Here is a 144,179-nt window from a genome sequence, read left to right as displayed (position 1 = left end):
AATATAAAGAATAACTATCACCTGACCCTTTAACCTAAACCAATATTATTCTACAGTTCTTTACTTCCAAACAAATACAAGTTAATTACCATGCGATCTACAACATGCTTTTAAAGCCAGACCTGTTGGTATTACTAATGCTTGTATTTTTATTTGGAGGCATTCAGACGTTGCAGACCTTGTTTAGAAGCAGTGGAAAACTTTACAAAGCTCAGGGAATTCCATGCCAACAGTGTGGTTGAGAGATGCTGGAATGGACGGACACCTGTCTAGCTTGACAGACTGTTTAATCCTACTTGGACTATCATTAGTGGAAGCGTATGGTTACATGGACACAGTGGGACACCTGTGGTTAAGGATACCATTTATTCTAGGTGTGAGAAGGTGGCTTGATATATGCTGTCCACTAGTTCTAGTGGGCACCTTGTATCAGTCCAAATGACCCCTTATGGTGATAGGTTAAAGACAACCTTATGTGAAAGCTATCCTAGTGGTAGCTATGGGGAGCAGCCTTCAGGCTAAGTCTTGAAGGAATGTAAAGCAGCTTACCAGTCTATAACCTCTTGAATGATCAAATGAAAAGTCAACCACACCAGGTATATATTCAAAATATATGTATTTAAGATAAATCACACCCCTCTAGTCTCTTTATGAGACTGGAGTTCAAAGTACTTCAGTTACAAGTGTTTAAGCATCAGTAAAAGCACAAATACACGTTTGGGCCCTAGGGGCGTACCAAACCATATAATAAAATAGTGGTTTAAGAACCACGACTGAGATAGGCAAGGTGCCTATCACCTCTAGAATCGCTGGGACCCCAAGGAACCACCCAAGATAGGGACGTCGGGGACCCACGGGAGCCGTATGCAGTGTGGAAACACAACCGTGGGTTCCTATTACTTTCTATGGGGAATGTCGCGGTTGGAATTTTAAAGATTAGGGACACTTCAAATCGAACTAGGACCAAACCCTTTTGGACTAAGACAGTTCTAGGGCTAGCACCCTCGAGAGTACCGGAGTACTGGAGTTACCTCACGCAGGGAAGCCGGGTGCATAGGTGCCTTTTGGTGTCAGGTTGCGTCCTCGATTCCAATGGAAGCCTGCAAAGAACTGCTGATGTCGAGGAGAGGAAGTGTCCAGAGAGATCCAAGCCTGGATCGGTGATGTAAGGAACCTGAAAGCAGTGGGGACAGAGTCTGGGTCACTTGCCAGTGACCTAGGGCAGGATGGACCAATGCCCACAGATGTCGGGTGCTTCAGGTGAGTTGTCGAGTGTCTTGACTCATCAGCCACGAGGTCCAGGAGGCGCCGACGAAGTCCACGAGCCGGATTCGAGCTCTCCCATGAAGTCTGTCAAGTGCTGCGGTGTCGGCGACCAGGAAGGACCCAACAAGCCTTGGCAACGGCAAGTCTCAGGAAATCAGAGAAAGGACTGCGGTGCAGACCAGCAAGGTCTGATGGACTCACCCAGCAAGGGTAAGTAAGCACAAGTCTGGAGCAACCAGAAAAGCACAGTTAGAAGTGGAGTTGGCTTCGTGGGGACCTGCTAGCCAATGGGCTAGTGATCGCGAAGGAGCCTCGAGCGGTCGCACTTGGATCTGGCCCACGGGTCACTTGTGGAGTGGAGGCCAACAATCTTCAGTGCAGAAAGTGCTCAAGGCTGGGGCTACTCAGAGCCCAAAGCACAACTTCGAGGATGACCAGGAAGGTATTGTTGCTGCAAAAGTTCACGCTGTCCAGGGGTCACAGTTCCACATTACCCACGATAGCCATGGGCCTCAGCTTTGCTGTGAACTCAGGGTAGCCTCGGGGAAGTCTGGAAATCCACCTCTGGTGATGCAGAGACTTCGGCGTCCGGCAGGAGCTTCAGCAATGCAGACCAGTCAGTTGCCTCTTTGGTGCCTGCCAAGCAGGAGAGTCACTCCTTGACCGCAAGGGAGATTTCTTCCGTCTTCTAGTCGAGATAGAAAGTCGAAGGTCCAGGATATATGTTTCAGAGGTTCGTCCAGGGTAAGATAAAGTCCTAGGGACGGGGTTCCAATACTTATACTAAGTTTAGGGGATGGACTACCTCTAAGGCCCCACCTATAGGTGGGCCTGGGGTGGGGGTGGTTAAACCCCTTCCCCTTTGTCCAGTTTCGCACCAGAGCAGGGGCTGAGTGCCCCTGCAACCAGTTTGAACCGGGCTTTGCACAGGGACACCTTGTGTGCCCCAGGCAGTGTCTCAAAAGCATTCTGTGAATGCACCCACCCTGCCCCAATACACATCTGCCTCTCTGGGGAGGTGGTTACACCTCCTCGTGACAGGAAACCTATTGTATAGGCCTCCCCTGCCGGAGTTTCGGTCAACAGCAGGAGGCCAGACCCATGTCTGTGGCAGTGGCATCCATTTTGTGATGCCAGGGCTTTGAAAGGATTTAACCGGGTTTAGTCAGTGTGAACATGTCTCTCTAGAAGGGTGGAATGCTACCCCCCGCCAGAACTGGCGGGGGGTGGGGTAGTATTCCAAAGCGTTTGACACCAAACACGACATGTTTTGATGCAGCCATTCCAAAGTTAGCATTTACCGCGAGGTTATAATGCACTTAAGAGTATATGGTATGGCTGTATCACAGAACAGGCATAAGGAAGGATTTCCGAATGCTGCAGAGGGGCTCAGCTCATGCTTGGGCACCCTCTCACATAAAACCAAGCACTCTGCCTTCAGGATTGTCAAGGCCTGCCATAGGAGTGGCTTATAGGTTTATTTGTGTCTGTATAAGGTAGTGATATAGGTAGCCTATACCACAGTAAGGGGTGCAAGCACACCCTTACCCAGGTTGCAGTAGCAGACCTGTGGTGTAATTTTGGAGTGCTTCCCAGGGGTGGCATAATACATGCTGCAGCCCCTGGTAGGCCTCTGAGAAACCTATGCCCTAGGTACATAGTATACCATATACTAGGGGCTTATAAGGCACTCCAGAATCCAATTACATATGTACCTAATGTACATGGAAACCATTTTAGAGAGGAAGCTGCTAGGCTGTGGTCCTGATTAGCAGGGCCACAGCCAGACTAAAGTCGAAAAACAGTGAAACACCTGCAAAAAGTAGGGGTACCCATGTGAAGCAGATCCTACTCTCCTACACAACCCCCCCTCCAAACGTCAGGACATAAGTGGAAATACCTAGAGAGTCCATCTGCATTGGCATGGTTACTCCCAGGTCTATGTTCCACTGTAAAGTCCATCCCCTGTAGGGAAATGGACCACCTAAGAAGTTTGGGATTTTAACCCTTCATCTGTTTTCGCCATAAGAGGGGCTTATGGTCTGTCTGAACAAGGAAGTGAGTACCAAACAAGTATGGCCTCAACTTCTCCAGAGCCCAAACCACAGCAAAGGCCTCCCTCTCAATGGCTGACCAACGTTTCCCTCTAGGGGTCAGTCTTCTGCTTATGAAAGCTACTGGCTGATCCTGACTTTCTTCATTCAATTGTGACAGTACAGCCCCAACCCCTAATTCAGATGCATCAGTTTGAACAATGAACTTTTTGGAGTAGTCAGGACTCTGCAGAATGGGAGCAGTACACATGGCCTGCTTCAGGTCATCAAATGCCTTTTGACAGCTAGCTGTCCACTGAACGTTTTTGGGCAATTTCTTAGAAGTTAAGTCATTCAAGGGTGTCACTATTGATCCATACCCTTTGACAAATCTCCTATAGTACCCAGTCAGGCCTAAGAAGGCTCTCACCTGAGTCTGGGTAGTTGGAGCAGTCCATTCCATTATGGTCTGGATTTTGCTCTGCAATGGTTGAACCTGGCCTCCACCCACAAGGTGGCCCAAGTACACACCCTGACTCTGCCCTATCTGGCACTTAGTAGCCTTGATAGTTAGGCCTGCTTTTTGCAGGGCTTCCAAAACATTCCTTAGGTGGACTAGGTGATCCTCCCAGGTGGAGCTAAAGACAGCAATATCATCTAGATATGCTGCACTGAAGGCTTCCAGGCCTGTGAGAACTGTATTTACCAACCTTTGGAAAGTGGCAGGTGCATTCTTCAAACCAAAGGGCATTACCACAAATTGATAATGCCCACTAGGGGTAGAAAATGCTGTTTTTGGCTTTGCATCATCAGCTAGCCTGATCTGCCAGTAGCCAGCTGTCAAGTCAAATGTGCTAAGGTACTTGGCTGAGGCCAGGGTATCTATAACCTCATCTCCCTTGATATTGGATGGGAATCAGTCCTATTGACTACATTGAGGTCTCTGTAGTTCACACAAAACCTCATCTCTCTTTTTCCATCACTGGTGTGAGGTTTTGGTACAAGGACCACTGGACTAGCCCAAGGGCTATCTGAGGGCTCAATCACACCCAGATCCAACATTTTCTGGACTTCTGTCCTGATACAGTCCCTGACATGGTCAGGTTGCCTATAAATCCTATTTTGTATAGGCAGACTGTCCCCAGTGTCCACTTCATGAGTGCACCGGGTAGTCTGACTTGGAGTCAGTGAAAACATGTGTCTGTACTGATTGAGAACATGTCTGCAATCAGTTTGCTGCTGGGCAGTGAGGCTGCCTGCCAAGGCTACACCATCAACTGACCCATCATCAGGGTTCTGTGAGAGGAGGTCAGGGAGTGGGTCACTCTCTTCCTCCTGTCCCTCATCAGTTGCCATGAGCAAGCCCATGTCAGCCCTGTCCACATATGGCTTCAGCCTGTTGACATGGAGAACCCTATGGGGACCCCTAGGGGTTCCAAGGTCTACCAAGTAGGTAACCTCCCCTTTCTGTTCAACAATAGTGTGGGGTCGACTCCACCTGTCCTGGAGAGCTGCTGGGGCCACAGGCTCCAACACCCACACGTTCTGTCCTGGCTGATAAACAGTCAGTACATCCTTTTGGTCATGCCAGGCTTTTTGCAGTTCCTGGCTAGCCTCAAGGTTTTTGTTTGCCTTTTTCATATACTCAGCCATCCGGGAGTGGAGACCAAGTACATAGTCCACTATGTCTTGCTTTGGGGGCTTGAGAGGGAACTCCCATCCTTCCTTCACCAAACACAATGGACCCCTGACAGGGTGACCAAACAGAAGTTCAAAAGGGCTGTAGCCAACCCCCTTCTGAGGCACCTCCCTGTATGCAAATAAAAGGCAGGGCAAGAGAAGGTCCCATTTTCGCCTAAGCTTCTCTGGGAGTCCTTTAATCATGCCCTTTAAAGTTTTGTTGAACCTTTCAAATAAACCATTGCATTGTGGGTGATAGGGTGTGGTGAATTTGTAATTCACTCCACACTCCTTCCACATAGCAGTTAAGTAACTTGACATAAAGTTTGCACCTCTGTCAGATACAACCTGCTTTGGAAAACCTACTCTTGAGAACACACTCAAGAGAGCTCTTGCCACTACAGGTGCTGTAGTGGCCCTTAGGGGTATAGCTTCTGGATACCTGGTGGCATGATCAACTGCCACCAATGTGTGCCACCTGTGCCCAGATGCTGTTTGAGGATTCATGGGACCAACAATGTAAATCCCTACCCTCTCAAAGGGAACCCCCACCACAGGTAGTGGTATTAGGGGGACCTTTGTAGTGCCACCTGCTTTGCCACTGGCTTGGCAGGTTACACAGGAGCGACAAAACTCCTTTGTGTCTTCAGACATGTGGGGCCAGTGAAAGTGAGGAACAATTCTGTCCCAAGTCTTGTTCTGGCCTAAGTGTCCTGCTAGGGGAATATCATGGGCTAGTGTCAATAGGAAACCCCTAAACTTCAGAGGTATAAGCAACCTCCTGGATGCACCAGGCTTGAGGTCTATACTCTCTGAGTAAAGGAGTCCATCATCCCAATAAACTTTATGGGTGCCACTAGCCTTCCCAGCAGCCTCATCAGCAGCTTGCTGTCTGAGGGTTTCAAGAGAGGGGCAGGTTTTCTGCTCCTGGCTCAGATCAGACCTGGAAGGGCCCCCTGTCCCCAAGAACTCAACCTGGTCAGGTTCAAGCTCCTCTGGGACAGTTCTTTCTGCAGGCTCAAGATCATCTCCCTGAGGAGACTGATCACTTTCCTGAGACAGGTGGGAAGGCTCTGCCTTGTCCCTACTGCTCCTCCTCTTGTGAGGCACCTGGTCCATTATTCCAGAATCCAGGGCCTGTCCAGCTTTTGACATTTTAGCCTGTGACCTAGTCACAGCAAAGACATGTGCAGGGATCCCTAACATTTCTGCATAAGTCCTGAGTTCCACTTCAGCCCAAGCTGAAGTTTCCAGATAATTTCCAAGCAAGCACTGTACTGGTAGGTCTGCACTTACCACAACCTTCTTAAGGCCAGATACCCCTCCCCAGGACAAGTTAACAACTGCCAGACAATGGTCTGTTCTGACATTGCTAGCATTGGCCACTTGGTACATTTCACCAAGTATAATCTGCCCAGGATCCACAATATCTTTTGTCACCATAGTGACACTTGCTCCTGTGTCCCTGAATGCCCAAGCTTCTACTCCATTAATTAATGACTGCTGTCTGTATTTGCCCAGATTACTGGGGCTCACAAAGGGGGACATATTCATGCCCCATCACTGACAAGCACAGCCTGAGTTGGTACTCTGACTAGGCCAGAGTCCATCTCAGAAACCAGGGTCAACCCTACTACACCATTATTCTGTGTATTCCCACCACCAATTGTAGCTGTACTAGGGGGAACAGGTGCCTTATGGGCACTGGTGGTGGTTGGAGTATTTTCTTTAGCCTTAGTGCAGTCACTAGTCCAGTGAGTTTTCTGCTTACAGATTTTGCACCAGGGCTTCTTTTGACCTTTCCCCTTTCCTGACTGGGAATCACCCCCTGAAGAAGATTTTTGGGGCCCTTTTGAAGACTTCTGGTCTTTACCCTTGTCCCCACCCTTAACAGAGTTTTTAGAATCTTGCTTCTTAGGGTCACCACCTTGGTTCTGTACTTTCTGCCTCCCCCTGGTTCTGGCCCATTTGTCTGCCTTCTTTCCTAATTCTTGGGGAGAGGTCAGATCATAGTCTACCAGATACTGGTGCAACAGCTGATTTTGACAGTTATTAAGAATCTGCTCCCTCATTATCAGATTATATAATCCTTTGAAGTCACACACTTTACGGCCCAATAACCAACCTTCCAGAGCCTTAGCAGCACAGTCAACAAAGTCAACCCAGTCCTGATTCTGTGCCTTTTGGGTATCTCGGAACTTTAACCTGTATTGTTCAGTGGTTAGGCCAAACCCATCTATCAGTGCACTTTTCAGGACTTTGTAATCATCAGCATCCTCTTCTCTTACAGTGAGGAGCTTGTCTCTACCTTTGTCTGCAAAGGAGAGCCATAAGATTGCTGCCCACTGACCTTGAGGGACCTTCTGTACTTTACAGGTCCTCTCCAAGTCAGTTATCCATTTGTGGATGTCATCCCCACTCTGGTAGGGAGGGACAATCTTACTTAGGTTTCTATGGTCATAAGACCTCTCCCTATCTCTAGGGAAATTGCTGCCACCAAGGGACTCTAGTCCCTCCTTTTTAGTAGCTCTGTAGAGCTCCAGGGCTTCCCTATCTAAGGCCATCTGCTGCTTTCTGAGGTTGAACTTGTCTTGCTCATACTTCAGCAGTCTCTCTCTCCTCTCCTGGGAGTTTTCTCTCCCTCTATGAGAATAAATAGAGGTTCCAATAGAGGAGTTAGACTGAATAGATCCCCTTGACAGAGACCTATCCCTTCTAGCCCTGTGTTCAGGCCTACCAGGAGGAATGAAGGAAGGAGCATTATTGTCCTCATCCTCATCCTCATCCTGATGGTCTGTGTCCACCAGAGTCTGGTCATTGTGACCAGGCTGGTCAGCATTAGAGTTAGGATCAGGGGAGTTTCCACCCCTTGACCCAGTCTCAAGTGCTGCCCCACCCATACTGTCTCCATCTACAGGCCCACTAGGACTTGTAATGTCATCCAGTTTCAGTATCTCTATAAGATGCTGTGTGGATGGACTTTTGCCTGTCTTCAGCTTCCTAATGGTGTATAAGGCCCTAAGTCTAGCAAAGGAGAGATCCTCATACTTGTAGGTAAGGAGCCCACTGGTCCCTGGTAGGGAATCAGTGGTTCCTGGCTGGTTAGACATTACTAATGTGGTGTGGTGTATTGCACTGCCTACACTAGTGTGGCCTACTAAACTCTCTTGAGTTGTAGAAAGGGTGTGCTATCCCTTGACACACAACTCTAAGTTCAGTAGAACTTACTTTAGCTAAACTTGATATTAAATGTACCTCAGGTACCTTTAGTGGTTTTCAGTTGATCAATTCAATTGAGATTATCTGGTAAAACAATAGCAAGCTGGAATCCCACACCCTGCACACCAATTGTGAGAAGGTGGCCTGATATATGCTGCCCACTAGTTCTAGTGGGCACTTTGTATCAGTCCAAACGACCCCTTATGGTGATAGGTTAAAGACACCTTATGTGAAAGCTATCCTAGTGGTAGCTATGGAGAGCAGCCTTCAGGCTAAGTCTTGAAGGAATGTAAAGCAGTTTGTTTTACCACTCTATAACCTCTTGAATGATCAAATGAAAAGTCAACCACACCAGGTATATATTTAAAATATATGTATTTAAGATAAATCACACCCCTCTAGTCTCTTTATGAGACTGGAGTTCAAAGTACTTCAGTTACAAGTGTTTAAGCATCAGTAAAAGCACAAATACACGTTTGGGCCCTAGGGGCGTACCAAACCATATAATAAAATAGTGGTTTAAGAACCACGACTGAGATAGGCAAGGTGCCTATCACCTCTAGAATCGCTGGGACCCCAAGGAACCACCCAAGATAGGGACGTCGGGGATCCACGGGAGCCGTATGCAGTGTGGAAACACAACCGTGGGTTCCTATTACTTTCTATGGGGAATGTCGCGGTTGGAATTTTAAAGATTAGGGACACTTCAAATCGAACTAGGACCAAACCCTTTTGGACTAAGACAGTTCTAGGGCTAGCACCCTCGAGAGTACCGGAGTACTGGAGTTACCTCACGCAGGGAAGCCGGGTGCATAGGTGCCTTTTGGTGTCAGGTCGCGTCCTCGATTCCAATGGAAGCCTGCAAAGAACTGCTGATATCGAGGAGAGGAGAAGTGTCCAGAGAGATCCAAGCCTGGATCGGTGATGTAAGGAACCTGAAAGCAGTGGGGACAGAGTCTGGGTCACTTGCCAGTGACCTAGGGCAGGATGGACCAATGCCCACAGATGTCGGGTGCTTCAGGTGAGTTGTCGAGTGTCTTGACTCTTCACCCACGAGGTCCAGGAGGCGCCGACGAAGTCCACGAGCCGGATTCGAGCTCTCCCATGAAGTCTGTCGAGTGCTGCGGTGTCGGCGACCAGGAAGGACCCAACAAGCCTTGGCTTGACTCGAATGTTAGCTGCCTACAGACTGTAAGCCCTGGAGCAAAAGCAGCCAAGGTAGAAATGAAAGCAGTTTGGGCTCTGGAAGAAAGAAAGTAAGTGGAACCAGGAAGAGGAGGTGGCCTAACGGCTAGGGTGGTCGACCTCGAATCTCAGGAAATCAGAGAAAGGACTGCGGTGCAGACCAGCAATGTCTGATGGACTCACCCAGCAAGGGTAAGTAAGCACAAGTATGGAGCACCCAGAAAAGCACAGTTAGAAGTGGAGTTGGCTTCGTGGGGACCTGCTAGCCAATGGGCTAGTGATCGCGAAGGAGCCTCGAGCGGTCGCACTTGGATCTGGCCCACGGGTCACTTGTGGAGCGGAGGCCAACAATCTTCAGTGCAGAAGGTGCTCAAGGCTGGGGCTACTCAGAGCCCAAAGCACAACTTCGAGGATGACCAGGAAGGTACTGTTGCTGCAAAAGTTCACGCTGTCCAGGGGTCACAGTTCCACATTACCCACGATAGCCACGGGCCTCAGCTTTGCTGTGAACTCAGGGTAGCCTCGGGGAAGTCTGGAAATCCACCTCTGGTGATGCAGAGACTTCGGCGTCCGGCAGGAGCTTCAGCAATGCAGACCAGTCAGTTGCTTCTTTGGTGCCTGCCAAGTAGGGGAGTCACTCCTTGACCGCAAGGGAGATTTCTTCCGTCTTCTAGTCGAGATAGAAAGTCGAAGGTCCAGGATATATGTTTCAGAGGTTCGTCCAGGGTAAGATAAAGTCCTAGGGACGGGGTTCCTATACTTATACTAAGTTTAGGGGATGGAATACCTCTAAGGCCCCACCTATGGGTGGGCCTGGGGTGGGGGTGGTTAAACCCCTTCCCCTTTGTCCAGTTTCGCACCAGAGCAGGGGCTGAGTGCCCCTGCAACCAGTTTGAACCGGGCTTTGCACAGGGACACCTTGTGTGCCCCAGGCAGTGTCTCAAAAGCATTCTGTGAATGCACCCACCCTACCCCAATACACATCTGCCTGTCTGGGGAGGTGGTTACACCTCCTTGTGACAGGAAACCTATTGTATAGGCCTCCCCTGCCGGAGTTTCGGTCAGCAGCAGGAGGCCAGACCCATGTCTGTGGCAGTGGCATCCATTTTGTGATGCCAGGGCTTTGAAAGGATTTAACCGGGTTTAGTCAGTGTGAACATGTCTCTCTAGAAGGGTGGAATGCTACACCCCCGCCAGAACTGGGGGGGGGATAGTATTCCAAAGCATTTGACACCAAACACGACATGTTTTGATGCAGCCATTCCAAGGTTAGCGTTTACCGCGAGGTTATAATGCACTTAAGAGTATATGGTATGGCTGTATCACAGAACAGGCATAAGGAAGGATTTCCGAATGCTGCAGAGGGGCTCAGCTCATGCTTGGGCACCCTCTCACATAAAACCAAGCACTCTGCCTTCAGGATTGTCAAGGCCTGCCATAGGAGTGGCTTATAGGTTTATTTGTGTCTGTATAAGGTAGTGATATAGGTAGCCTATACCACAGTAAGGGGTGCAAGCACACCCTTACCCAGGTTGCAGTAGCAGACCTGTGGTGTAATTTTGGAGTGCTTCCCAGGGGTTGCGCTTATGTCAAGGTAAAAATCCCAGGGGTGGCATAATACATGCTGCAGCCCCTGGTAGGCCTCTGAGGTACCTATGCCCTAGGTACATAGTATACCATATACTAGGGGCTTATAAGGCACTCCAGAATCCAATTACATATGTACCTAATGTACATAAATACCATTTTAGAGAGGAAGCAGCTAAGCTGTGGTCCTGATTAGCAGGGCCACAGCCAGACTAAAGTCGAAAACAGTGAAATACCAGCAAAACGTGGGGGTACCCATGTGAAGCAGATCCTACTCTCCTACACTAGGTATACAGCAGAGACCGGAACCACGTCTTTAGTTTTTTCAAGACTGAGCACTCAATAATAGCTCTCGCTTTTTCAGGTGAAGATGGCGGTAAAATGCAGCGTTGTCAAACTAATCTTCTCATGCCTCTTTCTTCCCCCACCTGAGCTTGGTGCAGTGTAGGGTTGCCAAATTAATCACTGCACATAGGGGCATATTTATCATTATAGCATGCAGCGTAGTGCAGCAAGTCATCTTGTTGCAGTGCAATCCGTGATAGGGACAGGGCAGACACGCACTGTATTTAACACTGTGCGGAGCATTCCTGCCTTTTCGCAGCACTGGCGCACAATGTACTGCCTAGCTCCAACACAGGACACCTTCCTGCACAAACACATCACCTAAGGCATTTTTCTCTTTCTATGTGTGCTGCAGAATGTAGCCCACATAGAAGGAGGAAAAAACAAGGATAAATAAAAATACATTTTGCCTTGTTATGCCTCCCTTGGGGAGGCGTAGCAGTTTTGGTGCATTCCCTGGTCTACCACGTATGGTAATTCTGGAAATGCATTAAAATTCATGGGTGGATGCTTGGGAACACCCACGTACCACCCATGAAATGCCTCCCTGGGGCAGAGTAACACAATGCCATGATTTTGCACTGCATTGGGTTACTATGGATTTATCAAGCCACTCAGGGCCCCACAAGGTGGCGTTGCATGGCTTGATAAATCACATCTTTAGGGGTGTGTCGCTTTTGCTTCCCATTGCATGGTGCAAAAGTAATGCAACCCTTTGATAAATATGGCCCCAAATCTCAAAGGAAATTCAAACAGGTCTTTACCCACATGCAGGTGGACAGAAAGATGTGCACACAGATGCGCACCTCTGAAGCAGGCGCGAGCACAAGGTAACTCAGGCATCAAGGTGTGAGCAGACTGCAATGCACAGGAGCAACTACCAGTTCACACAGTCTGGAACAGATGCTCATGCACACATAAGTGCACAATATGGAACACGGAGGCACATGCACCGATAGTAACATGCACTGTTCGAGGCATACTTAAGATTTTACATATGGAGGAACTTGGCATCAATGCAGATTATTATCTCTGTGAAAAAACATAAAAACTAATGACAGTAAGTATCCCACTTGATAAATGCTCTTTGAAAGCACCCCATAGGACATGTTTGGCCAGTACTGGTGCTATTACAGGTCTTTATAGATGCACATTTTCCTTGATGTAGTTTGAAGGCTGAATACAGCTAGTAACCTCAATTTAAAAAAATGAAGCATTGGCAAACCCAACATAGCTGGTCTTTGCAACCTGGTGCCATGGCCGTATTTTTTACTGCAATGTGGGCACAAAAATAAAAAGCATTGGTAAATGCGTTTGGTTTCGCCTATGTGATTAATAAGTTGTTTTTTGTTGTAAGTTGTCCTATTCACATTCACAGGTCAGTTGAAGTGTCACTCTCCCAAGCATGCAGCAGAGAAGCTGTAGGCAGAAAGGGCCAACTGTTCCTCCAGTGACAGCAGGACAAGAGAGAGGCACAAATTACAATTCCAGCGCCAGGACACTCCTTTGGGTAGCAGCTGCGCTTCACAAACACCCCCACATAAACATAGACATAGACACGTGGTTATTTGGTAATCTCCAAAGAAGCAGTCACAGAACCCGATCAAGTCAGTAGTGGCAGCTGTCCGTGCAAGGATGCTATGAGAACGAACTGACAAGTACCTCATTCTCCGCAGAAGCAGAATGGATGTTCATTCCCAATGCCCACCTACCGGTGCTTCCCTCCTTTGGTTTCCCAACGGGCTTCACCAGTAAGGGGGAAGGGGATTGGGATAAAGAAGAGACGACTCCGAATTCTGCTGGCGCTCTCTCTCTACTGGAGCCTTCACTAGATTTTCTTCTCATACAAAACAATACTGATTCCTGGAAGGGAGAGCACCTAATGCACAGAGGGAAGAAAGGAGACAAAATATAGATCACCTCTAATACATAAACTTTACTCTAAGTTCTTATATCTTATTATGTTTTTAACCCCCCTACCAGAGTTTGCAGGAGTTATTGCTTCTCTTCTGTATAGATAAGAACAGTTTCACTAATAGACTACATTTCTGCTCAGAGGGCAGCAGTTTTGGTAGACAATTACGTTCCAATAACTTTCAGTCAATGTGTTTCCTTGGATTAATGAGGAATTTTCTCCATACACTATCAATTCTTAAATTCCAGTCAAACTTTGCATGACTCCAGAAACTGAGTTCCAATATCATGGGAAGAGGAATCTCTTTGAACTTCTTTTACATCTTTTGGTGATGGCCAATTGATTACAGATTGCCCCTTCTTAAGATCCATGGTGATTCCCTCCGGAGGCAAAACAAATCCCCAAAATTCCATGGTTTGTACACTGAAGGCACATTTTTCCAATTTTACTTATAGCTCATTGAGGCAAAGTCATCGAGTACCATTCTGACATGTACTCGGTGCTCTTGAGGATCTTTGGAAAATATCAAAATGTCATCCACATAGACCCCTGCAATTTTATCGACCAAATCTCCCGTTATATAATTGATAAAATGTTGAAAAGCTGCTGGAGCATTGCAGAGGCCAAATGGCATGACTTGATATTTGAATAAACCATGTCCAGAATGCGTTTTTCTATTCATGACCTTCTTTCACCCGAATGAGTTGATAAGCACCCCCGAAGATCCAATTTGGTAAAAATCTGGGCGTCCTTGATTTGGTCTAGTAAGACGGAAATTAAGGGTAAGGGATAGCGATTCTTGATGGTGACTCGATTCAATGCTCGATAATCAATACACATTCTCAAAGATCCTTCCTTCCAGGAATGAAAAAATAATGGGGACCATACTGGGGACTGTGAAGGTCTAATGAATCCATTTGCTAGATAGAGATCCAGATATTCTTTTAGATAGCTATTTTCAGCCTCAGTCAAAGTGTGTATTCTGCTGCAAAGAAGAACTGCTCCCGGTTCCAAATCAATCATACAGTCATATGGACAATGGGGAGGTAGCTTCTCCGCTTCTTTTTCACACAAAAAACTCTCTGAAGTCTTAGTACTGAGTGGGAATTTCTATAGAATTGATTACACAAATTGATTCTCCACCTTGAGGCAACAAGGATGCTTGGTAAGGTCCTGAACATACATCTGGGTTGTGGTAGCAATGCTCTGAACAATGTGTAGATTTCATTTCATCAGTTCTATATTCCCAGCCGATGGTGGGATTGTGCACAGAAAGCCACAGCAGAACCAAAATTATTTGAAATTTTGGGGCATCTGTAAGGTTGAATTGAATGATTTCATGATGACCATTTGATTGAATTAATTCCATTGGTTCGGTATAGCGGGTGATGGGACCGGAGGAAAAATGTGTTCCATCTACCGCCCGAACTGGTTCACATATTTCTTTGAGTATTGCTTCCACCTCAATCTTTTGTGCGTACTTGATATCACAGAAATTACCAGTGGCACCTGAATCAATCATGATAGCGACTCCTGTAATTTCTTGATCGTGAAACTTTATGGTCATGGGCAAGATCAGATGAGGTGCCAGAGTCTGCAGAGTATTCATAATGTGAATTGAGTCTGGAGTCGTTTTATCATCTTTCACCAGCAGAGCGACCCCACCTACTGATGGTTTTGAACGTTTCCCTTCACGGAAAACTTTGGTCTTTTGGGACATTCCTTTACGAAATGCCCTGAAACTCCACAATACAAGCATAACTTCTTAATTCTATGTTGTTCTTTTTCCTCTTTGCTCAATGGACCTCGCACTGCTCCAATTTCCATTGGCTCAACTTCAGAAGATGTTCCAGAAGTCTTTCCTACTTCTGATCTGACTTGGTAAAATTGAGGGATATTCAATTTGAATTATTTTTTCTTCTCCCCCTTACGCTCTGACCATCGAAAATCAATCTCCAACACCAAATCCAGAAGAGCAGATAGCTCAGGAGGGTGTAAAGGAATCTGAGCCAATGTGTGCTTTATTTCATCATGTAAACCTCAAAAGAAGAGTGCAGCCCTTTTCTCTTCAGGCCAATTTGTCTCTAAAATTAATTTATTAAATTGGGTCAGGTAAGTAACTAAATCCCTAGTACCTTGACGTAATTCTAACAATTGATTGTCAGTGGCGGGGATATCGTCCTTCTGTCAAAGATTCTTAGGAATTCTGTCTTAAAACGCTCAAAATCATAAAGGAACAGGTCATCCCTAGATACCAAAGGCATCGCCCAATTGGCAGCATCCACACTTAGATAAGACAAAATAAAAGCTACTCTGGACTGAGCATCAGGAAATAAGGCTGAACGACACATACAATGTAAAGAGCATTGCATTAGAAAAAGTTGGTCCTTTTGTGGATCCTCACTAAACCTTTTGGGAGGGGCTAAAGGAATAAGTGGAGAAACTGAGTGAACTACCTGTGCTACAGTTCGTGGGTTTGGTTCAGGTGTGGAACTGACAGAAGTTAACCCAGTAACTCTCTGTGACAATAGCATAGTTTCTTGAAGAAAAGCAATCATATCTTGTTTCAACTTTTTATTTTCCTCTCTTAGTACGCCTAATTCTCTCTGGATTACTTCCAGCATTTCGCTCAGGGACTTTAAACTTAACCCTTCTGCCATTCTGCTTGGGTGGGGGAATTTCGTGGACACTTTAATCTGTCAAGTACCTCGTTCTCCGCAGAAGCAGAATGGATGCTATTTACCAATGCCCACATACTGGTGCTTCCCGCCTATGGTTTCCCAATGGGCTTCACCAGCAAGGGAGAAAGAGGATTGGGATAAAGAAGAGACAACTCCGAATACTGCTGGCGCTCTCTCTCTACCGGAGCCTTCGCTAGGTTTTCTTCTTATAGAAAACAATACTGATTCCTGGAAGGGAGAGTACCTAATGCACAGAGGGATGGAAGGAGACAAAATATAGATCACCTTTAATACATAAACTTTACTCTAAGTTCTTATGTCTTATTATGTTTTTCACCCCTACCAGAGTTTGTAGGAGTTATTGCTTCTCTTCTGTATAGATAAGAACAGCTTTACTAATAGACTACATTTCTGCTCAGAGGGCAGCAGTTTTGGTAGACAATTAATTTCCAATAACTTTCAGTGAATGTCTTTCCTTGGATTAATGAGGAATATTCTCCATACACTAAATTCTTAAATTCCGTTGTGTGACTCCAGAAACCAAATTCCAATATCATAGGAAGACCACACAAAAAGGAACAGGGGAAGGAATAAGAAGGAATGAAATGATAAGGAAGAAACTCTCATGGGAGGCTGAGGCAAGATGTGGTACGAAGTGTCAATAGGAGTGTAAAAAGTGCTCTTACTAAATTCTCGTCGGAGTCCACTCTGCAGAATCTTCTAAAAGGAACGGTTCAGGTAAATGACAGAAGGAGTCTTACTTTATTGAAGAATTGGGGAGTACAGGATCTGGTAAGCAGCTGGATTAACTTGAAATCCCAGAGCTGATGAGAAGACAGCTTTCTCATTCAGAATCTCAGGAAGACAATTTAGGCGTGTTCCGAGAGATGCTACACCAGGAGATTAGCGTCAACTCTGCAGGAGCTGCTCTCCTCTGAGACACTACCAGTAGCGGCCGGTGGTGGGAGTGCTGCGGGCGGTGTGGCAGGGTGGGGTGGAGCAGGGTGGGGGGTAGTAAACTATGGAATACGGCCCAACGGAGGTGAGGGTTCCACTGACGGTCTCCATCCACGTTGAGCGCACGACCACAGTCGTGCTGATGGTGGGCAGGACGACTGAAAAACGATAAGCCATCCACCATGACAAAAGTATTGGATCACACCAAAGACCTGATCGCCCCTCGTCTTGCGGTGAGAAATCGATGACTGCACTTCCCTTGCGGCAGGCCCCGGATCTGGGGCTCAGGCGGCGCCTAATATTGGTTTCGTGCTGATCTCCCGGCTGCGACCCCCCTCCATCAAGACGGTGACCAGGGGCGACGGGGAGGAGGAAAATCAATGAGGAGCACTCCCTGAGGTCCGGTTGACCGTCGAACAACCCTGAAAACTGGGTCGCCCCCGCCTGTGATGAGGCCACGACTCTGGGACTCAGCGCCACAATACCTGCTATAGCCTAATGTCGTGACCCCCCCCCCCCTCCGGCAAGACAAGGATTAGGTACATTACTGCCCTACGGAATTTTCCCTCATCAGCGAAGGGTTCCCAGCCCCAGGCAGTGACCCCCACCCCCCAGAAACAGCGTACAGGAGAGACAGCTTCTTGATTCTCTCCTCGTCAGCAGAGGGCCCCAGCAACCTGGAGAACGCACTCGCGACCGGCGCGTTCTGTTTTGAGCAGGGCACAGTTTTGCCACTCCCCCGCTCTACCAACCAACAACCCGGAGCAACATTAGAAGGGGACCGGGGTGGAGGCTGAGGCCAACCCACGCTCAAGAAAAATAAGAGATCATCAGCACTCCCGAAGATTCAGCGGAACCCCGTACTCAGGTGGGTCAATGCGACTGATACTATTGCAGACAGGGCTGCAGACACCGCATATTTTAGGAGGTCCATGTGTACGCTGGGATGATTCATGGGGTGCAAGCAAGTTTGCCACAGTCTGGTGGGCAAATGGTGGGGAAACCATTTTGGGATATCAGCAATGTAGGCTAGGCGGAGACCACCAGATGTCTCTAAACACCACTCAAAATGGCAGCAATAGTCTTAAAGAGGGATAAAGGACTATCCAGACACCGGTTGAATCAGAAAGGGACATAGGACTCCTCCAGATAACTCTCAAATTGTAAAACAAAGAAAGGACTAATCACCAAAGTGCAGACAAACACAGAAACAGGACTACACCTCAAGTGTACCACTTTATGGAAAGCGAAAAAAGAGGACTACACTGCATTTGTTTTGTTGTTTTTTTTCTTTCTTTCTCTCTCTTCCCCCCAATTCCCCATGACTCCTCCTACAGTCTCCCTCCACCAACTAACCTGCCCCAAAGCCAAAAACTTTGGCCCGTAACTACCAATTCCCAACCTTTTCTGCCTACCAACTAGGGCTATTATCTGTCTGTTCAAGAACTACCTGTTACATAAAAATACCCTCACCTCCTTATACTCATCCGTGGGGGCCCCTTTCCTTACTAGGACACACTATCATTATGGAGATCAGTCCCGTCCCCTCAGGATACAATGCCTTCACTATCCACTACCGCCTAACCTCTGCAAAAATGCAGCCAAAAAACACAAACATCGCATACTGAAAGCAGACACAATACATTATTCTCAGACGTCTACTTCCGTACAAACAAGGGTAATATAGTAAATGACCTCATCTTCTATACCAGAAGACGAGCATGCTGGCAGAATGTGATATATTCCATGCTTCGTATATCTGGCACAAGGAAAACACCCCATGGTCTCAAATTAACAACATTGCCCTCGCTCACCTTCAACGTGATTGCCACTATCACCCTTTACAATAATGGTATCATTCTTATCCACGCCTCTAATGCCAAGCTAGCCATGATGGCCAACATCTTCCCCTCACTCAAGAAGGCGGTCTCGGCTAAATCCAATGACCCCTATCCACACCCTATCACCACTTTGGACCTAACCAGTCCTCCCCCTCCACAGCCAGGAGGTCCGCACTCGCCCTAAATCACCCCCCCCTTAGATGATCTAGGAACCTCTCAATCCCCTGTCAGACTGACCCAATACTCTAGTCCTCCATCTCAGATGACGGGTGAGCCTACTGGTGCCCTCCGCTCACCACTCTCCAGTCAAATACAGGTTGACTCTCGAGCAATGAGCCCCCCTCTCACACTATCGCTACTGCACCCATCGATAGTTCCCCCAGCACGCATCCCTCCCTCTACGCCACCTGCTAGGTCGGAGACCGGGCAATTGCCCTCCATGGACCGTGTCCCTTTAAACCCACTCAATCCTTGCTTGTCTGTTCCTGACTGAGGAACTTTGATTTTCGATCATGATCGTATCGACCCGCCATTTTATGCCCCACCGCCATCTTGTGTTGCCATCACTCAGGCAGCACGACGATCGAAGTCTTTTTCTGCTGTTTCTGCTTTTTCTGCAGCTTTGTGTCAAAATTAGCCATTTGCCTCTATTTGCAAAACTGGTGTTAGGTTTGGCCGAGTATAATAATCCCTGTCTGGTTTTTCTAATCCCCGTCTCAACTATCTGTTGGCTCACACTATTCTCTTCTGATTTTATCTTATCGTCTGGCCTTCACTGTCCTCTGCTAGCATTCTCTCATTTCACAACTGTCCTCCAATACACACAAACGTATCTCGCCACCTGCAAGTTAGTTGTAGATCTGTTAATAAATTAGTTTGAGGGAGGGGTGACAAACATAGTTGGAGGAGAGGTTTCTTCGAGTCATCTGACACCTTTGTTTTCAAGTCTCTCCTATTGGTTCTGTCCTGTTTTCCAACTTTCCTTATTGGCTCTTTCTTGTATGTGCTGGGTGTATACTTGGTTAATGTATATGTTACCCATATGGTATAAAAGTTTGTGCGCCACAGAGTGAAGTGGCAGTCTCCTGAGAACCTACCTTGTGTACTTCTTGGACAACTGTACTAGCTGCAGCTAATAAATCTGATCTTTTACGCTGACAGAGTGTCCCCGTGTCTCTGTGTAGCTAAGCAGGAGATCCCAGGAGATGAAGGCGTACCCTGCGCCGCCAGGCCCAAAAGGTTCTGGTTCTTCAACTGGCGCCCAACGTGGGGCGGCTTCAGTGGTACCGGTTCTGCCTGAAGGTCGAGAGGAACCCCGCAAAAAAAAATTCTGGAGGAATCGCGAGCCACATCAATCGACCCCTGTATGTCGAAGTGGTCCAAAAGTCTTTTGAAGCGCGGTTACTCCTTCCAGACGGCTACTAACGACTGCTGCCCTACCTGCCGCCCTGTCTTGGCCCTTCCTTTGATGATGTATGGTAAGGCGAGACAATAGACGGGCCTCTGTTGGTGTAAGAAGACGTCCTTAGTTAAGTATTTAGTGGGTCGCGCCCACAATTTTGGTTTTCTTTTGGTCCTTAGGTTCTTTGTTCGGATATTGCAATAGCCGAAACCGAGGGGTAAGTGCATTTGTGCTGTGTAAATAGATTTTACCCCTTGATGTTTGTGAACATTCCGGTGAAAAAATCACGAGATGCCTGGTCTGACTAAGTTTGGAAGAATTTGTTGCTTTAGTTGTAATAGGGATTCCCGGCTTGAGGACTCTTGTCCGATACCTTCGGTTGGAACTCCCACATATGAGCTCTATTCAAAACATGGTATTGGCCCCATTGCCTTTAACGAGGCATGGACCCGATACATGAAGAAAGATGGTGTTCTAAAATGGCCAGAAAATGGTAGTTTCGATTCTGAAGTGCTAGATAATTTGGAAGCAGTTCTATTCAAAAGAAAAGCCCGGCCGGTAATGTTTGACTCTTTCCGCCTTTGGCGTAAGGAGGCCAAACAGAGAGAAATTAAGCAAGCAAAACGAGAGAGAGAGGAAAGCACAGGTATGACAATTATACAGGCTGCAGAGATGATGAAATTGATAATGCGACTGAGATTTCAGAGAGACAGCATCGCATGGCGATAGATAAATGCTATCCGGTGCTGCCTGTTTCCCCTTCTGAAAACCAGAAAGATATAGAAGAAGATCCCCTAATGTCCCATTTATTGAGGTTGCCTCCGCCCTATGTACAAAGTGCTAATGCACCCCAATTGTTACAGCCTGTTCAGCCGCCAGCAGTACCTCCGCCTGTTCCGGCTCTTTCGCATTTGCCTCCTCCAGTATTACCGCCTTTACCAGTTTTACCATTAACTTCAACTTCTTTGCCCTCATCTCCTGATCTTAGATCTCCCTTGCCTTCTGCTCCTCCTGCAATTATCGGTTCTCCTCCTGTTAGTTCTCCTAATACCTTGTCCCCTGTTCTTATCTCTGATTCTCCGTCTATGCGTAAGCGTCTCACGGACACCGTCACTGGTATTCTATCTCCTTTTTTTGAAGCTTTAAATGCATCCCCAGCTTTTGCTCAAAGGCAATCTCGTAGTCAGTTCCCAGATTTTGAAGAACGAGAAAGGTTAGACTCTCTCGCACGTAAGTGGATCAAAAAGGGTCCTCAATACAGTGTGCTTGATATTATGCCTACTTTCTCACAATGGAATGCGCCTACGCAAAGATATGTTTTTAATACAATGTGCGATACTCTCATTAAAGAATGGGAAGATGTGAATTTGAGTCCGATCCCACAAGATCTGTTAGATATTCAGACTAATTTTGATAAAGGACTTGTTGTAGGTTCTAAGGTTGAGAAAGCTGTAAGGACACTTATTTCTTATAGATCTTTATTGTTCTCTCAAGCTCTCCTTGATTCTGATCCGTTAGTTAGACTAACACTGAAAAATTATCCCATGAGAGAGGTTCCTCCAATATGGAAAGAAGAAGTTGCAGCAGTAGGTGCTAATGCAGCTGTTCCTGCTCATTTTCAGCATATATGGGTACATGTTCCATGGAAACGATCTGAAGTCTTGGCCCTTAAGCAGACTCTACAAGATCCTCGTAAGAACCCTGCGGGTTATTATAAAGAATTATCACAGACAGTTGATGCTTGCATTATGAATTTGGCAGATATCGATATGTTGATGGGAAATGTAGTCCCACAGACAATATGGGCTAAGATTCGTAAAGAGAATCATGCACAAGAATTAGGTGCTACTTGGGATGTTATAACTGCCACAGATAGAGACCAAGTGGGTGGTGCAAAGCCTGAAGCTTTGATTTCGGAACTCCCTGGTAGGATTATTACATTAATGAAAACTATGATGCCTGCATTGAAAGTTAACTGGGATAAACTAGCAGCATGCAAACAAAAGAAAGATGAAAGTGTCTCCGATTTCTTTACTCGTTTCGAAGAGACATTTATTGATCACAGTGGTCAAGATTCATCCTGGACTCCTCCCTCTCGATGACCAGACAAGTCAACGCCGTCTCATCATCATGCTTCAACATCCTACGCGTGCTCCGAAAGATCTTCCGATGGATCCCCACCGAAACCAGGAAGACGGTCACCCAGGCACTCGTCACCAGCCGACTGGACTACGGAAACACCCTCTACACCGGAACCACAGCCAAACTACAGAAAAGACTCCAACGCATCCAGGACGCCTCCGCACGACTCATCCTTGACATCCCCCGACACAGCCACATCTCTGGACACCTGAGAGACCTGCACTGGCTCCCCGTCAGCAAGAGAATCACGTTCCGTCTCCTCACCCACGCACACAAGGCCCTCCATGACCTGGGCCCCAGGTACCTCAACAACCGCCTGACCTTCTACACTCCCACCCGCCAGCTATGATCGACCAGCCACGCCCTCGCCGCCATTCCACGCATTCGAAGAGCCACCATGGGAGGAAGGTCCTACTCCTATCTGACAGCCAAGACTTGGAACTCCCTCCCCATCCACCTCCGTCTGACCCAAGACCACCTCTCCTTCAGGAAGCAACTCAAGACCTGGCTGTTCAAGCAGTAGCGGTCCCCCCTCCCCCAGCGCCTTTAGACCCTCCGGGTGAGTAGCACGCTCTACAAATTTCTTGATTTGATTGATTGATTGAAGATATGGCTACAGAGGGTGGACAGCGATTATTTGTGGACAAATTTGTATTTAATTTGCTTCCCGAGTTGTCACACAAATTGAAAGATTCTGAAAGTTCATGGGCTGTTTCTTCTTCTGCCCAGATATTGGCTACTGCACAATATTATGAAAACAGAGATAAAGAAGAGAAGGAAAAGCAAGAGAAAAAGACGAAAGAATTAAAAACTAAGGTTCTCTTGCAACAAGCTTATCCTCCTCGCTATGTTCAGCCTCAGTTTCAACAGCCTACGCAGTTTCAGAAGTTGTATCAAAAACCTGAGCCATATATTCTGCGACCTTTGTTAGGTCCTAATCAGTGTGCCTATTGTAGAGAAGAAGGTCATTTTAAGAATAGATGTCCAGTTTTATTGCAGCGGAATGGAGCACTATCTGCTCCACGAAGTCGTGTTGGCCTCCAGTCAGCAAATAGAGGTAGAGGTCGAGGTACGTCGACCCAAGGACAGCGTTCCCTTCCTCCTTCAAATTCCGTAAATTACTTTGATCAGCAAAACGCTAAGTCTACACAGTACTACAATGAAGACCATTATGTTGAAGGCGAAAATGAAAGTCTTCATATTAACTAGGACAGCCACAGACAAAGTAAGGGGGTTATGTCGATTCCAGTAGATCGGAATGGACGTTATGTCAATGTCACTACAATGGGTGTTTCAGAGCCATTTCTTTTAGATACTGGGGCGATGAGAAGTTCTATCATTCATTCTAAACTCCCTGGGGCACCTTTGTCTGGCTTAACGAATGTTTCTGTAGGATTTTCCGGCGCCCCTGTTCGTAACCCAGTTTCTTGCCCTTTGCCTATTTCAATTGGCCCTTATGATTTGGAAGCTCCACTTCTTTTGACAAATGGTTGTGGTGAAAATCTGTTGGGTTTGGACTTATTGAAAAGAATGCATGCTACGATATATTGTTCTCCTTCTGGTGTACATCTTACTCTAGGACAGAAACTGATTTCTCCTATGTATTTGTCCAAAGATCAGTTTCCACCTGAATTGCTTTCTCTTCCAGCAACGCTTTGGGCCACGGGTCCGAACGACGTGGGTTGTCTTGAGATTCCACCTTATGTTGTCACTCTTAAACCCAATGCAGAATTACCGCGTATCCCACAGTATAGAATTTCTACTGAAGGTGAAAAAGCGCTTTTGGAAATCATTCATGAATTGATTCAGAAGGGTGTGGTTGAAGAAACAAGAGGTAACACATGCAATAGTCCTATTCTTCCTGTTCTTAAACGCACTGATCCTTCTCAGCCTCCTGTATATCGTCTTGTGATTGATCTCCGGGAGGTAAACAAAATTGTCGTGCCACAGTTTCCCGTAGTATCAGATATCACTGCTTTATTGACAATGATACCTTCCACAGCGACCTGGTTTTCTGTTATCGATCTAAAAAATGCCTTCTTTAGTATTCCTATTGCTGAAGAGAGTAGGGACATTTTTGGCTTCTCTCTAGGAGGTCGAAGCTTCCGATTTAAGCGCGCACCTCAAGGCTATTGTGAAAGTCCCTCTGTTTACAGCCAAGCTTTAAAAAAGTCATCTTGATACTTTTCATTTGATGTCTGGTGCTGCTCTTATCCAGTATATGGATGACTTGTTAATAGCCGCTGATTCAGAAGATATCTGCAAAAATGTCACTGTTGCATTGTTACGCCATTTGTTTGATCTGAATCATAAGGTTTCACCCTCCAAACTACAATATGTTCGTAGAGAGGTTACCTACTTGGGACATCTCCTATCAAAGGAGGGACGACGATTAACGCCAGAACGAATTCAGGCGATTACTCATATGTCTGTGCCATCCACACAAAGGGAGGTACGTGCCTTTCTGGGTATCACCTCTTATTGTAGGCAGTTGATCCCTAACTTCTCTCTGATAGCCAAACCTTTGTTGGCACTCACTTTAAAAGATACGCCTCAGCCCCTTCCATGGACTGATGAGTGCCAAAAGAGTTTTACTGACTTACGTACTGCTCTGTGTTCTGCTCCTGTATTAGGTACCCCTGATTACAGTAAGCCTTTTACGCTCTATGTTCACGAAAGAGAAGGTTGTGCGTTGTCAGTTTTGACACAGCGATTTGGAGACAAACAGCGTCCATGCGCATATTTTTCGGCTACGTTAGACCCACTAGCTAAAGCATTGCCCAGTTGCCTCAAAGCGACAGCAGCAGCAGCAATTTCTATCCGACAGTCTGCTGGAATAGTGTTGGATAACACTTTCATTGTCATGGTACCACATGCAGTGGATACCTTACTAAATAGAACGAAAACACAGCATCTTACGAGTGCTCGTCTAACTGGATACGAGCTAACGCTTTTGGCTAGTCACGTACACATCAAACGATGTAATACCCTAAATCCAGCTACTCTGTTGCCCCTTCCAGATGAGAAAAGTGTTGAAGAGCAACATAATTGTTTCTTTCGTACTGAGGAAGAGACGAAAGGAAGAATTGACTTAAAGGACACACCCCTAGAGAATCCGGATGGAACTCTATGGGTAGACGGTTCTTGTTTTAAAATGCCTAATGGAGATACAGTTTCAGCCTATGCTGTAACTACTTTGCATACAGTTGTGGAAACAGCACGTATCAGACATAATTCAGCTCAAGCAGCAGAATTGATAGCATTAACGAGAGCATGTGTATTGTCAAAAGGGAAGAGAGTAAACGTGTACACCGACAGTCAATATGCCTTTGGTGTAGCGTTTAATTTTGGGCGTCTTTGGAAAGAACGGGGTTTCTTTACCTCACATGGCACTAAAATACAACATGGTCAGTTGGGGCCATATGTAGGAAGCCTAATACCGGTCGGTAACGGCCGATTTTCGGTAAATATACCGTTACCGACCGGTATTTAGGCTTTTGCTATGTAGGGGGATCATTTCAGGATTTGGTAATTTACCGAATCGGTAAAATTACCGAATCGGTAATTTTACCGATTCGGTAAATACCGAATCCTGAAATGAGATGTAGGGGGAGTGTGTCGTGGGTGTGGGGATTCTTTATTTACCACCAACTAAAAGTTGGTGGTAAATGACGAATAGGTGTAAAAAAGCATTTTTGTGCACTGTGAAGTGTGCAATGTGGCAGACATACATGCCCTTAGGGCATGTATGTGCGCCACATGTGCACACATGGACGAATCAGGGGTGCAACAGGGTGTCAATGTGACACCCTGCCACCCATGATGATGCCTCCCCCATTACCGAATCGGTATTTACCGATTCGGTAATGGCAACTGGCTTCCCATTCATTCCTCAGGCCCATAGGAATGGATGGGAAGCCAGTTGCCATTACCGAATCGGTAAATACCGATTCTAAAATACCGACACTTACCGATTCGGTATTTTTTTACCTACATTACATTTACCGATTCATAAATACCGAATCGGTAAAATTCGGTATTTAAGAATCGGTAAATGTATTTTACCTACATATGGCTACTGGTGACTGACCTCCTTGAATCACTTGCCTTACCCACCCAAATAGCGATTGTGAAGTGTAGTGCACACAAAAAGATTACAGATGATGTTGGTCGAGGAAATGCATTTGCAGACGAAGTAGCGAAAAAGACAGCGAGAGATGCTGTGGTAAATAAAATATTACGCTCTCAGAATTTTAAAGTATAAATAAGATCATGCATAAAGCAAGAGGCTGAGTCTGTGGTATCAGGTTCATAAAGGGCTTTATTCCAATAACTCGAGTCAAAGGGAGAATATTACCATCACCAAAAAGGATCTGGAAAGGGACTCAAAAGTATTCTCAATATTCTCAAAACATTATTCACAGAGTACAGTATATATACATTTCTCAATTGTACGTAAGCAAAAGAGCAAGAGAGAATGAGATAAGAGCATGTGGGCGTGTAAGTAGGCGTGAAGGTGGGCGTCCATGTGGGCGTCCACTTGATGATAATGGGTAATTTGTCATGTGTGGGTGGATACCTGGAGGGGGTTGCGTGATCTGCTGGAATTGTACTGGAACTTTGCCTTACTTGTGCTCAACTCGAGCATGATGTGTAACTGACGTGGGGAGGGTTGCTATGCAACCGGACAAGTCTGGAAGTGAGGCCTTCAGTGAGTGAGGCCTTCAGTGTCAGGACGACCAGCACATCTTGTATTATCTGATATCCGATGTCTGGAGCAGGGACTGATTTGTGACATAGGTTGCTCATCACCAAGAGCCGATGTGGCATCTATTTCTTCATTAACTTCATTTACTGCAGAGGCCTTACATGGGGGCTATGGGCTTTTCACTGACGTGAGCTTTGTAATCACACAAAAAGAGACAGTAGGGCTGGGCTCCCTCCTTGCAGATGGGTCGCGTTCATTCCTCCTTCACCAGGCAAGAATGTGGTTTCAGTAAGAGTAAGCAGATAACCGTGCTCAATACTGTCTCGGCACCTCGGTCGGGGCCCCTTTGGCTGAGGCCCAAGTGTGCAAGGCCAAGGATACGTAGCTGTAGCTTTCAGAGCGTTCTGAGGCATGAAACCTCTTTTCGGCTCTGGCTGAGCCATAAACATGGGCTTCATGAAAATGCAGGAAAACATGATGAAAGACGTGTAGGCCTCAATACAGATTTGTCGTTTCTCTCATGGGAGACTGGATGATGGCAGGCCACGTTATAGCATAAGCATCATGATAGAAAGGCCATGGAGGGGAAATACATAGGTTACATGTATGTGCATATAAGCGTTTGTGGGGGGGCACATGGGGACACATAGGCCTCATAGATTTTTATTTTCCTCATTCCCTCCTTGTACCCTAGTGAACCCCCTATGTAACGTCTATTTTCATGAGACAGTCGATCTGTTCTTGCAGCATTATTTTTCCATTTTCAATGCTTTGTAAATAGGGATGTGGAACACATGCAGTAGCACACAGGCCACAAATGGCCGGGCCACACTGCAGACATAGGCAACAACTGAATATCATTAATAGTATCAACCCACAGACGGTCAACACTTTCCATCCCCAAGCCGATATTAATCCCCAGAGCCAACCGGACCATGTCCACGTGCCTGGGTCTTGATGTATGTTTTGGGCAATCTTGTGGAGCCTTGTTATTGCTTTGTATTCTTTGGCATCACCGTTGATGGATGTCATTAAGGCAAACCATGCTCCGCAAGAACCATCATGGGAGAACGGAAAAGGAAAAAGAGGCAACACTCCCTTTACCTTCTGATACGGGGGAAATCGGTCACAGACCCAGCAGTCTGTAGCATTGCTAGTCTGATGTGAATGGTGCAGCATCTGAATAAAGGTATTGTTGCGTAAGGCAAGTCGATATGATAGCTCATAGGATGGCAGATCACTAAATGTGTGCTTTATGGTATCATTAGTGGAGGAGTGTAAAAGTGAGGCAATAGGAGGAAAAATAGCATGTAGTATTAAGCTGATACATATTATCGTGATGCACAGAAGAGATAGAAAAATTACAGTCACTATACATCTACCACGTAATATTTTACAGTATTTGCTTTTTATCTTGCTTTTTTTTATCAATGTTATTGTCCAAGATCTTATGCAAGCCAGAATACATGTTCAACCGCTTCACCACCTAGTGGACTTAATTGATCAAACGGGTTCTGACTTTTTAGATCAAAGTTTAGCTTTGTGGAAACTTCTGGGGAGTCTCCTCTAGAAAATGGTGTTCAAAGTCCAAAGTCCAAGTTCAAAGTCTTTTTCCTTTGTAAAAGAGTGGTGAAGGTGCAACCATCCTTTCCGCCCTTTGACTTTAACGGCCGTCCCCGTGGTCCAGAGCACTGACTTTGGCGCCTTCCATCCAGGAGCGATGGAGTATTCTTTGACCTGGGTGTTGTCAGGGAAGGCGGCAGCAACCTGCGAACAACAAGAGAGTAGTGCAGACATCAAGGAAGCCAGGTAATCTGTCAGCATGTTACTATCAACATCAGTAATCTTTTTAGGCATTGGAGTGCCCCACATATTCGGTAGTCTACCAAAGACCACTTCATAGGGAGATAAGCCTGTTCTAGAATGGGCTACCATTCGCATGTAAAAGAGGGCAACCGGCAGGGCTACCATCCAATCTACACCTTTGTCTGCGCAAATTTTTAATGTCCGATTATGTCTTTCTACAAGGCCTGCTGCTTCAGGATGTCGCACACAATGGAATTTCCAGGTATACCCTAACAGAAGGGACACCTGCTTCATTAGTACCAGGACATATTTGTAACCTCTACATCTGTTTATTTGGATATAATCCATTTGGAGCACTTCAAAAGGGTGGTCAGGTGGATGGAATCCACCTTGTTCCATCGGAATGCCTTTACCTGGATTGAATTGGCAACAGATCATACATGTTCTGACCTTTTGTTTCGCTGCTGCACGCAGGTGCTTGTTGAACCATATATTCTGTAAGCTATCTATCATTGCTTTCTCTCCTAAGTGTGCAGGACTATGTGCGGTATTTATAATCACTTGTACCATCGAATCAGGAAGAAACCATGTGGATTTGCCCTTATTCATCCAACCCTGATCAGTCAGTACCCCTCCTTGTTCCGACCATTTCTTTAATTCGTCCATAGTAGCATGTGTCTGTATGTCTTGTACATCCTTGGAAGGATCCCTAACTGTCATGGCTTTGGACAGTGATAGTATCTGTGATTTTGTCATGTCTAGTGGGGTCTGAGCTGTCTGTTTAGCTGTTCGGTCTGCCAGATCATTGCCTTGGGAAATGGTATCTGTGGCTCTAGTATGTGCTTTACATTTTAGGATAGCTATGGCTGTTGGTAAATGTATTGCTTCCAGTAGGGCTTGAATAAGGGGGCCATGCTGTATCTTGGCCCCATGAGAGGTCAAGAAACCTCTTTCTCGCCACAGAATCGGTGTAAATGTTTACTCTCAGGTGCTTAGCTCTTATGCACGCTTGTGTCAGGGTGATGAGCTCTGCTGCTTGTGCTGACAATATGTCTATTCTTTTAGTCTCTATTATTACAGTATCAGTAGTCACTGCATATGCTGCCACTAATTCTCCCGCCCCTGTCCTCATGCATGAGCCGTCAACTTATAGTGTTAGGTCGGGGTCTGGGAGTGCAACGTCTGTCAAGTCTTGTCTTGGTTTAGTCACGGTATGTATTACTTCAACACAGTCGTGTGGTGAAACGCTTTCTGTACTGGAGGGCAAAAGGGTAGCAGGATTCAGTATGTTGCATCGTCTGATCTCTATGTGTGGTTGAAATAACGTTGGCTCATAGCCTGTCAGTCTAGCTACAGTCAGGTGTTGTGTTTGTGTCCGGTTCAAGAGAACCTCTACTGCGTGTGGTACTTGTACTGTCAGAGGGTGGCCCAGCACTATCGAGTCACTTTGTCTTATGGCTAAGGCCGTTGCTGCAACTGATTTTAGGCACGCAGGCAAAGCCTGTGCTACTGGGTCTAATGTACTAGAAAAATAAGCACAGGGCTCGTGTTTTCCTGCATGATCTTGTGTTAGGACAGATAGTGCTGTTCCATCCCGCTCTGTCACAAAAAGCATAAACGATTTGTTGTAATCAGGGTTTGCTAAAACTGGTGCTTGACATAAAGCTCTCTTTAATTCTTCAAATGCCACAGTGTGTTCTTGTGTCCAAGGGAGGACTTTAGTAGAAGCTGTATTAGGGGCTTGGACTAATACCCCTGAAAGATCACAATAAAACATGAGAAAAAGGGGAAAGCACCATACCTATTTCCTCTGCTTAATTTCTAAGGGGGCTAATTACTAAGGGGCTTAATTTCTTAAGGGGCTAGCGGGAAGCGAACCTCCTCAGGGGCCAGCAGAAAGCCAATATTCTCCTCCTTCCCCCCCTTTTTGACAGGAGGAAATCTGAAACAGATTTCACTGCTGTCAAACACTATCAAACCCTGTGTCTTGTCAACACTATTAATCCCTGTGTGTAGCTACTGGGCGTAAGCAAAATTATAGGAGATACACAGCGTATTTGAAACGGCGAGAAATCCTTCAAATTAATGTACAAACCTCATTGTGTTAGCTCATAAGCTGGCCAAATGACATCTCATATGCAAATGTCCCTATTACATGAACCTACACCAACCTGAAGTCAATATTAATGCTAGGAGGCCCTAATAGGAATGCTAAATTACCTAAATATTCGGAAAACCAAGTTTAAGAACAGTTGTTAATGTTGATAATTAATAATTAATAATTTATCTGCTAAAGAAATCAGTCATTTTGCAATAATTTCCACCTATACAATAAATAGCCTAATTTAAAAACAAGTCAACTTTTGGGGCCACCACTTACAAGAATGAGCTTACTAAAGCAAACTTTAAAAAGGAAATCCTGTCAGATATTTTCTCATTACCCTAAATACCGAGCCTCATTTGTCACTCTGGGGTGGCAGTCCTTATCTAAAACAGGCCTTTCAAGAGGTAAGATGCGAGTGCATAGATCATAATGGTTCCTTAATGTCCAATCTGGAAACATATGACCGAGGCTGCCTGTCTATAAGAGAAAGGCAGTCATGTGATACATATTTAAGTCTTGCATAACTATTTTCTTCTTTTATTCATCACCAATACCAATTAGACATACACTGATAACGTGTTGTCCGCTATTTTGACAGCATGATAAAGGTAATATCATGTCTGTGAAATTTAGTAATTGTGAACAAGTTCCAGCCAAGCGCTGCGCAAAGATTTACGTCGTCACGTCCATCTCCGTAACGCCCAGGAGAACTTGTATTAATGCCAAACATACTGGTCAATACAACACAAAAACAAAACATATATAAAATACATATGCCAAGCCATCAGTATACCAAGCACAGAAAGCATAGACAATTACACTAACATATATAAATGAGCAGCGATGCGCAATTATAGTACCTACAGCTCAGAGGCGAACACTCTGGCCTGCTTAATTTGTCAGGCTTATAATCAATAATTGATTTACCTGCCCTATACACCCCCATCTGAAATCACCGTGTCAAGTCTGACACACAGAATCAGCAATAATAATCAAAAACGAAGAACACACGAACCTGTTTGTTTTCTTTTATAAAAATGAGCTATGCATCTTCGTCAACACAATGTACCCTAATGTCCCAGACGAAGACGCACCTCTCATCTCTCCTCACAGACTTTTAACCACTGGATCATTTATCCAATGCAACTGGTGGCAGCTTGTGGCCACAATTAAAAAATGTCTGAATTTGAAAATCGTTTTTATATAGGCATATAGCCCTTAAAATTCCAAGCAAGAGCAACATTTTACTTTCTGGCCAGAAGCAATATAACATTTGCTAAAAAATAAAACAAATCTTCTCCATAGACATTTCTCGGGGCACTTGTTTTGCACAGAATAGAACAAGGGAATCTTTCTCGACTTACATTTCTCAGCTGCCCTGTCTTATCAGAGAAGCTAAAAATAGCCCCTCAGCGTGGCTTGAGCCTGGGCTGCCAGCCATCTTTTTTTGTTTTTCCTACTCCTGGCCCCCAAGGCTCTCCGGCTGCAGGCATTACACAGATGCGATGTCAGAGAAGCTTTCTAAGCAGTGCCTCTGTTCTGCTCCTCTCACCGGCCCCCACCTACACTGGCTACAAGGTCAGAATCTGTCTCCGATTTCTGTATCACATTCTGCTCCACACAGCCCCCACCTTCTCCTCACTCTGAAGCTGTCAAAGACAAAAAGACTACCCAATTCCATAAAAACTGCAATAATTCGCCCAATTGAAAAATTATTTTTACATACAATTTGCACTCAAGGCGTCATAATCTTACCGACTTGACCCAGCACATTGGCTCACTGGACCACCAAGAACACAAACCTGTATTCTTGAACAATTTGCAAATTCGAAACACCCACAATTCTTTTTTCAAGCTAAACTTTTCACTAATTATTTGTTCGATAACACTTTGTACATTAGGGGTGTCATCAAATCACAGGTGTTGCTCCTTCTCTAGCTACACCCCTCTCAATTTCCTATTGACAACGTAGTCAAATGTTGGACCATGTAAACACCGGCTATGCGCTGTTCGTTTGGTGGGAGGCTCAAGAACCTTTGGGCTACTATATCATTATTATATGTATCGTGGTACTTGCGGTGGCACTCTAACTGGTCTTTCTACTGGGGCCACTCTTGCTAGGTCCTCTGAAAGGACGGGATAAATACCAGCAACGTCAGTATTTCTTCCTCTGTCAGCCTGCGCTCATTTTACCTGCTCCACTTCCTCCTGTAACATCTTTTCCTTGGCTTTTCCAGACTCCAGTCTACTTCTCTCTGCTTCGTGAAACACTTACTCTGTCCTCCTATGTGACTCCTTGCGCCAATACTCAATGGCATCTTTCTGTTACTGTCTGGCTTTCTTTTTCCATAATTCTTCTTCTACTCTCATGATGCAATCTGCATCCCATGTCCCAACTGCGGGCCACCTCTGACTTTCAGCTAGATCCTTGGTGTAGTCCACCCATAAATCAAGAAATAATACGGCATCTAGGCCATGCTTATGGTACATAAAGTACCCTGGAGTGTCCCTAGGTGGAATGGGAACAGCTTCTTCGAGTACCCCTTTTCTCGTTTTGATCTGTCTTAATTTTGAAAAGAGCGGCATTTTTAGACCTTATTACTTGAACACACTTAATACAATAAACACAATAATGAACAATCATTCACACCACAATATGTAGAACGTATTAAAACATTTAACATTTAACAGTTAACGAACGATGATAACTAATAGGAAACTAGTTACTGACATAATACTAACACTAGAGAAGACTGAATTATATGCAAGACATACTAGATATACTGCTAAACAGTACAGATACACTGCTGAAACAGTGCAGACCGGATTTGTGTACCCAAACCCGTCTTGACCGGCACAACCTAATGTGCACGTCTAACTGCCTCCCCAGCAACGGTACTCACCGGGTAGCACGGAACGGAAGGCCTCGGAACTGAACTGGACTAGACCAAACTGGACTGGACTGGACTCGACTCGTGACTTGGATACTTCGGAACTTCGGAATCTGGTGGGCCTCTGTATACCTCGGACACAGCTCTCTCGCAGGTGGGCTCTGGGTAGGACAATCTGCGTTCCTCACTGCCTCGTATGGATGCCTGGTCGCAGTCTGTCCCCTTCGTTGGCCTGAGGGAGTTGGCGGGAAGACCCGCGACGTGCGCGTTTGAAGTCCGTCACGGCTATGGAAGGGGGCAAAACTGGACCTTCATCTCCGGCGTGTGGGGAAAGAGATGTCCCTGTTCGGGCGCCATTATGTGGTAAATAAAATATTACGCTCTCAGAATTTTAAAGTATAAATAAGATCATGCATAAAGCAAGAGGCTGAGTCTGTGGTATCAGGTTCATAAAGGGCTTTATTCCAATAACTCGAGTCAAAGGGAGAATATTACCATCACCAAAAAGGATCTGGAAAGGGACTCAAAAGTATTCTCAATATTCTCAAAACATTATTCACAGAGTACAGTATATATACATTTCTCAATTGTACGTAAGCAAAAGAGCAAGAGAGAATGAGATAAGAGCATGTGGGCGTGTAAGTAGGCGTGAAGGTGGGCGTCCATGTGGGCGTCCACTTGATGATAATGGGTAATTTGTCATGTGTGGGTGGATACCTGGAGGGGGTTGCGTGATCTGCTGGAATTGTACTGGAACTTTGCCTTACTTGTGCTCAACTCGAGCATGACGTGTAACTGACGTGGGGAGGGTTGCTATGCAACCGGACAAGTCTGGAAGTGAGGCCTTCAGTGAGTGAGGCCTTCAGTGTCAGGACGACCAGCACATCTTGTATTATCTGATATCCGATGTCTGGAGCAGGGACTGATTTGTGACATAGGTTGCTCATCACCAAGAGCCGATGTGGCATCTATTTCTTCATTTACTTCATTTACTGCAGAGGCCTTACATGGGGGCTATGGGCTTTTCACTGACGTGAGATTTGTAATCACACAAAAAGAGACAGTAGGGCTGGGCTCCCTCCTTGCAGATGGGTCGCGTTCATTCCTCCTTCACCAGGCAAGAATGTGGTTTCAGTAAGAGTAAGCAGATAACCGTGCTCAATACTGTCTCGGCACCTCGGTCGGGGCCCCTTTGGCTGAGGCCCAAGTGTGCAAGGCCAAGGATACGTAGCTGTAGCTTTCAGAGCGTTCTGAGGCATGAAACCTCTTTTCGGCTCTGGCTGAGCCATAAACATGGGCTTCATGAAAATGCAGGAAAACATGATGAAAGACGTGTAGGCCTCAATACAGATTTGTCGTTTCTCTCATGGGAGACTGGATGATGGCAGGCCACGTTATAGCATAAGCATCATGATAGAAAGGCCATGGAGGGGAAATACATAGGTTACATGTATGTGCATATAAGCGTTTGGGGGGGGGCACATGGGGACACATAGGCCTCATAGATTTTTATTTTCCTCAATGCGACAAGTCGAATGTATGTTGCGGGTCCTGCAAAATGGGTTAGAGAGAGAGGAATGTAGGAGGATACAGTGGAAAGTGTAAGAGCGATTCACAAAGAGGCTACAGAGAAAGAGTTGAGCAAGTGGAGAGAAAGTATAGGAATGTTGGATGGGATGGGTTGTTGGGTGGAATTATCTGAACACCAACGTTGGCTGTTACCAGATGCCTATGTGCTCCCAGTGGTTACTATGGCGCATGCTCCAGCCCACTTAAGTGCGAAAGGTATATGCATGCTTCTGGCTCCAGTATGGCAGAACGAGGGAATCCCAAAATGTGCAGACAATGTAGTGAAACACTGTATTGTCTGTATAATGTACAATCCGGGAAAGGGAACCCCAACTCCAGCAGGTCACTTTGCTCCTCTGACATATCCATTTGAGGTGTTGCAGATCGATTATATTCATATGGAGCGATGCAAGAACCTCAAATATGTTCTGGTGGTAGTATGCGCCTTTTCAAGATGGATAGAAGCATACCCTCTGAAAGACAACACAGCTTTATCCACAGGTAAAATTCTACTGAAATAATTTTTCCCTAGGTTTGGTTTGCCGCGCATTGTCTGGAGTGAGAATGGGAGCGAATTTGTTGGCCAAGTCATGCAGAAAGTTTGTGCGGGTCTTGGTATCAAGCAAAAGTTCCATGCGCCAAACCATCCACAATCGGCGGGTTTAGTAGAATGCTACAACGGTACATTGAAGTTAAAGTTAGCAAAGGTTCAGGCTAGTACAGGACTCAATTGGCCTGATGCTTTGCCATTAGCTCTACTGTCCACCAGAACTGCAGTACACTCTCGTTTAGGACTTAGCCCTTACGAAGTGGTTTTTGGACGCCCGGCTAACGTATGGGGAGTCCCTCGCCCTAAGAAATACTCAGACTTGCCATATCCAATGTTGATTGACTACTTGCATGACCTTACGACTAAATTGCGTGTTCTCCACCAACAGGTTCAGAGTGCTTTACCAGAGGCTTCCACAGACCCAGGTCATTCCATCCGACCAGGTGACTGGGTCTGCACCAAGAATTTCCAAAAGACGAGAAATTTGGAGCCCAGATGGAGAGAGCCCGAATGGTTTTGCTCACCACGAGAACAGCAGTTAAAGTCAAAGGAAAGAAAAATTGGATTCAGGGCGTGCACTGCAAAAAGGTTCCTTTGCCTTTGCCCTTCGATCAGTGGGTCCATAGGGGTATTGGTGACTCTGAAAGTGAAAAGATTCCACGATTCATACCTTTTAGTGATGCACGCCTGAGTGGAACATTGTCTGAGAAAGAGGACGACGACATTCTTCAGGAAGCAAGACCATCACATCGTCGCTTGAACACGACTAATCCACGAACATTGTTCCAACACCAAACCACACCTGGAAAAGAACATTATAATTTGAGACCTAGACCAAATAACTTTTAAGATTTCTTTCTCCTATGTAGTATTCTGTCCCGGTTGCAAGGTTACTGTAGGAGTCTTAGTTGCGACCTGAGTATTGGCAATAGGCCTGCAGGACTTGCAGTGTCATAGAACGACAGACAATCGTGACTAAGTGATTGAGGAAGATTGCCGTGAGCATCCACTGAAAAAGATGGAAACTACATTAGGCAAAAGAGAAAGTAAAGATAAAAAGAATCATTGTAAAGAAATGTATAGTCGTTGTGGTATTGCTTTATGTATTATTATATTGTTGTGTATTCTTTTGGCGTGTATAAATTGGATTGTTATTGCTCTGCAGCACAAAGTTGTCTCTCCTTCTACCTCTTTGTCTTCTTCTACTGTCTCTCCACATCTGTTTCATACACTTCCTCAACATGATCTCATTAGAAGAACTGAATATTATAACAATTCCTTTGTCCAGTTGTTACATCAACATCAATTAGTGGTCAATACAACTGACTGTTGGGTGTGTGGACTCATGCCACATACTGTAGAAAAAGGAATGCCATATTTAGTTTTTCCGTTCTCCTATGTAGGTTCCGCTTGGGCTTATTTTGTTATCTTCTCCAATGCCTATCAAAGCAAATTCAGACGATCCGTTAGTTCACATATTAATGATCCGGATTTTAGTCATAGTACATTGATAAAGGGAATGGTAGCTATGGCTAAAATCATGGAAAATAGTAAAATCTCCATTGACGAAAGAAAAGCGTACACTAATTGGTACGTCACCCAATATCTCACTAGCCTTAGTGATAAAGTTAAAAAAGGAAAATCTTCACCGATTTGGACTATACCACATCAGGGCAAATTCTGTTTACAGATAAATGGTCAGTCTGCTGACACCGTACAAAGAAATAGTTGTTCCCACACATACATTTTCTCCTCTCAGAATTCACCGCCTCTAGTACCATCTCGGGGTACATATTTCATCTGTTATAATAGGGCTTACACGTGGTTGCCAACTGGTTTTTCTGGTACATGCTATATAGCTTTCCTTCTTCCCCCTACATACACCGCTTCTGCAAGTCATCATCAAAACAGATATGGCAGAGGGATTATTGATTCCAAAGACACAGCAGGACAAGAGGGAGGAGATTTCCTCACAGGATTTCTTCCTTTTTGGGGTCCAATGGCCAACAGCAGAAATATAAGGCAACTAGTTCGTGTCGTAGAAACCACTATAGACATCACTGTAGGAGCCTTAAGTAATATCACGGCAGAACTACAGGCAGATCGTCTTATGACTTTACAAAACCGAGTTGCCCTAGACTTTGTTCTTGCGGACCGTGGTGGAGTGTGCAAATTGATCGGGTCAAGTTGCTGTATTTTCATACCTAATGACGCTCTGACAGTATACCAAGCTATCTCCAAGTTGCATATAATCTCTGAGTCGATACATCAGGACAAAGGAGATTAGTCCATTTCGGAGTGGTTTTGGGGACTACTGTCCAAATGGGGTTGGAAGGTATTAACATTCCTTGGAGTGGTTTTAGCCATTGTATTCTCTTGTTGCCTTTGTATGCACTGTGGCCCTGTCATCTGTGACCTGTGTGCTACTATATGCATCCCTAAACCCAAATCACCAAGAACAGAAAACATAAGAATGATGTTACAGCAACAGCTCGATGACCTCATGGCTATCGACATTGACTCAGATTAATGTGAGTCTGTATATCTTGCCTGAGTTCTGGCAAAAGGAGGGTCTGAGGAACTTTGATTTTCGATCATGATCGTATCGACCGGCCATTTTATGCCCCACCGCCATCTTGTGTTGCCATCACTCAGGCAGCACGACCATCGAAGTTTTTTTCTGCTGTTTCTGCTTTTTCTGCAGCTTCGTGTAAAAATTAGCCGTTTGCCTCTATTTGCAAAACTGGTGTTAGGTTTGGCCGAGTACAATAATCCCTGTCTGTTTTTTCTAATCCGCGTCTCAACTATCTGTTGGTTCACACTATTCTCTCCTGATTTTATCTTATCGTCTGGCCTTCACTGTCCTCTGCTAGCATTCTCTCATTTCACAACTGTCCTCCAATACACACAAACGTATCTCGCCACCTGCAAGTTAGTTGTAGATCTGTTAATAAATTAGTTTGAGGGAGGGGTGACAAACATAGTTGGAGGAGAGGTTTCTTCGAGTCATCTGACACTTTTGTTTTCAAGTCTCTCCTATTGGTTCTGTCCTGTTTTCCAACTTTCCTTATTGGCTCTTTCTTGTATGTGCTGGGTGTATACTTGGTTAATGTATATGTTACCCATATGGTATAAAAGTTTGTGCGCCACAGAGTGAAGTGGCAGTCTCCTGAGAACCTACCTTGTGTACTTCTTGGACAACTGTACTAGCTGCAGCTAATAAATCTGATCTTTTACGCTGACAGAGTGTCCCCGTGTCTCTGTGTAGCTAAGCAGGAGAACCCAGGAGATTAAGGCGTACCCTGCGCCGCCAGGCCCAAAATGTTCTGGTTCTTCATGACTCACAGGGCAATGGCCCTCCCACCCTCCTACTCTTACCAATCCCTCTATCCTTACATCATGGAACACTGTAAGTCCGCGATGACCAACTCCTTCCGCTAGAATCTCAAAAAACCGCCTTAGACCTCTCTGGTACACATCGAGAACCCCCCTCTCATCCAGATATCCCTTCTCAACCTCCACCCCTCTCACAGCACTCAGACCTGGTGGCGTGCCTGGACGACATATCTCTCCAGTTTCACCTTCTCACCGTCAAACTTCGCGATCTGAAAGCCCTCTCGATCGAACACCTCCCCCTGATCAGTTCCCTCCTCTCCCGTGCAAAACTGCCCCAAAAACCTGCTAGTGACAGAACTCACTCTGGTCGGCCTCCCCACTCTCTTTATCTAAAACCATACCTCTACCCAATGCTCCCTCCCACCCCAGAAGAGCGATGGCCTATCTCGTGTCCAACGATATCAATGATTTACTCATGTCTTATTCACCTACCTTAAACAGCAACAAGATTACTCAGTGACAAATTCAAGCTATTCATGCTAACCCGTACAGAGAACCCCCTCACAACCCTAGAGGCATAAATAATGACAACCTTATGAGAGTGAACATCATACAGTCTCCTCCCCCTCATACTCCAGTGCAATTTAAATGTGCACTACCCAACTCCGGGTCAGCCAGCAAACATGCCTCTGACATATTCGACCTCATCCAACACAATGAGTTAGATTTCATCATGCTCATGGAAACCTGGCTCAATCCCACTTCCACTCCCTTCCTAGACCTTTTAGTGCCTCCTACCCATGATATAATCCATCGAGACAGAACGTGTAAGCCGGGCGGTGGTCTAGCTTGTATACACCGGAGCACACTATCAGTCTCCCACTCGGAGTCCTCTACGCCATCTTCATGCGAAAACCTTGGTCTCAATGGGCCCGATTCACAGAACTAACTTAAGACAAAATCCTAAACTTACTACCATTTTGGTGTTCACAGAAGGCACTTACTCATTTTGGTATTCACAGAAGGCACTTACTCATTTCGGTATTCACAGAAGTTAGGAGTCCTAACTTTAGGACTCCTAAATGCCTTCTGTGAATATCGAAAGCCTTAAAATTAGGATTTTTCTCAGTTTAGCAGTAGTATAGTTAGGACTCCTAACTTTAGGACTCCTAAATACCTTCTGTGAATACCGAAAGTCTTAAAATAAGGATTTTTCTCAATTTAGTAGTCCTAAAGTTAGGACTCCTAACTTTAGGACTCCTAAATGCCTTCTGTGACTCCCGAAAGCCTTAAAATTAGTGTTTTTCTCAGTTTAGTAGTAGTATAGTTAGGAGTCCTAACTTTAGGACTCCTAAACTGAGAAAAATCCTAATTTTAAGACTTTCGGTATTCACAGAAGGCATTTAGGAGTCCTAAAGTTAGGACTCCTAACTTCTGTAAATACCGAAGTGAGTAAGTGTCTTCTGTGAATACCAAAATGAGTAAGTGCCTTCTGTGAATACGAAAATGGTAGTAAGTTTAGGATTTTGTCTTAAGTTAGTTCTGTGAATCGGGCCCAATATCTTTAGTCATAACCTTCCGGTATGCAAACTACACACTTTTAACCACCCGGCTGGGGACAACCTCCCCTTTATCGAGCAATTAATGGAAATCATCTCTGGCAAGGTTGATTACACTATGGCACAAATCTTTCTCGGTGACTTCAACCTTCACTGGTCCAAACTCAATGACCAAGCTGTAACATGCCTCAAATCCTTCTTAAATGATCACAAACTGATTCAACACTGTGACCAGCCTACCCATAATAAAAGAGAAATTCTGGACCTTATCATCACCAAAGGTCACACCATCACACTGGACACCATCACCCCGTGCGATTGGTCTGACCATCACAGCATCTCCTTTTTATCAACATGGAAGTCTCCCTAAAGAAGGCTCAATCAATGAAATCGAAGATTTGGAAAAGGGACCTCAGAAATATCAATACAGCCGATCTAGCAACCCACTGTATATCCGCCCTCTCTCCTCAAGATAACATGACTGAGGTACATGCACTCACTAACTTCTACAACTCTACTGTCACTAGCATCATGGATTTCTTTGCTCCACTCCAACAAAAAAATGCCCAAACAAAAAATTTCAAACCGTGGTTCAACAACAACTTAAACGCCAACGCCTTAGGGCAATTGAACGAGCCTGGAAATCGAAACCATCCACTGACCAGCTAATAATCCTCAGAACAGTAAGGGGCTCCTATAACAAACAAATCAAGATCACCAAGGCCGACTACTTCAGATCTCAACTTAACCAAGCCGCTAACCACCCCAAAAAACATTTTGAGTTGGTGAAACAACAATCAGTGAAGCATCAAACCGGTTGGTCCCTGAAGTCAGCGCACTTACATGCGATGAACTGGCTGCCTTCTTTTCTGAGAAAGCCAGACTCATCAATACTGATCTTGACTCCAGGAAGGCACTACTGCTATCTGGTGGGTCTGTGCCCCCCACCCCCCGCCGGCAGAAGCAGAGAAGATCGAACCGACTAACATTGGTACCAAGAACTATGCCTCATGGGTCACCTTCACTCCCCTCAGTGAAAGAGACATTAACAATATTCTTCAGAGTATCAACCCATCTTATCATTTCAGCGACCCGTTGCCACCGTCCATCTTCAAAGAACTGAAGGAGATCGTCAACCCCATCTGGACAAAGTTTGTCAATGCGTCTCTCTCTCAAGGTACGATCCCGGATTGCCTAAAAGCTGCTCGAGTAAGATCTATCCTAAAAAAGCCTATGGACCTTAACAACTTCCGCCCTATCTCGAACATCCCCACCCTAGCCAAACTCCTTGAAAAATGCGTCCAATCTCAACTCTGTGCCCACATCGAGGATTTCCATCTCCTGGACCAACACCAATCTGGCTTCTGGAGTGGGTACAGCACTGAATTGGCTCTCACTCACGTTATGGATGACATTTTAGAAATTCTTGACCAAAATGAATCCTGCCCCCTCATCCTCCTTGACCTTTCCTCAGTGTTTGACACTGTTAACCATGACAACCTCTTATCCACATTGAAACACAGGATGGGCCTTTCTGGCTCGGTGCTGCAATTGTTTTTGTCCTTCCTCCACCACAGATCCCAAAGACTTAAGGCGAACTACTCTCTCTCCCAACCTTCACCTGTATCCCTGGGGGTCTCCCAAGGGTCTGCCCTATCCCCCATACACTTTAATCTGTTCTTGGAACCTTTAGCTAATGAACCAAATTCCGCTGATATTCTCTTTCATATGTATGCAGATGATATGCAACTCTATCTGAAAATCTCCTCTCTGAATAACCTCATTTCACTCAACTCTACCCTAATAAATACTCAAATCTGGTTAACTGAGAACCACCTCCTCCTCAACACCTCCAAAACAGAATTCCTGCTCTTTTCTCCCCCAAATCACATCCCCAAGTTTGACCTTGGATGAACCACCTCACTGCCTTCAACTGCTCTCCCCTTGTTCATCATTCATCTGAACATGAAAAATCATATCAGCAATGTGTGAAAGGAAGCTAACCACCTAATGAGGATACTCAGGAATCTCAAACCTTTCTTCCCACAAGCTGACTTCAAGCAAGTGGTCCAAGCGCTTGTTCTACCGAGGCTAGACTATGGCAGTGCTACACTCTGTGGCCTGCCCAAATATACCTTGGCCCCACTAAGGGCCTCACTGAATGCAGCGGCTAGATTGGTTATGGGTACCAAAAGAAACAAGCACATCTCCCCAGTCTTAAAATCCCTAAATTGGCTGTCCTATGAAGCATGAATTCAGCTAAAGATTGTCTGTCTGCTTCCATTTAAAAAAAACAGTTATCTAGAGCAAAAGCTGGAATTATACGGAGGGGGTAGACCTTCTTGGAGTACTAACTTTCTCATCCTGAAACCACAGATCTATCGCAAAAAGAGAACGTGTCACCGAGCCTTCTCCGGCTCCGCGCCGAAGATCCAGAACTCTCTCCCACCGGAAATACGCAGAATCTCCTCAAAGACTACCTTCAAATTGGAAGCAAAAAGATTCCTCATGAACAAGTTCCTACCTTAAAAGTTTTTAGATCGTTTGCTCTAGTGCTTTGGACCTTCACCCTAAGGCCTGCGTTTGATATTATTCTGCTCTACTATTCACTTGCTCCCCTCCCAGTTCGCTATGTTCCATTCATTATCTTATCCTTTTGTCCCTTCGACTTCTTGTTTGGTGTGCATATTTCATTTGTTTGGTTTGTTATCCCTTTGATGATTGTACTGCAACTTTTACCTTCCTTCCATCAAATTGTAAAGTGCTCAGATTTCCTTCGGAATCATGTTCGCGCTATATAAAACTTTATAAATAAGTAAATAAATAAAGGTAAGTAAACATATAAATAAATATAACGAATTTCATTGCGCGCACTGCCTTGCCAAATGTAATGCAGCGCGCAACGAAATTCGTTTTATTTATCTATTTGTTTACTTACCTCCATTGGGCCATATTCCATAGTTTACTACCCCCCACCCTGCTCCACCTCCGCCCCGCCTCACCGCCCCGCAGCACTCCCACCACCGGCCGCTACTGCTACTCACCAGGCTCGATGTCTGCCCAGAATTACCAGAATAAAATAAATACGTCTGCACGCTGTCTTCAGTAGGCTGTCTCATGTAAAGCACATGTTTAGGTTGTTTGCTAATGAAACCAAATGAATGCTGTGAGTCTCTGTTGAAAATGAATACTAGATCCAAGTAGGTTCCCCAGATCAGTACTTTTAAGATGCAAATCCTTACAGTGCTCACAGTTTAATCACTTCACAGCAGGGCTAAATGTCTGCCCCCCCGACTGCTGTATTTCCTCACAATCTCACACTTCAACGGTTGATACTGGGCTTGCCTTACAGCTGGATCTGGCACACATAATGCAACCGGTGACAGGGTAAACAATCAGTAGGTAGGCAGGTTTCAAGCCATAGAGGTCACACAATGTCCAACGCCCAAAGCATACCTTTGGAGGCTGTCTGTTGAAGAAGACACCAGTGGGGCATCGAGGGCGTTGACAAGCTATTCGTCAGGCATAGCTGGAAATCATTTTTGTAGTTCTTTGTTTCATTTCTTGTTTCTGCACGCGTAGTTCTTTCACAATCGTCGCCACTTTTACATCGAAGAAGGTACTCTCACAAGTAAGTAATCCAGTAGGTGTAGTTAAGTAGGTTTATTAGTTATAAGTAAGATGGTAAAGAAGGCCCCACCAGGAGCAGCGTCCTGTTGCTCAGCCCCACTCACTCAAACTGACCACACATTCAAACCATGCATTCACGAACATTCTGATTACGTCACACACACAGGCTGAGCAGCAGGGAGAAAGGAGACCCATCCAAGGACACTTTTGTAACATGTCCTGGGAACCTGATTAACATCCTGAAATTCTGAATAGGCAAATGGTATATGTATTCTTTCTCTTGATAAAGTTTTGGAAAACGGGTGGGAAATAAAGAATATGAATAAAAATGAAGGGGTGGGATCATTGAACAAAGAAGCAAAGAAATTATTAAAAGTTTAGCATGGTGTGATGATCATCCCCCCTTGCTCGTCCAATCAGAGTTAGTGGTCCTATAATTTTGAAACATTAATGGGAGGAACATGGGTGTAGTAAGGTATAATTGAGGAAGATTTGAGTTAGTTAGTTAGTCGATGGTGCTGAGATGCTGAGAGACCGGGATGCTGCCTGAGTGCTGAACAAATGCTGAAGATGAATTGAATTGCAGATCTCAGAGCCTAAAGACTTTATTAAAATTAGAAGAAGATCGCAGAAGAATCTCGAGGAGGAAGAGAGTGTCAGAGAGGGGAGCGACGCAGGCGTAGTTTGTTAGAAAGGTCATCTATCCTGTCCTGATTCCTGTCCTGAACCTGTCCTGAAGTCTTGGTCGCCTGATCTTTCCTGGGGACCCTTCCCAACACTTTGGCTAAGGAGTTGATTTTCACACCATCCTAGGTAATTATATTTCTGCGCATGTGCAATTGTACTGCTCTCTCTATCCTCTCCTTTCTGAGAACCATCATTGGGAAAGTTTGCTTTAATAGATGATTGATTTTTTATTGAATTTCCTTCCTTTGAGAAACGAGGTTTATTCTGTGCGTTTGCATTTGGTTCACGTGAATTAACTTAGATAAAATATTTAAAAATTTCCATAGTCTGTGATTATTTCAACAATAAGTTAAGTTAAGTTAGCTTAATGTCATTTCACCATCAACTGGTTCCAACTAATAGGTCCATTGACCAGAGGAGAGAACTTTTTGATCAGTGAAAAGATTAGTTATGGATGACAAACAACTAATCTTGAAATACAAGTGTAATACAAAAAAAATTGACCCCCAGCGGTATTTACTAGCTTGGGTGTATGAGTGTTTATGGGCCCAGGTGAGTATATGGCGTATCAGTACTTGTTGCTGGTAACCTGCTGGATCATTCTCCACCCTGGAAATCATCTGTAAATACTCCACATATGTGCTGTACATGCACTCTCCACCCTATACATTTGCACTATATAAATATCCCCATATGTCAACTTGCACTATCTACTCCGTACATCCACTTTCCACATCTGATCTCCAACCAATACATCAACACGTTCTATGTGCTGCCTACCCTTCATATCACTTACCGATACACCATCCCACCAGTTCATGCACTCTCCAACCTCACAGCTCTTTACTACCCTAAACATACCCTTGCCACCCTCCAGATATTCTCTCCACCCTAATAACATGCTCTCCATTCTCCAGATACAATTTCCATCCTTCATGCGCTCTCTCTAGCCTTCACATGCTCTCTCCCCTATCCATATTCTATGCACCCGGTACTTTCCTCTTCAGCATCTAAACCAGTCTCTACATCCACTGCACATCCTCGATATGAACTCTCCATACCTGCTGAACATCCATTAACTCGCCACCTCCAGCCTACCATAAAAGTCAATTTTTCCTGAAACAGCTGTCTGATTAAATGCTAGCCAAATCTGTTTGCTTACAACACACATGCCACAGGCATACACATCTATCCAGCACTCTGCTGTTCCACTGTCCACAACCACTACCAGTGTCTGCTCTGCACATTCAATCTTAAAATGCCACCTAATATGCCACTACCTGCTCTGTGTTCCCCACTCCACATCCCCATCTCATATCTACTCTCCTTGCTAAGTATATGTGAGCATATCTTCTCACCTTGTATGCTATCTTGATCATTCTCCCTTAAGAACATCTACTTAAACCCATTCCTGACTCTTACCACCTTGTCGAGAGGTACTTTAAATGCTATTTGGTAGCACCCTTTATTCTGAGACAGCTACTAGCACTACTTATTCTCACCTTTCATTCATTATACAAGCAACACACCACACTCCCAAGCCACCCATAATACCTCAGATTTCCACGGCTCTGTACCCTTAACCATGCATCACCACTCACTCAACGCAAAGTTAATCTGGACATCACTTTTAATTACTGAATACTGCTCATTCACACCAGTCTCCAGTACCCACTGATGGGGCACTCACTAACATTCTCTTTAACCTACTCTCACTAGTCACTTGAAAAATCACTCACAATGCTTTTCAGGTATCTCACTTTATCATTTATCCACATGAAATAAGTAACTTGCAAATCCAACACATCGCAATTGGCCACCTCTTTACCCAAAGCCATTCACAATAAAACTCATATCTGTTACTTTGTCCCACTGAGAATATTGCCCACTTGCACAACTCCTAAGTCAAGATGTTCACTAACAATGCTTACTAAACACCCTCTACCCATCTATTGTGCTATCAATACAGCTTGAAATGGAGTAGAAAAGGAAAATACACTCACCACATGTTAGTCCCCATTAAAATCTAAATTTGCAGTAATTGCAATTAGTGGTTCCAGAGATAGGTAGTGGAATAGTAGTATTACCACAATAGTATGTCAGACAGGCACCTAACATAGTCATTGGGGCCTTTGTGTTTTTGTTTAACAACTCACTCTAATGCTGATAAAGTCTAGATGAATGACTTCAGGAGAAAGACCTGCCAACTATCCAGAAGTCCTGACAGAGTCATAGTGAAGTCGTAAAACCACACCCTGAATACTCAGGAAGCCATCGCATAGTTTATTTATTTATAAAGTTTTATATAGCGCAAACTTGACCCAAGAGGGTATCAGAGCGCTTTACATTTGGGATCGTTGCGTTTAAAGTTACATCAGTTACAAGAGCAAAGTAAGGTACAGTACACATAAACCATGTTGAAAGAATTCGTAGGAGGGAGGGGAGGAAGGAGTAATAGTGTGGAGACGAGGAGGAACAGTGCCTAATGTCCGGGAAACCAGGGGGAAACCAGGGCCAATCTCCTCATTAGCTGTCTAGCAGCTCCACCGGGCATCAGCCATGTTGCTCAGGTCTCAGCGTTCAGGAAAACCAGTTTTGAGTTTATTTGATTTGAGAAGTTTATATAGCGCTGGCTAGACCCAGAGGTATCAGAGCGCTTAACCAGAGGATCGTTGCATTACAGGGTACATCTAAAAAGGTTTATATACTGCTGGCTAGACCCGGAGGTATCAGAGCGCTATACCAGAGGAACATTGCGTTACAAGTTGCATCAGTTACAATAGCGTAGTAAGGTACAGTAAACAAACAACAAGGTTGAGAGAATTTGTAGGAAAGGAGAGGAGGAAGGAGCCATAGCAGGGAGACGAGGAAGAACTGTGTCCAATGTCTGGCTGGGTAGGTGATGGTCGAGGGGGAAACCAGGGCCAATCTCCTCATTAGCTGTCTAGCAACTCCACCGGGCATCAGCCATGTTGCTCAGGTATCAACGTTTGGGAAAAACCGATTTGAATAGATACATAGGCTACAGTAGCAGAGTCAAGTAGTGGAAGAGCATGTCCCCACTAGAGGATAGAGGTAAAAGAAGGAGGTGGGGGGTAGGGAATAAAAACAAACCAGAGAAGGAACTGGGGCTGCCTTTTAGGCCGTTGGGGGATGTGTTCAAGGTCTGGTCGGAGTCCGGTGGTAGGGAAAACTGTGGCAGCCATCTTGGGGTCAGGCAAGGGATTCTGACCTTGGAGTTAGAAACAGCCGGTACCCATTTTAGGCTTTCGCTCGAGGGGGGGTGCTTGTTGTGCAATGTATGCTGAGCAGGCCTTATTTCTACATCCTACTAAAGTGTCCTGCCCCACATGGGGGTGCAGCTTGCTTCTGCTCTCACAGTTTGTGCTTTTCCCACCACGTTTTTCTTTCTGGGCAACGAAATCTGGTTTAGGAGCTGCACGAACTCTACGGTCTCCCAGAGGGTTGCTGTCAGGGCCTTGAATCCTCGGAGTCGTACGATGCTCAAATGGGTTCCACCCCTTGATAGCCCCAAGGTCTGAGTGAACTAACAGACTCGTTGGAGTGATCAAGTGAGGGAAGGAAAGGAAGGGAACAGCGGGGAGGGAGACCTGTAATGAGAGTAAAAGCACTATGAATATACACCACTCAATCTACAACACAGAGAAACTGCAATATATGTATAACCATATGTAACTTTATACTACGCCTTGCGCTATACCTGTAAAGGAAAAGAACAGTGTGAATATCCGTGATCCGGAATACCAGCGTAGAGTGCAGCACCTAGCCACCTATAAAGGAACATGTACGTTGGGGAACAGTTTGCAACATCTCTCTCAGCTAGTACTGTAGCGGAACCTTAGATCTCAAATACCTATATGCTCATAGGTGGTGTTAAAACAGGGGAGGAGGAGCGGAGCGACCAACTGGACCTGCTACGCTTTTCCCCTGATGTGAATACAAAAGAAAACAAGCCACCGCAATGACACTTCACTATATGCAGAACATGAACCTTTTTACATGCGCCATCTGAGTTACGGTTTACCAACAATGGCTGGAACCATAAATAGGTATTTTGTCACACGAAGACGTTTGGTGCACACAAGGGACATGACATTACTAGCACTCTTAACCTTACAAAAAAGGACAAGTAAAGCTTCGCACAAAGAAAATAAGAAGTTCTCCACCCCAATGAGGCCAATGTACCCCCTCGATTAACAATGTCAAGCAGAGGCAGTGAGGTTTGACCAAGGTTTTTTTCCCAGCAGCCGCTGGGTATTGTAGCGCCCGGGGCTTGGGAGCGGAGTTATCGCAGTTGGTGATGCCACTGCGATACGACAGTTATTAGGAATGAGCACGTCACTTTGAACGCCCCGCAAGAGCCGAATCGGCTCGTCCAACAGGGCGTACTTGGTGACCACAAACAATTCCCTTGAGTCAAGAAGCAAGGCAAGTACAAGAACTCAGGAGATTTTAAAAGAAGGATTGGTGGCCCAGGCACCCCTACCAGCCCTCCTGGCACTCGTCTGGATCGGGTAGTCTCAAGGAATCAACGGCATCCTCCGGTGCCCTGGAAGCCCTCATATCGGCTTCCGGTAGCGTGATGACGTCACGCGCGTCTGTGCCTGGTGCTTTATGGGAAGTGTGGTCCTTCCCGGCGACGGTGTCTATGGCAACGCAGACGGGTTCACAGTGTTCCTTAGCGACCACCGTGATGTGCCGCGACACTCCCGAGGAACACTGTCCGAGGCATGGCTTCAAAGGGTATTTTTTTATGAAAGAGTTTGATGTACCGAGGAGCGTGAACCCCCGTGGCTGGCTCCCAGGAGTTCTCCTCGTTTCCGTACCCTTTCCAAGCCACCAAATACCAGAGCCTTGTCCGGTATATTTTAGAGTCAACAATATCCCTCACTTCGTATTCTGCCTCGTGATTAACCATAAGTGGTGGAGGCCTCCCATAATTTCGTTTGCGCGATGGTTTGACAAGGGACATGTGAAAAGCAGGGTGTATTCTCAAGGTGGAGGGCAAGGCCAACTTAACTACCACAGGGTTAATCAGCTTGGTAATTCTATAGGGCCCAATGTACCTGGGATTGAATATGCTTGATTTTTTTAATCTTATATTTTTGGTTGAGAGCCATACGTACTCTCCCACCTTGTACACATGCCCTGGGCGCCTGGTTTTGTCTGCATAGGCCTTGTATCGCACCTTAGCGTTTTTTAGGTTTTTCTGTGCTGCCCTCAGGGTGGCCTGTATATAGTCGATTCAATCCTGCACCTCAGGCACCTGTTTTGCGCGTACTGGATGTAAGAAAGGGGTAAACACTGGATGGTACCCATAAGCGCAATAAAAGGGGCGAACTTTGTTGAACTATGGGTCGTGCTGTTATATGCTACTTCGGCTAACCAGAGCTTCTCTACCCAGGCCTCAGTGGAAGTGTCAGCATAGCATCTAAGGTACTGTTTAAGGGTTTGGTTCACCCTTTCTGTCTGGCCATCTGTGGGTGGAAGCTAGTTGATGTGTGAGCCGCTATTCCCAGTGCCGAACACCACGTCCTCCAGAATTTTGCCGTGCACTGACCTCCCCTGTCGAGATTATGACTTTGGGTATCCCGTGTAACCTTACTATGTGGGTTAGTGACAGCTGAGCTAACATACTAGCAGAGGCAATTTGTTTACAAGCAATGAAATGCGCCAGTTTGGTCAAGTAGTCCACCACAACTAAGATGATCGTGTATCCTTTTTCAGCTGGCATCCCTACCACAAAGTCAATTGAGATGTGTTCCCAGGGTTGTTTTGGAGTGGGAAGCAGTTGTAGGAGCACTGCCTGGCGCCCATGCGAGGGTTTCATTTGGGTGCATATTGTACAATCGGCAACCCAGGAGGTTATGTCTTTATTGACAGTGGGCCACTAGAATTGGCACAGCACTCTGTCCAGAGTCTTTTCCTTGCCGTTGTGTCCCGCACAAGGCAAGATGTGGCACTTTCGAAAGACCTGTTTGCGCAGAGAACAGATAGGCAACAGGAGTTGCTTTCCCCGAACCGGGACTCCCTTTGTTACCTTCCAGTCCTTGCCAATGGTACGTGCGATACTTTGCAGGAACATATCAGTGCAGGTAGCGCTGATTATATTTTGTGGATTGACTATGGCATCTTGGGGACTTTCTTCAGTGCTCAACAGAGAGGCCTGGCGGGTTAAAGCGTCGGCTTTCTTGTTTTCACTTCCTGGTCGGTAGGTGACTATGAAGTTAAACTCCACAAAAAACACCATCCATCGCAGCTGTCTGGGAGTTAGATGTCTGGCTGCAGTCATAAATTGGAGGTTTCAATGGTCGGTGAATACGGTCACTATGTGCTTGGCTCCCATCAGGAAGTGCCTCCAATCGAGAAACGCTTGTTTTTTGGCGAGCATCTCCTTTTCGGCTATTGCATAGTTCCTTTCCGTGGGGTTCAGTTTTCTTGACATATATGCCACCGGGTGCAACTGACCCGTTACTGTATGACGTTGGGAGAGCACCGCCCCCACAGCTGAATCTGAAGCATCAGCTTCATGGATGTAAAGTCGGTCGGAATCGGCATGTACCAGAACGGGGGCATAGGTAAAAGCGTGTTTCAAGGCCTCAAATCCTGTTTGAGCCTCCTCCGACCACTGAAATATGACCTTCTTTCTCAGCAATCGTGAGGGGTGCCGCAAGGTCTGAGAAATGGTCGCTAAAACGGCAATAGAAATTGGCAAAGCCAAGAAAACATTGGATGTCACGAGTATTCTTCGGTGTAGGCCACTCCTTAATGGCTTTGATCTTTCATTCGGACATTTCCTGCCCCCAGGGAGTCAGATTCACCCCCAAGAATTCGACCGACGACACGCTGAACTCACATTTGCTGATCTTACAGTATAAATGGTGTTCCTGAAATGTCTGTAGAATGGTACGTAAGTGTTTTACGTATTCTTCCGGGTTGGACGAATAGATCAGGATGTCATCGATGTATACCACCACGAAGTGGTCTATGTACTCCCGCAGGACATCGTTAAGGAAGAATTGGAATGCTGCCGGGGCGTTGAACAAGCCTTACAGCATCACCAGGTACTCATATAACCCGTAACGTGTCTTAAACGCCGTCTTCCACTCGTCCCCGCTCCACATACGGACTAAGTGATAGGCTCCTTTCAGATCCAGTCTCGTGTAAATCACCGCCTTCTTAACTTGTTCTAGCGATACATTAATTAACGGGAGCGGATATCTGTTTTTAACGGTGATGGTGTTTAAAGCCCTAAAATCCACACAGGCACGCAACTCACCGTTATCCTTAGGAATAAAAAACAACAGAGAGGCTGCAGGGGATTTGGAGACACGTATGAACTCCATCGCCAAGTGTTTATCAAGGTAGGCAAGCAGGTGAACTTTCTCAGGCTCCGTGAGGGCGTATACCCTCCCGGCTGGTATAACTGCCCCTGGTACCAAATCTATTTGGCAGTCGTATGGATGATGTGGGGGCAGCTCTTCCGCTTTGGTCTCGTTGAATACCTCCATGTATTCATGGTATGCCTCTGGTAGGGTTACATCGTGTTCTATGGCTGTGGCGATGTGATGTGTGAAAGCCAAGGCCCTCGCCGGATTGGTATGTGGTGGGTTACAATGATTCCTGCAGTAACCTGAGGTGAACCGTAGGGTTTGTTTTTTCCAATCCACCTGGGGGTTATGTCTTTTGAGCCAAGGAAGTCCCAGTATGACGCCGTATTGGGGAGCTTGGATAATGTTAAAAACCTTGTCCTCCTGGTGGTCTCTTCCTTGTATCATCGTGAGGGCTCCTGTTTGGAGACGAATGGGTCCTAAATTCAACCGTCTCCCATCCACAGCAAATACCGCTTCCGGTGTATCCTTCTCGTGCAATGGTATGCCTAACAACAGAGCCTGCTCTTGGTCCATAAAACAACCGGTGGCTCCGGAGTCTAACACGGCCTGAACCAAACGCCACTCGTTTTGAACCGACAAATGTATTTCCACGAAGAAATTGTGGTTTTCTTTCATTGCTTCTCCTTCCAGTGAAGGGATGTGCACATGGCTTGAAGTGGTCCCCTCCTCAGTCTTCAAGCTTGGTTGTTTCCCGTAGGGAATTTGGATGTAGCCGCAGACACCTTTTTGGCTCCGTCCGTGGATACCTAGACTTTGACGGGCACTCTCTTATGAAGTGACCCTTCTTCCCACAGTACATGCACAACCCTTTCTTACGACGATAGTCTCTTTCCTCCATGGTAAGGGGCGCACGAACCGTTCCGATCTCCATTGGTTCCGGTTTCGACTCCTGCCTGTGGTCTGATGGTCGGGAGTGGTCCACACGTGGGTGTACTTGTCCCTCCTCTTATGCTCCCCCTTTCTTTCGCCTATGTGGTGATCCAGCCTTAGAACCAGGCTTATGAGGTCCTCACACGTCATGGGTTGGGGGTCAATCTGGGCTAGGACGTCCTTCATTTCCTCCCGAAACCCCTGATGGAAGATAGTCGCCTGTTTGGACTCTGGCCACTCCGTTTCCATCACCAGTCTCCGGAAATTGTTGAGGTATGCGATCAGGTCCTGGTTTCCTTGCTTCAGTTCCAATAGGTCTCGATCGGCAGAGAGAGTGGCTGCCCTACAATTAAAAGTTCTCTCGAATTCCTTGAGAAAGGAATCTCAATCGTACAGTAAGAGATTGTCCCTCTTTACCAATGGCACCGCCCACTGGGCCGCATCCCCTGCTAGGTAGGATATTAAAAAGGCTACTCTAGCATGGTTGGTGTTGAATGCCTTTATCTTACATGTGAAATGTAGCAGGACTTGTGTAAGGAACACCTGAACCTTACTAGTGTCTCCGTAAACCCTTTCAGGTGTGGCTAATGGTACCGGCGTAGGGACCTCTACTACCACTGAGGCCGGGTGAGAAACATGAGACAGCCCTGCGTCAAACGGGTTTCTAGCAATTCTTTCTACCTGAACCTGTAAGGTTGCTGTTTCGGCCCTGGGGGCCGCTAGTTCAGCTTGTACCAGGGCCAAAGCAGCCATTACATCATCCAAGGTGGCCATATCACCGTACGACCGGGAGGATAACAATCTGTGGGCCGTTGATTCTGTCAGGGCCTTGAACTCTCGGAGTCGTACGATGCTCAAATGGGTTCCACCCCTTGATAGCCCCAAGGTCTGAGTGAATTAACAGACTCGTTGGAGTGATCAAGTGAGGGAAGGAAAGGAAGGGAACAGCGGGGAGGGAGACCTGTAACAAGAGTAAAAGCACTATAAATATACACCACTCAATCTACAACACAGGGAAACTGCAATATATGCATATCCATATGTAACTTTATACTACACCTTGCGCTACACCATTAAAAGGAAAAGAACAGTGCGAATATCCGTGATCCGGAATACCAGCGTAGAGTGCAGCACCTAGCCACCTATAAAGGAACATGTACGTTAGGGAACAGTTTGCAACATCTCTCTCAGCTAGTACTGTAGCGTAACCTTAGATCTCACATACCTATATGCTCATAGGTGGTGTTAAAACAGGGGAGGAGGAGCGGAGCGGCCAACTGGACCTGCTACGCTTTTCCCATGATGTGAATACAAAAGAAAACAAGCCACCGCAATGACACTTCACTATATGCAGAACATGAACCTTTTTACATGCGCCATCTGAGTTACGGTTTACCAACAATGGCTGGAACCATAAATAGGTATTTTGTCACACGAAGACGATTGGTGCACACAAGGGACATGACATTACTAGCACTCTTAACCTTACAACAAAGGACAAGTAGAGCTTTGCACAAAGAAAATAAGAAGTTCTCCACCCCAATGAGGTCAATGTACCCCCTCGATTAACAATGTCAAGCAGAGGCAGTGAGGCTTGACCGAGGTTTTATTCCCAGCAGCCGCTGGGTATTGTAGCGCCCGGGGCTTGGGAGCGGAGTTATCGCAGTTTGTGATGCCGCTGCAATACGACAGTTATTAGGAATAAGCACAGTCTCAACAAGTCACTTTGAACGCCCCGCAAGAGCCGAATCGGCTCGTCCAACGGGGCGTACTTCGTGACCACAAACAATTCCCTTGAGTCAAGAAGCAAGGCAAGTACAAGAACTCAGGAGATTTTAAAAGAAGGATTGGTGCTCCAGGCACCCCTACCAGCCCTCCTGGCGCTCGTCTGGATCGGGTAGTCTCAAGGAATCAACGGCATCGTCCGGTGCCCTGGAAGCCCTCATATCAGCTTCCGGTAGCGTGATGACGTCACGCGTGTCTGTGCCCGGTGCTTCATGGGAAGTGTGGTCCTTTCCGGCGATGGTGTCTGTGGCAACACCGACGGGTTCGTAGTGTTCCTTAGCGGCTGCCGTGATGTGCAGCGACAGTTGCCACCTGTCCAACCCCGCGTCTCCAACTCGCATGGCCCTTCGCGTTCACAGGCCTACTTTGCTGCACATAACCTCTGGCTTGCACACTGGATACGTCTCGATTTTTTAGAGGTGCGGGGGGAGATCTGGGGGGCTCCTCAAGTCCCTGCCCTTCAGGACACGATCATCACGCGGCCCCGGAGCTGGATACAGGGCCTCACCGCATCCCCACCCACACAAACTCCTCACCTCCCTTCGCAAGGCCTTCGTTCCGGGCATCTTCACTGCGCCGTGTCCTCCCTCGAGCCCCAAGGCAGAATACCGGCCTCCTCTAACAGCCTGCTGATGTCCCATTGTGTCCCGGTGTGCTGAATATATCGCCCAGTCCTGTCAGGGGCCTGGCGTCTTGTCGCCACTCAGGTCATCACTCTCCACCACGTTCATCACACATCCTCTGTTCAGGGCGCCCCGGCCGGGCGCCACAGCGTTGCAGGGCCCCCTCCTTATCCTATGGGTAGCGTGCCGATCTTTGCCCCCTCTCTACACTTTCTTTAGCCGCACACACCCTTCCATGATCCGGCTGCCCGGTCAGGTGCTCCTCAGGCCTCTCTCGCTGTTTCGGGCAGCGTCATGCAAATGCTCCCTGAAGTAGTCATGAAATCATTGTGAAGTAGTCTGCTCCCATCCCCTAGTTGTCATGGAATCATTGTGAAATATTCTGCCCCCATCAGCTAGTTCTCACAGAATCATCCTGGAGTAATCTTCTCTCACCCCTTTGGTATCATGGAGTCATCCTGGAGTCATCTACTCTTGTCCCTTTGTTGTCATGGAGTCATCCTGGAGTAATCTGCTCTCATCCCTTTGTTGTCATGAAGTCATCCTGGAAAAATTGAAGATAATCACATGTTTTCCAAGGAAGTAATCAGAACATCAACCTGGAGTAGTTACTGCAATGACTCTGGAACCATCTCATTTAAATATTTTGCCCTATAGGCATACTTCAGGATGGTTTCAGATTACTTCAACTGATAATTACAGGAATACCCCCGCCAGAGTCATCAGATAACTTCAGAATGATGTGAGGATGTTCTTCCTGTTTGATGTGGTTGCAGCTCGTTGAGGGGATGCCTGCACTACACCCACATGCTGTGTGCCCTGCTGCGCCATCGGCCTGGACGGACGTCACCCCGAGGAATGTTCAAGACCCCTTCTGGAGGATATCACTGAGCACCAGCAGAAAGCTGCCCTGCCCGGAGAGTGATTAGTATTGCTGAAGTCCGCGTGGTAGCCCAATGAGTGACGCCTGCTCCGGCCCTGCCTGAGGCCTATTCTGACGTGTCCCCTGCCTGGGTGGCAAGAAGACGGGAGGTGCTGATGAGCAACCTGCGTCATGTGGGTGAGCAGGTGACCGGGCTTGTGCCTCGCTCATGGGAACTGCTGCATGGCCCGCTGGACTGAGATGCGGATCAGACCATGGACAGATGGAGTTTTGAGCCGATGCTGTCACACAGCACGTGGGTTCACAGGGGAGCCCCAGGTGCCCAGTGTCCTACCCCCGCCCCTGCAGCTGCTGGTACTTTACTACCTCCTGTGAGTGCCTGTGCTAGACGTTGCCCGTATGAAGGTGAGAACCCTGAATATTCTAAGGCAGCACTGAACTTGTACTATCTGGTGTTTGTTGGTTGGACCCTCTCGCCCCTCTGGCAGCTTTGGCCCTGTGGCTTAGCCCCCTGGCGGTCGAACGTTCGGCCTGGGGTGTGCTGTGGTGTACACTGTCTGGGTGGGTGAAGGATCTGGTGCCTGCTTGATGCTCACACACATTTGATATCTGGGCAGTGTTAACCCCTATCCCAAAACTTTTTGATTGGATACCAGGTTCCTGCTGGGGTGAAGTGTGCCGTGATTCCCAGCTGTGGAACTGGACTGTGCAACGAGGCACTGCTGAGAGGGCCCTTGGTCTGGACTCCGTGGACAAGGGGGACCAAGTGCAACCTGGACCCTGCTGTGATGAACAGATAGACCAGCGGTGCCGGCTCTCTGGGCCAGCCCTGCCCCTGACACACACCGCTCACTCCCAATAATTGTGTGCGGTGCTGGAGTGGGGTGTTTTTTCCCCCACGCAAACTGCTGATAACTATGAGGAAAGCATCCAAGAGGCACAAGCCGGATACCCCTGGCCCGCTAGTGATGACGGCCTGGACCAGAGAGGTGGAGGGGACTGTGCTGCCACCCCCCTGGGGAGATGCCCAGGACCGGTCCATGCCTTGTGACATTATGCATGCTATCACTGCCATCTTAAAAGATGATCACCGATGCCTTGCTGAGAGGGTCACGATGTCCGAGTGGATGCAGGCATACATAGCCCCAGAGATTGCCATGCTCCAGAATAAACTGTCTGCCATGGAAGACACTGGAACTGCTTTGGGAGACAGCGAAGAGAGATCCCGCAGGAACAACGTACGGGTCATTGGCGTACCCAAGCGCACAGAGGGTGACAATATGCAGGCCTATTTGGAGGACTGGCTGTGCGATGGGGTGGCACCGGAAGGTCTTTTCTCATTTTACGTCCTGGAGAGGGAGCACAGAGTACCGGTCTACCTGCCTAGGCCCAGAGCACAACCGCGCCTGATAGTGGCCAGGCTCCTCCACTATAGAGATTGCAGCCATATACTTATGCAGGCCAGACTATGGGGTAACCTTCAGATCGGCAAAAGCAAGGTCATGATCTTACCAGATTTCACTAGAGACATGCAGAGGCAGCGATCCACCTTTTTGGAGGTAAAGCGACACCTTAGACAACTGAACATTCCATCTGCCATGTTGTTCTCGGCCCGTTTGAGTGTTCACGCCTACTGGTGTTCAGTTCTTCCGGACCCCACAGGAAGCGTGGGGTTGGATTGAGTTGAGTCCAGGGACCAAGCTGGGTGAAGACTCCCCGCAGTCTACTCCTCACTGAAGGAAGCCGGAGAAAAGTGAAAAAGTGGCTCCATCGATGGCAGAGGCCCGACCCGAGCAGCACAGGGTGATCAGTGCTGTAAGGGAAATCAGCAACACTGGCTCGAGCCCACGGTCCTCTCTACGTGAGTGAGTGTCCCTAACTCTGAGGCTAACAAGGAAACCAGTTAGGCAGCGGACACCGACACTGACTTACCTAAGGTTACCCCCGGCACTGCAGACATCATTATTTAAAGAGTGCTCTGAGAACCATTGGTTGGCGAGAACACCGGGGTATGGTTGATTTGAGCACCCATGTCCATGTTCCCTTTCTTTTGCACCCTAGTTTATAGATTGGTGATATAACTCTCCTTTTATCCTGTCTGGGATAGGGTGATCAAGTTGGGAAGTTCTGCACAGCTTATGGCTACTTTCGCTTACCCCTTGTTGCAGTTTCGTGGGTACACCCGCGAATGGGTACCAGTTGGCATCATGTTTGGATGGGGATTGCAATTCTACCTGTCCTGGGAGTGTGGTTTTTGCTGCTTGTTTGTTTCTCAGTTGAGATTTAGGTGTGCCTAGCTGGCAGGGCTCCCTACAGATACATTACGGAGAGAGTGTGAATATATGGTAGTATGTGGCAGCAGAGATTGGTGGCAGATAGGGCAGACTAACACATGTAGCTCACTGTAGAATATAAATTCCTTTTTATAGAATGTTAGAGGGATGCACACCATGACTAAACGACAAAGTGTTTGCTTATCTCAACAGAAAGGGGTACAGAATGCCCTGCGGCAGGAAACACATCTCATCGCTAAGGATGGGGCGGCTCCACAGCACAGATGGCGTGGACAAGCCTGCTAAGCAGGTTACTCCGCTTTCGCTAGGGGTGTGCTGCTGTGGGTAAATCCTGGGGTACCATTTCAATATACTGGGCATTTAGCGGATTCTGAGGGCCGGTATGTAGTGGTGTCTGGTAAACTAGATGGGCGCGATGGCACTTTTGGGAACCTGTATGGGCCGAATGTAAATCAGGTCTCATTCCTAGGGGGTTCTCAAGAACATTAGCACCATACCTGGTGGGGTTGGTACTCCTGGGGGGAGACTTATTGTGTAACAGACCCTGAGCTGGATTGTTCTCACCAGCCCCTGAGGAAGTCCCCAATTGTCAGGACAGCTAGGGCTTTATGGGAGTGTCAGACTGAGTGGGGCCTTATTGACACATGGAGTTCATTATATCTGGGCGAGCTGGATTATTCCCTTTTTTCACACCTGCATGACTTATATCTATGTTTAGATGCCATGCTCTTGATATGCCCAAACTGGTAACAACTAGTGCATATTTATCTGGGACGACTTCCGATCACAATCCCCTATTATTGGTGTTGACATGGATGAAGGCCTGACCTTGTATTCCCACAATCCCTTGAAGACCCAGTTTTCCAAGCCACATTATGGACGGCTATAGGCAATATTTCGCTGAGAATGAGGGTTCAGCATCGAACCTACTTGTAGAGTAGACGCCTTCAAGGCGGTGGTCAGGTGCAGATGTATCTCTGAGTCTGTAGGTATCCGTAGGACCCTTCTGCGGGGGACACTGATCACGGAAGAAACACTGAGGGACGTCGAGAAGCACAGGCCCATGCATCGGGAGATGCAGGTGACTTTAAAAAAAGAAAACTGACAGAACAAGTTGAAAGACTGAGGTGCTTTCAATATAGGAACTATATGATCTGAGCACACACGGAAAGGGACCGCACTGGTGACATTCTGGCATGGCTGACCAATCCTGCCAAATGGGGTTCGGTAATTTTAGAGATTAGGAAAGAGAATACTCCCACACTATATCGGCAACATGATATTAATCGGGTGTATCATACCTATTATGCGGGCATATATAGGTGCAAGGTGACCTGCACAGATGCAGACATTGATGCCTTTTTGGGGATGGTAGTGTTGCCAACCGTGACCGAGGAAGAGGCGGGCTCTCTGGGAGGAGACCTCAAACTCCCTGAGATTAGAGCTGCCATAAAATCTATGGCCAGGATTAAGAGCCCTGGCACAGATGGGCTGCTGGTAGAATTCTACTATATGTATGTGTAGGAGATCTTTACAACAAAGCGAGGCAGTCAGGTAGGCTTCCCACGACTACTCGAGAAGCCCTTGTCGTACCACTTTTAAAACCTCGCAAACTTGCTTTTGGTAAAACGGCCTATGGGCCGTTGACAATGCCTACTTTGGATTATAATTCTTAGTAAGATTTTGGCCTGGAGTCTTCTCCCGCATATGACCACCTTCATTTATCGGGACTAGGTGGGATTTATCCCCAGTGGCAACACAGCCTTTAAATTCGGAGAACGCTGTGGGTGCTAGAGGCCTGTACATATGACGAGGAAGCCGCAGTATTTGCGGTTAACATTGAGAAGGCATTCGATAGCCTGGAGTGATCCTATCTTTACAGTGTAATGCGCTGGTTCAGATTGGGTCCCGGGTTTGTGGCATGGACTGGCTTGTTGTATGCGGATCCCCTGGCCAGAGTGAGGAATAAGGGTACGATATCGGAGAGTTATCTGGTGAGCCGTGGCACCAGGCGGGGGTGCCCTCTGTCGCCCCTGCTGTTTGCGCTGGCTATGGAGCCTCTGGCCTGCCATGCCAGGCCCAGACTCCCCTACTAGGGCCTGGATGTGCTGGGAGAGCATCAAAACATTGGATTATATGCTGATGATCGTTTGCTCTTCCTCCGCACTGAAAGAGAGGACTTTGTAGGAGCAAAGAAGCTCCTGACGCACCTCAGGAGGGTTTCGGACTTACAAGTTAATTGTTTCCCCCATGCCTAACAGGGATAGACCAGCAGTTTTGGGGCACATGCTTTGGGTACCCAGATGCCTACCATATTTAGGGGTTAGGATTTATCACAACCCCACTGATCTTCTGGAGGGCAATATCAGGAAGGCTATCCATGGAGGGAAAGCAAGTACAGAATTCTGGTCTACACTTTCACTATCTGTAGCTGGTAGATTTGCCCTATTGAAAATGGTGGCTTTGCATTGGCTGCTATATTCGTGCGTAGTCCTCCCAGTACGGGCTCATTCTGAGACCATAGCGCATTAATTACAGGATTTGTGTGGGGGTCCGGTCATCGCAGAGTAGCATTAACCACAATGCAGATACTGACTGATGCGGGTAGCTTCGCTCTCCCAGACATTGATAGCTACTACTTGGCAGCACAATTACAGGAGCTCACGTAGTGGGTGGCTGGAAGGGTTGGATGGGCAGGGAACTTAGACCCTGGTGTTCCGGATCTCCGTCAGCTGTCTTATGTTGTGCTGCAGCTACCCACTCAGGGAGCAAGGGACAGTTCCAAATTTACGGTGGTCCATAGATGTTGGGTTAGGAGGAGCCTCCAGAAGGCAAAAACTAGGTAACCATATGCTCCAGATATTCAGATGAAATTTCTATAGGAACTCCAGCATGGAGTAGACTATTGTGGGCTGAGAGAATGGGTGGCAGCTGGCTCACGGACGGTGGGGATCCTTTTTGAGGATGGTTTTCTACACCCAGTTGAAGACTATAGGGAGTGATAACATTTACCGTGAGGGAACTTCCTCTTATATAGGGCACTCACGGCAGCGATCTGAAAACACTGGAGGTCTGGATTGTCAGACCTCCACACTTGGGAGGGCACCAATATTCAGTTGCTTCCTTGGGTATGTAGAAAGCAGTCACCTGCCTATACCGACGAATTTGAGGAGATGTGATTTTCCCCTTGACAACCTGCGATCGCATTGGGAGGAGGACCTGGGTGTCCCAATAAAGTAGAAAGTCTGGGACGATCTTGTGAGTCACATTTCCAGAACGTTCAGGAAAGCAGATTAATTTCTATGTACTCCATAGGGCATATCTCAGACCAGAGATGATAAACCATTACTGTACAACGATGGAGGCTAAATGCCCACAATGCAAGGTATCGGGATGAATACCTTCACATGATTTGGAACTGTCCGGAGTTGGGGGACTTTTGGAAAGCGGTGACTGACGCTCTAACTGTAGTGATGGGAATGGAGGTTCACTGTACACCAGGTCATTGTCTTTTTCACAGGTTCCCGCACACAGCCAAAACAAAGGTAACTAACAAGTTTCAGAACCTGGCGCTTATCCTGGCCAAGAGAGAGATTGCCAAAAATTGGAAGACCACGAGAGGGCCTAGTTACGAGGGATGGAGGAAGGAAGTCCTACACTGCACGGATTATGAGGAAGCTGTCAGTTTAAGGGAAGTCAGGCGAGGACCGGGGTCCCTTGAGGCTGCCAGGGCTTGTAAGGCACTAGTGGAAGACATGAATCACCCAGATCTCTCTTCCCTTGAGGAGCCATCAGACACCCCCTGATTACACAGGCAACATATTGGGTCCCTGCGTTGAGTCCGGGTTATGAGGGTATATGGATTTCTCTCCTGTGGGAGACCAATGCTTGTTTCATGACCTTGGTTGCAGCACCGCTATAGGGCACTTTCTTACACTCTCTTTTCTCCATTACTGGAAAAGTATACAATTGGTTTCTTACAGTTCATATATGGACATGCCTTGGCATGCCTGGGTAGACGGGGGATTCTTCATAGTTCAGCTTACAGTCCATAGTATAGGGGGCCCTTAGGTATGAGTACATATAATGTGCACAGGATAACGAAATCTCTTTGGCTTGATGTGTCCATATTGATTACTGGTCTGTTGTCATGTGACGCCAAGACCTGCCTTCCAGGATTGTACTCATCATTTGATTATCTGTTTTTCTATCTACAAGGAACCTGTTTTCTCTCAAAATGCAATGAAAATTGGTTTAAAAATAATAACTAATGACTCACCCACAGTGAATGGACTGCACGTGTTTACCGCCAGTGTCCACCTTTTAGGATAGGGCAGCTTTGATGCAGCATGGGACACTGGCTGGTACACGTGAACGTGCATGTGCACACGTCTGAGGGCTGCATGTGAGACTGCTCCAGTGCATAGCCCAGTAACTGCGCACAGGTAGCCTGGCACAGAGGGAACTCTGCAAGTCTAGGTATTGACCTAGGGTAGGTCTCATAACGGTAGTGTACATTCATAGGGAAAAGTATTGTGGTTTATTTACTTGTATGCTGTGGCCCTCTATAATACACATATGAGAAAGACTGCCTTAAAGTACAGTTTCACTTCCCTTTTGCCTACAGAGACCAGTGACGTACAAAACTGGGGTGGGACCTGGATGCCAAACTTAAATCTGAAACTTAAATCTGAAAGTACAGCTTATGGGTCATCCAGGATTGTCATATTTCTCTGGCTTAGCTCAGGATCAAAGCCCAGGCCTTTTGTCACCCTGCTTTGCCACATCATTACTTTTCTCTCCAGCAGCAGGAACAAAGGTTCTCCCACACAAAGGGAGCAATCAGCAGTGCTTCACTCCGCTCCTGAAGAGGAAAGGGGTTGGGGTTGAATGATATGCATCAATCAATCAGCTGTCACACTGTACCAGGGATGGGCCTGCCCAGGCCCTCTGAACAAAGAAGGGAGCCTAGACCTCTGGAGCCAATACAGAAGGGGGTCCCCCTTTTAATATTTGGTGGGAAAGGCCCTGGCAGTGATGACAGCGAGGGGTGGAGCCGAGGCCCCGAGAGGAGATGTGACCAGTGACTTCTAGTTAACTCCATTTTGAATTGTCCCAGCCTGCTGTGCAGGAGGGTTGGGAAAGGGGCGGAGAGGTGATGTGGCACACCAGGAATGGCCAGAGGTGCTTGGCTTCTAGAACTTTCCACCTCCACTTAAAAAGTCTTTCACAAAGTGGGAGAGCTCTCTAAGTCTACTGGACACTGGGACTGGTGGCAGCAGCCACGGACAGCTGGAAGGAAGAACTCCTTGAGCTCCATCTGGACTTGGGATTATGACTGTAGTTGACCCCAGGACCAATGGGGCTCTCCCTAGGACCAGTGAGGCTGGTCCCCTTGTACCATCTAAGGAGTTGTTGGGGGAAGAACTAGACTTCTACACCAAGGAGGAGAGAAGCTCCAGACGATCAAGGAGCATGTGGAGCTCTGCTGCTCAAAACCCTTCAAGGTGGCCGTGAGTTGCGCATGGAGGATTTGCCAATCGTAACCTTGGGAGAGGGCGTTTGTGGACCCCCCCCAGAGTCCCAACCCCTGGGCCAGATTTCATTCATGGGGGCCCTGATCCCCAAATCCAGGCCCCCACCATCAGGCGTAATACAGGGAGCACCATCATGCGAGGGGCCGAATAAAGAAAATGAGGAAGGAATCAATGGTGGGTCTGCCCTGCTCCCCATGCCTGGGAGGAGCAGGCCACCACTACCACCACTAGGAGAAAAGAGCTGCCAGTCCCACCCCATGGAAGAGGGAGTGTGAGGCTGTGGCATGGGAGCTGGTGAGGAAGCCAGTGGTGGGTTTCCGGTGCTGACCACAATGCTGGAAGCACAGAGAGGTGCCCGAGTGGGGCTGGGCACCCTCAAGATAAAAATAAAAAAGAGGAAAAAGAACACGCAGCATGGCGCAGCAAAAACAAGTGGATGAGCCCTCATAATTCATACTGCCAGAGGGAGTGTCCCATAGCGCCCTCGAGGGGCAGAATTTGATGAACACACCTTTCCTCTTCGTGTACGGGCCCTAGGATGGTAGGGCTACCACCAACAACCAACAAACAGAGGGGGTAGCATCAGGGGTGCTTCAGCTCCCTCCCCAGGAAGCCCAAGATGTTTCAATGACAGTTCTGACCCTAAGTTTAGAGGGTCCCAGAAATTATGACCAACCCAGGATTTCCCCTATTTGTTTAAGCACTCCTAAGGCTGCAGATTTTGCTCTATAGTTGGGAGTGCAGAACTCTCTAGGCCTAGGTTTACAGTTGCAGGTGCTATGGCCTAAAGATGGTTAAAAAAGACAAGAAGACATGACAAACGTTGGAAAAGGCTTTATTCAAAGATGACTGCCATAAGGCTTTGAACAATGCTTAATTGAAAAGTGTTCTTCATGATGGTTGTGCAATGCTATTTTTATAAGGATTATTCACCATGAGTTTTAAGAATGCTTTATTAAACTATGTCAATGACAATGCTCTATTTTAAGGGTTGTTAATTCTGACAGTAACCCTTGTCCCTGATAGGCTGCATTTCTTTTATAAATGCTGGTGTAAGCACCTTATTGCAATGCCCGAGTACTCATAACAAGTGCAGAATGGGATGTCGTGCTTTATTCTTCATAAAGCGGAACACTATGCTTCATTGCTGATAATGTGGGCACACAATTCTAATGCGTGATCAAACATAACGAGTGCAGAAGCATCTTGGTTATTACAGTCAGAGGTGGAATGAAGTATTACCATAACATGTGATCCAAGTCTTGAAATTTGATAACATTGACCTAATGTAAACCGACACCTCCATATGTCGGTATGTGTTACATTGCACATGAATAGGGTTGTACTGTGAATTTCATTGTCATGACCCTTCAGGGATCAAATGTAATGCTGACAAAAGAATTTCAACCAGCCTTATGAATATTTGTCATTTACTATTTGAGTAGTGTGTGTGTAGTAAACATGCTTTTACTTTTCTAAAGAAAGCACACATTCATTGATTGTTATTATTCCGTGCCAGTGAATGGTGATTGCTAGCCCACACCAATATCCCTTGAGTAGGCCTTGGACTGCTCTGTGTCCCGGCCCTGAGAGAGTCAAGCTCTACAATTGGATATTTGGTTCTCAATGGAGGATGAATGTGGACCCATTATTTATGCAGGCCACATAACTACTGGCCAGTTTCATCATATGGTCTAGCTTAACCGGGTAATCTAGTAATGATTTGAATTACTGTACGTTTACAAAAGAATCTTCAAATAGGTGTGCCTTACTCAAGAAGGACACCTGGTGATGACTTGCAGCTCGGATCGTTTGTTTTAGAATCTTCAACTATTTAACAAATGGTTTGTGTGGCAAGTGTCATTTCTTGAATTTAAGACATTATTTCTCAGAACTGTTTGCTTGCACCATGCAATTCAAAAGAAGATGCACAAGATCTGGAATAAAATGTTTCTTATCTGTTACTACAGTTTTCCAGTGTTAGTATCTTTCATATAAATTCAAATACTTTAAATAACTTTGAAAAACCCATACTCTATCAGTAGTAGAGCCCCTTCATGTGTCCTGATTTGAGGCTAGTGTGGAGTTGAAAACCAGAGCTCTGCCTCCCCATAGAGAATCCAACTGCCAGATTTGCAAAGTTCAACAGAGATCAACAAGAATATTGATTTACAGTCGCATGAAGAGGGAGGATGGTGGTCGCAGGTGAATCTATCTATGCTGGAGAACAGTAGTTATTACAAAGTAACATTTTTCTTCTAGAGAGCATTGGATCGTTCTTTGGAAGTACTATCCACATTAATGTAACGGTCATCAGTGGAAAAGGTCTCACATTAGTGAAACAGATTACGCAGCACTGTCTGTCCAACTGCCTCTCGGATTTGGACTGAATGTTGAGGCAGTATGTGTGGGTGGATGTCCACATTACAGCTCTGCAAATTTTGTTCAGGGGCACACCACAGAATTCTGCAGCCATGACAGCTATGCCTTTGGTCCATATGTTTTTCATACATTCTGGCAATGAAATGATTGTCTGTGACTTTGAAATAGAAATCTGGGTTGAATGATGAACTCTTTAAACAGTCACACCTGTGCAAACCATAGTAGAGAGACAACTTCAAAGAGGATATATGTAAAAGCACATTGCTATATTAACACAAAAGGATGAACCGAGAGGCCTGTTCCTTGCTTTTTATGGTTCTTTTATTCAAGGTCTTCTTGACCGTAAGATAATTCTGTGCAGCCAACATGTTTCGACCAAGTTTTGAGTTTCTTCAAGGCTGCAAACATATAGAAACATAACTAACATTACTTTCTGATACAAAATTGTGAGGTACATACAATCACATATATACAAACAATACAATACAACACATATAATTAAAATACACCAATACACCAGTTGTGGCGGAACCACTTTTGTTTAGCAATTGATTACTTACTATTTATACAATACAATATTACATTAGTTATTGTTTTTTATAAGTGTTCTTTGTGTGAAGTTCATTGTAAAGTACATAAAATCAATTTGAATAAATAAGGCAAAATCCCAAATCATTCTTGATGGCAAGGTTCTATTTGACCCTTTCTGTCTCTTATAAAATTCAGAGGATAAAGCAATTATTTTCTTCTTCGAAATTTTTTTTTAGGTACACATAATATCCTTCAATATGATGTAGTTTGAAATCTGGGAAAGTGTTACAATTTTCCCATGCCCAAAAAAATCATAACATATTACTCATTTTTGTGCTCAATATAAACATATTCATACAGGTAAGAACTGCATATCTTCAGCAGTATTGTTAGTGTCTGTTAGGTGCTTCTCATCAATGGAAGCGGAACAGCATCAGGTCTGCCCATCACCCTGTCACTTAAGATAAGCAAGACATGGTTTCATAAGGATGGCAAGCCAATGAAACAGTGTCCCTATCCCACTCATGAAACAGGTGGTGGAAAGAAGCGGAAGGAGACAGAGAAGAAAACCATGTGAAAGCTCTACGGTTAATCATTCTACACCTTCGGGCCAGTAACCACTGGTTCTGCTAAACACCTTAAACATCTCATCACACTTACTCACAGAAACTTCTTTAACTTGAACATAGTTCTCAAATGAAGAAACCTTCCAATTTTTCTCTCAGTCCATGCACAGCTCGGGTTATGCACATCTCTATTATTTACCGTGGGCAAGGATCTACAAAATGTTTATGAATATGTATATATAGCTTGAATGGGTAAGCTCTACTACGTTCTAAGCATTGTCACTAAATATCTTGCGAGAACTTCAGTCCTCATTTACACAATGAGCCCCACCACGATATTTGCCATTATCAGGCATGTAAAAGGAAGATACGTACATTCCACATATGACAACACACACATGCACCTGCTCGCGCATTCAAAAGACATCTACAGACACACAAACACAAGTCATGCAGTTCACAGTGTGGAAAAAAACCCAGAAATCACCTTGGTGTACCTAGGAGATATTCATAACTCTAATCATCAATTATCAAATGAGTTACACCATTGTGTTTGCCATTATCAGACGTGCGAAAGGAAAAACTGGTGAGCCAGACACGTATATTCCAAATATGACAATACACACTTGCACTCACAAGTTCAAAAGAAGGTTTTAGATATCCAACTGCAAGTCATGCATATTGCAGTATGAAAGATACCTAGGGGTCTCCTCGGTGTACATAGGAGATGTACAGACCTCAAAACAGTATTTCAGGACAGTACCGCGTATTGTTCACAGTTTTGGTCTATTGGAATCTCTCTTACTCAATTCTTGTATTTAGGGCTGTGCAAACACATGAAAAGTGTAGTGAAACAGTGCCCCACATATGTGAGATAAAATACTGTACTTAACACATCGGTCTGAATTAGAGACTTAGGGCCAAAAAACGATATCTCATTAAGAGAACATTATTAAAAGTCCTACATCCCCAATTCAAATTGTTTACCACTTAGCATTAGCCACTTACTAATACATTTCTGTATGTTAAAAAATATTCAGAGCATAATAGTCACCAGTGAATTTCACTCCCCAATTGTTAAACTTCATGTCCGGTCAATGCATCTTACTCAGACCTCTTAATCACTCATCCGTGTTCGGCCATGACGCAACCAGCGTATTCGACTTGTCTCAAAGTTCATTCAAGAGGCCATTATTCTTATGACCGCCTTAAATACCCAGGTAGCGTGTGAGGTAGAGAAAAACTAGACCGTAAATGCAATGCTCGTTTACAACTGCGTGAGGTCCCATACGTTGACATCTACGTAACGCTTCACTTCTGATCTCCGCATCTTACGCCCACAAGCGCATACCACTACTTTTGGTTTTCAAACATTAGAACGCTAACCTTGTCCATAATATGCCCTCAGGTTGCGAGAGACAAAAGTCCTATAGATTACACCTGAATAGTGATGTTGCCAAGTGATCCCAGCACAGTGTGTGGCAGTTGAAATTTTTTCCATGTTATACAATAACATGTTTGTGTATGATTTATCTAGAGCAACCTTATTCTTTAATCAGCTATGCTCTTCAAGAAAACTTTCAGTCAGTCACTCAATTTTCTTATTTCTTGCCTTTTTATACCTAATTAATTAAGTTTTGGCAATATGTCTAGTCCTTTGAATATACACCAACCACTTCCAATAGTATGACAATATGCCCAATCCTCCGAATCATATTGTTTATACAAGCGACAACAGTAGTTAAAACAATACACCTTATAACAAACATCATCAGACCTCAAGAAATTTCACTCATGCACATATTGATAGTCCTTCAAACGGAACATGACCTATTCCAAAAAAATCTGTAAGGAGCCAACATTGCAAACAAGGTGCTACACGGACTCATATTTCTTATTCATCATTTATGGCGAGTTTCAAACTGCATGTTGCACAGGATTATTACAGCAAATAATGGAGCTTGTTATCTAGATTAAGCCCCTTATTCACAGATCGCAATTCACAGATCCATTTTGCTTTCAACTGACCGAGGAACAGTTCTCTGTTTCCCCCCCTTTGATTTGGTAGCGCTAGATCAATCGCATGGAATTTGAAATTCACCCTATTCATTCCTGCCATGCATTGGTGTGACACTAAAGAGTATGAAGCATCACCATTCAGGCATGCCCTCAATGTTCCTGCATATGGGGATGCTTTCTACAGTTGCCTGGAGGTAGGGGCTGGACTACACGCCCCGGGAGGGAATGCGCCTCCGGCCACCAACGCGAGACTTGCCGCAGTCGTTCTGCGCCCGGAGGCGCATACTCAACCGGGCTTGCCTCCCGCTGTGCAGGACGCCGTCTGCAGTTGCCTGGAGGTAGGGGCTGGACTACACACCCTAGGAGGCAACGCGGCTCTGGCCGCTTACACGAGTCCTGCCGCAGCAGTTCTGTGCCCAGAGGTGCATACTTAATCGGGCTTGCCTCCCGATGCAAGGGACGCGTGTGGGTTGTGCTCAAGCCAAGAGCGGGCCCATCTTCACCCGTCATCGCCTGGAGGAGGCTGGGCCCCCCCTCGTGGAACTGCAAGAGGAATTTGGAAGTCTGAGGCTCAGGGGTGAGTCTCCCACCTTCTGCTGTTATTTTCAGTTCTAAGCTGCACATCTTGTTCCTTGGGAAAGTCCGACCTATACCCAGTTTTACCTTCTGGTCTTTGCCTTTTAACCAAAAGTCAGTCAAAGGCTCACAATGGGGAAGTGCAATACCCAAGGCCCTCATGAACCAAGCATTAAATTCACTAATAGCACCACCTTGGACTCTTTCTTGGCAAGAGCAGTGGGGTTCATTACTACTGAAATTGACCTGGCTGAATGCAGGCTATCACTGGAGGTGGGGGGGTCCTTCTCTTGGGGTGCTGGTTAAGCAGGCCTTGCAGCCTGCCTTACAAGATCAATCAGTACCCCAGCCTAATAAAAGCCTTTCCTGCACACCTCCTGTGCACCCTCTGACAAACCCGCTACGGTAACCCCTAACAACAGTATATGTTCACCCCAGCCTAAAAGGAAGAGGCAAACCAAACAACAACCTAAAGCGAGGGGTCTGAAAGGACTTTTGAACATATCTACTACACACCCTAGCGCAAACTGCTCGGCCCCACTGTGTCTTGTTGCCATGGATTGGGCAGATTTGTTTGGCAAGCTCAAAGACGCAAAACAGCTAAGTATTGCCCCTTTGATTGAAAGAATATCCACACTGGAGTCAGCCTTAACAAAGCTAGCTGTTGGGTTTGATCCACTTAAGGATGCTATGACCTCAATCTGTTCCTTGGGAGGTAGGATCATGGGGGCTGATTTGTTTATTGCGCACGTATGGAATACCTTGCAAGACTCTTTGCCTAGTGGTCAAGTTGCAGACGGGGTGGCTATTTCCACCCCCAACCCACCCCAGCTGCTCCCCCAGCCTTCGGCTCCTCCGGTTATACCAGCTGCAAGAAAACCCACACCAGCGGCCAGTTACCAAAGGACTCGTGTGGGCCAACCAGTACTTGGGGAGCCGGTGGTCAGGCGTGTTAAGTCAGGTGTACGGCTCCCTAGTTTAATCTGCCGCCGGATTGTTACCCTCATGTAGCCATCCTGGGAGGGGTTCCGAGTTTAAATGTTAAAGATAAAGAACATTTTGGCCAACTGAAAAACAAAGTGTGCTACTGGCTGGCAAACAATGTTGACTTTGATTACAAGGATTATGATGATATCTTGTTTGTTAGGAGGGTAGGGTGGGTTGGACCTATGCCCAAGTCCTTAGAGGGGGACTGTGTTGTAATCAACTGTAGGTCACCTGACTTGGCCTAGCGTTTACTCCACAGCTCTGTGTCATTTACCATCAAGGAAGCCTCTATTAACATCCTCCCGCTTGCTTTTTTCTACCGATGCCTGCAGCCCCACCCCCCCTCCTTTGGACAGCATGATCCATCATCCCTTTATGCACCCAGCCATCTCCCCTGCACAAATAGCTATTCCTGTGAGTAATAGATTTGATCCCCTAACTGCCTTGGACCAAAATGATTGACTCCAGGATTTATCTTTATGTACCCCTGGGGTTAGTCCCCCAAGCTCAGAGAAGGGTCTCCCAAATTCATTACTTGTAGAGTTAACACCTTCAATTGTCCCAGGGTGCCCATTAAAACATTTTAAGCTGGAATATTGCAGGTATCAGGGACAAGCTAGCGGACCCTAATTGGCTTAATTTTACTTCTGAGTTGGACATTATTCTGCTTCAGGAGACTTGGGCTCTTGACCCGGTTGGCCAAGATGGATATGAACGCTTCTGTGTGGTAGCAATTTCTTCCCCTGACCGATGGCCTTGTGGGGGCCTAATCACCTTAGTAACATTTGCAGGTAAATTGAGAGTTTATCCAATCTCCGTCAAACATAGTGGCATTCATATCCTTTGGATGCTTATTTCTAAAGATTTTAACTTCTTTCTTGTGAATTTTTATAACTCTCTTGGGGACCCTGGGCGCCAGATCGAGGCACGCTTTGAAGCAGTATCTGTCAGGCGCTGATCAAGGGCGCCTACCGGGGATACAGCCGGACCCGGACTACAACACCCAGAAAGCCCGGCTGCAGGAAGGTGTGGCCACTGCCGGTAAATACGCGGAGACGCGAACCAATCGGCGCACGTTATTCTGATTGTTGTAGCAGTTGCTGCAGAAGACGCTGCCCGGCGGAGAACGCTCGAGCAAGGATTCAGACGGCCTCCGCACAAGGATAATCACTACGGGACGCTGGTGTAAGCGTCAGCAAGCCTACCCGAGTCGCTTCCACCGCCGCCTCAGAGAGCCCGCCGTGAGTTGCACGGCTTTCAAATAACTTTGATTCCCGTTCTAGGGAGAACCACCGCGGGGCGCTGACGTAAGCGTCGCCGCGTACTTCGTCCATACGGCCCAACGGAACAGAGGAGTGCCCTTCGCCTCATGGATTAGGAGGCAGTTCCTTTGTGGTTCTATTCAGGAGAGACAGCCCTCACAGCATTACAGGTATCAAAGGAATAGGAGAGGGGCTGCCCTGTGCGAGACTAAATAACCTTGTCTGATATAGCAGAGCATCTGGAGACCTTGTGCTATACGTTCCTTTTTTCCATTAATCTACACATCTCATGATTCTTGGATACTTCTAACGCTAACATGGTGCAAACGTTAGGGTTGTGGTAATACTTGTCTACAAAGCATCCTTTTGATCTTGCAGTAAGAAACCACTACAATACACAGTGGTGTCTGTGTTTAATTTGGGATAGAAGGGGGAGGTTTATGTACGAATGGTCGGTACTGTCCTGTTGGTTTAGGAGTTATTGTGTCCTCCATTCGGGGCAACGCAACACTATATTGCTTGGCTGCATGTTCAGCGGAATGAGTGATGAGACACACTTGTTAGGCATATTAGTGAGACCTAATGAGAGTAGGTGTGTTGTGTTGCTATCTTTTCTATGTGTCTTCTTTTGTTGCAGGAATCCCACTCCCCGCTGTCCCCGCCCTAATTCCTTTCCCTCGCCTGATTGCCCTGGTACTCTGTGTTGGTGTAATCCAGAGTCGGGGACATCTGGAGGTGAAACCCTTGTGCATCACTCAAGTCTGAAGGAGCCGCAGTGGATCGTGACAGTATCGCGCCTAGAGCATAGATTGGTTGCTTACTTCAAATCCTTTAGTATAATAATAGGCAGGGATTTTAATGCTAAGCTGGGTCAATATTATTACGATGGTAACCCTTTTGCACTAGAAGAGCTTGTGATTAGCGACTCCAAATCTGACCAGAGGGGCCGGAAGCTTTCGGAGGCTCTTGGTCAGGCTGAGTTAGGAAATGTAATGCTCGGGGGTCCCAGTCCGTCCAGGAAACTGCCCACCTTTGTGGGATGGGGAAAAGAGACAATTATAGATTATATTTTTATATCGAGATCCCCTGATAGTTTGATTAGCCCGGGAGTGGTCCATGAAACCACTTTCAGTGACCATAACCCCATAGAAATTGCGCTAGGATTTAACGTTGGCCTGGGCGTAACTCCTGATCCTGGCCTGACTGGCTTAACTGCCAAGGATTGGGGTCTGAGGGTAAAGTGGCGTAACCTCCCAATGGCCAAATTGAATAAATATGTGGTTATGCAGAACGTTGCTATTATCCTGGAGCCCCTGTTAGCCCTGGATACATCTCCCGCCCTAGTGGTGGAAGCCTTTGACCAGCTAAATGAATCCACAGTTAACACTGTAAGGGATATGGCGCGTAATCCCAGGGGTGCCAAGTCAAGCTGGTTAAAAAAAACATGCAGGTCCGCAGGCAATTATTTGCAGAAGGTCCTGAACACTATACCCCGCTACCAGGATAATATCAAGGAGGCCAGGTGGGCGTACAAACTTGCCTTAGGGAAGCGGAAGGTGGAGCTCAAAGAAGCATCTTGGGACCGGTTGGTGTCCAAATGCTCCTCTAAAGATTCCAGAGGTTTTTGGACGGTGGTTAATGGAAGGCAGCCCAATGTGGCTGCGCAAGATGATATAGGCTCCTCCAGCCATCTGGGTCACACATTATCAAAAGGTGTACGCGCTGGATTAAGACCTCCCTTCTAATCAGGGTGATGCGGATAACTTGTACCCTTTGGAGATTAGGTTTTAGTTTGAGGAGGTATACAAGGCAATCATGGGCAGCCCGTCCAACAAAGCACCAGGGCCAGATGAAATACATATGGGTGCCGATTACGATCCGGTAAAAACCGGGTACGAACCGTCGGTCGGAGCGTATTCTCCGTCCGACTCGTACCCGGTTGTAAAACATTACAAACATGGAATTACAATTCGCACGGAAACACCATTTCCGTACGAATCGTAAAAAACACCGACCGACGAAAATATGCATACGAATGTGATCCGGGAATGCTGCGACGTGACGTCGGGACGCTTCCAGGCAGCGTTTCACGACCCAGGAAGTACGATTCGAACCGACAGCAGTCCGGACGGCAATATTTTTACGGAACCCAAAAAGTGCCGGAAATGCGAAGTATGGCGCGAAACGACCAGAGTAGGTGGCCCGGTAAGCGCCATACCCCCCCCCCAGCCCCCGCATGTACGCGCCGTACCCCCCCAGCCCCCGCATGTACGCGCTGTACACCCCCCAGCCCCCACATGTACGCGCCGTACCCCCCCAGCCCCCGCATGTACGCGCCGTACCCCCCCCAGCCCCCGCATGTACGCGCCGTACCCCCCGTGTATGTACACCCGAGTACGTGTCGAACCCCCCCGTGTATGTACACCCGAGTACGTGTCGAACCCCCCGTGTATGTACACCCGAGTACGTGTCGAACTGTACGTGTCGAACCCCCCCGTGTATGTACACCCGAGTACGTGTCGAACCCCCGTGTATGTACACCCGAGTACGTGTCGAACTGTACGTGTCGAACCCCCCGTGTATGTACACCCGTGTACGTTCGAGTCGTACCCCCACCCGTGTATGTACGGTAGCGCTGGGGGTACGCACCGTACATACACGGGTGGGGGTACGACTCGAACGTACACGGGTGTACATACATGGGGGGGTTCGACACGTACTCGGGTGTACATACACGTGGGAGTACGGCGCGTACATGCGGGGGCTAGGGGGGGGACGGCGCGTACATGCGGGGGCTGGGGGGGGGTACGGCGCGTACATGCGGGGGCTGGGAGGGGTACGGCGCGTACATGCGGGAGCTGGGGGGGTACGGCGCGTACATGCGGGGGCTGGGGGGGTACCGCGCGTACATGCGGGGGCTGGGGGGGGTACGGCGCGTACATGCGGGGGCTGGGGGGGGTACGGCGCGTACATGCGGGGGCTGGGGGGGTGTACGGCGCGTACCGGGCACCTGTTTGGACGTCTCCATGGTTGCTATTGGAGTTCGGTGCGGACGGTCTTTTAACCATACGGTTGTACAATCGGACGCCCGGGACGGATCGTGATTCCTCGGTCGGACTTCGCTTTTCACGTTTGTACGGTAAATCGTCCGAGGACGTGTCGGACACTTTTTCCGACCCGAGGCCGTGTGGGGAATTATTCCCAATGCGACTCGTATGGGCTTTTTACCATGCGAATCGTGATTGCCAGTTTGTACGGCACTTGTACGATTCGTACGGTAAAAAGACCGGATACGAGTCGTACGGGAATTTTTTTTACCGGATCGTAATTGGCACCATGGACTTTTACAAGGCTGAATTTATCTCTTGGCTTCAGTTCTGGCCAATGTTCTTAATGCCGTAACCCAACTAGGTCTTCAGCCGATTTGAAAATCAGCCACTATAGTCCCTGTATTTAAGAAAGGGGAATCGGTAGGACCATACCTGTCACAGACCAATTTCTTTGTTATGTTTGGTGGTAAAGGTGGTAGGGCGTATTGTCCTTCAGCGAGTGGAAGTTTGGGCTCGGCCCAAAGACATCATTTGCCCTGTCCAATATGGATTCAGAAAAGGGTTGGGCACTATAGAACAATGCCTTAACCTCAACCTTATTATAGGGAAATATGTTGTGGCGAAGCAGGGATCTATTTTCCTTGCATTTATGGACCTCAGTAGCGCCTTTGATCGGGTGAACAGGTCCAAGCTTTGGGACATTCTTGGGGAGATGGAACTGTCTGCCGACCTGATTAACTTTCTTAGAGCTTTGCATATGGATGTAAATGCCCGCGTTAGATACGGCACAGCGGGGGAAACCACTTAATCAGTTAGCCCCCGCGAGGGATTAGGCAAGAATGTGTGTTGGCCCCTTTACTGTTTTTATTATACATTAACAGCCTGAACACATGCTTGAGTAATAAAGCCGATTCACCGAAGATAAAGTCTATCAGTGTCCCGTCCTTGCTATATGCCGACAACGCCGTGTTGATGGTCTGGATGGCTAACAGGCTAAAACTCCTGGTGGATCGTTGCGTGAAGTTCATGGATGACCTAGATACCAACATCTCTAAGACAAACTATATGGTCTGTGGGAGGGAGGGAGCCAAGACGAGACTTATTGATATCAAAGGGCAACATATCACTAGGGTCTCCACTTTTCCTTATCTGGGGATTTCATTCGACCACCAGAATAACTGGCTTCCTTGCATTTCCAGTCGCTGTTTTAAATTCACCCAAGAATGCTGTGCCTTATTTAGATTTTCATTATCAGTAGGTAACAAGCCCCTGTCACAACTATACAGAATGCAGTGTCTCCCAGTCCTGACTTGAGGAGCTGCGATGTGGGGGTACCGTAAGTGCAAGGGAATCCAGTTGGAAGAGGAACGATTTTGTAGGAAACTCTTGGGGGTGGGTCAAAACAGTTCCTCATTTGTCACCCATGAGGAATTGGGTGGTTAGTCTAAATATCGAGTTTTAAATTTCGACCTACAAGTATATCGAGTTGTTAATATCGTAGGTAAAGAATATCGAAGTCAAGAATATCGATGGACAGAATATCGACCCCAAGGTAAGTATTATCGAAGTTAATAATATCGAAGTCATTAATATAGATGTAAGTAATATCGTAATCAAAAATTTCGATGTCAATAATATCGATATTTTATTAGTGTAATGTATTTTAATATGTATTTTATTTGTATGTTAAAGATTATTGTAATGTATTTTAATACATTTAAAAATAAATGTTTAGAGATTAATAATTATTTAAAATATAATTTTGCGATTTAGTATCAGAGCGGGTTGTGGGTTTATAGGGGAATAGGGTGGGAAGTAATTTAATTATAATTAATTAATTAATATGTATTGTTTAATTGGTATTTATGATTAATTAATTGTTAATTAATTACTAATTGTAAATTAAATATATTAATTGATTAATTAATAGTTAATTAATTATTCATTGTAAATTAATTTTATTAATTGGTTAATTATATAAGTTATAATTAGTTTAATATTAATATTTATTTATTGGTATTGTTAATTAATTAATTGTTAATTACTAACTAATTGGTGATTTAATTTTATTAAGTGATTAATTGATGATTCAATTAATTATGTGAATTTTTATGTGTAGTGGGTTGTGGGTTTATAGGGGAATAGGGTGGGATGTAATTAAATTCAAATAATTACTGATAATTTTTATTTATTTGTAATTAATAATAATTAATTGTTAATTAATTATTAATTGGTAATTAATTGTTATTAGTACGTTAAATATAGTAAATATAAATAATTTATTATTTCATGTTATTTGTTGTTATTGCTAATTAATGTATTGTTAATTAATAAATAATTTGTGAATAATTGTAATTTGGCAGTTAATATGTATAAATTAGTAAATAATAAGTATATTAATTATAAAGAATGTATTATGAATAGTAAATAATAGATAAACTGATATTTAAATGTATTGTGTATTTTGTATGTGTAGTGTGTTGTGTGTTAAAGGGGGAATAGTGTGGGATGTAATTTAAAGTTATTTATACAAATATTTATTTTAAATAATTGGTATTTAATAATAATTATTTTGTAAATTAATTATTAATATGCTATTTTTTTATAAATAATTATTTAATTGGTTATTATGTTTATAGAATCCCTATGCTATCCAGTGCTTTCCCAACTGTTTTACTATCTGGAGTGGGAATAGTAATTTTTACCCCTACGCTATCCAGCGCTTTTCCTACTGTTGCACTCTCTGGAGTTGGAATAGTAATTTTTACCCCTACGCTATCCAGCGCTTTCCCTACTGTTTCACTTACTGGAGTGGGAATAGTAATTTGTACCCCTACGCTATCCAGCGTTTTCACTACTGTTGCACTCTCTGGAGTGGGAATAGTAATTTTTACCCATACGCTATCCAACGCTTTCCCTACTGTTGGACTCACTGGAGTGGGAATAGTAATTTTTACTCCTATGCTATCCAGTGGTTTCCCTACTGTTGCATTCTCTGTAGTTGGAATAGTAATTTTTTTCCCTACGCTATCCAACACTTTCCCTACTGTTGCACTCTCTGGAGTGGGAATAGTAATTTTCACCCTTACGCTATTCAACGCTTTCCCTACTATTGCACTCTCTGGAGTTGGAATAGTAATTTTTACCCCAACGCTATCCAGCGCTTTCCTTACTATTTCACTTACTGGAGTGGGAATAGTAATTTGTACCCCTACGCTATCCAGCGTTTTCACTGCTGTTGCACTCTCTGGTGTGGGAATAGTAATTTTTACCCCTACGCTATGCAATGTTTTCCCTACTGTTGCACTCATTGGAGTGGGAATAGTAATTTTTACTCCTAAGCTATCCAGCGTTTTCCCTGCTGTTGGACTCACTGGAGTGGGAATAGTAATTTTTACCCCTACGCTATCCAACGCTTTCCCTACTGTTGCACTCTTTGGAGTTGGAATAGTAATTTTTACCCCTACGCTATCCAGCGCTTTCCCTACTATTTCACTTACTGGAGTGGGAATAGTAATTTGTACCCCTACGCTATCCAGCGTTTTCACTACTGTTGCACTCTCTGGAGTTGGAATAGTAATTTTTACCCCAACGCTATCCAGCGCTTTCCCTACTGTTTCACTTACTGGAGTGGGAATAGTAATTTGTACCCCTACGCTATCCAGCGTTTTCACTGCTGTTGCACTCTCTGGTGTGGGAATAGTAATTTTTACCCCTACGCTATGCAATGTTTTCCCTACTGTTGCACTCATTGGAGTGGGAATAGTAATTTTTACTCCTAAGCTATCCAGCGTTTTCCCTACTGTTGCACTCTCTGTAATGGGAATAGTAATTTTTACCCTTACGCTATCCAACGCTTTCCCTACTATTGCACTCTCTGGAGTTGGAATAGTAATTTTTACCCCTACGCTATCCAACGCTTTCCCTACTGTTGCACTCTTTGGAGTTGGAATAGTAATTTTTACCCCTACGCTATCCAATGTTTTCCCTACTGATGCACTCTCTGGAGTGGGAATAGTAATTTTTACCCTTACGCTATCCAACACTTTCCTTACTATTGCACTCTCTGGAGTTGGAATAGTAATTTTACCCCTACGCTATCCAACGCTTTCCCTACTGTTGCACTCTTTGGAGTTGGAATAGTAATTTTTACCCCTACGCTATCCAACATTTTCCTTACTGTTGTTTATGTTGGAGTTGGACTAGTAGTTTTATTGTGTCTGATATTTAATATGTTTTGTATTATTTTAGCTATTGTAATATATCATTAATAATAAAAATTATTCACATTAAAAATATTGATTATTATTTGCTATATGTAATTATTAAATATTTATTAATGTTATTGTTTTATGTGTATAGATGTATTGGTAATTTTTTTAAACATTTAATAATTTATACGTTACAGAAATTATTATTAAAATTAATTATTAAGTAAGTATATATATTATATATTATATGTATATGTTTAATTAAAGTTTTATTAAATTATATATATATTAATTATACATTTTAAATATTATACAATATATTTAATTATGTTTATTTAATTTCTAAGTATAATTTGGTTTATTTTACATATATTTTTAAAGTAAAAGAAAAACGATATTTTTAATAACGATATTTTTGACATCGATATTTAATTTTCGATATTTTTGTACTTACCATGTTGTAGATAGGATGTCGATATTCTTGACATCGATATTTTTGTTGCGATATATTTGTAGGTCGATTTTCTGTCTGTCGAAATTATGTCATACAACCGAGGAATTGGGTTTAAACTATCTGGAGGACCAGGTTTAACTGGCTCCATTGTTACTATGGATTTCTGTCTGGGCTAATGAGAGCCTGTGGTTTAACAGGAGTGTTATCGAGGACTGTATGGATTGCACTTAGGGTCCTAAACCCGAGGCACAGCCATTCTTAATTTCATCAAGCTAGACTACAGGTTTTTGCTTAATTAATACTTGTTTTCAAATGTTGTATACTTGCATTACAGTGCACAAACCAGTGCCAGTTCATTTTGCACAAGAGTGCTACTATAGTAGCAATACACGCCTCCATATACAATCAGAAAAGAGCAAAGAAATTAGACATGGAGTTGTTCTATGTGTACTGTAAGTAATTTAAACCATTCTATTTTAATCCATTGGTTATCGTTCACTTCTTTTTTTCTGTTCTATATAGCGCAATCCCGACCCAAAGGTATTAGAGCTCTTCGCATGAGCACCAGTTACATTACACAAGGACTCATTCATTTCATGGTAGGCACAGGGAGATTAAGTGATTTGCCCAGAAACACAGGATATTGAGCCAAGACTCGAACCTGGTTCCCCAGCTTCAAAGTTGGCAGTTCTGGCTGTTACGCCTCATTCGCTCCCGTAGTACTGTTGTGCTGCAAGTATAGTGTCAGGTGCACGAAGACCAGGAAACGGGTAATGATGAATTGAAGCAAGAACTAAGGGCCAGATGTAGGTGGCTAAATACCAGTCGGTAACCCTGAAATTTACCGAATTTCTGGGTTACCGACCGGTATTTAGCCATTCCAAATGTAGGTGATGATTCGGTAAATACCGAATCGGTATTTACCGAATCTGTATCTACCGAATCGGTATTTACCGATTCGGTAAATGCAATGTAGAAAGCACATAAAAGAGTGCTATGTGCTTTAAGAATTCGTTACTTACCACTGTAGAAAATAGGCCTCAGCTACGCCTACCAGTGCAAGGGGTTCGCCCTTCTCTGCACAGAGTCCTCAGACTATTAGAAAGAAGTTGGCACAGAATCTGAAATAGAAAATACATAGTTTATTAAACCTCAGGAGGTGGAACCACATTCACCCAGCACCCTGTGGTGCTGAATGAAGGTAGCACCCAGAGTAGAAGAACCATGGGTCTTTTATACCCACACAGGGGCTCAGGAAAAGGACGATGCAAGCATACATGAGAAGAGTTACATACATAGATGGTCATACAGAAATGCACCGTAAATAGTATAGGAGGAGCTAGCAGTTGCTGACTCTGGTAGAAACAACCTGATAGTTACAGACTAAAAACAGATGCATGGACAGTTAGATATTCCTGCGCATGTGCAGGGTAGCAGAGTCTAAGTATAGCCAGTCCTTTAAACAGAGCACAAGGGAAGACAAAATGGCTGCCAGAAATACAAAATGGATTCCACAAAATGTACAGGATAGCCTGTAAATACCAGATGGATTCTGCTAACGCTAATTTAATCGCAGCCAATTTACGACAGACGACCCTTTTAGCGTTAGCTGAAGACATCTCCCATAATCCAGTAGGAAAAATGAAAAATATGCATATTAATTTTTAATAACATTTTTTTTTTCTTTTCATAAATTTCCTAATTCATTGCTAGGTGGGCATTTCTCATTCTAAATATTGTTAAGCGGGTATGTATGAGGTATAAACAGAAGTACAAAGGGAACAGAGAATTGGGTCATACAGATAGCAGGAGAGAGTAATTACTATTATCAGAAACAGAATTATTAGCTTTCTAGTCCTTAGCAAATCCTAGAACCATCCAGTAAAAACATTTTCAAGGTTCCCATGCATTTCAGTTACCATCAATTTCAATATCAAAGTATCCAACAGTACATATCTAATAAAAACATTTTCGCTAGACTTTTCCAGTGTTTCCTTTATGAGGGCTAGAGTATCTATCATTATACCCAATACAAACATTAAAGCAGTCAGACATATTATTTACAAAAATGATCCTGGATCCAGGGGACCAGGAGGACCATGAGAATTAGGACGAAGAGCTGCAAAGGGTTGCTCCTCCTCAAAAATGGGACGATCAATGGGGTACATTTTCAACAAAAAGAAAAAGAAGTCCTTGGGAAATTAAAGCCGCTGTACAACCAACCAGAGGGGAGTCTTCTCCCTGTGTCCGTTTGAGCCTCACAGGCAGGCTCTTGTTGTTCCCACGGTGGAGCTGCACAACTCGCAACTCAGGAATCATGGCCTAGTTTCAAGGGAAAAGTTTCTTCTTTCAGGATAGGGCAATCACCCACCAGGGCAAATGCGCTCAGCGATCCTGTCCAGTGTCTCAGGCAGTGCACCAGTTTTCTTCATTTCAATCTAACAGGCACCAGAGACACAGCACCTGTACCCTGAACTCAAGTCCTTCCCTAACTCCTGTATTGCTCTGCTGGCACACTGCTCTTTCGTTGGGGCCATGGATTGCATTCAGTGTGCCCAGGTATCTCCTTTACAGCCACTTTGGGACCAGGATTCAGAGGCCTGATGCTAGGATCTCTGAAGCAACCCTTGTTTCAAAGGGGGTTACCTCAAGCAAAAACCTTCTTCCCTTCCTGGTCGGTCTGTGACTCTCAGCTGGGCTTCAAAAGGTTGATCCACGATTTCTCCTTTCTGATTTGTGACCCATCTTTCGCCCAAGATAGTAGCAGGGGTACGCTCATCACAATGCTTCCGGCCTTCTACCTTCACTGAGGTCCTGGTTGCCAGCAGTGCCTGTGCAGGTTACCTTCACTTTGACTTCAAGCTGGACTGGTGCTGACTCCTCAAGCTGGATCTGATGTACGCGCCCCTCTGGCAATGGTTGTAAAGCAGCAAATATCTATTGGTGGACGGAACAAAAGGTCTTTAGACAAGGCACAAAAATAATCTATCAACAGAGAGGATAGTCTCAGAATACTTCCTAGTCCAGGGACGCCCCATATATTAACAAGGCACCCTGGAACCACTTTCATATATGTGAGAGTAAATAAAACAACAGTCTGGACCTATTAGCAAGTATAAAAACTCTTTAGTGAACTGACAAGAGTAATACGTCACCCAATGCCAAGCAGTCAAGGAAGTCTGTGTTCATTTCTAAAGACCCTCAAGAAAAAGGAAATGTTATACACGTTTTACTCCTAAACATTGCATTATTTGTACAGGACTGCAGACACTTCTAAAATGATTTTTCTTAATTAAAGCACCTATATTGTATACTCAGGACCATGCTCTCATGTTATAGGAGCAACAGGAAAATCTAACACTGCTAATTTAACAGGGATTCCTATTACATACAGAACTAAAAACTTCAACATAATGGGTACATGTTCTCCAGCGGAACATCTTGTGACTAACAGACTCCTGTAAACCAATATTTTCCTCAAAAATGTTTGCTAAGGATCACATAGACCTCTTCCCTGCATTCTACATTTTCACAATCCAAACTATGCAACATTAGTTCTAGTAAGGACTGTCAGTTTATTTACACAGACTAGCTAATAAAACTAGCAATGCCCTTGCAAAACTGTATGTAGCATGAGAATAACAAACAATAGTGGTGTTGTCACCTGAGAATTTTCAAACAAAAACTACCCACAGCTAGTTCCCCTTAAAGATCAAATAAGGAAACAGCAACCTAGACTACTCATCCTCTCATAATTCCATCAGAGAGGATGGGTAGTAACATAGCAAAATATATTTATTCGTTTTATTAATGCTAATAATGTTTAAAACAGTATTACTGAATAGCCAATTTAATGTCTCATGGTTATTTCACAGACAGTTTAGACAGGCTCAAAAAAAGGTAAGAAAAAGAGAGAGAACACATAAATTTGCCTACCCTTAATTTGTAGAGGAGCTAGCCTCCACTCCCCAGTTTTGACGGTAAGAAACCTGTACCAGGTTTCATTCTGTCAACACTATCAACCCCAATTTGTAGCAACTGGGCATAAACAAACTCTGAGGAGCGAAATAGCACATTTCAGCTAGCCAAAGAACATATTCCTTTAGCAAATGTACTAGTGCAACATGAGACCGCACAAAGTCAAACTGAATCCCATTGCTTCCTGAATTCAACCCTAAAAACATTTATACTATATATATATGGCAGAGCCATTGTCCTTTAAAGAGAGGTCACATATACTATGTGCATTGAGTGCACACAAAAACTTGCTTTTACCAAAAAAAAAAAAAGGGTAAGCAAAAACCTCTTTCTTCCCCTGCCATTTTGTCTTTCAAATGTCGAAATGTCAAAGCAACGTTGTGCTGAGCCCTACAGGCTTCTAAATGTAGGACTTTGACCTATAACCTATGCAGCTGTTCCCCAGCATGCATGCAAGGTTTTCATGTGGTGCTTCCAAGTCAAAGTGACCCTAAAGACCGAAGACAGAGCAGCAAAACCCACTCTGTGTGTCTACCAGCAATTTCAGAGGTAAGCTTAATAACTTCTGCCAATTTTTGTACATTGATATGTATAAGCAGTGTGCCAAGCGTTTGTCTAGCAGTATAGATGGTCTATGCTTACATATGTGCATTTACTGGGGCGTAAGGCAGTTTAAAAACTGATCTGACTGGAGAAAACTCATTTAAATAGTGAATTTTTACCCAATTTCGACTTTGATTTTCAGGGCACTTAAAAATTAACATCCTACAATGTTTTTGCATAATAGTCATCCCCAGAATGTCCTCTACATATCCCAGAGATGTGGCATCAAAAATGTATAATGTATACCCTTATAAAAATTAGTTTTGTACGCCTGGGTAAAGTGACATTTTCACATGTAATTGACCCCCTATTGCTGTATAGCACGGCTTAAATGCAATTTGGATGCTAGGAGGTCACAGTATCATTATTAGGCATTATAAATAGTAAAAAACGAATTTGTTTTTGCACCTATTTGAAATAACATTTTTTTTTTTATATAATCAAAATATATTTTTTGTTAATAAATCTAATCATTTTGATGAGTCTACATATGAAAAGCGAGCTGCATCCCTTGCCTATTATATTGAAACACATTAATTCTTAGCCCTAAGCACAGAAGCTTATCTTGAAACATCTTAAGTCTGCGCCACTTTTAAATGAAGGACAGCCATTATTATTGAACATCAAAAACCACTCTTATCCTTATTTTAAAAAAAAGGCATTAAGAAAAGAAATCCCTACTGTCAATCTGCAAAAATAATGAAACTACATTTCTAACTTTGGAAACAGCAGTCTGAAATGCAGAATTTTACTCCGTGTTTTTGACTTCAACTATTCTCTGTAGCCGGAGTCCGAAATAGAAATGGTCTTGTTGACACAGCTGTTTAACACGTAAAGGTGTCGAAATTCACACGCCTTGCAAGTCAACCCTTCAAGCCAACACAAATCTGTCGTGCTGTATAATGTGAATGCCTTTGAATACCCTATACAAAAGATAAATGCTGTGACATTTTGTATCTGAATTTAGTCTATTGTAAAACACACAATTTCGTTTTTCTCTTTACACAGGTCATCTTAATTTTAACTTTCTAAAGGTAAAACTCTTATCCGATAATCCATGTTAATTTTGCGCCACAATTTCCACTGAGAAAATTAATTCTCAATTGGAAAATCGTTTTTATATAGGCATATAGCCCTTAAAATTTCAAGCAAGAGCATCATTTTACTTTTTGTGTAGGATTAATGCAACAGTTTTAAAAAAAAATAAAAACAGTTTTCTATGGAAAGTCTAACTGGTCTTTGCACAAAATAGGGCAGAGGAAGGCTCCTTGGGTTTCGTTCCTCAGCTGCCCTGTCTCATCAGAGAAGCTAAACCTCAGCGCAGAACCGGGCCACAGCGGGTGCTCCTAGCCCCCACCTTTCTCCAAGGCTGTCCTGCTGCAAGCATTACACATTTTCATGTCAGTGAAGCTTTCTAAGCAGTGATTTCACCTCCTGGTTCACTCCTCTATTTTTAGCCCCCACCTTACAAGCTGCAAGGTCAAAATCTGCCTTGCACAGCCCTGAAGCTGTCAAAGACAAAAAGCCTTCCTAATGTTATCTAAACTGCAATAATTTGCCCTATGGAAACATTTATTTTAATATACAATTTCTTTTCAAGGGTCATAAATTTAGGTTCAATTCTCAGATTAGCAGGTTCAGCTTAAATTAGAACCTACAACCCTGTGGACCCAGCACATTGGCTCACTGAACCACCAAGAACACAAAGCTGCATAGGAACAATTTGCAAATTCGAAATACCCACAATTTTTCCAAGCTAAACTTTTAACGGGTCCCTAATTACTCTTCATTAATACTTTTGTACATTAAGGGTGTCATCAAATCACAGGGGTTGCTCTTTCTCTTGCTACACCCCTCTCAATTTCCTTTTGCGACTTATTGATGGTGATGAGACCAATTTAAATTTACTCCTTAACAATTTCACTTCTCAGAATTCTTTCACATATTCACAGTCATTCAATCACACGCTTTTTCCAGTGCTAGCAACATCCAAAACACAATTTACCACACCATAACATGTAAACACACATTTAACCCACAGATCAACACTTAAGACAGAAACAAAAGACAGCCCACAGACTGTACTTAAACCAAACCATTTGTAAATACTAGTTGCAAGTCATATTCACCAGATTTGGCTGGCAGAACACCAAAAAAAAAACGCTCTGCATCTCATCACTTATGAATGTTACTAAGTGCACAGACCAGGATCCTGTTATGTACATATTTAGTTCCTCGGGGTACTAGTCACCACTTACAAGTATTTTTATTCCATAATGCGCTGTACATTATAGAAGAAAGACCATACTTAATATACATATCCCTATTAGGCGTCCCCTCCGAGGGGGGGCCAGTTGTGCTTCATCAAGTTTCATTTTGGTACCATTCCAAAGGCAACACATCTTTTGAAGTGTGCTAAAGACAGATATGCCAAAAAATAGTGCAGAATATGCAATATTATAATCAAAGTAGCACTTAAGGTACCTTTAGTACGATGTGCCGTTCAAATCAATTCAGTTAGAGAAAATTCTCCTCATTACCTGCCTATGTGAATTGCAAGTCACATATGTCAAAACAAACCAAGTTGGCCAACACAAAATATACCATACTCAAAGCCACAGTAAGCGTTACTAAACTACCTTACCAATCACAGGCATCAAAACCAACAGCAAGCGCCGCAGACACTTACCAATCACTTGGTGTTCAGATTCATCCTGCCAAGTTCTAAAATCGACCAAATGGTCACTGCACGGTGAATCAACAGAAGAGATCTCAGTCGAGGACCGGTGCCACCTGGATGGTCAGATCAGAAAGAAAGGAAAAGTCGCCGTGGATGCCAAGACTCTGGTCTTATCGGGCAGTGATCACGTCCAGAGCGAGATTCCAATCCTTCGTCGCGACCAATCCTTTGGGCATCCGAGTCACCGATGAGCCCCAAGTTGAGGCGCCAATTGTAGAAAATAGGCCTCAGCTACGCCTACCAGTGCAAGGGGTTCGCCCTTCTCTGCACAGAGTCCTCAGACTATTAGAAAGAAGTTGGCACAGAATCTGAAATAGAAAATACATAGTTTATTAAACCTCAGGAGGTGGAACCACATTCACCCAGCACCCTGTGGTGCTGAATGAAGGTAGCACCCAGAGTAGAAGAACCATGGGTCTTTTATACCCACACAGGGGCTCAGGAAAAGGACGATGCAAGCATACATGAGAAGAGTTACATACATAGATGGTCATACAGAAATGCACCGTAAATAGTATAGGAGGAGCTAGCAGTTGCTGACTCTGGTAGAAACAACCTGATAGTTACAGACTAAAAACAGATGCATGGACAGTTAGATATTCCTGCGCATGTGCAGGGTAGCAGAGTCTAAGTATAGCCAGTCCTTTAAACAGAGCACAAGGGAAGACAAAATGGCTGCCAGAAATACAAAATGGATTCCACAAAATGTACAGGATAGCCTGTAAATACCAGATGGATTCTGCTAACGCTAATTTAATCGCAGCCAATTTACGACACCACCAACTTCAAGTTGATGGTAATTAACGAATTCCTTTAAACATTCACTTTAGAATTTTTTTTTAAGTGCCATGTAGCACACATCCATGCCCTTAGGGCATGTACGTGCGCCACATGTGCACACAGGCACATTTCAGGGGTGCAACAGGGTGTCCTTTGGACACCCTGGCACCCTTGACATACCTCCCGGTATTACTGATTCGGTAATACCGAATCGCTAATACAGAATGGCTTTAGATTCATTCCTATGGGCCTCCAAGCCCATAGGAATGAATGGGTAGGTATTCCTCAACACCGAATCGGTATTACCGATTCGGTAATAAGGAATATTAAGGAATCGGTATTTATTACTGATTCATTACCTACATAAGAAATACCGATTTCTTAATACCGAATCGGTAAAATTCGGTATTAAGAATTCGGTATTTGTGGATTACCTACATCTGGCCCTTAAACACCTATTTATATAAAGTGTTGCTTCACAGCGAGGCATCTCTCAAATGCTTTCAAGTCTCCCATTTATCTAGATACGCCTATTTGTTTGTTGCAATATTTTTGTGCCATTTGTTGTAAGGGACGAGGAGCATTTTTACTCTCTTATTCAGTTACTAACCGCGTAGCACAACTTCTTATCATTGTGTCTGTATTTCTATGAGATTGCACTTCATGTGACAAACTAGCGTGAAGAAATGTATAAGCAGCTTGTCCTTAAGCACAGTTTTGCAGGCTTCGTTCAAATCCAATCTATCGCTGTATCCAGGAATAGCTGTTGTGACTCTAGGTTAATATTGGTGCAGCTGCCTTTGGGCTACATTTGGAAACACTAAAAGCCTGTCTCTTTGGACGCACTTTGTTAAGGGCTCCTTGTGACTGTTAAATGACTCAGCAAATGTGCAGTACCAACACTAGCAGGCTGGCGAAATTGGTCTTCTCTGGAAGGAGACACATCTTTCAAAGGCAATATTTGGTGAAAATAACGTGCCAATTGCTTTTCTTTTGTAAATAATGAACATTCCATTGACCTCGGAGCACCAGCACTAGCATCAACTCGTGTCAGAGGTGCAGCGTGGATCCTGATCACAAGGCAGCATGCACTAATTAAAGCCATGTGTGAACAATGCTCGTGGTGGTCGCTGGTAAATTCCACCACGCTGCGGTTGGTTGGAGGTTTTGCCAAACTCTGTGCTCCAGTTGGAGTGCGGAGTGGCAAAACCCTGCAAACTTCCCCGGAGGAGCAGCAATTACTGCTCACCGCTACAAGTAAACCCTCTTGCTAGGCCTAATCTGTAACTTTTTTTTATATATGCGTCACCCATGAGATAGGCCCTGTAACCCCACAGGGTAGTGTGCAGTATATTTAAAAAGCAGGGCATGTTTTTTTTGAAGTTTTACATCTTGGTAGTGAAAACCCCCCAATTTTGTTTTTCACTACTGTAAGGCCTACCTCTCTCATAGGCTAACATTGGGATTATTTTATTACACCTTTTAAGAGTAATTTCCAATTGATAAGAGATACAATTTTGAAGATTGGTGTCACTGGACATACAATTTAAAATCACAACTTATGGGGGAAGTTGGATTTTAAGTTGAGGTTCAGCAAATGCATCTTTTAGAAAGTTAGGATTTACTTGCTAAAGCCATTTGGTGCCTGCTGTCTGTCTCTGTTTAGTCTGGGTGGGATGACTGCTGGGCTTTCTGTTTTCCCTCTAGACAGCGGTATGCAAAAGACAGTGGTGGGGCTGTGGATCTTCCTAGGAGATTAGGACAGAGGAGCTGGAAACAGCCTCACTCCTAATAGGCTAAATAGGCTTTCTTTGAAGTCTTCCCCACTTCAAAGCAACAATTGGCTATAAGTACTGGACCCTGGGCCCTGACATATCAACTTCAGCACACTTCTAGACCTGTGACCACTCTGCCAGGAAGAAGAGGATCTGCTGTGCTGCTAAAGGACTGCCACTCTGCTGGAGCTGGTGTTTGCTGAACTCTTGCCTTGTTGTGCTGCCTTGCTGCTCTCTCTCTGCCTGGGTGAGCAGGACTAGACCTGCATCACATGAACCCAGAGTGACTACACAGGCTTGCTAGCTTGCCTCCTGCTGCCTAAGTCCAAGGGACACAAAAGACTTGGGACCCTTATGTTCCAACCATTGGGCTCACCTGCTGGTAACTATGTTCTGCCAAGTGGTGCCAACCAAGTCCTGGACCCCTGGAAGTGGAACGAGGAGTCTGCTCCAGTTAAATCGACACAGCTTCTGCTGCAAAAGCAGAATTACTGCAGCACTGCTGGTGTGAGAATTCGATCAGTGCATCAGATTCAGACCCTTGTACTCAGAACCACCACTTCAGAACCAACGAATCGCTGTCACTGTGTGAAGATCGATGCATCACCTCTGCAGCATGGAGAAATTCGGCACATCACCTTCAGAACCGCCGCATCCATGGACCCATCTTATCAATCAAGGTTTATAAAGCGCTGCTATTCACCCAAAGGGGTCCCAAGGCGCTGAGGGGGTGGGAAGGGAGGCATGCAGTTCCCAGAAGATCATGGAGCTCTGTCGAAGAGCCAGGTCTTGGGGTCTCTCAAGAATTTGGGGAGCAATGGTGTCTGTCGGAGGTGGAGAGGGAGGGAGTTTCAAGCCCTGGCTGCGAGGAGGGAGAGAGCGTCGTCCCAATCTGGTCTTCTTGATGTGTGGTACTGTCGCAAGATAGAGCTGGGCCGAGCAAAGGGACCTTTGGGATGCTTGGAAAGTGAGGCGGTGGTTCATGTGGGCAGGTCTGTTGTTGTGGAGGGCAGAGTAGTTTAAGGGTGGTTCTCTTCTCAACAGGGAGCCAGTGTAGTGTCCAAAGGTGTTGGCTGATGTGGCAGTGGCGCGGTAGGTTGAGGACTAGTCTGGCAGCGGTGTTCTGGAGTTTGTGGGTGAGGTTTTTGTATATCCTGGCACAGAGAGCGTTGCCGTAGTCCAGTCTGCTGCTGATGAGGCCTTGGGTGACGCTTTTCCTGTGTTCGATGGGAATCCAGTTGAAGGTCTTTCAGAGTAGGCGGAGGGTGTGGTAGCAGGAAGAGGTGACGGCGTTGATCTGGCAGTTAATTTTGAGTTCGGAGTCCAGGATGAGTCTGAGGTTGCATGCATGGTCCGTGAGGGAGGGAGGGTTTCCGAGGGCTGAGGGCCACTGGGTGTCGTTCCAGGCAATGGGGTGTGGGCCCATGATGAGCACCTCAGATTTGTCTGTGTTGAGTTGCAGGCAGCTGTTCTTCATCCACCTGGCATCTGCTGCCATTCCATCTTGAAAGTTATGTTTGGAGAGGTTGGGTTTGTTGGACAGGGAGAGGATGAGTTGGGTGTCATCTGTATACAATATGGTGTTGAGTCCGTGTGAACTGAAGATGGATGCGAGCGGACCATGTAGACGTTGTGCAGGGTCGGGCTGATGGAGGAACCTTGGGGAACTCCGCAGATGGTCGGTGTGGGTTCCGAGAGTAAAGGGGGAAGTCTGACCCGTTGTGTTCTGCCAGAGAGAAAGGAGCGGATCCAGTCAAGGGCCTTGTTCTGGATTCCCGCATCGTGGAGTCTCTGGGCTAGGGTGCGATGAGAGACTGTATGGAAGACTGCAGAGAGGTCCAGGAGGATGAGGACCACAGTCTCTCCTCTGTGGAGGAGGGAGCGGATGTCATCTGTCGTGGCGAGAAGGGCGGTTTTGGTGCTATGGTTCTTCCCGAAGCCTGACTGGGAGGAGTCGAGGATGTTGTTTTCTTCTGTGAAAGCGGCGCATTGACTGTTGATGGGCTTTTCCACGGCTTTCGCTGGGTACAGGAGCAAGGAGATTGGTCTGAAGTTTTTGAGGTCGTGGGGGTCTGCTGAGGGTTTTTTCAGGAGAGGGTTGATCTTAGAGTGTTTCCAGTCGTCAGGGACGGAGGCGGTCTCGAAGGAGCGGTTGATGATTCCCTGAAGCTCGGGGTAATGATGTCTGCAGTAGATGAGGTGGGAGTAGGGGTCCATGGGAGCCCCGGAGTGGGTGCTCTTCATAATCTTTAGGGTGCCTTCAATGCTGAGGGTAGTCCAGCTGTACAGTGTTGGCTACGTGTGGCTGGGAACAGTGGGAGAGGGTTCCTCAAGTAGTTTGTTGCCATCAAAGTTGTCATAAATGGTCTTGATTTTGTGATGGAAGAAGGCACTGAGTCTGTCGTAGAGGTCCTTGGAGGGTGTGATGTCGGTAGTCTCGCCTCTGGGTTGGGCAAACTCTTTGATGATGCCGAAGAGTTCCTTGGTGTTGTGTGCGTGGGTGAAGATTGTGTCCTGGAGTGCTTTACTCCTTGAGTATCTGATGAGTTTGCGGTGGGCGGTGGTGGCTGTTTTGAAGTTGTTGAGGTCTGCTGAGGTTTTGGAGTACCTCCATAGATTTTCGAGGCGTGTGCAGGTGCTTCTAGATTCCCAGAGGTCGGTGGAGAACCAGCTGGCTTTCTTGGCGTGAGGGTCGGAGGCTTTCTTGAGGGGGACTATGGCGTTGATGCAGTCGGTGATCCAGCTGTGTAGAGTGTGGGCGGCGGTGGTAGGGTCATCGTCTGTGGTGGTAGCAGAGTTGCTGATGGCGGCTGCGAGCTGGTCGTCAGAGGTCCTGGTGCAATTTCTGAGTTGGAGCTGCTGTGGACGTCTGCGGGAGATGTTAACTTTGAAGGTGAAGTACACGCAGCGGTGGTCTGTCCATGGGAGTTCAGAGGTGTGGCTGAAGGTGATGGAGTTCCCTGCTGTGAAGATGGGGTCGAGGGTGTGTCTTGCTGAGTGTGTTGGTTCTGGTATGATCTATTTGAGTCTGATGTTGTGGAGGTTGTCCAGGAGGGAGGTGGAGTTGGGGTTTTGGCGGTTGTCGAGGTGAAAGTTGAGGTTTCCCAGCAGGGTGTAGTCGGTGGAGGGGATGGCTGCGTGTTGATGATGTCGGTGATGGATTCGGAGAAAGGTGTGTGCAGTCCGGGGGGTCTGTAGACGAGGGTGCCTCAGAGGATGATGGACAGGTTGGTCTGTATCTTGAGGTGGAGGTGTTCCATCAGATCTGTGGGCCCGTCAGTGTAGGTGCTCAGGCGAAGGTTGGCCTTGTGGGCGATGGTGATGCCTCCCCCGGGGCAGTCTTTCTGGGTGATTTTATATCCTTCGGGGATGGGGCTTGTGAAGTCTGGTCCCGAGGCGGCGTTCGTCCAGGTTTCAGTGTGGAAGCCGATGTCAGGAGAGGTGCTGTCGAGGAGGTCCCAGATTTCTGCGGCATGTCTGTGGAGTGAGCAGACGTTGAGGGGGATGCATTGCAGGGATTGAGGTGCGAGGGAGATGTTGCTGCAGGGTAGAGGTGGGTCCTCTGTCTTGGCGAAAGTGAAGAAGTGGTTGCAGTGTCGGCAGGTGAAGGGTCCATGGATGTCGAGGGGTGAGGTGGGCTTGCAGTTGCTCCTGCCATTGTTAAGTGTGTAGTGAGCCGAGGAGCTGTAGCGTTGGCGGGTCGGAGGACCAGGGTTTCTGGCGCTGGTCGCGGTCTTGTCACGGATGGGCGCAGACGGGCTTGCCTTTGGTGCGCCCGCTATGTGGCCGCGCAGCAGCTGCCATTAAGTAGGGGTTGGGGAAGGACAGGAGAGCTGGGAGGCGGAGGCGAGATCTCGAGGCGGGGGGCCGCAGGAGCAGCAGCGACAGGAAAAGGAAGCAGGAGGCGAGGGAGGGAAGGAAAAAAAGGAAGTAGAAATAAAATTAATTAATTAAGGCGGCAAAAAGGGAGTGAAAGGGGCAAGAGATAAGAGAGGCCACCAGAAAGAAAAGGGCAAAAAAGAAACAGAGCGGAGGCAACAGGCAAAACAGAGAAAGGCAAGGCATGGCACATGGGCCTCGAACATCGGACCACAGCACAAGTGGCAGGGGACATACTGTGGAGCTGCGTGAGGAGAGAGCCTTACACTGACCAAGAGGTTAGAGGTCTTCTGCTTCGACGCCGTTGCCTTGAGAAATCCGCTGCATCACCCCTCGGGTCACCGACACATATTGTGCTGCAACAAGTATTAAGGTACTGTTTCTCAGCGGGCCCTGCATGTATCCTGTATCCCGCCCATGCTCCATGGCCTGACCTCTTGACTTTATCCCGGTCCAGCATGACCAATTAACTCTTGAGGTGCTATTTTTACATTTAATTTTTAAAAACTGAACTCTCGACTTCTACACATTGGATTTTTGTTGTTTTGGTCTTGTTTTATTCATTAAATTAAGTTATATTTTTCTAAACTGGTCGGATACTTTTTGTGTGGTGTTTTCCCTGTTTTACTGTTTTTGCACAAATACTTTACACATTTTCTCTGTTAAGTCTGACTGCTCTGTGCCAAGCTACCAGAGGGTGAGCATAGGATAATTTTGGTTGTGTAGTGACTTAAACTGACTAGATTTGTGGTTCATGCTTGGACAGGGTGTATACCTTTGCCAACCAGCAACAACATTTCTAACAGTTTTCTATCATCTCTAGACAAAATGGGGCAAGTTTTAGCAAGTTTGATAGGCTTAGCTGCAAAAGCACAAATTCGAATCCTTATAGTGTCCAGTTGATGTCATTTAAGATCTAATGCATAATTCATGTTGATGAAGGATTCTGTGACCACTTTTTGGCAGCTGCAGAGATCAAAGAGTCAGTCTTGATTTGGTTCAAAAGGCATGATGGTGATGAGTCTGAGGCTTTTCCTTTTTAGCATGTGCCATAGAGGTAGAATCTATTTCAGGGTTTCACATGGCTGGTGGACCTACCATAAGTCATCTTCTGGATTATCTTTGAAATAAAAGAGGATAGGAAGTCTTTGCAACTGTGGTCAATAAAAGTTTGAAACCTACAACGATCATCCGCAAAGGAATAGCTCCAAACAAGACTTGAATGATTAGCAACTACATAATCATGCCATTCTAGGGGTTGCTTCCATTTATGGGTTGGCAGGAGCCATCTTCATCCTTCTGGTGTGATCACGTTACCAAATGCCATTACCATTTGTGCCCACGTCAGAACCTTCCACTTCTTCCAGCTCCTTTGTTTCTTGAGCAATGACCAGCCACCGTGGCTTCTGGTTATGAAAGAGGAACCTTTTGGGAGGCTGTTATTGACAGATGTCTTTGCTTAAGAGCTGGTTGCGGTGGAATGGAAGATGTCTCTTGTGAGGCATGAGGTACCAGTTGACCAGGACTGTTTGAAGTGGATGAGAATTAGTAGGCATTTCTTTCAAAACTTAATACACCAGTTGGGATGGATCCTGTTGTGACTAATAGAGAGGCAGCAGAAACCTATTTGTCTCATTGTATCCACATTAACTCTTGGAAGGATCATAGGTGATTGCAGAAACAAAGGTTGGTCAGGACATTGTGGCGGATTATGAAAGTTGTGAGTATCCTGGATGTTTGTTGATCTTCAGAAATCACCAGGAACATACTTTAGAATGTCTTCCCACTCAAAGCTACTTTGACATTTGCCATCACCAGAATATACAGGCACCTGACTCCGACTGCTTTGTCGCCAGCTGACAAAGGTTGGAGAAGCCTTGATTTATTTGACCTGTCTGTACTTTAGAAAGAGATGCAGAGGTTTTCAATGTGGGGTAAAAGGAGTTGCTAAGGATGAGACCAGATGATTAGAAGGCACAAGATTTAATTTTTGATGTACTACCTTGTGATAAGAGACTGAAGGTGTACTCTTTACTGAGGAATCCCCTAGAGAGGCAGGTTTTAGGGAAAACAGAAGTCAACCCTCTCTGTCCCAGGAACACTGGTCCAAATTCTAAATATGTTTGTATCTAATATTCAGGAACAGCGACGTGTGTTTTCAAATTGTACCACAGCAGCAGCTCACTAATATGACTGTGAATAATCTCTGACACCTGTGGTGTCCTGCTGGATATGCTCTAGTGTCTCAGCAGGCACTTGTATTGCCAGCCCCTCCCTCAAGGGCTGGACACACTTGCACCCCACACCTATCCACCACAAGCATCACAAGTGACGTGACCCTGCAAATTAAAGGGCGCGGGTGCATGTGCTTGTGGCCAGTTAACTATCAAACTGCCTCTGTGTCATTCTTTTAGTAGCATGTGAGCCTAGGGCGCACAATACTACAATGGCGACGAGGGGTGCTGACCTCATGCTGTGCCCAGTGATTGGGGGGAGACAAAGGACCCTGCTCCAGCCTCTCCGTGAAGTAGGTGCGTCACCCCCAAGAAGGTGAACCTGGCCTCGCAGCTACTGCTACCATCCACCTAGTACGAGGCTAGGAGAGCTGGTGGGCAGCATGATGAAGCCCATGTAGCTCTATAAGCAAGACCAGTCCAGTGCTAACATGGGCATGGCGAGGCCTGCAAATAAGCTGTTGATCAAGACTGCACGCAAGGAAGCTCTGCATAAAAAGGCCTGCAATGTCCCGGCCTCATAGGGAAGAACAGACACAACAAAAGAACCGCGGTGCCCACCGGCAGTCAGCCAGCACCGCATGACCTTACATTTCTGTGGGTGGACCATCCACCTCATGCTGCGAGCCCGTGGCCACCAAAGCTCCCGGTGAGACTCATGTGCCTCAAGGCCCTGTCCTGGATCTTCTGTTCATGCTGCCAAGACTTGACCCGGTGTTGTGTGCACCTGCAGTGCCACCTAGTGGTGGCTTATTCCACCACACCCGGCATCAACATCAAATTACACAGCAAGCAGCCCAATAAGAAAAAAAATATTTTAAATACATGGATGAGCCGTTTCTGCATTACAACCCCGCACTGGCCTCTCCTGAGGCCCACAGTGTCAGGGCAGCTGCCACCGCACCAGCAGCAGCAGCAGCAGCACCGAACTGGTGGCCAATGAGGCAAACCGCACCAGACGCGGAAGACTGCTGCCAGAGCACAGGTACTTGTGCAGAAAACAAGCCGCCCAACAATAGACGTGGTGACATCCATTGCAGCATTAAAGAAAACACTGCCCCAGCCAAGAATGCTGCCAAAAGTTCTGTGGAAACCAAGACAGTGAAACCAAAGGCAGCTCCATACTGATCCCCGAGGAGACCATATCAGCACCACAAGGCCCTACTAATCAGCCAGCAACACACTGAATTCCACATACCCACCAATGTTATCCTGCCACCAACACATGCTGCCAGGAGCAAGCAACAAGTCATCAGGTCCAAGAGTAAGGTGTGCCCCTAGAAGAAAGACTTCCTGCTCAAGCCTTACTGTGCTCACACAAGAGATAGACTGGCACAAGGCCTAGCGAGGCGCGCCCTCAGAGACGAATGTCCGGGAATGCCAGAGAGAATGGGCCTTTGCTACTACTGCAAGTGAGAAGATCAGGGGCACCTTCACAGAAAGAAAGCAAGTTGCAGTTAGTGCCTGGTTGCCCGCCAGGTGCCCACAAAAGAGACGCTGCACATGCCCAGTGCTCCCCAGAGAAAAGAGGCGAGTACAGCCTAGCGTGGCCTTAATGCAGGAGGGAGAGCCTCTACATCTCCACTGCACAAGCACCTCCCTGCAGTGGGCCAGAGACAATCAAGGGAGTGCCCCAACACTGCCATACGACTATGTGGTACACTGGCCCAGTACAGGCAGGAGGAGAGCCACACGTCCCCAAGTGGCAAAATGCCACCACCGCAACACAGAGAAGAGAATGCGGCACAACGCCACATCATGAAAGAGGACAAGAGTGTCCTCCCCCACACTGCCTCAAGATAAAGTCACCAGTAGCCCAATACAGACACGAGGCGAGTCGCACACTTCAAGTGGCAAGCCACCACCACAGCTCCCTACTGCCCATGGAAATCATTCCTATAAGAAGGAACACCACAGTAGGAGCTTCAAGAAGCTCCCTGAAGAGGGAACACATGAGAAAAAGTGGCTGGATGCCACCCAGCACCCAGGAGGGATAAGAGAGGAGAGCGACTGAAGTCTCGTCCGCATGGTCCAGAGAACATTGAATGTTGATAGGCCCTGTTGGCCTGTTTGGAAGATGGTGCATTCCATTGCACCCTGAGGAAGAACTGAAAAGAAAAGTGACAATACCGTTACTATGAACAACCGGACAAACACAGGTGCGCTGGAATAACAAGGGTAGAAGTACAAGGACTCGTATCACTACAAGCCAAGCGTACACCCGCAGACACAACTCAGCCATCAAGGCGGAGTGACGTCCCTGAAGCCAAAGCTCAATGGGAGAGCCACATGTAAGCCACCAGCAAGTGCAAACCGCGTCTCTCTCCCTACGCTTCCCAGTGCAACTGTCAGTTCCTGAGAGTTGGCAGTTTGAGTCACATGGCATCCTTGCTCGCAACCGCAGATGCCATAGCAGAAGAATGGCACCAGCCTAAAAAAAAAAACATGTGGCTGCGAAGTCCCTCTAATCATCCTTACTCCAAGTGAATCATCCCTACCTGTTGTCCAGGGCTAATGATCTCCACATCATCATTGCCATGTGCATGCCACCGCACCCACCAGAAGATATGGAAGTTTGACCGGCTGGTGTACACTAGGAAGTTAACGACCGAACAAGTTCGGGAGGGAAAGTTGTGGGAGGCCAGGCTTGAAGCTGAAGAAAACTCGACCTGTGGAGGGAGCGCATCCAGACACACAAACAGCAAGCCAACTCGGTGACACAACATGAGAAAGGCTTAGCGACCACCCAGTGGGAGATGGAGAGTAAGCCACAAGCATGCACCAACAGAGTCTCTGCCTCACACTTCTCAGCGTGTTCACCATGCCACTGTCACCAACAGCTAAGTAACCCAAGAAATCCAAGCACAAGGATGCAGACGCCTCCCTAAATTAAATGGAAGTGCCTGGCCACCCCCACTTCTGGTGATCGACTCAAGAATGAAGGCCTGCAACCATCACAGCAAGTCATCACCAAATGTCGCCCAGATTCACCACATGGCTGGCAGCGCCATCACACCAGTCCCTGTCAAGTGTGTCAAACACCCATCCACCCCTAAGATTTGTGTGAGCGACTAGGCACTGGCTCCTCAGTGGTCTTTCAGCTGCAGGAGTGGTTTAGGCAGAAAGATGCACAGGAGGCCAGAGCTCCACTCATGATGAAAAGTGTCTCTGAGAGAGAAACGCTCTGAAAACATCTGCGTGCAGAATTGCTGACTTTGACATTCTCAGCAGTGGTGAACAAATCTAACCAAGGTTCTCCCCTGGCTTGGAAGAAACCTTGCACCACGTCTGGACAGATGTCCATTTGTTATCGGTTAGACATCAATGGCTCAATTTGCTGGCTCAGGCATTCAGAATGCCTGCCAAATGTTGAACCATCAGGTAAATACCCTGACCATCCAGCCATGACCAGAGATGCAAGACCTCTTGACACAGGGTCCATGACACCATCCCGCCCTGTATGTGGCAATACCAAATGGGGATAGAGTTGTCTGTGAAAACCTGCACCAGCCTTTCTGTGATCAAAGGAAGAAAGGCTTTCAATGCCAGTCAAATTGCTGGCAGCTCCAATAAAATGATGTGGAGCTGGGACTCTACCGGAGACCAAAGCCCTCTGATCTCCACCTCCCCCAGATGACTGCCCCAGCCCATGAGTGACGCGCCTGTCACTACAGTCAGCTCTGGATAGGGAAGGGAAGAGGGTCTGCTGCTGACCTAATCAGGGTCTCTCACACACCACTGCAGGTCATTAGCAGTTCCCTTTGAGATCTGCCCCAGGTTGGAGAGATTTTCCTGATGCTGTACTCACGGGGACATCAGGTCCCACTACAGAGAAAAGGCTGTATTACATGGTGTAGTTGTGTGACCTCACAGTGTAATAAACTAAAGAACCCCTTAAGGACCAGTAGATTTCGTTTTTTAAACCCTGACCTCAACCCTGGGTAGCAGTGGCTGTGGGCAGCAATGAACTAGTGTCAACGATTTAAACTGCACCACAACAATTGAAGACAAAATAATTAAGACACTCAAGAATTCTGACACCAATTTATAAAATGAAAGCAGATTTTTTATGGATTTTTAGACACCAAACAAAAAATATTCACTGGAGAGTTCCATAGATACAAATTTTACAAGGCAGAGCAAATAAAAATATGCACTTTTTACTCAATTGCAAACAAGCATTGGCAAATTCAAAATATTTGACATTTATAATTGTTTTGAACAACAACTTTGGCTATTTGTAAAGCAGCTGGTTAGGGTTACTTTGGCCAAACAAATCGGCCAGGTTGCCAGTCAGGGGGACCAACAAGGCCATCAAAAATAGTTACCACCAAGGCGGAAGCACTGTTCAATTAGATTTAGGCACTTTAAACTCCTTGTCATAGACACCTATGGAAGTGGTCCTGATACTAGGGATACAGGATGCTGAAGTAGATCACGAATGCTGTAGATGCAACACAGTCGACAGAGGTCTCCCTGCAACTACTACTGGGGCTCCTCTTGAGCCTGCCAAACATCCAGTCGGCACTGGACTACCGTCATTCAGTGTCTTGTTCACTGCAGAATCCTTCCTGGGGCTGTAAATTGCCTTCTAGATGACCAAGCTGCACTCCAAAGGTTCTCCCGGGTCCAGCAGGTTCATTAGCAAACTTTTGAGTGCCAGGTCCTGGTCTCTGGTTCTGCATGGTGACAAAGAGTAGCGATCTGAAGATTTGGGTTACTAACTCACCTTTGTAGGCCTCTTGAGCTGTTGTTGTCCTGTGCTGTGAACAAGAGGTCAGCCAACTGGCCCTTGGGGTCACTTTGGCTGGGCTTGGGAAACAACTTTCCACAAGCAGGACACAGCAGGCACAATGCCGTCTCCTTTGCTAGGCATCAGGTGCAACAGATGCAGTCTTCGTCGGTGCAGCCTCTCTTCTCTGGAAACTTGGTGCACCAGGGTAGTCTATCTCCAGTCCAGGCACGATATGAGTTCAAGGTGTCATGGTTGCCTTTGTATGCTCTGCAAATGCCCTATGGGTAGGATGTAGTTCGTAGCCAGGGGGCTACCATGTTCCTTCCTGGCTTTTGGCTATCCCAGGGTGTACCATTCTGTTCACTTCCAACATGGCAAAACGTTTTCTTGGCATTCAAAGCTCCCTACACCACCTAGAGGGGTGGTTACAAAGGGGGCTAAGGGGCCCTGGAAGACAGGTTTGACAGCTGGTTACCCCTTCCCGGCAGTTGCCTGCTGCCAGTCTGTCAGCGGCACAGCAGTGTACGTTCTAGGTCCTGCCCCAACCCAGCACAGCTCCTCTTGCTCGCTCTTCTGGTCTCCAGCCTGCCCAATTGTGGTAAGATTCATCTGGTACCCAAGTACGCCAGTGGTTGTGTCGTCCCGGGAGTTCTAGGTACACATAAGGAAGTGTGGAGGTGAATGCATTCATGTGTCCATTGCAGGGGCCTACTTTATTGGCCCTATGCCATACACTGTTCCTAAGGTCTCCTTAACCCTGCCAACAAACGTTTATTTTTAATTTCTTTGCAGTCCTGTGCATAGGAACTACATGTCCCAGCTGCCCCAGAGACGGCCATCTTGGGTGTGTCAACGTTATTTAGAGCAGCTCCACCCTGTGGAAACCACTCACTATTCGTGCATCTCTTCGAGAACAGGAGCTCCGTCTGCTTTCGGCAATCCCTTCGGCGTCATTGCAGTTTCCGAGGTAATGCGCTGGTAGCACTTCTAACATCCGAAGATAGCAGTACATAGACTTGGCTTCCTACAGCGAAACCCAGAGAACACAGAGCAGCCGTGCTGTGAACGTAAAGGCGGAAGTGGATTCCGCATCCCGAATCCTCCTACGATCTTGTTCATACAGTGCTTCTAACTATACAGTTGCTATTTCTGAGTTGGGGCCTCTGGATCGAGGTCTTTATTTCTGACACATTCTCTACAGATGTTATTTCTGAGTTGGGGCCTCTGGATCGAGGTCCTTATTTCTGACACGTTACGAGTTTTACGAGCATATGAATGTTGGTGTTTTGGGCACAGCATTGGAAATCTGTGTAAGTGTGATTTAACACTTTATTATTGCATCACTGCGTGTCTGTGAAACCTGTGAATAAACACTTGACTATTGTTGAGCGCCATATCGTGTGTCTTTGGAAGTGTGCAGTGACTCTAGTCTATTTGGGGGCACCACATAGCGTGCCTGTGGAAAGTGTGCTTTAACACTTGGCTACAGTGAAGCAAAAGTGAGTGTGCTTCTATTTCTGCCCTTGAGTCAAATATGGCATTATAGATCACAGATGTCAAGTGGTGAAGTTGGATGTAGCCCAATCATATTTGTTTATGGTTGTTTGTGTATTAACCTTTTTTCCTTACACGTCTCCTTCCCCGCTGTTCCTTACACACATCCTTTGCCCTGCCTGGCCACTCCCAACACTCAGCGGTATTTGGCATACTGAGTTGGGACTGCCTGGAGGCGGGCCTTCTATGAGCAATCTGCAGATCCCGAGGACACAGCCTGTTTACCTAGACAATAAGGTAGTCCCTCTCCCAGGTGTAGGCCTTTTGCCCTTTATAGGGGGCTTCTCCTTTGAAGTTCACCTTTTGGGCTAATACCTGTGTGGCTCCTAGCAAGAGAGAGGTAACACCTCTCTCCCATGCAGGCTTTTACTGTGTCCTTTTCTGGGAATCGTTAGCATATCTCAACAGGAGGGCAGTAAGATGTATCACGGACTGACCCTATGTGCAATTGTTAAGGGCACAGGAGTGTGGAAATTTAGCTTGTAACTGAACATTATCTGCGCCATCTTGCCTTTTCCCAGCGCCACGCACAGCGAACGCACGGCCGCCATTTTTAGGCACCCCACTCTCTCCCCCGCTCATTGTCGATCGCCAGCGCGTTCCCCTGGCGCTGCAAGCATCCCCCGCGTGCCGGCCACCCCCGCTCTCTCATACACGGGCCATAAACCCTCTCCTTCTGCGCGACCCTGCCATGGAACCACATCCTACGCCTGACCGACATCCCATACATGGTCATGCATCTCTTTTTGATAACCCCCTTCCTCTGCGCCCCATTGTCCGAATCGATCCCAGGCCATCACCTAGCCCTGCGGATGCAGTTTATTGCCCCTATTGTAAGGGAAACACCCCACATCAAAGGGATTACAGTAGATCAAAAGCCCCTACCCCCTGAGACCCGGCCGGTCGCACACACCCCCGGGAATTGGCGGAATGTCCAGCTGTGTGATAGCCATCTCCTACTGTGGATGGGGTGGGGACTTCCACTGTAGATATGTGTGGGAACGAGCTCGAAGTGGGGATTCCGAGGATGTTCTTTCATGTTCCAAGACAATCTCAAGAATGTGCCATGTATGATAACCCTGCAATAAAGTCATAAACCTGTGTATAAGAGGCCAGGCCTCAGAGATGCAGTTAGAGCACCTCGTGACGATACCTTGCTGTCTGATCTGATGTGTTCTGCTCCGACGGAATAAAAACTTTGTTTCCTGCCTTCCAGTCTCCGGCGCCTGCCTCCTTCATTGGTAAATTATCGAATGGTATAAGAGGCGATTACCGCCGGGCAATACTTGAAGGGTTATCGACTGAAACTGCCGCTACCATTTAACAGGAGACTTTGAGCAACAAAGTTGAAACTTTGTAAAAGTTGCACATTTCAACAAGTTACATTAATTTCTACCTGAGTATCAAGTTGGGCTTAATGTAGCAAATCGTTTCATACCTTGGAGTGTCAACTTTGGTTGCACTGTTCGGACGTTAGAACAGCTGAATGGTGAGCGTGTTATCCTGTACTCGCCACTGAGGCAACCAAGTCTTTCCACAGTAAAAATGACAGTCAGAACACATAAAATACATGTTTTGCTCTGGAAAAATGTCGCACCCTGCCTTAGAGCTTGTTAGGCCTACCAAAGTGGTGGCATACACATATCACAGAGGGAGGTTTGACTTTGCCAAGAGTTTAAATAGCAAAGTCGGACCAGCACTCTAAATCTGGTCTTCAACTCTGCAATGACAGACTGGAAGACATGATTTACCAGTGTCACACCCAGGGTGGCACAACCGGTGCTCCAATCCCTAGTGTGACCCTCTAACTTACATGACTTGGATACCATATACTAGGGACGTCTGTTACCTTAAGCTAATGGGGTATAAAACATTTCCACATACAAGTGTTATGGTCAAGGCACCTGGCACTGAGCTTGATTACCAGTCCTCAGTGCACTCTTGACTCAAAAAACCAGCAGTATCACTCCAAAATCTTGGGGGTGACCATACAAGAAGGGGCATTTTCTTACAAGGAGCATCCAAGAGGGAGTCAGGCGTGACTTTGCCACATTGATAGTAAACCCCATCGAGTTCAGGAGGTCCGCTGTAGTCTGGCGGTGGGAGATGACAGTTTCGGGCGATCCCGCCTTCAACAGCCAATCCTAGAGGTAGGGGAAAGCTGGACCCCCTGACCTCCAAAGATTTGCTGCAACCATCCCCATCACCATGGTGAACCCTCGAGGGGCACTGGTAAGGCCAAAGGGAAGCACAGCAAACTGAAAGTTTTTGTGGCCCACCCTAAAACGCAAGTAACATCTATGGGTAGGGCTGTGGAAATAGGTGTCCTGCAAGTCCAGCACTACCATTCAGTCTCCCGGATCGAGGGCAGATAAGACATAAGCTAATTTGAGCATCTTGAGCTTCTCCATCTTCAGGAAGAAGTTGATAAGGCACACAATCAGAATAGAGCAGAGACCTCGGTCCTCTTGGGCACCAGAAAGTAGCAGGAGCAGCAACCACAACCTACTTCTGATTCCAGCACCTTCTCAATGTCCCCTTTGGCTGTTAGCGCCTGACAGAGCAGGGAGAGATTGTCCTGCATCAGCCAATCATAAGAAGGTGGCATGGCTGTTGGGTTCCTAAAAAGGGGAAAGAGTAACCGGCCCGATGATCTAGAATACCCATTCGTCTGATGTAATGGACTGCCAGTGAGGCAGGTGATTGCGGATCCTGCCACCCCCTGGGTGCCTGTGATAGTAAGCGGGCAAACTAAAGGGCATTTGGAAGCAGCAGCTGATAGGGTTTGGGGGACTGGGTCGACATCTGGCCGGTGGTCCCACGTTGTCTCTGGGAAGAGCCACGGAAACGCTGAGAAGCCGGTTCACATTAGTGGCTGGGTGGGAAAGGACGCAGTTGTTAGCACTTGCCGTACCCACAGAAGGGGCAAATGACAGAATGGGTTTGGTGGGAGGCATGGAGAGGCCCAAGCACCTGGCAGTAGCCTGGTTGCCCTTAAAGGGATCCAGTGCTAAGTCTGTCTTTTTGTGAAGGAGCAAGGAGCCATCAAAGGGCTTGTCCATAATGGAAGTTTGGCCATCTGCACAAGAAGCCAGTGTTTCTCAACCAGTCATGCCACCAATCATGCAATCGTTCTACCTAGCGAGTCGGTCATGTCAAGTCTGCAAGTCGGTCATGTCCAGTTGCTGTGTCTCTGCCATCTGCAATCGCCTGTGACAGTGTGGCACAGGCTTCCTGCGACCAAATCCCAAACTGTGTGGGTGTATCAGCCCAAAAGGCATGCCGTGCTCACCTACCACAGTGCTAGGCTCGCGGAAGAGAAAGTTCCTTTGACAATAGTGTCCACCTTCTTGTATTCTCATCTGGTGGAGTGGTACAGAATGTGCCAGGATTGACTTTTGAAGTGGAGGCTTGGACCAGTAGGCTCTCTGGAGTGGGGTTCTGGGTGAGAAAACTGGGAACCCCAGGAGTGGGGCAGTGGCAACTATCCGTTTAACAGGATCCCCTGTGTAGGGCGTGGACCAGGCTCCAAGCAGGACCTTTGTAGGGACTTTATTGAATAGGAGTAGAGGTTCAGAGGGGGTGACTGCCAGCTAAACCCCTGTCAAGTTCATCATGACTCTCACAGAGGGCAGCATAAGGTCCTTGACCTCAGCCGCCCTTTGCACCACCATTGCAAAAAAGGTCCTTTCCTGGAAAACAGTCAGAACACTGCAGTCTTGACCACGTGTGTTCCGACTACGTAAGTGCAACCACGCTTGCCTTAACCACGCATATGCCTTAAACACGTATATGCATGATTAAGGTAGTGCATGGTCTAGCTGCTGGCTAGACAGAAGATGGTGAAGACAGAAGCAAGATGATGCCATGATGAGGTAAGTGGGACTAGGAGGCAGTTTTCAGGGCTGGGACAGCTTGGGGGTTTAGGTTAGTTTTAGGGACAGCATTGGGGTGGGGTGTTGGGGTAGTGTAAGTAAAGGGGCAGGGGTTTATGCCTCAGGGCATTGGGAGGGCAATGGGTAGTTGGAGTAGTTTTTAGGTTGGGGTCGAGTAGGTTTCAGGGCAGTGGAAGGGGGTGGAGTAGTTTAAGGGAGAGAATGGGGGTTGGGGTGTCGGGTGGTGTAAGTAAAGGGGCAGGGTGTAGGCCTTAGGGCAGTGGGAGGGGAACGTGTGGCTGGGGGTCAGGTAGATTTCAGGGCAGTGGAAGGGTTTGGGATAGTTTAAGGGACAGCGTGGAAGTGGAGTTGGGTAGTGTAAGTAAATGGGCAGGGTGTTAGGCCTTAGGGCAGTTGGAGGGGAATGGGTAGTAGGGGTTGTTTTTAGGGCTTGGGGGTCGGGGTAGGTTTCAGGGCAGTGGGAGGGGTTGGGGTTGTTTGAGGAACAGCGGGGGTCGGGGAAGTGTAAGTAAAGGGGCAGGGTTTAAAGCCTTAGGACAGTGTGAGGAGAATGGGTAGTCAGGGTAGTTTTTAGGGCTGGGGGTCATGGTAGGTTTCAGGGCAGTGGGAATGGTTGGGGTAGTTTAATGGACAGCGGGGGGTAGTGTAAGTAAAGGGGCATGGTTTTAGGCCTTAGGGCAGGGGAGGGGAATGGGTAGAGTCAGCTCTGGTGTGCGTGAGCCGGGGTAGTGTAAGTAAAAGGGCAGGGTTCAAGGCCTTAAGGCAATGGGAGGGGAATGGGTACTCGGGGTCGTTTTTAAGGCTGGGGGTCAGGGTAGGTTCAGGGCAGTGGGAGGGGCTGGAGTAGTTTTAGGAACAGCGCGGGGTCTGGGTAGTGTAAGTAAAGGGGTAAGATTTTAGGCCTTAGGGCAGGGGTAGGGAAATAGGAAGAGTCAGCACAGGGTGAGAGGGTCGGGGTAGTGTTTGTGAAGGGTCAGGGTTTTAGGAACTGCATTGGGTGGGAGGGGGACAGTTAGTGGGGTGGGGGGCGGTTAGGGTAGTGGCGACCTTAGCCACAAATACCCCTTTACCATTCATGCCTATACCACAAAATTGTGTGGTAAAGGCATGGTTGATAGAGGGATGCATTGCTAAGATGCATTCATGGTTTGGGCTGCGTGGTAGAGGCACGCTTGGTTTAACCATGTGTACAACCCTCTTTCCTCTATAGCCATGGTGGGAGGAGAGACCAGGCCAGTGCCTGGTTAGATGTCCAAACCACTGGCATCTGCCAGTTACTAGGGGCCTGACTGGCGTCAAAGGCGAACAAGCTGGTGCAAATCCATAGGGGGCTCCCTCTGAACCAGTGGGGCCTGAAGGAGCTCCAGAGGGGTCAATCTGCCCAAATAAGAGGTGCATGGACTCATAGATGTCTTTGAGTTGGGCGGAGGCCACTCCAGTTCTGGGAAATTCTGGAAGGTGCGGAGCAGACCCAGGCAAAGGCTCGAGGTGGAAGCATGTGAGAACATGGCCTCGACTTGTGTCGTCATTCCCACTGCTCTTCTGAAGGTTTGGACTGGAGTGGCAAAGTCAAAGAGTGCTTTAAATTCTTGGGTTTCTTCTTTTTGTGGGGTTTACCCAACAAAGATTTCAACTGATATGATGAACATCGAGAGCGGCTCCACAAATTGTCCAGGGACCGTCAACGCGATCAGGATCTTGATCATCACAGGGTTATCTGATGTGAGGTGGTGAGGAGCTTCAATCAGCACTCTTACATAACCTTTGAGTGCATGGCACAGCAGTTCTCACAGACTTGGAGTCATAGTCCTGCTCCAAGCACCCCAGACAAACTCGGTGTGGGTGTGACAGGTAAACCAGGGTTTGAAACCACCTGTTTTTAGGGGTCATTCCTAGCACAGGAGGAAGCTAAGTCTCAAAAAAGGCTTTGATAAAACATCAAAAAAAGTCAGTCAAAAAACGACTGGAGGTAGCTCTCTGGATTTGCGCTGACTGGTGTGGAAAGAAAAGAACTAATGTCAGCGCACTGCGGTGCCACCTATATAGGCCAATGTGGAGCCGAATGACACCACGTATCGGCGTGCAAAGGTACAGCATGAAAAGTTTCTGGACCCAGTCTGATGACTTGGGATAATTCTACACTAAGGAAACTTCTGCTAATAGTCTCTATCAGATACTTCTGGGTAGTTTTGATTCATGTGAAATTCAAATTACAGAGTTTGCATGTCCCCACAGGCAGGCAGAAATAATCAAACATTTATAAGTAGTAAGAAAGATCCTATCATGCATAATATGGTGTAAGATGATTTCTACAGATGGTTCTGCTTCAAACAGCTTTCCCCATGTAAAATCAGTGGGATTAATGGGTTTTAGAAGAGGAGTCACTCGTCTCAAGGATAACTCTGATTTTAACAAGCAGGCGAACAAGCAATGTTTTACAAAACAGTTGCAGGTCGAAGTGTCCAGAGCAACAGGATTTCTCTAGATCAAGTGAGTCAATGAGTAGAAAAATGACTGCAAGGATGAGTGACTGAGTTGATGGATGGAAACATTCACCTGTCCACCCTTTGCCTCACTCTTGTATTGACCCTTTCCTCCATCCATAATAAAACATTTACCCACTCTCTCTCATTCTCTCACTCTCTAGCTCTCTCTCTCACTCAAACACACGCCAGTCAACAATGAAGAGGCACTTTCAGTTCCAAGCATGAGCTATGTTTGCTTTGAAATCAATGGATGGCATCCATTGAAGGCCCGGAAATAAATCAATTTGGATACTAGATGGCAGTAATGCTGGATTTACTAATTAACTTGCCTCTTAATAGCATTCAGTGGTCTATAGTACTCAGAAATATTCTAGAATTTGAAGATTACTCAAGTATGCTGAACTCTTTCGGCACTTAAATATATGAAAATCAAACCCATTGGACTCAAGATTGGTGTTAACTAGTACATGTGGAAAAGAACTTCAGAGTCACATGTGTCTCAAACCACTCCTTTCTACCTGACAGAAACAAAATGGTATATAGTAATAAGTGTTTGCAAATAATCATTAATAAAATCCTGCCCCTACTCCCAATATGCGCCAGTATCACAATGGTTTGTGTATTAATGCTATTGTGCCTAGACTACGGTACTTCTTTACGAGTAGGTCTCCCAAAATACGTTACTCAGAGACTACAAGAAGTTCAAAATGCATCAGCCAGATTAGTTTTGGGTTTAAGCCTCAAAATCTAATTCTCTAGCCATTTATGGGAATTGCACTGGCTATCTTCTCAATGTTCACAAGATACATACCGTCTAGAGGGTTGAGATCATCCTCCCAACATCAACTACTGATTCCCAAACTTGTAAAAGCAAGAGCCAGAGTTTATGAGTTTCAAAGGTGCGTGTTAGAAATGGGGGTCTTTAGTTGGCAGCGGTTTTCACCCTGTCCAAGTAGAGACCCTTATTCTAGTTGGGGTAAAGGAGTTACACACCAAGATAACCCCTGCTCTCACCCTTGGTCACTTGCCATGAGCAGTCAGGCTTATTACGGAGGCAATGTGTAAAGCACTTGTACATATACACATAGTAACAGAGTGAAAACAGAGCAAAATGACACACACCAGTTTAGAAAAAAAAAATATTTATCTTAATAAAACAAGACAAAAATCCAACATATACAAATCAAGCGAAGCCTTTTAAAAAGTTCAAAATAGTTCAGTCCGTAGGAAACTATAGCTGCGTCACTTTTACACAAAAATACCAGGGATGTGTCAAAATCAAAGACGAAAACAGACAACCTGGAGGTGTGTCACCAGAAAAGCAAAGCAATGCATTGGTTCCTTCCTCCCAGGGAAGGTCATGCGTCGGTTCCTTACTGCAAGGAGAGGTGCTGCATCGGTTCCTTACTGTAGCACTGAGGAGGTGATGCATTGGTTCCTTTTTGTTAGAGGAGGTGATGCGTCGGTTCCTTACTATCAGGGGAGGTGATGTATCAATTTACAGACATGCTGCCTCGGTTCCCTACTGCTGGGCAACATCGATGAAGATCTTGCTCCCAGGTGCATCGAAAATGCGGATTCACTAGATCAATTCAGCGGTGGCAAAATAGGAGCTATTTTGATTTTCCAGCAGTGAAGCAGCTGATGCGTCAATTTTTTTATCCACACAGCAGGGCCTGCGTCTGAGTCGGAGCCGAAGCGGGTGCCATTGACGTTGGTGACACTGGGCTCTGGACTTGGACTGCAGTGATCTTTCAGCCACATGGCAGAAGCTGAGTCGATTCTTCGGTTGCATCGCTGCGATGCATTGGTTTTTCAACCGCACAGCATTACTGCAGCGGTAAAAACAGTTGCTGAAGGTAGATGTGTGGATTTTCTTCAGTCCTTTGCAGCAAAGCTACTTCCAAGGACCCAGAACTAGACGTGGCACCACTTGGCAGGTCAGAACTTCCTGCAGAGGATTTCAGGGACTGCTGGTGAAGTCTTTGAGGACCCTGAGACTTCTCAACAGGAGCCAAGCACAAACAAGCCCTTGAGAACCTTGGCAAACAGGATGATGAAAACAAAGTCCAGTCCTTTCTCTGCCCAAGAGAGAAGCAGCAAACAGTAGGCCAGCCAAACACAGCAACAAGCAGAGTGGCAATTACCCTCCTACAGCTTCTCCAGCTCTTCTTGGCAGAATCTCATCTTATTTATTTATTTATAAAGTTTTATATAGCGCGAACAAGATCCCAGGGGATATCAGAGCGCTTTACAGTCAAACTAGAACAGGAAACAACAACAGAAAAAAAAATACAAATGAACCATAAAGTGCACGAAAATTCACATTAAAGTTATGTTAAACACAGTATAGAGTAAGGACAGCAGAACAAAAAAAAAAAAAAAAGTATGGTAATAAATGTTGACGCAATGGAAGAAGGAACAATGTCAATGGGCCAAGGTGATTAGCCAAATTACTGAAGGAGTTTGTTCATCAGGAATCTTTTGACTTCCAGTTTGAACACCGTTGTTCTGGTGATTCTGCGTATTTCTGGAGGAAGAGAGTTCCATATCCTTGGAGCCGCACCAGAGAAGGCTCTGTGAGAGGTTCACTTTTTGTTAAAGATAGGTGGTTTCAAGAGTAAGGTAGTAGCGCTTCTAGAGACTCTTGCACCACCAGATAGCTCAAGTTTTTGCGCCAGATACCTGGGCGTCTTGAAGTGGATAGCTTTGTGCATCATCATGGTAATTTTTAGCTGGGTTCGTGCTTCATAGGGGAGCCAATTTAGAGTTTTTAGGACTGGCGATATGCGCTCATTGCGTTTGGAGCCTGTAACCAATCTAGCGGCAGCATTCAGTGAAGCCCTTAGCGCAGCCAGGGTGTATTTGGGCAGGCCACAGAGGGTAGCACTGCCGTAATCTATCCTCGGTATGACCAGAGCTTGAACCACCTGCTTGAAATCCTTCAGTGGAAGGAAAGGTTTGATGTTTCTGAGTGTCCTAATCAAGTGGTTTGCTCCTTTACATGTATTGCTGATATGATTTTTCATATTCAGGTTATTATCCATGGTGACTCCTAGAGATTTGGCTGAGTTTACGATGAGCGGAGTGCAGTTGAAAGCAGTGAGGTGGCTCATCCAGAGGTCAAGATTGGGGGTGTAATTCTGAGGACAGACAAGCAAGAATTCTGTTTTTGAGGTGTTGAGCAGGAGATGGTTCTCAGTTAACCAGTTTTGAGTATAAGTTAGGATGGTGTTGAGTGATATGAGGTTTTCCGGGGATGAGATTTTCAAGTAGAGTTGCGTGTCATCGGCATACATGTGGAAATGGATATCCATGGAGTTAAGTGCGTTAGCTAATGGTTCCAAGCAAAGGTTGAAGAGGATAGGAGATAAAGCAGATCCTTGGGGGACCCCCATGAGAACGGGCGAAGGCTTGGAGAGAGAGTGATTTGCCTTGACTCTTTGCGATCTGTGATGGAGGAAGGACGAGAACAACTGTAGCACCTGATCACCAAAACCCATCCTGTTTTGCAGAATGGATAAGAGGTTGTCATGATTGACCGTATCAAAGGCAGAGGAAAGGTCAAGGAGGATCAGGAGGCAGGATTCATTTTGATCGAGAATCTTTAGAATGTCATCCATTACATGAATGAGGGCCGATTCAGTGCTGTGTCCCGTACGAAAGCCGGATTGATGTTGGTCCAAGAGCTGGTAGTTCTCAATGTGGGCACAGAGTTGGGCCTGAACGCATTTTTCAAGGAGTTTCACAAGGGTGGGTATGTTGGAGATAGGTCGGAAATTATTGAGGTCTGTCCTATCAGCGTAAGGTTTTTTTAGTATAGGGGATACTTGAGCTGCTTTTAAGCAATCAGGGATTGTGCCTTGTGACAGAGTCGCATTTACAATCCTTGTCCAGGTAGGGATGAGTGCATTCTTGATTTCCTTGAAAATGGATGGGGGTAACGGGTCACTGAAGTGGTTGGACGGGTTGATATTCCGGAGAATCTTTTTGATGTCTTGTTCACTGAGCGGGGTAAAGGTGCCCCAGGCCGCAGAAGTGTTATCAAGTTATGGTGTCAGAGGTTCAGTACTTATACCAGTTTCTGCCCTTGAAGTAGGCAAACTTCAAAGGAAAGTATTTGGAGTGCACAAGACCCTGCCTTTCCCTGGCCTGGCTCCAGACACACCACAGGGGGGTGGAGTCAGGTATGTTTGAGGACAGGCACAGCCCTATTCAGGTGTCATTGAGACCTCTTCCCACTAATCTAGCCCAGGAAGGCCCATCAGCCTGGTGATGGGCCATCAGGATATGCAGGGCACACCACAGCTCCCTTTGTGTGACAGTCTAGAGTGAATGCACAAACAGCCCAACAGATGTGGATTGCATAGGCAGGCAGATGCACAGAATGGTAAAGCAAGAAATTGACCACTTTCTAAAAGAGGCGTTTTTAAACACGCAATTTGCAAACCAACTTCACTAAAAAATGTCTTTTTAAATTGTGAGTTCATGGATCCCAAACTCCAAATCTCTATCTCTTCACAACTGGAAGTTACACTTGTAAGAGATTACAAGGCTGCTTCAATTATAACCTATGGGAGAGACAGTCCTTGCAATAGTGAAAAAAGAGTTAGCAGTATTATCAGATCATGTAAAACACACCAGTAAATGCCCTCCCTTTTAAATACACTGCACCATGGCCATGGGGCTACCTTGGGCCCTCCTTGGGGGAGCCTTACATGCAGTTAAAGGGAAAGTTTGGGCCTGGCAAGTGGGTGCACTTGCCAGGTTTGTATGGCAGTTAAAATCTGCACTCACAGACACTGCAATGGCAGGTCTTAGACATGTTTGCAGGGATACTCATATGGGTGGCACAACCTGTGCTGCAGGCCTACTAGTAGCATTTGATTTACAGGCCAGGGCCACACCTGGTGCACTTTACTAGGGACTTACTAGTAAATCATATAATGCAATCATGGAAAAACCAATCACCAATACTATTTAGGCAGAGGACATATGCACTTTAGCACTGGTTAGCAGCGGTAAAGTGCCCAGAGTCCAAAAACCAACAAAAATAAAAATAGGCAGAGGAAGGCAAAACATTTGGGGATAACCCTGTAAAAAGGGGCAGGTCCAACCGCATGGAACACGATGCTGTAACATTTAAGATCACAATCAGACCTTTTCCATTTTCAAAAGAGAATTAAAAATATATCTGTTTCGTCTTCAACTTGAAGATATTCAGCAATTCAACTACAACCATGGCCTTTTTGATTTCACGCCTTTCTTGTTCCTGATGCCTCACAATTTTGTGTTCAAGCACCTGCATGCCTCTAGGGAGGTCATATATCCACTATACAAACTTTAAATACAAATACTGACAGAGTTCAACGCCGATCAGTGCCAGTGCTCCATTCTAGTACTCACTTAAATATTACTGGACTGGGAACAGTACTAAACACGTCTGTGCTCTCTTTCTGTAGTTTTCCAGTGGTTTACAAAAACAATCCATTTATTAAATAATTTAACACCACAAGAAGCCACTTTACTACACCACCACAAGAAACCACAAAAGGGTGCTAGATTGCGACAAAGGGTCTCAAAGTTGTCTTGCTGCAATGGCAAGAGGAGCACCCAAACAGCAAAGCGTCAGTTGTCCTGGGTCTATGGAAATCCTTGCACTGACACTTATTGTAAAGTACATTAGTACCAAATACACATGCTGTGTTTATGGAATCTTATATACAAATGGGAACAAGTGCTTAGTATCAAGCAAGCAATATGGGGTGAACAGTGATTTGATATAAGAAACATCAGTCCTGGGAGTTCATTTCTGTGCTTGGAGGAGATGTACCTTATTGTCAGGTTAAACCCTCCTTTCATGGCTCCAGTTCATCCGGCACTGGGAAGCCCTCTACATTGGAGCCAGGGTTCATCTCCTGACGGGAACTCACGTGGTCTTCACATTTGGAGGTTGGCTCCTCAGCCCCGATGAACTTCAGATTCACTGTAGGAAATAACACATATTAATTGGTCCCAAAACACACCAAGCACTGGAGGATAGTGGAGTACCGGCACTCAATGAAACATATTATTGCTGTTGCTGTTGCTGCATGACCACTTGTCATGAAATCCCACAGCCAGTCAGGAGTTTTCAGCAAACAATGCTTTTTTATTAGTATAATCAGCTTTATTTAGAATAAAGGCATATACAGGTGAATATATATACAACAAAATATAAATGAAGCCAACAAGAATACTAAATCCTGGAAACAAAACTAAAGCTGTTTAAATTTTCCGAATTTCATCAGGAAAGAGAGGAAGAGAGAAGAAAAGAAAAGAGGGGGAGGAAAAAGGGAAAAGTAAGTGAAGACCAATAACAAAACTAAAAGTAATAAAGAGAATGCCTTTTAAGAAGAGAAAAATGGTAAGAAAAACAATATTTGAAAAGAAAATAGAGGTAAGAAAAAGCGGAGAGAGTAGGAGTTCATGGAGGTTTACAGTTTCCAGAAAGCATAGAATTCATATTTAGCTAAGCTATTTTGTTTAAAAAGTTTGTTAACCCCTTTGTTGCTCTGCCTTTTCCTCCCCCTGTGCTAAGCCTTTTAGACTATTTGGGGTAATTTGTGAGTAAGCCCCTATAAAGTTTTGTCCAGATAAGGTATCCATGCCAATTTTGAGTCCTTTTCTTCCAACATCTAGTGGATTCTAACGGTACCCAGGGTTTGTGGATTACCCTGGAGGGGACCGAGAAATTGGCCAAAATACAGCTAATTAATGGGTTGTTTTTTTAGAAAAAAGTACTACAGACAAAAGCATTTAGCGCTAGGATAATTATCGCCGGCTAACATGGATTTTTATCGCTGAGATAGCGTGCTATTAGCAACGCTTATCTCAAAAGCGATAAAAATCCTAGCTCTAACTGCCAAACGTGAGATTATCGCTGAAAACCCAGCGATAATCCCACGAAGTTTGGCGATAGCTTGCTGATAGGGCCTCACAAACTTAGCCATGATATCCACCTTCCATAGGATATCATGGCTAAGTCAGTTTCAAAGCAGGCGTAAGGAAAGTAGAGATAATAGAGGTTATCGCTACTTTTCCTGTCGCTATGCTGCTTTGCGTGAGGCTTGATAATAGGAGAGATGTCGCTAAGCGACATTTCTCCCGTTATCCTGGGGAGGAACGCCCACTTTGCAAAGATGGGCGTTAGGAATTCAGGCGCTAAGGCAAGGTTTCATGCGATAGCGTGTCCTTGCTAATATAGCGATAAAATTATAGCCACTTTTCGGCGGAAAACGGCCGCAAAAGCGGTGATAATTTTGCATCGCCGCCTTGTAGATATGCCCCCTGGTTTTTTCCCTGCAAAAATGTATTAACAAAGGGTTTGTGTTGCTAAAATCACTATTTCCCAGCATTGAGGAACTGGCAGACGTTTGTCAGGAAACCAAAATTTCCAACATAGTTTTGGCATTTAACTGGGACATAGTGTATTTTTCCTATTTTTTGGGCTTTCAACCTCTTTCCAGTCAGTGGTAGAAATGAGTGTGAAAGCAATAATGCATCCCAGAGAACTAACTATACACTTCTGCAAAGCAGACAAAATGTTGAATTCAGCAATGGGTAATTTGTGTCTAAGGTGTTCTGTAGAAACTAACAATTGAAATAAGAAAATATTGAAATTGAATTGGAAAAAACATTCATTTGTGCCAACGTTTTCACCTGTAACGTCTTGTAAGTATGGCAGATTTTTAGTAGCAATATATCGTTACATCTGCTGAACTCTTCTGGTTGCAGGGATTGATAGGACTTGTAGGTTCCTTAAGAACCCAAGGTACCCAGAGCTTATAACTGAGCTGTGTCTTGCACTGGTTCTTCATTGTGTACGGGTATATAGTGATTCATTTGGTAAAATATAAAGAGTGAAAAATAGGTATCAAGGAAACCTATATATTTCCAAAATGGGAACAAAATATAGAGTTTAGAAGCAGTGGTTATTTGCACATCTCTAAAATTGTGGGTACCCATACAAATGTGAATTAGAGGACATCTTTCACAATTACTTCTTTTTACAGATTGTCTTACATTTGACTGGCAGAAATGCAAAGAAAGTCAATTGGTATAACACTTGTTCTTCATTTCTGTATTCCCCTAAGTCTCCCTATAAAAATGGTACTTCACTTGTGTGTGTAGGCCTAGTGCCCATCACCGGAAACGGCCCAAAACGCAACGTGGACACAGCATTTTTCCAGTGAAAACTGACCATTTTTTGCAATGTGCCTAGCTGTGGACTTTGGACCCTAGCTCAGCTGGCCCCTAGTGAAACCCAGAAAACCTATACATTTTTGAAAACTAAATACTCAGGGAAATCCAGGATGGGGTGACATTTGTGGCTCTCACTAGGTCCTGTTGCCCAAAATCCCTAGCAAACCTCAAATCTTTGTAAAAAAAAACCAAATACCTCACTTGTGTGGGTAGGCCTAATATCCGCAACAGGAAACGCCCCAAAACGCAACGTGGGCACATCACATTTTTCCAGTGAAAACTGATGCTTTTTTCGCTATATGCCTAGCTGTGGATTTTGGACTCTACCTTTGCTGGCAACTAAGGAAACCTAGCAAACCTATACATTTTTTAAAGCTAGACATCCAGGGAAACCCAGGATGGGGTGGTTTGTGTGACTCTCAAAGGGTCTGTTACCAAAAATCCCTTGCAAACTTCAAGCTTTATCAAAAAAACACATTTTACTCATATTTCTGTGATGAAAAGTTCTGGAATCTGTGCGGATCGACAAACTTCCACCCACCCAGCATTTCCTGAAATCTCCCAATAAAAATGGTACCTCATTTGTATGGGTAACCCTAGTGCTCGTGACAGGAAACGTCCCAATACGCAACGTGAACACCACATTTTTCCAGTGAAAACTGACCCTTTTTTTTTTCAATGTGCCTAGCTGTGGATTTTGGACCCTTGCACAGCCGGCACATAGGGAAACCTAAAAAATAGCTATAAATGTTTTAAAACTAGACACCCAGGGTAATCCAAGATGGGGTGACTTGTGTGGGTCTCTCTAGGTTGTGCTACCCAGAATCCCTTCTAAACCTCAAACTTTGTCAAAATTCACATTTTCCTCACATTTCTGTGATGGAAAGTTCTGGAATCTGCAGGGAGCCACAAACCTCTAACCACCCAGCATTTTTCCAAGTCTCCCGATAAAAATGGTTCTTCACTTGTGTGGGTAGGCCTAGTATCCGTGACAGGAAACAGCCCAAAACGCAACGTGGACACCGCATTTTTCCAGAGAAAACTGAGCAATTTATCGCAATATGCCTAGCTGTGGATTTTGAACCATAGCTCTGCCGGCACCTAAGGAAATCTAGCAAACCTATACATTTTTGAAAACTAGACATCCAGGAAAATCCAGGATTGGGTGACTTGTGTAGCTCTCACCAGGTTCTGTTACCCAGAATCCCTTGGAAACACCAAACTTTGTAAAAAAACTAATTTTCCTCACAGTTCTGTGATGGAAAGTACTGGAATCTGCACGGAGCCACAAACTTCCAACCACCCAGCATTCCCCAATAAAAATGGTACCTCACTTATATGGGTAGGCCTAGTGTCTGCGAGAGAAAATGTCCCATAACGCAACATGGACATATCACCTTTTTTTAGTGAAAACTGACCCTTTTTTCGCAATATACCTGTGGATTTTGGTCCCTAGCTCAGCCGGCACCTAGAAAAACCTAGCAAAGCTTTACATTTTTTAAAACTAGATACCTTTGGGAATCTAGGATGGGGTAACTTGTGTGGATATCACTAGGTTATGTTACCCAGAATCCCTTGCAAGCCTCAAACTTTGTCAAAAAAACAAATGTTCCTCATATTTCTGTGATGGAGAGTTCTGGAATCTGTGGGGAGCCACAAACTTCCAGCCACCCAGCATTTCCCAAAGTCTCCCGATAAATATGGTACCTCACTTGTGTGGGTAGGACTAGTACCCATGACAGAAAACGGCCCAAAACGCAACATGGACACATCACATTATTCCAGTGAAAATTGACCCTTTTTTTCAATGTACCTAGTTGTGGATTTTAGACCCGACACCTAGGGAAACCCAGCAAACCTATACATTTTTTAAAACTCTACATCCAGGGGAATCAATGATGGGGTGACTTGTGTGCCCCGCACCAGGTTCTGTTACCCAGAATCCCTTGCAAACCTCAAACTTTGTAAAAAAAGAAAACACATTTTCCTAACATTTCTGTGATGAAAAGTTCTGGAATCTGCAGGGAGCCAGAAACTTCCACCCACCCAGCATTCCTCAAAGTCTTCTGATAAAAATGGTACCTCACTTGTGTGGATAGACCTAGTGCCCGTGACAGGAAATGGGCCAAAACGTAGTGTGGGACTTCAAAATTATCGATCACAAAAACACCTTGTTTTGCGTGAGGGTCACCTGCATTTTTGATCCTGGGCTCGGCGACTATCAAGAGAAACCTACCAATCCCAGACATTTCTGAAAACTAGACACCTGGGGGAGTCCAGGGAGGTGTGGCTTGTGTGGATCCCCCAAAATGTATCTACCCAGAATCCCCTGCAAAGCTCAAATTTAGCTGAAAAAAATCAAATGTTTCTCACATTTCTGTGTGGGAAAGTTGTGGGATCACTGGGCTGACACAAATTTCTTACCACCCAGCATGCTGCCGTGTCCCCCATAGAAATGGAACCTCACTTTTATGGGTGGGCCAAGTATCTGCGGCAGGAAAGGGCCCAAAACATATTGTGGAGACATCAAAATGATCTATCACCAAACAACCTGTTTTTGAAAGGGGGCCCCTGCGTTTTTGGTCCCAGATTCGGTTGCCATCTAGGCAAACCTACCAAACCCACACATTTCTGAAAACTAGACACCCAGGGGAGTCCATAGATGTGTGGCTTGTGTGGATCCCCCAATATTTTCTTATCCAAAATCATCTACAAACCTCACATTTAGCGAAAATTAGCTGAGATAGCCCCATGAGCACCGAATCACTGAAACTAGCCGATCGGCTCATTTCATTTTCAGTTTCATATGTAACGACGTCAGCGCGCCATGCACGTGATCGTCATTACATATGAAACAAAAAGAATGCCTCAGAAGGTTGGGGAAGCTCTGCCTTTTTTTAGATGCAATATTGAGGAACATTTCCAATTAATTGTAACTTGCTGAAAACAAACAACTATAGGCGATTTAATACATTGTACCTGAAAGATTTGTGCAATTTGCAACCAGACTTTATCCCAAAATGATGCAATAGGAGGGCATAGAAAAGAAGGTGGAAGAGGTCCCCATTCAGATGACCACAAGACCAACAAGCACTATTACTAGTGATGGAGTATTTAGCAATAGACGTTGGAGTATGATATAATCTGTTATATACAAAGAATAATATTTGTGTAGTGGCCACCATTCTAGAAATCTTAAATACTCTTGACCAGATTTTATTCCGGAAGGTGACTGGCCAAGCACATCCAAATCTGCTTACTATTGTGTGGGAACACATACTGCAACACTCAGGGAACGCCTCCTTAACATAGAGTGAGGCGTGGCATCATTTTGCTGCCTTGCCTTAATCAAAATCTACGAGGCCATGCAAAGTAATGCAAGGGGGCTTTTCATCGCATCAGATATGATTATGAAGCCTGCGCCACCGGAGCTTCAAAACATTTTATGCTCTAGCTGCGCAACCCTTTTGTAAATGAGTCCCAGAGAGTTATATGTTCACCCACATTTCGACCAATTTGATGATCACTAGAAAAGCAATTTGCCATGAGTTATGTTTCCTGGCAGCTTTGTGCAGTGGTTTGGCTCACAAATGACAATGTGAAGGTCCCAAGGAAGGGACAACCCCTTTAACGTGGGGGGAGGGCACGATTCCTCAGCCCCTATAAAAAATTATTTGTCACTAACAAGGTGAAAAGGCCAATTCCTATAAGCAGCTTGTTCTTGAATAGAAGAGAACTGAAGACCAGATTTAGCTAATTAAAGAATATATGGTAATACTGTCTCTTCTTGAACAGGCGCTCAGGACTACCTGCATCTGGAGGCACCATGCACACAATCCTTCCAATTTAAAGGCAGACTAGTAGAAACTAAATGGTCTTTTTCATCTCCTAGGGTATAATCATGTAGTCATCTGGAAAATCCAATTGTCTCTACTGGAGGAATTCAGAAGCCAGTCTAGGATGGAGAATCATGCCTGATATTCTGGAAAGAAGGTCCAGTTTGAGCAGAAGTCTTCTGTGAAGTTGAAGCAACAGGTAAAGAGGGTCTGGATACCACAATTGCCTCAATCAGGATCATCTTTTTGCACTGCGTCATTTTGATGATGGTTTTGGGAACCATAGGTATCATTGAAAAAGCGTAGGTAAATGTCATTGGCCAGTCTATTGTAAGGGCATTGGCCCTAAATGTGGGGTCTATGTAGATGATTTGAGGTATGACGTCAGTGAGCATCCATTTGTGCTCATTGTCTCCCATAGAGACGTTCCCCCCTAATGGCCAGTGCCATATCCAATGTGCTTCCCTCAGTGGCATAACAAAAGCTCCTTCAGCCCTCACGTGTGGAAGACCCCATGAACTCGAGGAGGCCCCCACCCGCACTGGCAGGTCCCTGGTCAGAGCTCTGAACTGGATCCAGAGCGTCGTCAGCCCCCTGCTAGTACTTTTCAGGGAGCCCCCCCTCAAGTTTTGTTATGCCACTGGCTTCCCTTGACAAGAATCCGGCACCTGTTCCTTTCGTCTTGTTGATTTAGTGCATGGTGGCTGTGTTGTTTTTCAGAATGAGTATCTTTTTCACCGATATAGATTAAACAGAAGGTAAACAGCTCTCAATTTAAGTATATTGATGTGGTATAGTTTCTGTGGAGAAGACCATTTGGCTTGATCTGAACACTCTTTCCTGTGGGCATTGGTTTTATTTAACTAACAATAAACATAAAATCAGACACGCATTATAAAATGATTTGGCATGCAGCAGTGCATGTCTACTTTAATGTTTTAAATAATATGTTGATGGGAGAGTATTAGCAAAGCAAACTCGCCCTGACGAATTCCTCGTATCACATTCTGCTAGTAGAGTAGGCAGAACATGTTGGCACCACAAGAGTCATAGGACTATTAAATCCCACTTGCTCCTGAACAGAGTCTATTTTAATCTTTCCCATCCACCCTGCTAATAAAGGGAAGCTTTAGGAGTGGATGAGGAATGTTTAACTGTGGCTCCCCGACTATTCATATACAAAGAGCTCCCGGGAATATGTTTGAGCCCACCATGACCTTTAGGAGTCAGAGTGAACCCGATGATGAAACATGTCACTACTAAAGTGAATGAGGGTTGAAAATAAAAGAGGATTATTTTTCCTTTTTCCCACTTTCATGTGAAGTGGTGTATAGTCGTGACACACACTCCACAATATCTTCTCTCGTTTGGCTCCGGGATACTGTTTTGATTTACACTCCTTTACCCAACCAACGTACCCTGTTTAATACCAGCCTTCGCCAGTGCAGGTAAGAGTGGTGGGGCCAGGTAGGAGGGAATTTTGACAGATGACGGCGAGGGAAAATGTATTATTTATTTAACTTCCCCTCATTGTTGTCTGTCGAAATCCCCCCCACCCGGGCGCACCGCTCTTACCTGTAAAGGCCAAAGCTGTTTAATACATGACAGAACATCCATCCTTCCATTATATCCCAAACTACTGCATGCAGTACATTTTTTTGCTTATGTGCCCTATTGCATTTCCTTTACTATATATGTTTCCATTTCTAATAGTGTTTCATTTAGTATTAATTGCACATGTTTATTATATAACATTTACTTTATTATAGGCTGATAGTGCACCAATTTCTCATCTATCATGTAATAATGTGAATTATAATAGCTCCAGATTTAAGTAAATGTATAACAGGATTTGTATATTAATTCTTGCATTTTCCATCGATTATTACAGGGTGCCACCTTTTCATAATAACAAGAAAGGATATTTAAGTGCAATGCACAAGTATTTTTGGAGAGAGACATCTTCAGCTTTTCTCAGGATTTCAAGCGACTGCGAACATCCTATCTGAAGGCCACAGGCTGGCAAAGCTGGACTTATCTATACTTTTCACATCTTTGAAAGCCATAAATGACCCAAACTGAGACCTTCTCAAAGCATAGGAGCTGATCAAAAGCAATTTTATTTTCAGCAACCGTATGCCAGTTAAAGGCCATCAGAAAAACTCATATGAGTACTTCTGTGCCAAGAAAGTTTAGCCTAAGGCTTGAAAGGGAGGGATTCTTACCATGGCAGGTTTCACCATTCAATACTTGGATTTAATGAACACCACAGAACCATAATCTAATATGTTGCAATTCTTTTTAACGTACTGTTTAATGACCTGTTTAATTACAACATTAACATGTATTCATATAGTCAATCAATCAATCAGGGTTTTATAAAGCATGCTACTCACCCGTGAGGGTCTGAAGGCGGTGGGGGGGGGGAGGGGGGAAGGGTTGCAGCTTGAGTTTCTTCCTGAAGGTGTGCTGTGTAGGGGGCATCTGATGTTGACCGAGAGCTCATTCCATGCCTTGGCTGCGACGTAGGAGAAAGCGCTTTAGCCTGCTCTGTTTCTGCAGATGCGTGGTGTTTCTGCCAGTGCAAGGTCAGCGGAGTGGAGGTTCTTTTTGGGTACATGAAGGAGACTCTTTCGTCGAGGTATTTGGGTCCGATGTTGTGGAGGGATTTGTAGGCGTGGGCGAGTAATTTGAAGGATGCTCTCTTCTCGACGGGGAGACAATGGAGGTCTCGTAGGTGTTGGATCATGTGTTCGTGCCGTGGGGTTCCGAGGACGAGTCTGGCTGCCGCGCCCTGGATGATTTGGAGCTTGTGCAGGAGAGTTCCATTAATTCAGGCATAGAGGGCGTTGCCGTAGTCCAGTCTGCTTGTTATGAGTGTGTGGATGACAGTCTTTCTGTATTCGGGGGGGGATCCGTTTGAACGTCTTATGAGGATGCGAAGGCAGTTGAAGCTGGTGGAAGCGACGGAGTTGATCTGGCGGGTCATGGTGAGGGAGGATTCAAGGATGATGCAGAGGCTCCGTGCTTTGCCTTGAAGGGGTGGGTGGGCCCCCGAGGGCGGTGGACTACCAGGTGATTTCCCAAGTGGTGGTGGAGGGACCGAGGACAAGGACCTCTGTCTTATCCAAGTTTAGCTTGAGGCAGCTGTTGTTCATCCAGGCTGCAACGTCCTTCATTCCTTCCCGGAAGCAGAGTCCGGTGTCTTCGGAGTTCTTCGTGAGGGAGAGGATGAGCAGGGTGTCGTCGGCGTATGATACAATGCTGAGCCCATGCTGCCGGACAATGGCGGTGAGGGGGGTCATGTAGATGTTGAAGAGTGTGGGGCTGAGCAAGGATCTTTGGGGTACTCCGCAGTCTCTGTGGGTTCGGAGAGGAAGGATGGGAGTCTGACCCTCTCGGTTCTGCCAGAGAGAAAGGATCAGATACAGTTGAGGGCGGTTCCTCGTATCCCTTTGTCGTGGAGGGCAGCCGTGTGGCCCTGGTCGAGTAGCAGGCGGATGTTGTCGGTGGCGGCAAGGAGGGCGGTCTCAGTGCTGTGGTTCCTGCGGAATCCGGACTGGGAGGGGTCTAGGATGGCATTCTCTCGATGAAGGCGGTCATATGGGCGTTTATGAGTCTCTCTGTGACTTTGGCAGCAAAGGGGAGGAGATAGATGGGCCAGTAGTTTTTCAGGTCCGTAGGGGCAGCTGAGGGCTTCTTGAGGAGGGGTTTGATCTCTGCCCACTTCCAGTCATCGGGGAAAATGCCGGATTCGAAGGAGGTGTTAATGGCCGGGCCTAGTTCGGGTGCTATGGCGGTGGCGGCTCTGTGGTAGATGTGCGGTAGACAGGGGTCCGTGGGGGCTCCTGAGTGGGTGTTCTTCATGGTCGTGGTGGTTTCTTCAGTGGTGGCAGGATTCCAGGTGGTGATGGTCGGCTGTTTGTTGGTGGTGGGTGAGGGGGGTGTCCAGAGTCTGTTCACTGAAGTTGTCGTAGAGGGACTTAATTTTCAGGTGGAGGTAGGAGCTCAGTCTGTTGCAGAGGTCCTGGGATGGTGTGACATCCGTGGCTTCGCTAGGGGGTTTGGTGAGCTGCTGTATGATGTTGAAGAGTTCATTGGCGTTGGTTGCATTAGTGTGGATTTGTTCTTGACGAAGGTTCGCTTGGTGGCTTTTAAGCGCTGGTAGTATTCATTCAGGGCATTCCTGTAGTTGTTCTGGTCTTCAGTGGTTTTTCTGTTCTGCCAAATTTTCTCAAGGCATCTGCAGGAGGGACTGGCTTCTTGGAGGTCAGTGGGGAACCAGGCGGCCTTCAGGGGGTGTATTTTGCCGGGGTGGCGGAGGGGTGTGAGCTTGTCTGCGCAGCTGGAGATCCAGCGGTGAAGTTCTTTGGCTGCAGAGTTGGAGTCTGTCGAGGTGGAGGGAGGGGTCGAGGAGGAGGGTGGCGTTGAGGTGTTGCTCTGTGATCTTGCTCCAGTTCGTTGGTGGTGGGCGTGGGGGGGATTCGGGTGCGGTGGTGGTGTTGAAGGTGAAGTGAACGCAGTGGTGGTCTGTCCAGACGGGCTGTGTGGTGTGGCTGAAATGGATGTTTGTCCCTCCTGCGAAGATGGGGTCGAGGGGGTGGCTGGCTCTGTGGGTGGGGGTTGTCAGTACTAAATTAAGGGAATAATACATTTAAAAGGATTTATTGAAAATTACTGTGTTTGTTGAACTATTGGGAAAATTGGTTCTGGAGTTTCCAGAAAGCTGCATAGTGCCAACATCCTAACAGGAGGGCACGGGGTGGCATACCTGCCAATGTATGTGCTTTTCATAGCTTTCAATGCTATAACAGAGCCAAGCTCTGACCTAGTCAAAGCACAGTACCTGATCAAAAACAACTTTATTTCTCAAGAAAGGTATACGTGTTAAAGGCCATCTAGAAACCCCATATGAGCATTTTGGTGCCAAGAATTTTTAGCAAGAGGCAAGAAAGGCAGTGATCTTTACCATGGCTGGTTTCATCTTTGAATGATTGGATTTAATAAATACCATCTAAATACCATTCAATATTTTGTCATTCTTTTTAATTTACGGTTTGATCACCTCTTTAATTACAACCCATTAACATGTATTCATGTAGCCTGCACTTGATTAGGAAATTATACATTTAAAAAACTGGATTGAAAAATATTGTATGTGTTTAAACATAAGAAGAGGTTTTGGAGCTCACAAATAATAAAACAATCCTGTAATGTCACATGATGAATCGTTACCCTGCATGCATCATCCTAAATATGGCATGAAAGGTACATGGGATATATATATAGCCTGCTCTGACTCCCTGCCCTGAGTCGATGAACTGTGGACCCAAAGCTGCCCCACTCCCCGAACCTACCCATAACAGGAGCCTTCTCTTCGGCTGCAAATCCCTTCTCTGTCAAGGACTTCATGATCCAGTTCAGGGCCACTGTAGACTGAAACACCTGCAACAAAAATCATTCCATTCCATTGAATTATTTTGTAGCTTCCATGATGGACAAAAGAGAACCACAAATCAGGCAACATTTCAAGACTGAGTGTAATCTTGAGGGTACCAATGAGCACCAAGAGACATTAATGAGGGAGAGAATGATAACCTGATAAGTAGGACTGGTCACAAACTGTCTTATAAATTAGGACTGTGTGTACATGTGCATGGTCAGCATAGGTCCCACCTTTGCTATCCTGGGGGACCCCAGTCCTCTGATCGGGCCCATGCCAGAACCTTGCTTTTATCACTCACTTTCCATTAGCCCACACTCCTTTTCCTTTATCCCCTCTCACAGATCTACTCACCGATGCACCCTGATGCTGGTGCTCCTTGATTCCCCTCACTGGCTCTCCTCCCTTCCGGGAATCTCTAAGTTGTTTCCTGCATCCACATCGAGCTCAGGTTCCCTCTTGCTTCCCCACCTCCTTCCTTTCACTCCATTCTACTCCCAGTTTATCTAATGTCTTGCCTCTCACTCTCTCCCTTTATGTACAGCACGAAAAGAACAGTAACCTGGTCCTGAAGATGACCTTAACCCACTAAAGGTCGAAACGCCATTGACCTCCCAGCGCAATTCTTGGCGCAAATCTACTGTTCACGAAATTGTCAATCCCTTGTAAATTAATACTTGTTAAAATTACTCGTGAACCAGAAAGTACCTTGCGTATATTGTTAATTTTGTCTTCTCTGCGCCGTTTCTCGCTGTGTCACTTGCGCTGCTCACCGAATGCCCCACGAACACTAGTTTTTTACGGGTTACGCCCACATTGATTGTAAACTGTGCTGATACTGTTCTCCTGCCTATTATTGATCTAAATACAGATTGCTCCATGCATCTTTCACCAAACCTTGAGTCTCTTTGTCTTTTCTTTGCAATCTAATGTGCATGTTTTATTAACAGCCTTTCAAATATTACCTATTGAGACATTGCTTTTGCTATACACAATTATCACGTAGGTCTCAACTGGGTATACGGGTGATCTCCTGTTGGTCGATCCCACCTTGGACATGGTGAGTACTTCGGTACCCCCCAGATTGACTACTAATGTACCCTTGTAAGTCCCTAGTATATGGTACTAAGGTACCCAGGGCATAGGTACACCAGGGGTCCCCCATCGGCTGAAGCATGTATTATGCCACCATGGGAGACCACTCACATTGTGACTACAGGCCTGCTATCGTAGCCTGTGTAAGTTGGTGCTAGCACCACTTACAACAGATATAGGTTTTCCTATACCTGAGGGCAATATACTTAAAACCTATAAGTCACCCCTAAGGTAGGCCTTTCAATCCTGAAGGCAGGGTGCTCTGTTCTAAGTGTGAGGGTGCACCTGCATGAGCATGACACCCCTACAACCTTCAGAGTCCATTCTCCTGGGTTGTAAGTGCATCAGCCATTATGATATATAGAGTGGCCATGCGTCTTACATGATGACCATATCCAAACTAGCTGTAACGAACCCTGTCGTGTTTGGTATGAAACATGTTGGAATCATACCTGTGAGAAGCTGGCTTAGTATAAGGTGCACACCTATGTAAGTGGGCACCCTGAACTAACCCAGACAACCCTTAAGGGGATTTTACTGGTCTTAGACAACCTTAGAAAGCTTTCTAAGTGGTAGCTGTGGAGAGCAACCTTCAGGCTTAGTCCAGAAGGAGTGTAAAGAAGCTTGTTTTACCAAAGCATAATATTATTGTAATAGATTAAGTGAAAAAGAACCACACAGTTTATTTATAAAAATATGTATTTATTATAAGACACTCACTAACACATACAAATATCTCCTACGTGGAGATATACACAATGCACACAATACTTTGCAAAGAAAACAGGTAAGTAGCATGAATTCACAGTGGTTGCCAGGGGGAGACCAAACCATATACTAAGTACAGAAGACGAATGCCCACCGATGTTGGGTGTTGCAGGAGAACTAACGGTGACCTTGGAGCTGAAGCTGTGTGGACCAGGCGATGTTGTGGAAGACCAGGAGCCATTCACAAGCTGTCCCACGTCAGATGTCTAGAGATGAGGGGGTCGGTGTCCGTCAAGAGCACCAACAAAGCCTTGTCAACTGCAAACAATGTGGAAAGCGAAAAACGTGTAGTGTCGGGACCAGCAAGGTCCAGGTGGCTCACCACGAGCCGGGGAGTCAGTACAGTCCCCGAGCAATCAGGGGGATCCACTGATTTCAAAGAAGACCCTGAAGAGGACCCACAAGCTGGAAGCACTGGAGTCGCAAGAGGACCTCTAGCAGCTCATCAAAGATGAAGGCCCATGTTGCAAGAGATGTGGTGAGGATGAAGATCTTGGTCTCAGGAGATGCTTGAGGTTGGGGCTACTTGGAGCCCAAAGATCTTGGAGGAAGGAAGCCAGCAAGCTTTTGCAACGACAAACCGATGAAGTGCACAGGGGTTCGGTTCCTGCGGCTCTGACGAGGGATACTGGCCTCAAACTTGGTGAAAGGACAGGGCAGGCCTCGAGGGATGTGAAGAACCACCACCTGTGTTGCTAAGCCTTTCGGAGCCCAGGATCACCAGGCCGGTCAGCTTTCAATCCTGAAGGCAGGGTGCTGGGTTATCAATGTGAGGGTGCCCACTGCATGATCGGGATACCTCAACCACCTTCGGAGTCCATTCTACCGGGTTGCAAGTGCATCAGCCATTACGATATATAGAGTGGCCATGCGTCATTACGTGATAGCTAACTCTAAACTGGATGCAACGAACCCTGTCATGTTTAGTATCAAGCATGGTGGAATCCTACCCCCCACACCATAAACAGTGTGGGAAGTATGATTCCATGCGCTGTAAAGGTCCGCTGGGCGGCCCTCAGTGCTCCTGGTACTAGTCTTCTAGATGCGGACAGCAAACTATGGCTGCTGATGACCAGAGACACTACTTTGCCACCCTGCTGCCAAGCCAGGACCGAGCAGGAGAAGGCAGGACAATAGGTTTCCTGTCATTTGGAGGTATGACCACCTCCAAGACAGGATTTAGTGTATTGGGCCAGGGTGGGGGTGCTTGCCAGTGCCACTAGACTGCTTTGAAGGGCACACTTGGTGTTCTCCTTGCATACTCCAGTTGAAACCAGTTCCAGGAGCCGGTGGCTCCCACTCTGGCACAAAACTGGACAAAGAACATGAGAGTATCCTCCCCACTGTCTAGCCCCTTTTCTGGGAGGGACCCCTGAATCATCCCAACCCTTTCCTTAGGGTACTTAAGGGCTTACCTGTGGGTGGGTCCCTGAATTCGTTGTGGGATAAGATTCAGATCGGAAACCATTTCTACTTTAACCGTCGGGACAGTCTGGACTTCGCTGGACCTTATTTTGGGAACCAAGATTGCAACTGGGACTCCTGCTGCTCCATGGTATCGTCGTCCTGCAAGTCTGCTGCAACATCTGTGTCCATGCTCCATATAGGTTCTTCACAGGGCCTGTGGACATCCAAGACACCTGAAAAAATCTCTCTTGGAGTGAAGGAGTCACTTCCCTGTATCTGCAGGCACCGCAATGCAGTTGACCGGTCTGCTGACCCTGGGCTCCCACTGACTCCAAAAGACTCAGCAACACGGGTCATGGGTCTGCAACTCCTCCGAGGCCTGCACTGTCTTCACAGCAAGTTTGAAGCCAGTATCCCACGTTGAAACCGCTGGAGCAGTACCCCTGTGCACCGCATTGACTTGCTGTTGTCAAGGCTTGTTGACTCTTCTCCAGAGATCTTCAGGCTCCAAGAAGCTCCAGCCTCAAGCAACTCCTGCAGCCAAGATCTTGATCCTCACCACATTCTTTGCACCTTGGGCCTTCATCAATGGTGAGCTGCTGGAGGTCCTCGTGCAATTGCAGTGCCTCTGGCCTGTAGGTCCTCTCAAGGGTCTTCTTTGGCTCCAGAGGGCTCCCTTGTATACTCGGGATCTGCTCTGACTTACCCGCTGGTCCCAGTGCTTAATTTGTGCCGGTGCTTTCCGGTGCTCAGCACCGACACTTATTTTCCAGGGCCGGCACTATAGCTATCTTTTATGCAGGCAGCTATTGTGCAGATAATTTATCAAAGGGGAATGCACGCAGCAGGTGTATTTTTCCCAAATCATCTTGCAAGCTGCTTTCACTTTTACCCATTCTGTCAAAGGCCTGCCCCCTGCCTGAGCCTCTAATTGGATAATTATTGCTAGGCTTGAGCTCATGACTCAGCTGGGGTGAGGCAAGCTCGCAAACCCAGGCCCAGGACGATGAAGGAACGTGACGAACAAACGAAAATGAGTACATTACGCTAGCCTGTGTGCTTAGCGCTTAGTAATAAAATATTTCACAGAGGCCCACGACTGTGTCTCCCCATCTAAGCCAGCAGTAGGGCGGATCTCACAGTTCTTCTCACCCCTCAGACACTGCCTGTGTCATGAGTGCCACAGAAATGTAAGTAGTGGGTGAGGGTAGGTGGGTGAATAAATGTCACTGTGCCTTCTTTTTTCAATTATGAATAATGACTCAACTTTGGACCTCTTGTTTCCCTGACTCGTCGTGTGCAGTGGTGACCTGCCTTTGCATGCATCTGCAGCATCTTGCTTCCTGGGACAACCTCTTGGGCACCTTGTTGCCGGAGCTGAGCTGGATGGTACCACTGGGATGGACTTCACTGTGAATCTGCCAGTGAATGCATCTTTCTGCCTCCTCCTGTACCGGGCCTTGTTGAACATGCTCGGCTACACAGAAAGAGAGAAGCCTTTCAATAACTAATCAACTTAGCTCCGGCAACAAATACGTGTGTTTTTTTATTTAATAATCGAGGGGTGCTTACTTTAAATAATCAAGTAAGGCCCGGAGAGCCAAAGTTTAGGCCCATACCAATTTCCAGTGCATAATTTGAGCTGGTGATTGCAAGTGTTGGCCAGCAGCACTTATTTTTAGGGACTGGAACAGAACGAGAGAGAAAGGTAAACATGGGTAAGGTTGCAAGAAGGGAACAACTGGAAAATAGCGATAAAGGGAAAAGATAGGAGTGAAAAGTACTAGCAAAACAGAGATAAAGGGGGAAAGATAGTGTCTGGTGAAAGATTAGACAAATGTCAACACCGTATTCGGCAGCACTGGTAACGAGGTTCTGAGATAAAGCTTTGAGCCCGACACTTATTTTTTTACAAATTAAGTACTGGCTGGTCCCGACACTGCACCTTTTTCTACAACAATGTTGGTTGCCGTTGCCAAGGCTTGTTGGTGCCCCTGCCGGACACTGACTCCTTGGCTCTTGAGATCCAACGTGGGACAGCTCGTAATTGGCTTCAGGTCTTCCACAGCATTGCCTGGTCTGCACAGCTGCCACTTCAAGGGTACCGTCAACTCTCCTGCATCTACCGACATAGGTGGGCTTTCGTCTTCCGTGCTTCCTGGTCACTCCTGAGTGGCATGAACTCTGTCCCCTCTGCTTGCAGGTTCTTCTCATCTTGAATTCACCTGTGGGTTCCACCGGACTCTTTCACCTTCTTCGCCAGCGGCATCTTTACTGAAGTCCTCCATTGTTGTCTACGGCAGTTTCGACAGCACTTCGTACCTATGTACCCGGCTTCCCAGGTGTAGGTATCCTGGTTCCTGGGATATCCACGGGTGGGTGACTCTCCACCCTTCCATGGGGTTTCTTCAGGGTCCTCTGGGAAGGGTCCTTCTTCAAAACTGCAACAGCGACTTACCCATTGACTTTAATTGAGCGTGCAGTTGTGTTCCCACTCTGCACTCGGCCTCCGTGGGGTTCCTAGATACTCACCTTGGGTGGTTCCTTCAGTCCCTGACTCTTCTACATCCTCTGTATCCAGTCTCGACTTAGGTCATGGTTCGCATTCCACTATTTTAGCATATGGGTGGGTCTCCCCATTGAGGCCACTGTGTATTTGTGCTGCTTACCTGTTGTATATTTGAAGTATTGTGTGTATTGTGACTATATCTCCGGGGAGGGGATATTGCAATGTGTTAGTGAATGTTTGTAATATATTTATTTTTTTATAACTACACTGTGTGGTTCTTTTTCACTTAACCTACACTCTATGATTAAGCACTGGTCAAATAAGCTGCTTTACATTCCTCCTGGACTAATCCTGAAGGATGCTCCCCATAGCTTCCACTTAGAGATCTTTCTATGGTTGTCTAAAACCACCAAACTCACCATAAGGGTTGTCTGGATTAGCGCAGGGTGCTAAACTTACATAAGTGAGCACCATATACTAGGCCAACCTCCTACAATAAGCCAATGTTTCCACATTTTAGGAAGATAGCACATGTGTAGGAGAGTAGGATCTGCTTCACATGGGTACCCCCACTTTTTGCTGGTGTTTCACTGTTTTTCGACCTTAGTCTGGCTGTGGCCCTGCTAATCAGGACCACAGCCTAGCTGCTTCCTCTCTAAAATGGTATTTATGTACATTAGGTACATATCTAATTGGATTCTGGAGTGCCTTATAAGACCCTAGTATATGGTATACTATGTACCTAGGGCATAGGTACCTCAGAGGCCTACCAGGGGCTGCAGCATGTATTATGCCACCCCTGGGAAGCACTCCAAAATGGCACCACAGGTCTGCTACTGCAACCTGGGTAAGGGTGTGCTTGCACCCCTTACAGTGGTATAGGCTACCTATATCCACACATATATACAGACACATATAAACCTATAAGCCACTCCTATGGCAGGCCTTGACAATCCTGAAGGCAGAGTGCTTGGTTTTATGTGAGAGGGTGCCCAAGCATGAGCTGAGCCCCTCTGCAGCTTTCGGAAATACTTCCTTATGGCTGTTCTGTGATACAGCCATACCATATACTCTTAAATGCATTATAACCTCGCGGTAAATGCTAACTTTGGAATGGCTGCATCAAAACATGTTGTGTTTGGTGTCAAACGCTTTGGAATACTACCCCCGCCAATTCTGGCAGCGGGGGTAACATTCCACCCTTCTAGACGGAGAGACATGTTCACACTGGCTAAACCCGGTAGGACTTTCCTGAGCCCTGGCATCACAAAATGGATGCCTCTGCCACAGACACGGGTCTGGTCTCCTGCTGCTGACCGAAACTCCGGCAGGGGAGGCCTGGACAATAGGTTTTCGGTTGAGGGGAGGTGTCACCACCTCCCCAGACAGGCAGATGTGTATTGGGGCTGGGCGGGAGCACTCTCTGGTGCTTTGAAGTCCTGCACTGGGGGCACACTTGGTGTCCCTGTGCATAGTCCAGTTCAAACCGGTTGCAGGGGCTACCTGCCCCTGCTCTGGCGCGAAACTGGACAAAGGAAATGGGTGTAACCACCCCTCTTTCCAAGCCCACCCATAGGTGGGGCCTTAGCATTAGTCCATCCCCTAAACTTACTATAATTATAGGAATCCAGTCCCTAGGACTGCGGAATCCGGACTGGGAGGGGTCTAGGATGGCATTCTCTCGATGAAGGCGGTCATATGGGCGTTTATGAGTCTCTCTGTGACTTTGGCAGCAAAGGGGAGGAGATAGATGGGCCAGTAGTTTTTCAGGTCCGTAGGGGCAGCTGAGGGCTTCTTGAGGAGGGGTTTGATCTCTGCCCACTTCCAGTCATCGGGGAAAATGCCGGATTCGAAGGAGGTGTTAATGGCCGGGCCTAGTTCGGGTGCTATGGCGGTGGCGGCTCTGTGGTAGATGTGCGGTATAACACACAAAATGGATAAGGGGGGTCCAAGGGAACAGATTTAAAGACCTGCGAGAAGTTTCATTCCCCTAATACGTAATATGCAACACACAAACATAAACTCTCGGGTCTGAGCAACTTTAGAACTAGAGCATGAAAGGAGAGATACTATAGTAAAGCTGTGTCTAAAATGACAGTGAACAAATCAGAAAGGAAAGGAATCCCTTTAAGGATGAATGCCCTCACTCACCCGAAGGTGCCATGCTTCATCATTTAGGCTTTCTCCTCTCAGTGGGAAAACCCAGTCCCACTGAGGGCTACAACCACCGCACTGAGAAGTGGGAGCTCAGGGATGTTTTTGTTTAAGATTTTAGGATACTCAGATCCCAAAGATGAGCACTAATGTGAGAAGAGGGCGCAGCGCAAAGAAATTCAAAAGTGTGTGAAGTGTGAGCTAAAACTGGCTAGCGCTATTGAAAAAATGATTTTTATTGACTCATTAGCCCTGCCAGAGATAAAAAACAGTGCAAAGCAGTTACTATTGAAAACTGCTAGATGACAAGGGTCAACATGTTTCAGCCAATGACCATCTCAAAAGTATGTGTGGCTTTCATCAGGACCAAAAAACAAAGCTGCTGCTAGAAAGTGTTACACACGTGCAAATAAAGTTTGAAAAAAAGACCAAACCAGTTAATGCTTTAGCGGATACAATCTCGCTGGAACTTGTCTGAAAATAAGAAGACACATATAGAAAAAGTAAATCTCCAAAACTCATTAGTTAACAGTCAAGTCTGAAACACTGGTATATGTGGCTCAAACATAGTACTTATGTCCAAACTGTTAGAAAGCTCTAGTAAAAAGACTCACCCAATCTGTGGGACAAGTGAGCCCACCTCAACCTGGTTACAACTCAGGGAAGGGAGCCCCGCTATGTGAAAATAAGCAAGTGTAACCTAATCAGTATAATTTACTTGCTCAATAGTGCCATGAAAAGTGAAGAATATCAGTAATGTCCAACAGACTAAAACGGACTCAAAACGACATAGAGTGTTATAACGATGTCACTCCCCTTATATCCTGGAAGTGTATGTACATAAACCACTTGTTAAGATTTTACAAAAGTGGTCAAGGACGAGGAAAGTCAAGTGTCTGAAAATTACGAACTCATGTTCAAGCCAAGAATCTATACACCGAAAGACTACACCATGACCAAACACAGCGACAATTATCAATAACTTAAACCGAATCATCAAGCAGAAACTCACTAAAATGCATATCAACACACTCACCTCTCCGTCGGTACTCCGTCGATGTACAGAGATTGCAACCGGAGGAACCGACGGGGTGGGAAAAGTGAGAATAAATACCCAAACACTGATGGCTCCGAATGGAGAAATGAGGACCCCATAGGTGTCTATCCTGCATTCGTGAAGGGACATAAGGACCCCATAGTCGTCTTGCTGTAATGCCTGTCTCTGGCAGGACGCTGGTGACTTAATAAAGCAGTGTACGGCAAAGCGCGCATGCGCACTAGGATGCATTTGTATCATGGAGTTTTGTTAGCGAAGCCCGACCAGAGACAGCAATGATTGTTTATCTGTAGCCTAGCAACGAGAACATATAGTTTTTTCAGAAGACGATACAAACCGGAACACAAGCTTTATTAGTCAATGGGCACAACCAAATTGCTGAATGTTTAAGCAAATCGATTTGTGCATAATTAATGAAGGCCCAGTATTAACAAAGTACAAAACCCATTTGACACAAAAATGTGTAAAAAACGCTGAGAAGGCATGTGTCGTATTTCACCACAAGTACAGGATTCAGTAAATAATAGTGCCAAAGTTGACTCTACAAGTAAACAAACAATCGCTCCACAGTATAATCTCAGGAAGGATCTACATATATCCAGTTGTTTTACGTATTTACTGTGGGAATGTTATAATATCAAATTATTTGTTGGAATTGCTAAAGGCAATTCTCATAGATGGTATAAGGTCATAGAGACAACCAAGGAATATCCTCGTTCAAACCTATGTTGTCACTTTTTAAGCGGAACACCCACCGCTGTTCTCTTCTGAAGAGAAATTTTGAAATATCTGTGATATGCTGGGGAATGAGAGGCTGCTCCAAAATGGTCCACGACAAATCATCTGCCTGGTGATTAAAATCCATGTATCTCATCTCATCTCATCACGTGCCCCTGTTCCATGCAGTATGTGGGCATGACTACACGCAAGGTCAAAACCAGAATCCTTGAACACAAGAGCACCATTCGGTGCAAGAGGAGGGCTACTAAAATGACAAACCACTTCCTGGATTTTAATCACCAGGCAGATGATTTGTCGTGGACCATTTTGGAGCAGCCTCTCATTCCCCAGCATATCACAGATATTTCAAAATTTCTCTTCAGAAGAGAACAGCGGTGGGTGTTCCGCTTAAAAAGGGACAACATAGGTTTGAACGAGGATATTCCTTGGTTGTCTCTATGACCTTATACCATCTATGAGAATTGCCTTTAGCAATTCCAACAAATAATTTGATATTATAACATTCCCACAGTAAATACGTAAAACAACTGGGTATATGTAGATCCTTCCTGAGATTATACTGTGGAGCGATTGTTTGTTTACTTGTAGAGTCAACTTTGGCACTATTATTTACTGAATCCTGTACTTGTGGTGAAATACGACACATGCCTTCTCAGCGTTTTTTACACATTTTTGTGTCAAATGGGTTTTGTACTTTGTTAATACTGGGCCTTCATTAATTATGCACAAATCGATTTGCTTAAACATTCAGCAATTTGGTTGTGCCCATTGACTAATAAAGCTTGTGTTCCGGTTTGTATCGTCTTCTGAAAAAACTATATGTTCTCGTTGCTAGGCTACAGATAAACAATCATTGCTGTCTCTGGTCGGGCTTCGCTAACAAAACTCCATGATACAAATGCATCCTAGTGCGCATGCGCGCTTTGCCGTACACTGCTTTATTAAGTCACCAGCGTCCTGCCAGAGACAGGCATTACAGCAAGACGACTATGGGGTCCTTATGTCCCTTCACGAATGCAGGATAGACACCTATGGGGTCCTCATTTCTCCATTCAGAGCCATCAGTGTTTGGGTATTTATTCTCACTTTTCCCACCCCGTCGGTTCCTCCGGTTGCAATCTCTGTACATCGACGGAGTACCGACGGAGAGGTGAGTGTGTTGATATGCATTTTAGTGAGTTTCTGCTTGATGATTCGGTTTAAGTTATTGATAATTGTCGCTGTGTTTGGTCATGGTGTAGTCTTTCGGTGTATAGATTCTTGGCTTGAACATGAGTTCGTAATTTTCAGACACTTGACTTTCCTCGTCCTTGACCACTTTTGTAAAATCTTAACAAGTGGTTTATGTACATACACTTCCAGGATATAGGGGAGTGACATCGTTATAACACTCTATGTCGTTTTGAGTCCGTTTTAGTCTGTTGGACATTACTGATATTCTTCACTTTTCATGGCACTATTGAGCAAGTAAATTATACTGATTAGGTTATACTTGCTTATTTTCACAGAGCGGGGCTCCCTTCCCTGAGTTGTAACCAGGTTGAGGTGGGCTCACTTGTCCCACAGATTGGGTGAGTCTTTTTACTAGAGCTTTCTAACAGTTTGGACATAAGTACTATGTTTGAGCCACATATACCAGTGTTTCAGACTTGACTGTTAACTAATGAGTTTTGGAGATTTACTTTTTCTATATGTGTCTTCTTATTTTCAGACAAGTTCCAGCGAGATTGTATCCGCTAAAGCATTAACTGGTTTGGTCTTTTTTTCAAACTTTATTTGCACGTGTGTAACACTTTCTAGCAGCAGCTTTGTTTTTTGGTCCTGATGAAAGCCACACATACTTTTGAGATGGTCATTGACTGAAACATGTTGACCCTTGTCATCTAGCAGTTTTCAATAGTAACTGCTTTGCACTGTTTTTTATCTCTGGCAGGGCTAATGAGTCAATAAAAATCATTTTTTCAATAGCGCTAGCCAGTTTTAGCTCACACTTCACACACTTTTGAATTTCTTTGCGCTGCGCCCTCTTCTCACATTAGTGCTCATCTTTGGGATCTGAGTATCCTAAAATCTTAAACAAAAACATCCCTGAGCTCCCACTTCTCAGTGCGGTGGTTGTAGCCCTCAGTGGGACTAGGTTTTCCCACTGAGAGGAGAAAGCCTAAATGATGAAGCATGTCATCTTCGGGTGAGTGAGGGCATTCATCCTTAAAGGGATTCCTTTCCTTTCTGATTTGTTCACTGTCATTTTAGACACAGCTTTACTATAGTATCTCTCCTTTCATGCTCTAGTTCTAAAGTTGCTGAGACCCGAGAGTTTATGTTTGTGTGTTGCGTAGATGTGCGGTAGACAGGGGTCCGTGGGGGCTCCTGAGTGGGTGTTCTTCATGGTCGTGGTGGTTTCTTCAGTGGTGGCAGGATTCCAGGTGGTGATGTCCGGCTGTTTGTTGGTGGTGGGTGAGGGGGGTGTCCAGAGTCTGTTCACTGAAGTTGTCGTAGAGGGACTTAATTTTCAGGTGGAAGTAGGAGCTCAGTCTGTTGCAGAGGTCCTGGGATGGTGTGACATCCGTGGCTTCGCTAGGGGGTTTGGTGAGCTGCTGTATGATGTTGAAGAGTTCATTGGCGTTGGTTGCATTAGTGTGGATTTTGTTCTTGACGAAGGTTCGCTTGGTGGCTTTTAAGCGCTGGTAGTATTCATTCAGGGCATTCCTGTAGTTGTTCTGGTCTTCAGTGGTTTTTCTGTTCTGCCAAATTTTCTCAAGGCATCTGCAGGAGCGCCTGGCTTCTTGGAGGTCAGTGGGGAACCAGGCGGCCTTCAGGGGGTGTATTTTGCCGGGGTGGCGGAGGGGTGTGAGCTTGTCTGCGCAGCTGGAGATCCAGCGGTGAAGTTCTTTGGCTGCAGAGTTGGAGTCTGTCGAGGTGGAGGGAGGGGTCGAGGAGGAGGGTGGCGTTGAGGTGTTGCTCTGTGATCTTGCTCCAGTTCGTTGGTGGTGGGCGTGGGGGGGATTCGGGTGCGGTGGTGGTGTTGAAGGTGAAGTGTACGCAGTGGTGGTCTGTCCAGACGGGCTGTGTGGTGTGGCTGAAATGGATGTTTGTCCCTCCTGCGAAGATGGGGTCGAGGGGGTGGCTGGCTCTGTGGGTGGGGGTTGTCAGTACTAAATTAAGGGAATAATACATTTAAAAGGATTTATTGAAAATTACTGTGTATGTTGAACTATTGGGAAAATTGGTTCTGGAGTTTCCAGAAAGCTGCATAGTGCCAACATCCTAACAGGAGGGCACGGGGTGGCATACCTGCCAATGTATGTGCTTTTCATAGCTTTCAACGCTATAACAGAGCCAAGCTCTGACCTAGTCAAAGCACAGTACCTGATCAAAAACAACTTTATTTCTCAAGAAAGGTATGCGTGTTAAAGGCCATCTAGAAACCCCATATGAGCATTTTGGTGCCAAGAATTTTTAGCAAGAGGCTAGAAAGGCAGTGATCTTTACCATGGCTGGTTTCATCTTTGAATGATTGGATTTAATAAATACCATCTAAATACCATTCAATATTTTGTCATTCTTTTTAATTTACGGTTTGATCACCTCTTTAATTACAACCCATTAACATGTATTCATGTAGCCTGCACTTGATTAGGAAATTATACATTTAAAAAACTGGATTGAAAAATATTGTATGTGTTTAAACATAAGAAGAGGTTTTGGAGCTCACAAATAATAAAACAATCCTGTAATGTCACATGATGAATCATTACCCTGCATGCATCATCCTAAATATGGCATGAAAGGTACATGGGATATATATATAGACTGCTCTGACTCCCTGCCCTGAGTCGATGAACTGTGGACCCAAAGCTGCCCCACTCCCCGAACCTACCCATAACAGGAGCCTTCTCTTCGGCTGCAAATCCCTTCTCTGTCAAGGACTTCATGATCCAGTTCAGGGCCACTGTAGACTGAAACACCTGCAACAAAAATCATTCCATTCCAGCGCAATTCTTGGCGCAAATCTACTGTTCACGAAATTGTCAATCCCTTGTAAATTAATACTTGTTAAAATTACTCGTGAACCAGAAAGTACCTTGCGTATATTGTTAATTTTGTCTTCTCTGCGCCGTTTCTCGCTGTGTCACTTGCGCTGCTCACCGAATGCCCCACGAGCACTAGTTTTTTACGGGTTACGCCCACATTGATTGTAAACTGTGCTGATACTGTTCTCCTGCCTATTATTGATCTAAATACAGATTGCTCCATGCATCTTTCACCAAACCTTGAGTCTCTTTGTCTTTTCTTTGCAATCTAATGTGCATGTTTTATTAACAGCCTTTAAATATTACCTATTGAGACATTGCTTTTGCTATACACAATTATCACGTAGGTCTCAACTGGGTATACGGGTGATCTCCTGTTGGTCGATCCCACCTTGGACATGGTGAGTACTTCGGTACCCCCCAGATTGACTACTAATGTACCCTTGTAAGTCCCTAGTATATGGTACTAAGGTACCCAGGGCATAGGTACACCAGGGGTCCCCCATCGGCTGAAGCATGTATTATGCCACCATGGGAGACCACTCACATTGTGACTACAGGCCTGCTATCGTAGCCTGTGTAAGTTGGTGCTAGCACCACTTACGACAGATATAGGTTTTCCTATACCTGAGGGCAATATACTTAAAACCTATAAGTCACCACTAAGGTAGGCCTTTCAATCCTGAAGGCAGGGTGCTCTGTTCTAAGTGTGAGGGTGCACCTGCATGAGCATGACACCCCTACAACCTTCAGAGTCCATTCTCCTGGGTTGTAAGTGCATCAGCCATTATGATATATAGAGTGGCCATGCGTCTTACATGATGACCATATCCAAACTAGCTGTAACGAACCCTGTCGTGTTTGGTATGAAACATGTTGGAATCATACCTGTGAGAAGCTGGCTTAGTATAAGGTGCACACCTATATAAGTGGGCACCCTGAACTAACCCAGACAACCCTTAAGGGGATTTTACTGGTCTTAGACAACCTTAGAAAGCTTTCTAAGTGGTAGCTGTGGAGAGCAACCTTCAGGCTTAGTCCAGAAGGAGTGTAAAAAAGCTTGTTTTACCAGAGCATAATATTATTGTAATAGATTAAGTGAAAAAGAACCACACAGTTTATTTATAAAAATATGTATTTATTATAAGACACTCACTAACACATACAAATATCTCCTACGTGGAGATATACACAATGCACACAATACTTTGCAAAGAAAACAGGTAAGTAGCATGAATTCACAGTGGTTGCTAGGGGGAGACCAAACCATATACTAAGTACAGAAGACGAATGCCCACCGATGTTGGGTGTTGCAGGAGAACTAACGGTGAACTTGGAGCTGAAGCTGTGTGGACCAGGCGATGTTGTGGAAGACCAGGAGCCATTCACAAGCTGTCCCACGTCAGATGTCTAGAGATGAGGGGGTCGGTGTCCGTCAAGAGCACCAACAAAGCCTTGTCAACTGCAAACAATGTGGAAAGCGAAAAACGTGTAGTGTCGGGACCAGCAAGGTCCAGGTGGCTCACCACGAGCCGGGGAGTCAGTACAGTCCCCGAGCAATCAGGGGGATCCACTGATTTCAAAGAAGACCCTGAAGAGGACCCACAAGCTGGAAGCACTGGAGTCGCAAGAGGACCTCTAGCAGCTCATCAAAGATGAAGGCCCATGTTGCAAGAGATGTGGTGAGGATGAAGATCTTGGTCTCAGGAGATGCTTGAGGTTGGGGCTACTTGGAGCCCAAAGATCTTGGAGGAAGGAAGCCAGCAAGCTTTTGCAACGACAAACCGATGAAGTGCACAGGGGTTCGGTTCCTGCGGCTCTGACGAGGGATACTGGCCTCAAACTTGGTGAAAGGACAGGGCAGGCCTCGAGGGATGTGAAGAACCACCACCTGTGTTGCTAAGCCTTTCGGAGCCCAGGATCACCAGGCCGGTCAGCTTTCAATCCTGAAGGCAGGGTGCTGGGTTATCAATGTGAGGGTGCCCACTGCATGATCGGGATACCTCAACCACCTTCGGAGTCCATTCTACCGGGTTGCAAGTGCATCAGCCATTACGATATATAGAGTGGCCATGCGTCATTACGTGATAGCTAACTCTAAACTGGATGCAACGAACCCTGTCATGTTTAGTATCAAGCATGGTGGAATCATACCCCTCACACCATAAACAGTGTGGGAAGTATGATTCCATGCGCTGTAAAGGTCCGCTGGGCGGCCCTCAGTGCTCCAGGTACTAGTCTTCTAGATGCGGACAGCAAACTATGGCTGCTGATGACCAGAGACACTACTTTGCCACCCTGCTGCCAAGCCAGGACCGAGCAGGAGAAGGCAGGACAATAGGTTTCCTGTCATTTGGAGGTATGACCACCTCCAAGACAGGATTTAGTGTATTGGGCCAGGGTGGGGGTGCTTGCCAGTGCCACTAGACTGCTTTGAAGGGCACACTTGGTGTTCTCCTTGCATACTCCAGTTGAAACCAGTTCCAGGAGCCGGTGGCTCCCGCTCTGGCACAAAACTGGACAAAGAACATGAGAGTATCCTCCCCACTGTCTAGCCCCTTTTCTGGGAGGGACCCCTGAATCATCCCAACCCTTTCCTTAGGGTACTTAAGGGCTTACCTGTGGGTGGGTCCCTGAATTCGTTGTGGGTTAAGATTCAGATCGGAAACCATTTCTACTTTAACCGTCGGGACAGTCTGGCCTTCGCTGGACCTTATTTTGGGAACCAAGATTGCAACTGGGACCCCTGCTGCTCCATGGTATCGTCGTCCTGCAAGTCTGCTGCAACATCTGTGTCCATGCTCCATATAGGTTCTTCACAGGGCCTGTGGACATCCAAGACACCTGAAAAAATCTCTCTTGGAGTGAAGGAGTCACTTCCCTGCATCTGCAGGCACCGCAATGCAGTTGACCGGTCTGCTGATCCTGGGCTCCCACTGACTCCAAAAGACTCAGCAACACGGGTCATGGGTCTGCAACTCCTCCGAGGCCTGCACTGTCTTCACAGCAAGTTTGAAGCCAGTATCCCACGTTGAAACCGCTGGAGCAGTACCCCTGTGCACCGCATTGACTTGCTGTTGTCAAGGCTTGTTGACTCTTCTCCAGAGATCTTCAGGCTCCAAGAAGCTCCAGCCTCAAGCAACTCCTGCAGCCAAGATCTTGATCCTCACCACATTCTTTGCACCTTGGGCCTTCATCAATGGTGAGCTGCTGGAGGTCCTCGTGCAATTGCAGTGCCTCCGGCCAGTAGGTCCTCTCAAGGGTCTTCTTTGGCTCCAGAGGGCTCCCTTGTATACTCGGGATCTGCTCTGACTTACCTGCTGGTCCCAGTGCTTAATTTGTGCCGGTGCTTTCCGGTGCTCAGCACCGACACTTATTTTCCAGGGCCGGCACTATAGCTATCTTTTATGCAGGCAGCTATTGTGCAGATAATTTATCAAAGGGGAATGCACGCAGCAGGTGTATTTTTCCCAAATCATCTTCCAAGCTGCTTTCACTTTTACCCATTCTGTCAAAAGGCCTGCCTCCTGCCTGAGCCTCTAATTGGATAATTATTGCTAGGCTTGAGCTCATGACTCAGCTGGGGTGAGGCAAGCTCGCAAACCCAGGCCCAGGACGATGAAGGAATGTGACGAACAAACGAAAATGAGTACATTACGCTAGCCTGTGTGCTTAGCGCTTAGTAATAAAATA

General features: G+C 45.9%; 2 long non-coding RNA genes across 2 annotated transcripts; both read right to left on the bottom strand.

Moving 5' to 3' along the window:
* Nucleotides 1–65,325: 65,325 nt before the first annotated feature.
* Nucleotides 65,326–140,421, bottom strand: LOC146808500 (uncharacterized). Its single transcript, XR_014968004.1, has 4 exons — nucleotides 140,333–140,421; nucleotides 126,636–126,723; nucleotides 115,032–115,184; nucleotides 65,326–67,280 (listed from the first exon to the last, which is right to left on the bottom strand). It is a non-coding gene; the product is annotated as an uncharacterized LOC146808500 (long non-coding RNA).
* On the bottom strand, nucleotides 81,666–88,624 carry LOC146808501 (uncharacterized). The gene is made up of 2 exons (XR_014968003.1): nucleotides 87,809–88,624; nucleotides 81,666–83,475 (listed from the first exon to the last, which is right to left on the bottom strand). It is a non-coding gene; the product is annotated as an uncharacterized LOC146808501 (long non-coding RNA).
* Nucleotides 140,422–144,179: the final 3,758 nt, after the last annotated feature.

Source organism: Triturus cristatus, chromosome 8, assembly GCF_964204655.1.
Source record: "Triturus cristatus chromosome 8, aTriCri1.1, whole genome shotgun sequence".
Taxonomy (NCBI): domain Eukaryota; kingdom Metazoa; phylum Chordata; class Amphibia; order Caudata; family Salamandridae; genus Triturus; species Triturus cristatus.
Note: the sequence above shows the minus strand (reverse complement) of the source record. Positions and strands in the feature narration are given on the sequence as shown.